Below are 129,250 nucleotides of genomic sequence, written 5' to 3' on the forward strand. Positions count from 1 at the left end.
CCATTAAATCCCAACTTTTAAAAGTAATAAGCATGCGCAACCTAAAATCCACAGTCAGACCACCATCACGAATGTTTTGGTTGCAGGTTTCCTCGTTGCTGATAGAGAACTCCTCACAGCCACATGGAAGTCCATTCTTTCTTTGTATTTTCAACCTGTGAAATATTCGGGGGCACCTTCCCAACGGGTCTCATAGCCCGTGAACAAGCCGTGCCAAGTCTCAGTTCGGGACACACAACCTTGCAAAAAAACATCCAGTCTTCAAGCCCGTAGTCCACTCCTATAGTCTGGTCGGTATATTCTTCTCCTTTGGCTACCGTATAGAGGTTCACTCTACAGGCCAGGTAATCAAACTGATACCCCCAATGCTGTCCATTAGACATCAGCACTTGAATTTTCAGCGCAGTTGCGGGCGGTATTTGGGTTCTATACACACTTAAAAAACACTTTATACTTGGCCCGTTCTCTGTTTCAGCCGCGGTCCTGCTTCCGTTGTTTACAGTCATCACAGCTTTGCCACTGATCACAAAATCCATGTATATTTTTAAAATCTTGTTTAGCGTTCTGGGGTCACATGTCTTGTTCTGGGCTTTATTGATAATGCTTCTGCCACACCCAATACCCCCGGACATTCCTGTTTCATAGGCAACAGCCCTAAGGTCAATAAAACAGGGGGTGGGGTGGCCATACTCTTTGAAATGTTCAAACACATCCCCCCAGTTCAAAAGGTCCCTAGACATCAAATCATCATGACAACTTCAAAGGAATATGCATAAATTAGCACACCCTCTAACGACTGAGAACAGGATGCCCATATATGGGCATAAGCACGTGATAAGTTCCCGCCAGGATGTCCTGACCGGATGCCCAAATATGGGTATGCACACGTCATCCGGACATAGGGCCATCAATCACACTTTTGACGTGTGCCGTCTACTTTATTCTCTCTGGTGTGGTATATGGCCAAGGGCTGTTCTTAACCACAACGCAACATGGAGTGCCTGGACACAGCCCTTAGCTGTGGTATATTGGCCATATATCACAAACCCCCAAGGTGCCTTATTGCTATTAAAAACTGTTTACCAATGGAATTAGAGCAGTACAAATACGTTTTTGTCATACCCATGGTATACGATCTGATATACCATGGCTGTCAGCCAGTCAGCATTCAGGGCTCAAACCACCCAGTTTATAATATAGATTATACCACAGCATTTTTGAACACTCGTTTCTGATTGGCTAGAAGGGCATTCTAGAATGGACATTAAAACCAGATAAACAGTTGGATAATATATCAGGACAGTTCGAAAATGTATTGGGACACCTTGAACAACTTGGTCGCGTCCTTAAATATAAAACAAATCAAACGAACGACTGGTTCGCGTCTTTAGCAACCAAAAGTTGAGAATGTATGAATTTGCTTTATAAAAATGCAAATATCAATGGAAATGTATTTTTTCTAACGGTAAAATATTTTCCAAATACATACTACAGTACTTATTATAGAATTCTGTAGTAAACTGTACTATACTTAAGTGATAAATGCAGACGTTCTGTACAGTACAAAATCCATGTCTATGTGTGTATATTGCGTATGTTATCGTGTGTGTGTGTGTGTATGCATACATGTGTCTGTAACTAGGTTTGTGTTGCTCCACAGTCCCCACTGTTCCATAGGTTGTAATTTTATCTGAATAGAGTTCCATGTAGACATGGCTCTAAGTAGTACTGTGTGCCTCCCATAGTCTGTTCTGGACTTGGGGACTGTGAAGAGACCTCTTGTGCCATGTCTTGCCATGTCTTGTGGGGTATGCATAGGTGTCCGAACTGTGCTGCAGTAGTTCAAACAGACAGCTCGGTGCATTCATTATGTCAGTAACTCTCACAAGTAGTGATGAAGTCCACTGAGGCAGGAGAGATTGACATATATTACTCACATTAGCTATCTCTGTACATCCAAGGGCAAGCCACGCTGCCCTGTTCTTGAGCCAATTGCAATTTTCTTTAGTCCCTTTGTGGCACCTGACCACACGACTGAACAGTCGTCCAGGGGAGAAAAAAAGGGCCTGTAGGACCGGTCTTGTTGATAGTGCTGTCCTCTTGAAGCTAGGGGGCACTATTTTCACTTTTGGAAAAATAACGTGCCCAAAGTAAATGGCCTATTTCTCAGGACCAGATGCTAGAATATGCATATAATTGACTGCTTAGGATAGAAAACTCTAAAGTTTCCAAAACTGTCAAAATATTGTCTGTGAGTATAACAGAACTGATATTGCAGGCAAACACCTGAGGAAAATCCAAAGAGGAAGTGTCTTCTATTTTGTAAGCTCCCGGTTCCATTGTATGCCTTCCTTCCATTTAAAGGGATGTCAACCAGATTCCTTTTCCTATGGCTTCCACAACAGTCTTTAGACACAGTTTCAGCCTTTTATTCTGAAAATGAGCGAGAAAGATCACATCGCGTCAGTGGATGGCTGGGTGCCAGCACAGTTTTGCATGAGCGAGCAGCTTGGAGCAGACATTTTCTCTCTCTCCTATTGAAAAAGCTACAGTCCGGTTGAAAATGTATCGATTATTTATTGTAAAAACAACCTGAGGATTGATTATAAAAAACGTTTGACATGTTTCTACGAACTTTACGGATAATACTTGGAATTTTCATATGCCCCATCTTGACCGCTCCAGCCTGTGGATTTCTGAACATAACGCGCCAACCAAATGGAGGTATATTGGATATAAAAATAATCTTTATGGAACAAAAGGAATATTTATTGTGTAACTGGGAGTCTCGTGAGTGCAAACATCCGAAGTTCATCAAAGGTAATCAATTTAATTTATTGCTTTTCTGACTTTTGTGACCAATGTACTTTGCTGCTAGCTGTTTGTAATGTTTTGTCTGCTGAGAGAGATGTCCTTACATAAACACTTGGTATACTTTCGCCAAAAAGCTTTTTTGAAATCTGACACACCATGTGGATTAACAACAAGCTAAACTGTGTTTTGCCATATTGCACTTGTGATTTCATGAAAATTAAATATTATTAGTAATTTAATTTGATTTTGGCGCTCTGCAATTCAGCGGATGTTGACAAATGATCCCACTAACGGGATAGGTGCATCAAGAAGTTAACAAGAAATTTGTGGAGTGGTTGAAAAACGAGTTTAAATGTATTTTTTATTTTACCTTTATTTAACTAGGCAAGTCTGTTAATATACCCATTTACATTAATGAGCCATTTGGGACAGGCACTACAAAGTCAGCCCAATTCCCTTATAGCTCGGGTCCTTATCCAGCATACCCGGAAGCTACAGAGATAGAGAGGAACAGAACAAACAAACAAACAAAGCGCTCATCCACAACATAGATAAGTATAATACATATTGCTTATATTAACTTTGAACATTGAAATAAGTGTGAAATGTATGTACTAAGACAGAAGTTAACTTGTGTGTCGACCCACATTGTTACCTTATCTGATAATGGAGCAGGGAGGAGTGATGAATGTGTGCGTGCTTTAAAGTACCAAATGCTGCCCGCGGCTAGTGACGGACTTCTACGTCACACACTAATATCTAACAAGTAATATAACCTAACAATTTCACAACAACTACCTTATACACACAAGTGTAAAGGAATGAATACGAATATGCACATAAAAATATATAAATGAGTGATGGCCGAACGGCATTGGCAAGATGCAGTAGATGGTATAGAGTACAGTATATACATATGAGATGAGTAATGTAGGGTATGAAAACATTATATGAAGTGGCACTGTTTAAAGTGGCTAGTGATACATTACATCAAGATGCAGTAGATGGTATAGCATACAGTATATACATATGAGATGAGTAATGTAGGGCAAGTAAACATTACATAATATAAAGTGGCTAGTGATAAATTGTTACACCAATTTTTCCATTATTAAAGTGGCTGGAGTTGAGTCAGTATGTTGGTAGCAGCCACTCAATGTTTGTGATAGCTGTTTAACAGTCTGATGGCCTTGAGATATGAGCTGTTTTTCAGTCTCTTGGTCCCCGCTTTGATGCACCTGTACTGACCTCGCCTTCTGGATGATAGCGGGGTGAACAGGCAGTGGCTCGGGTGGTTGTTGTCCTTGATGATCTTTATGGCCTTCCTGTGACATCGGGTGGTGTAGGTGTCCTGGAGGGCAGGTAGTTTGCACCCGGTGATGCGTGGTGCAGACCTCACTACCCTCTGGAAAGCCTTCCAGTTATGGGCGGAGCAGCTGCCGTACCAGGCGGTGATAGAGCCCGACAGGATGCTCTCGATTGTGCATCTGTAAAAGTTTGTGAGTGTTTTTGATGACAAGCCAAATTTCTTCAGCCTCCCGAGTTGAAGAGGCGCTGCTGCGCCTTCTTCACCACGCTGTCTGTGTGGGTGGACCATTACAGTTTGTCCGTGATGTGTATGCCGAGGAAATTAAAACTCTACACCCTCTCCACAACTGTCCCGTCAATGTAGATAGGGGGCTGCTCCCTCTGCTGTTTCCTGAAGACCACGATCATCTCCTTTGTGTTGTTGACATTGACCGCAAGGTTATTTTCCTGGCACCACACTCCGAGGGCCCTCACCTCCTCCCTGTAGGCTGTCTCGTCATTGTTGGTAAACAAGCCGACCACAGTAGTGTCTGTAAACTTGATGATTGAGTTGGAGGCGTGCATGGCCACGCAGTTGTGTGTGTACAGGGAGTACAGGAGAGGGCTGAGAATACAGCATTGTGGGGACCCAGTGTTGAGGATCAGCGGGGTGGAGATGTTGTCACCACCTGGGGGGCGGCCCGTCAGGAAGTCCAGGACCCAGTTGCACAGGGCAGGGTCGAGAACCAGGGCCTTGAGCTTAATGACGAGTTTGGAGGGTACTATGGTGATAAATACTGAGCTGTAATCGATGAACAGCATTCTTACATAGGTATTCCTCTTGTCCAGATGGGTTAGGGCAGTGTGCAGTGTGATGGCAAATTGGAGTGGGTCGACGGTGTCAGGTAGGTTGGAGGTGATACGGTCCTTGACTAGTCTCTCAAAGCACTTCATGATGACGGAAGTGGTGTCACAGGGCGGTAGTCATTTAGCTCAGTTACCTTAGCTTCCTTGGGAACAGGAACAATGGTGGCCCTCTTGAAGCATGTGGGGACAGCAGACTGTGATAAGGATTGATTGAATATGTCTGTAAACACATCAGCCAGCTGGTCTGCGCATGCTCTGAGAATGCGGCCTGGGATGCCGTCTGGGCCTGCAGCCTTGCGAGGGTTAACACGTTTAAACCCCCAATAACATCTGCTAAATATGTGTATGTGATCAATACAATTTGATTTAAATGGAACATTTGCGCTTATAGCTTACTACCATGTGCACATTGCTGCTCTTAGAATGTGAAGAAATAGCTTAATCGTTTATCAACATTTTAAGCTAAACGTTCTGATCTGTTGCGTCAGCCACGTTGCGTAAAAACATGATTTTGATGAAATGCGATTGTATTAATTTGGGATCTCAGATTCCACAACTGTCCCAGACTGTTTGGAATATTTATTTCTTGCACAGAATAGGTTGACTTTTCTACTATGGGGGATAGTAGAATGACATAGGCTAGTGCTTTGCTCTTCATTACAACTACTCGTCTTGTTGGCTGATGAAAAGTAAATGTGGACAGTTCTTCCAATTTCTTCAATATGCACCTCGGAATTGGATAAGGACACGCACAGTTGCATCCCCGATGTGTCTGTCTTCACTTGTAGCCTGTGAGAAAGACCTGATCACGTGATGGAGAGCTATGTGAGTGTGAGGTGATTCAGAGCGCTCAGCACGCAGGTTATCATGGCTCAGGCTAAGACCCAGATGCAGACACAGGAAGCAGATAGTACGAGTCTCAGCGTTTAGTATAGCTCAAGGGGCAGGCAAAAGGTCAGACAGGTACAGGACGGTGGGCAGGATCAAGGTCAGAACTGGGAAGACCAAGAGAAAATAAAACTAGAGCACAGCAAACACAGGAACACGCCGGTAGGACTTGATGAAACAAGACGAATTGGCAACAAACAAACAGAAAACGCAGATATAAATACACAGGGTATGATGAGGGTAGATTGGAGACACCTGTTGAGGGGGGTGGAAACAAGCACAAAGATAGGTGAAACATTAGGGTGTGACACAGGTAGAAGGGAACAAGGGCCGCTGGCCACGAAAGGCATGGATTTGTTTAGGGTGCATTATGGCCAGAAAAAGGGGATGCCCCGTGAAATTCTAGGCAAGTTATCAAGTGCTTGTCAAATTGTGAATGAGTATCTGATGTAGTGTGTACAGCCTACACAAAAAAAACAAAGCAGAGCTCATTCCTTTCAAGCAAATTATTTCAAATCATCATTAGTCGCATCATGCAGCCTTACAATGTATTAAACATTAAAACCTATAGCCCAACGTTTGTAGAACAACTAAAGTTACATTAATAACTCTAAATTAAGCATAAAGCATATACCTATTTCTTTGTTAACCGCTCAACACAGAATAGCTGTATGTGCACACTCCCTCAAATCGTTTGGAGAAAATATCCTTTCTATTTTATTCAACTTTGTTCAATTGTATTCTTCATACTATAAAATAATGCCAGAATTCTAAGCAAATCTTATCTGCTAAATTAACTAGTGTAGCCCACAGCCATTAGGCATAGCCAGATCAGGACATAACATAAGGACAATTCAGAGTTGGGATTTTAACAAGGCTAATCAGGGGATTTTAGATTCACTAGGGTAGGGGACAGCATTCAGAATTTTGGATGAAAAGTGTGCCCATATTAAACTGCCTGCTACTCAGGCCCAGAAGATCGGATATGCATATAAATTAGTAGATTTGGATAGAAAACACTCTAAAGTTTCCAACTGTTAAAAATAAAAAAAACTGAAATATAACATTTACATAAATATTCAGACCCTTACTCAGTACTTTTGTTAAAATCATCTTTGGCAGTGATTACAGACTCGATCTTCTTCGGTAGGACGATACAAGCGTGGCATAATTGTATTTTTTTTTTTAAGTTGCTAAAATGGCGCAGGTAGAAATGGCAGCGGTTTTACGGGTGCCTAACCAATTGTCCTATTTTGTGGTTTTTTTCCCGCTTTATTTGTAACTTATTTTGTACATAATGTTTCTGCCACCGTATCTTTACGGCAGAAAATAGCTTCTGGATATCAGGACAGCGATAACTCACCTCGGATTAGAGAAACCCGACAAGGCCGACATCCCCATTATTGGCAAGAGAAAGAAGGGACAGAGGACACAGAGCGGGGTGACTTGTAAGGATCCTGAGAAGGCGAAGGGGAAGCTGCCGTTACTGTCAATATTACTCGCCAACGTACAATAAATTAGACAAGGTACGATCACGAATATCCTACCAATAGGACATCAAAAATTGTAACATCTTATGTTTCACAGAATCATGGCTGAATGATGACATGGATATTCAGCTAGCAGGATATACGCTGCACCGGCTAGATAGAACAGCACATGGGGGGCGGTCTGTGCATATTTGTAAACAGCCGGTGCACGAAAGCTAAGGAAGTCTCTAGATTGTTCTTGTCTGAGTATCTTATGATGAACTGTAGACCACACTATTTGCCAAGAGAGTTTTCATCTATACTTTTCGTGGATGTTTATTTACCACCACAGACGGACGCTGGCACTAAGACCGCACTCAGTCAGCTGTATGAAATAAGCAAACAGGAAACCGCTCACCCGGAGGCAGCGCTCCTACTGGCTGGAGACTTTAATGCAGGGAAACTTTAATCAATTTTACCTAACTTCTATCAACATGTTAAATCCGCAACCAGAGAGAAAACAATTCTAGATCACCTGTACTACACACACGGAGATGCGTGCTCTAAAGGGTAGAGCTGCCACTTTCAAGGTGCGGGACTCTAACCCGGAAGCTTGTAAAAAGTCCTGCTATGCCCTCCGACGAACCATCAAACAGGCAAAGCGCCAATACAGGGCTAAGATTGAATCATACTACACCAGCTCCGACACTCATCTTATGTGGCAGGGCTTGCAAACTATTACAGACTGCAAAGGGAAGCACAGTCGCGAGCTGCCCAGTGACATGAGCCTACCAGACGAGCTAAATCACTTCAATGCTCGCTTCGAGGCAAGCAGCACTAATGCATGCATGAGAACATCAGCTGTTCCGGACGACTGTGTGATCACGCTCTCCGTACGACCTTTAAAAAGGTCAACATTCACAAAGCCGCGGGCCCAGATAGATTTCCAGGACATGTGCTGACCAACTGGCAGGTGTCTAAGGGAACATTTTGACGCTTGCTATATGGTTAGTGAGAAAGTCCATATTGCAAATGTACTGTTAGTAGACGTCCGAAAATGTTTCTAAAATTTGTGGATGGCGTCGGGCCGTGCGGCAGGGCCGGATCTTCCAGGAAGTCATCAAACGAACTCTCTCGGACATTCGGTTTACGTTTTATAAAATATTAAAATTAGTAATTTTTCATCTGTCCCGGTAAATACCACAAGAGGGCGAATGGAATCATATTGCAAATGTACAAAACATCACAAATCACGAAGTGGCCTTATCTCCTAAACGGAAAAGACTTTGAAGACGAAACATGGTGAGCATAGGTTTGGCATAATAGGCAGTTGGCCCCGAAAAAGATGGCGTCTAGGCCTCAAAGGTTTTTGAGTTATGGCCATTTTTCTGAGATTAAAGGTCCAAAATGAAAATAGAGCAATAATTTTTCCGCTTCACGTCAAAGTAAATGAACCTACGGTGTCAATAAAAAAAGAACCAGCCATTTATCTATCGTCATTTAAGAGAAATCGTACAATGTCAAATTGGTGATGTTCAAAAATATATATATATTTTTTTAACAGTTACAGATCCAGTTGCAGCGTGTTCATATGAATCTTTTTAAAGTGTGCGTCGGAGCTCTGCGAGACTTCTGTGATTTTGTGAAATAACACACTCACTAAACACTCCGTAAATAAGTCAGTTCTTAGCGTAAAGACGTAAAACTCAAAATTCTATAATTGCCTACCCCAAGGAGGATGTGTTCACTTTCAGCTTCCTGTGTAAACCGGAAGTGCCTTAAAATGGTGTCATAGGTGCTGTTTCAAAGGGTTAAAAAGGTCAGATCTTTTCAAAACTTCATATGTGTGATTAGGCAACCCTCGAACTGTAAGTCAGTGAACTGTAAGTCCACTATGAGGTCTACCTGTGTCGATTCTAAGCTTCCTGAAGCAACCGGAAGTGGTTAAAATCACCCTAAAAGTGTTTTTCCATACCCAACCTGCAGTTTGATAGAAATAGTCCATTCAACCCTGTGTAAATCCGTAAAGACTTCAAACTCAGGATTCTGTAAAGGCATACCCCAATCAGGATATGAGTTTACTTATAGCTTCCTGTGCCAACAGGAAGTGCCATAATTGGTGTCACTGGGGCTGTTTCGAAAGGGTTAAAAAAGTCAGATCTTTCCAAAACTTCACATGTGCGATTAGGCAACCCCCATGAACTGTAAATCAGTCATGTCTCCCATAACGTTTCCAAGAAAAAAAATCACACACACATAGCGAGGACAGAGGGACACAGTGTGGTGCGTAGAGACAGACAGTGCCTGCAATAGTTACCTTTGTTCGAACTAAAAAAGAACCGTCAGACCTAGAGTTCTGAAACTTTAGAAACCTCTTCTAGACCTCAGGTCGATAGTGCGTGGTGAGTTACGTGGCTCTAGAAGGTTTTCGGACCGAGAAACAGCCTCGTACATTTGCAATGACTTCAATTCATTTTGACCATTACGAAAATGACGACATTTAGAAAAGTCCCAGAGTCGCAAGACTAGGTGCATTGAAACCGGCTCGGCCCATAGAGACGGACCCCAACGTTTCTATCAGATAGCTCATTCAAGGACCCCATAGCAAGGCATGGAAAAAGTGGATTTTCAGCACCAATTAAGGTCTTGCTCAGGCACCGAATGACCTATCGAGCCAAATCTCGGGTTTCGGGGTAGCCTCACATAGGCCTACACATAATGTCATAACTGGACCCGCAGCTGGAACGTAACTATGTGTTTTATGTTTTTCTAATGTTGTAAACTTAAGCCGCTGTGAATTATGGGCCTGCTCTGAGATATGTGATAGTTGGCTTCTAAACGAGTTGGGAAAAGTGGGTTTGATGTCAGATGGTATCAGTTTGGTGTCAGAATGACATCTAATTGACTGACGGACACAGACTTGGTTGTTGACTTTTGTACATTTGCAATATGTTCTAAACAGAGGGACCATCACCAAAATGGCATTCTGAAATCAACATTAAAAATGGCATCACCATCACCAGACCGTGCCCGATTTCAACGAGACGCCCCGCTTGACCGTAGCTTGCTCTGAGTGCAGCATCAAGTCACCCAGGTGTCCCACACAAGTAGCCCAAATGTACCCAAGTGGCCAAATTGGTGAAGGTATACATTTTGAAACAAATAACTACACTGCTCAAAAAAATAAAGGGAACACTAAAATAGATCTGAATGAGATCTGAATTGAATGAAATATTTTTATTAAATACTTTTTTCTTTACATAGTTGAATGTGCTGACAACAAAATCACACAAAAATGGTCAATTGAAATCAAATGTATCAACCCATGGAGGTCTGGATTTGGAGTCACACTACAGGCTGATTCAACTTTGATGTAATGTAAGTCAAAATGAGGCTCAGTAGTATGTGTGGCCTCCAAGTGCCTGTGTGACCTCCCTACAACGCCTGGGCATGCTCCTGTGGAGGTGGCGGATGGTCTCCTGAGGGATCTCCTCCCAGACCTGGACTAAAGCATCCCCCAACTCCTGGACAGTCTGTGGTGCAATGTGGCGTTGGTGGATGGAGCGAGACATGGCGTTCCAGATGTGCTCAAATGGATTCAGGTCTGGGGAACGGGCGGGCCAGTCCATAGCATCAATGCCTTCCTCTTGCAGGAACTGCTGACACACTCCAGATACATGAGGTCTAGCATTGTCTTGCATTAGGAGGAACCCAGGGCCAACCGCACCAGCACATGGTCTCACAAGGGGTCTGAGGATCTCATCTCGGTACCTAATGGCAGTCAGGCAACCTCTGGCGAGCACATGGAGGGCTGTGCGGCCCCCCAAAGAAATGCCACCCCACACCATGACTGACCCACCACCAAACCGGTCATGATGGAGGATGTTGCAGGCAGCAGAACGTTCTCCACGGCATCTCCAGACTCTGTCACGTCTGTCACATGTGCTCAGTGTGAACCTGCTTTCATCTGTGAAGAGCACAGGGCGCCAGTGGCGAATTTGCCAATCTTGGTGTTCTCTGGCAAATGCCATACGTCCTGCACGGTGTTGGGCTGTAAGGACAACCCCCACCTGTGGACGTCGGGCCCTCATACCACCCTCATGGAGTCTGTTTCTGACCGTTTGAGCAGACCCATCACATTTGTGGCCTGCTGGAGGTCATTTTGCAGGGCTCTGGCAGTGCTCCTCCTGCTCCTCCTTGCACAAAGGCGGAGGTAGCGGTCCTGCTGCTGGGTTGTTGCCCTCCTACGGCCTCCTCCACATCTCCTGATGTACTGTTCTGTCTCCTGGTAGCGCCTCCATGCTCTGGCCACTACGCTGACAGACACAGCAAAACTTCTTGCCACAGCTCGCATTAATGTGCCATCCTGGATGAGCTGCACTACCTGAGCTACTTGTGTGGGTTGTAGACTCTGTCTCATGTTACCACTAAAGTGAATGCACCGCCAGCATTCAAAAGTGACCAAAACATCAGCCAGGAAGCATAGGAACTGAGAAGTGGTCTGTGGTCACCACCTGCAGTACCACTCCTTTATTGGGGGTGTCTTGCCCAATTGCCTATAATTTCCACCTGTTGTCTATTCCATTTGCACAACAGCATGTGAAATTTATTGTCAATCAGTGTTGCTTCCTAAGTGGACAGTTTGATCTCACAGAAGTGTGATTGACTTGGAGTTACATTGTGTTGTTTAAGTGTTCCCTTTATTTTTTTGAGCAGTGTATATTGTGAAGGTGTAGTGATATTACATGGATTTATTAGACATTTAAATGTAGATGTTTCAAAGGACTGTATCAGTGGCTTGTAGGCTACATGTGAAAGCCAGGAGATGCTGGATGTGTTTATAATAATTAACAGTCAATTACCATGAGACCGACAGTTATCTGCTTGACAATCACCGGCTGAATTTTTTTGGTGACCGCCACAGCCCTAGTGTAGTGTCTTGTCTTTAGCTATGCCGGATTAAGTGATATGACATGCTATTCTATAAAATAATTTCACCGTAATTAATATTACCTGATTGAAATTATCATGTAAATATAATTAACTAGAGTTGGGGCACCACAAAATAATATTTATAGAGCTGTTATCTTCCGAATAAACTCTTAAAGACCTAGTAATATTTTGCATCGATAAGCAGTCAATATTAATCGTCATCTTAATTCAGTCTCATCTGAAAGTTGTAAATTCTTGGTTATCTCCACGAACCCTGGCTAACAAGTTGAATCTGCAATGCAAAATTGGGTTTAATTATTTATTTACTAAATACCTAACTAATCACACAGAATAACACATACACATATTTAAATCATAACTTGATTACAAATTACTTCATAAAGGAAAACGTCCCTAGCGGGCGGAACAGATATGACAGCTGGTTACACAAAAGAAAAGGGCTGGGTTTGAGTGAAAGAACGGGAAGACTGAGGAACAAAGGGCGAAGCTGTGCTATCGTAAATACAGTATCTTATGCATTCTAAATTACCGCCCATTTGGAAAAGGAAAATGCAATAAATATTTACTCTGAGCTGCGGCTTCGGTAGGTTGGTGGTAGATGGAAGGCCGTGTTGCCCAACCGAGTCCTTTGTCCTTTGCTGGTAAATTGAATACGTTGTAGTAACATTGTTGTGTGGTAGACGGGATACTCTGTCTGTTCCTTCCTAACCCTCATTTGCAGCGGCTGTTGCTAACTCAACGGCTAGGAGGTATCACTTCGGTAGTGAATAAGAGTTCAAAGTTCATACCATTCGCAACCAAGCTCACGCTGATGTTGGCTTCGTTCTGTAGTTATTATCTGAACCATTCTGACATTGGACCGTCGTCCTCACATCATCGGAACAGAAAGTTATATTGTCGTCAAGGGCTTATATAGGAAGGGGGAGGAGGGCGTGTTTGAAAAGTTTTATAGCCCATGTCCCTTCACAGGGCGGGCCACTGAATGAGCAGCCCTAATCTTATGAAAACCCACATCTCACATTTTGAAGCTAAAATCACATTTGATCCCATCACGAATAATTTAATATTCAAACATTTAAATTGAACAACAATTCCATGTGAATCCGAAAATTCTGATGTGTAGACTTTCCACTGTAGAGTTTGTCATCCTATCATTGATGAGAATGTCCCAGATGACAACCGAACTGATATCATATTCATTAAGTACCACCGCATATGTTCAATTGGTCGCATTACCAAAATATATTTAATTCCCCCCCCCACCTGATGTTCCTCGAATCTCTATGTTAACCAAGGGTTTTGCAAATGTAACCTCAGTAGGGTAGAGAGAGGAAAAAAGGGGGAAGAGGTATTTATGACTATTCCCCAGGTCAACGACATGACAGTAGATTGATGAGAGAAAAAAATATATTTAATACATTTTAGGATAAGGTTCTATAGTAAATAAGTAGAATTATGGAGTGAAGTTTTGAACCAAAATGAAATATGACAAATGTAATATTGTAATAGAGAGCGATAGACAGAGAGAGTTTCATTTAGGCTGGTTGAGAAAGACGGACAAGAAGGCAATTAGAAAGCCAGTGGTAGAGAGAGAGCAGCAGAAGCAGCAGATTCCCTGTGAGGAGAAAGAACACAAGATGCTGGCTTTGTGTGACCAGGAAGAGTGACAGAATCAGTCATACACACACTGAGACAGTGACTGCTCCAACACACTGAAGACAGTAACATGACAGAGCTGTAGTTTAGTCTATGAAAGAGAGCTTTATGCAGAGACTGGCATCACAAGAGAAGAATAACTTTAGTTTGAAGTGATTGCTTTCTTATTTATTTTAATTTGATAGATTTTAACTTGAAATATTCCTCAAATCTGTTGAGATTTCGGTAAGTTTGAATTGAAAGCTGAAGTTCAGTGGATTGTCTCTTGACTCAGTGTGAGGAATAAGGAGACACAGGATTTGTTGGCCTGATGCTATACTCTTGTGTTTGGTAAATTTATTTAACTAGGCAAGTCAGTTAAAGAACAAATTCTTATTTACAATGACGGCCTACCCCGACTAAACCCTAACCCGGATGACGCTGGGCCAATTGTGTGACGCTCTATGGGACTCCCAATCATGGCAGGTTGTGATACAGCCTGAAATCAAACCAGAGTCGGTAGTGACACCTCTAGCACTGAGATGCAGTGCCTTAGACCGCTGCGCCACTCGGGAACCCCTTAAAGTGTGTGCTGACATTGGGACTAGAGTGGGACTGCTGTAGGGTGCAATGGTCTATGGTCTCCCCTCATGGGAGGAGAGAGTCCTTTTGGAACAGTACACAGATCATTGGGGACAACAGAAACCAGTAATTCAAGACAAAACCACATGTGAAGTCACCATTGAACAGAACTGGCTTGCCTAGACCCTCCCAACACCGTCTCCCCAGCCGCTCCCTGCCACTGAGTGAGGGAGTCAGTTGAACTCAGTAAGCTTTCCTCTTCCCAAGGCCAGAGGAAAGGACGGGCAGGACAGGCTAGGACAGGAAGCCCCCCAGCCCAGCCCACCCCTCTCTCTGTTTCTCTCTCTCTCCCTCCCCACTATAATAAGACCATTTATTTAACAAGACCATTCCCCCCATCTCTGTCTCTTCCTCCCCACTTTAATAAGACCATTCCCTGGGTGTCAGAGAGCTGGATAGGGGCCCCTAGAGCAGAGGTCAGGGTCACACACACAGAGGGAGGTACCCTGGACACCTTCTTTACATCTCATCTGGGAAACATACCCTGAAGCGGATGGGTTACACTGATTGAGGCTCAACAGTTTAGGCTTATAGGTGTGTTGTTTGTTTGTGTGATGTTGGTGAAAGATGTTGTGGTATTTGAATTAGTTAAATTAAGCTGAAAGGTGTAAGGAAATAAGACAGGATGACAAGAGGATCAGATGATCATGCGTGCACAGAGACAAACACAGACACATCTGTGGCCACTGGGCTCCTGAGGGTTTGAACTTGCCATGTTTAATTAGTTGTATGGCATTCACCACATAAGGGGAACTGTGAACTCAAATTCCTACTGGTGATCATATACTAGAAGCAGCCTTTCAGGTGGAAAGCTAATAGATCGTTTCAGTACACACAGTGCGACCTTCTAGGCAGGTTAGAGCAAACACGCAAAGAATTTGAAAGATTTCAAATACTAATTGAACACATGTCTGCATGTTAGCGGTGCTAGCTGTGTCAGTAATGTTGTCCATTAGTTTTGCTGACACTCAGCATGGAGAGCATTAAAAGTGATATGTGCTCATTCCTCTGACACTTGGCCAGTTAAATTAAGAGTGCTGTTGAGAGAGGATGTCACACTGAGGTGGAAAATGAGATTATAATTCTAGAGAGGGAAAAACGTCCACAAATGTTGAGGATTAGGGGTTTGGTAACACACAGTGGTGCATGATGGACACAACTTTCCCACAGGCAAACACTCACGAGCGCACACACACACACACACTCACGAGCGCACACACACACACACTCACGAGCGCGCGCGCACACACACACACACACACACACACACACACTTGGGGTAATTGGGGTAATATGTACATGTAGGTAGGGGTAAATCATAGATAATGAACAGCGAGTAGCAGCAGCATCCATAATTTTCTTTCACATATAGTTCACTCGTGTCACCTGTCTCTCTTTCTTTCTCTCTTCTTGGATCAAAAGGATTGTCTGACACCCAAGGTGTTTCTTCAGTTGTCTTTCAAACTTGGACTATATACTTGAATGTGAATGTTTGGAAATAGATTTGAACTGTATAGTCTTTGTTGTCTGAGTGAACATTTCAATATTGGTCCTCATATTGGAAAATAACCGTGACACCAGCAATATGAAATCACAGAGTGTGTCCCAAATGGCACTCTGTACTGTTCATTTCCTATATAGTGCACTACTTTCGACCAGAGCCCTATATAGGGAATATGGTGCCATTTGGAACTCAAGCCACAGGCTTTCTAACAGGCATATTATGAGCGCCACCAGCACCACATAACAGTTGATGCTTCACAGTGTGGTAATTGACTTAAAATGTTCCCCTCCTTACCAAACGCCCCTGGTTGGAAACTCCTCTTCACTGGAGCATTTCATAAAACATCTCTTCACCACGGAGAGAGAGGAAGGAGGGAAGCAAGCTGCAGGAGGCTAGAATACTGCAGGGCTTTCTCTTTCTCTCTCTTGCCACTCTGCTCTGTTCGGCTTGACATTCTTGGATCCCGGCCAGTAGGAGAGAGAGAAGTTGAACTGGGTGAATAATAGGGCCCACTGAGCCTGCCTGGAATTGAAGCACTTGGCGGTGCAAACATATTCCTGGTTTTATGGTTGGTCCACACAATGAATGGATGTTCCGCCCACTCCAGCCAGTGCCTCCACTCCTCCAACGCCATCTCCACCACGAGAAGCTCACGATTCCCCACATCGTAGTTCCTCTCCGTGGTGTTGAGGCGGTGGGAGAAGAAGGCGCAGGGATGCAACTTGAGGTCCAGGGCAGACGGCTGTGACAGGACAGCCACCACTCCCGACACCGGAAGCATTGGCCTCCACCACAAACTGGCGGGATGGGTCAGGATGATGTGAGCTGTGGTGAAGTGATGTTTGAGATCCCAGAATGCCCGATCAGCAGCTTGGGACCACATAAATGGAACCTTGGGGGAGGTGAATGCAGACAGGGGGGAAGCCAGGGTGCTGTAGCCCTGGATAAAGCTGCAATAAAAGTTGGCGAAACCCAGGAACCGCTGTAGCTGTAATCTGGACATAGGCTGGGGCCAATCGACCACCTCTCTCACCTTCCCAGGATCCAACTGTACGCTCCCTGTAGTGATGATGTATCCCAGAAAGGGGATGGTGGAACGATGGAATTCTCATTTCTCTGCTTTTACAAAAAGCTGGTTCTCCAGGATGTGTTGGAGAACCTGTTGGACGTGGAGCAGGTGTTCTATGGTGGCGCGGGAGAAGATGAGGATGTCATCGAGGTAGACAAAGACTAACCGGTTCAGCATGTCATGGAGAACATCATTAACCAGATCCTGGAACACAGCAGGGGCTTTGGCAAGGCCAAAGGGCATGACCAGGTACTCGTAGTGGCCGATGGCCGTGTTGAAGGCAGTCTTCGACTCGTCCCCTTCCCGTACCCGCACCAGGTGGTAGGCGTTCGATAGGTCCAGCTCAGAGAACACGGTGGCCTCCTGGAGCGGCTCGAAGGTCAAGGAGATGAGAGGTAGTGGGTAGCGGTTCATCACCTTGATGACGTTGAGACTTCAGTAGTCGATGCACAGGCACAGGTTATTGCTTCCCATTGGAGAGGTAGGAGAACCAGTTCAGACTAGTTCCAGAGACTGCAGGGTGCCCTCTGAGATGCCGCAGGAGGATGTTGTGGTCAACAGAGTCAAAAGCAGCACTGAGATCTAAGAGTAGGAAGAGGCTAAGTGACCTAGAAGCTGCAGCCATCCGTAAGTCATTGATAGCTTTCACCAGAGCTGTTTCAGTGCTGTGCAAGGAACGGAAGCCAGACTGGACAAAGTTGTACAGCTGATTCAAAGACAGATGGGATGAAGCTGTTAAGAAACTACCTTCTCCAGAGTTGTGTTGGAATACCCATACTAAAATACTGTATACTACATACTTAAAACCTCTTGGGGATAGTGAGACGCTAGCGTCTCATGTGGCCAATAGCCTCGGGAAATGCAGAGCGCAAAATTTCATTAAATCACACATGCAGGATACTCAATTAAAGCTACACTCGTTGTGAATCCAGCCAACATGTCAGATTTTAAAAATGCTTTTCCGCGAAAGCATGAGAAGCTATTATCTGATAGCATGCACCCACCTGAACCAGTTATAAACAAAAGAACTAGCGTAGCAGGCGCTACACAAAACGCTGAAATAAAATATAAAACATGCATTACCTTTGACGAGCTTCTTTGTTGGCACTCCAATATGTCCCATAAACATCACAATTGGTCCTTTTTTTCGATTAATTCCGTCCATGTATATCCAAAATGTCCATTTACAAGGCAGGTTTGATCTGGAAAAAAAACAGCTTGTCAAAACACAAAGTCACTACAAAACAGTTCAAAAGTTGCCTATAAACTTTGCCAAAATATTTCAAACTACTTTTGTAATACAACTTTAATACAAATTTTTAAACGTTAATAATCGATCAAATGGGGCAATCTGTATTCAATAGAGCAAGTAAACAAAACATGCCCCTTTTCCCCTCTTGCGTAACTTTCAACAGTGTAACGTTGTTCCAGGATGTGCCTCTTCTTCGTTGCACCAATGATTAACTCCAACCCAATTCCAAAGACTGGTGACATCCTGTGGAAGTCGCAGGAACTGTAAAATGGTCGCTATCAAATATCCCTTGGCAAATACAACTGAGAGAACGGTCAGAGGCAAAAAAAATAAAGAATCTGAACAGTTTTTTCTCAGGGTTTTGCCTGCTACATAAGATCTGTTATAGTCACAGACATGATTGAACCAGTTTTAGAAACTTCAGAGTGTTTTCTATCCACACCTACTGGTTATATGCATATAATATATTCCTGGCAATGAGTAGCAGGAAGTTGAAATTGTGCACGCTATTTATCCAAAAGTGGAAATGCTGCGACAGTACTTTTTAAAAATATTTTTTTTACCCCTTTTTCTCCCCAATTTCGTGGTATCCAATTGTTGTAGTAGCTACTATCTTGTCTCATCACTACAACTCCCGCACGGGCTCGGGAGAGACGAAGGTTGAAAGTCATGCGTCCTCCGATACACAACCCAACCAGCCGCACTGCTTCTTAACACAGCGCACATCCAACCTGGAAGCCAGCCGCACCAATGTGCCGGAGGAAACACCGTGTACCTGGCAACCTTGGTTAGCGCGCACTGCGCCCGTCCCGCCACAGGAGTCGCTGGTGCGCGATGAGACAAGGACATCCCTACCGACCAAGCCCTCCCTAACCCGGACGACGCTAGGCCAATTGTGCGTCACCCCACGGACCTCCCGGTCGCGGCCGGTTACGACAGAGCCTGGGCGCGAACCCAGAGTCTCTGATGGCACAGCTGGCGCTGCAGTACAGCGCCCTTAACCACTGCGCCACCCGGGAGGCCGGGCAACAGTACTTGTGCAAAGTTTCAGAATGATAACTTCCAAAATGAGTGTGCTTACATGACATTTATCATGAAGTCACCCAGGTGTCCCACACAAGTAGCTCAAATGTACCCAAGTGGCCAAATTGGTGAAGGTATACATTTCTACAAACCTTGAGAGGAACCAGGCTATGAGGGGTGGCCATTCCTCTTATGGCTGTGCCGGGTGGAGATCACAGTGGTTGTAGAGGGTGCAACAGGACAGGACCTCAAGAGTAAAAATGAACAGTTTAGGGTTCCATAGCCGCAGGCAGAACAGTTGAAACTGGAAGAGCGGCAAGACCGGGTGGACTGGGGACAGCAAGTAGTCATCATGGTAGGTAGTTCTGAAGCATGGTCCAAGGGCTCAGGTCCTCCGAGAGAAAGGAGAGAAAGAGAGAGCAGACTTAAATTCACACAAGACACCGGATAAGACAGGAAAAGTACTCCAGATATAACATACTACATATTGTTCTACACAATATTCTGCTGCTGGTGCCAGATGCAATAGCAGTCTCTTTCGGATGTAAAGCAGAGGGTCACCGAGCATGTGGTGCATGTGATAGGGGACTTCATCTTGCAAATAACACAGCAACGCCTCCATGCTGTGCCCTTTTGGCCCTTAGGCACATCCATGCCTGCACAAATATATTTGGGCAGATGAACACTTGTGGCAGGAGCAGAAGGGACAGGGCGTGGTGCAGTGGTTCTGTAGCCAGCAAGCTCCTTGATGAGCTGCTCTCTGAAGGTTTTCTGTGAGAGGAAGGGCTTTCCATAGCTCTTAGCCATTTCCTTGTGTAGGATGAATGCATTCACCACAGCAATGTCAATGAAATTATAAAAGGTATTGTACCATTTCATTGTCTTATGTAGAACATTGTAATAGCATATCAGCGCATCTGACATGTCCACACCTCCCATGATCTTGTTGTAGTCCTTTAGTGCAGTTGGAATGGGGACATTTTTGGTGGTCCATACCCCGGCACCGTCCTTCACACGCCTGACAACATGATCCCCATTGAAGGACTTGTGGATTGTTGTGGACATCACCACCTCTCTGGTATCCATCGACTTTACAAAAAGCAGGCCATCTTCACGGATCCGTCGCATGGTCCCCCGCTCAGCCCGCTTAGGCATGTCGTTCACCTTCGTCTTCGGAAAGCCCACCCTGTTGGTACGAATGGTGCCACAAGCCCACACATCCAGCTTCCTTAGGTCTGCAAACAGGGTAGGGCTGTTTGTGTAGAAGTTATTCACAAAGAGTTTGTAGCCCTTCCCTAGCAGTTGAAAATCCAATAACTCCATTATGGCTAAGTCCCTTACCGGTAGCAAAACTGTTCTTCCCCTCATAGACAAAGAAATTGCACGTGTAGGCACACACAGAATCAGCCAACACAAACAGCTTGTAACCCCACTTGGTTGGTTTGTTTCTCATGTATTGTTTGAGGCCAATTCTGGCCTTTGAGGCTACCGTCCTCTCATTGATTGACACATTCTGGGCTGGCTGAAAGTACGTCTTGCAGCCCTCAACAATGCTGTGGTAGAGAGGTTTGATTTTGTAGTCTATCAAACGTTGCAGTGCCTCTCTTCTTCTCATTCTCTTCATCAACATTTGGGTCACTGATATGAAGCGCCTGTGAGAGAACCAGAAACCTTTTGCAGGACATAACAGTCATGGGGAAAGACAGTTGGTAGAGAGATTACGTTTTCCAGTAGTCCTTCAGGCTTTTCAGCCTCTCCAGCCCCATGTAGATGACCAGTGAAAGGTAGCTTGCTTCCTTGCTTCCTCTCCCCATACTTATTCGTGTTAGTCACGAGCGAATCGACAACAGATTGTGTGAAAAACAGCTGAAAAAGCTGAAGGGGGGTGTAAGTTTTGGTCGGGTTCACCTGAGGTCCTGGCTTCCTTTTCGGCCTAAAAGTTGGTTGGGGTGGCTCCACATCATCTTCTAGGACGGTGTGCCAACGCCCTTCTGTCCCTCTGTTAGCGGGTGGCACACTTCCCCTCCTCCGCTTCTTTGTCAGTGCCTTCACACCTCTAGATGGCCCGGGAGCTGTGGAGCCAGAGACAGCAGGGGTACAGCTGGATGAACCAGCTTCAGAGGGGGATAGACAAGTTGGCAATGGGGGCTCCCAGTCGGATTCAGTGCCACTGTGAAAGAAAATGTTCAGTTAGAATAGTTTAACATATGAGCCCTGTATCAACAGGTATAATAAACATATACAGTGGGGCAAAAAAGTATTTAGTCAGCCACCAATTGTGCAAGATATCCCACTTAAAAAGATGAGAGGCCTGTAATTTTCATCATAGGTACACTTCAACTATGAAAGACAAAATTAGAAGAAAAAATCCAGAAAATCACATTTTTAATTAATTTATTTGAAAATTATGGTTGAAAATAAGTATTTGGTCAATAACAAAAGTTTATCTCAATACTTTGTTATATACCCTTTGTTGGCAATGACAGAGGTCAAATGTTTTCTGTAAGTCTTCACAAGGTTTTCACACACTGTTGCTGGTATTTTGGCCCATTCCTCCATGTAGATCTCCTCTAGAGCAGTGATATTTTGGGGCTGTTGCTGGGCGACACGGACTTTCAACTCCCTCCAAAGATTCTCTATGGGGTTGAGATCTGGAGACTAGCTAGGCCACTCCAGGATCTTGAAATGCTTTTTACAAAGCCAGTCCTTCGTTGCCCGGGCGGTGTGTTTGGGATCATTGTCATGCTGAAAGACCCAGCCACGTTTCATCTTCAATGCCCTTGCTGATTGAAGGAGGTTTTCACTCAAAATCTCACGATACTTGGCCCCTTTCATTCTTTCCTTTACACAGTCGTCCTGGTCCCTTTGCAGAAAAACAGCCCCAAAGCATGATATTTCCACCCCCATGCTTCACAGTAGGTATGGTGTTCTTTGGATGCAACTCAGCATTCTTTGTCCTCCAAACACGACGAGTTGAGGTTTTACCAAAAAGTTATATTTTGGTTTAATCTGACCATATGACAACATCCCAATCTTCTTCTGGATCATCCAGATGCTCTCTAGCAAACTTCAGACGGGCCTGGACATGTACTAGCTTAAGCAGGGGGACACGTCTGGCACTGCAGGATTTGAGTCCCTGGCGGCGTAGTGTGTTACTGATGGTAGGCTGTTACTTTGGTCCCAGCTCTCTGCAGGTCATTCACTAGGGTCCCCCCGTGTGGTTCTGGGATTTTTGCTCACCGTTCTTGTGATCATTTTGACCCCACGGGGTGAGATCTTGCGTGGAGCCCCAGATCAAGGGAGGTTATCAGTGGTCTTGTATGTCTTCCATTTCCTAATAATTGCTCCCACGGTTGATTTTTTCAAACCAAGCTGCTTACCTATTGCAGATTCCGTCTTCCCAGCCTGGTGCAGGTCTACAATTTTGTTTCTGGTGTCCTTTGACAGCTCTTTGGTCTTGGCCATAGTGGAGTTTGGAGTGTGACTGTTTGAGGTTGTGGACAGGTGTCTTTTATACTGATAACAAGTTCAAACAGGTGCCATTAATACAGGTAACGAGTGGAGGACAGAGGAGCCTCTTAAAAAAGAAGTTACAGGTCTGTGAGAGCCAGAAATCTTGCTTGTTTGTAGGTGACCAAATACTTATTTTCCACCATAATTTGCAAATAAATTCATTAAAAAATCCTACAATGTGATTTTCTGGATTTTTAAAAAACTCTGCCAAGTCTCGGTCCAAAAGATTTCTTAACAGCTTCTGCCCCCAAGCCATACTTCTTCTTAACAGCTAATCAAATCGCTACTAAGACTATTTGCATTGCCCCCCCTCCCTCGCCTCTTTATGCCGCTGCTACTCTCTGTTTATTATCTGTGCATAGTCACTTTAACTCTACTTCCATGTACATATTGCCTTATTTGCCTTGACTGACCTGGGCCCTCGCACATTGACTCTGTAACGGTACCCCCTGTATATAGCCTCGATGCTGTTATTTTCCTACTGCTCTATAATTATTATTATTTATTTTTTTACTTATCTATTTTTTACTTAACACCTGTCTTTCATAAAACTGCAATGTTGGTTAAGGGCTTGTAAGTAAGCATTTCACTGTAAGGTCTACACTTTCAGCGCATGTCACAAATTAAATTTGGCCAACCACTGGAAACCAGTCAAGCTGGTTCATCAGCTTGGAGTCCAGTCTGTGCTATGATGCCCTTGTCACTGATTTGAATCCATGGTGGGAAGATAAATCAGCAGGCCTGGTATAAACATGTCAGTCTGTATCATCCAGGACTGCTGAGGGCAGGGGCCAGTTCGCCTGGCCCAAGCACAGAGCTCCTGGCCTGGGGGAGGTCATCAGACAGACTGGGAATGGCATGGAAGTAAGGAACACAAACCTGACCTGGCTGTTAATAACTCTGCCAATGCCCCAGCAGGAAAGATAAGGCAGTCCCATTAACGCATCCTCACGGCCCCAAGGACACAGCCTGATTCTCCAGTGACAGTGCAGAATGCCTCCGAGGTTTCTTCATCGACGACTCCATCCTCCATCAGGACAAATCATATGATCCTGGGTGTCTGGTCATAGAGAGAGCCCTGCTATGAGGTCAGGCATTTAGCGAGAAGGTGCCATGGTGTGGTATACTGTCATGTCTGCGACCAGAGGTGAGGGGGAGGTAAAGCAGAGGGAGGAGAGAGAGAGAGAGAGAGCAGAGCACTCTTCAACAGTCACAAAGCATCCCAGTTAGAGAACAGATATAGAGGTGTGTTAGATGGAATATGGGCCTGGCTGTTTGCATCATGTGGAGAGGAAACCTAGATAGACTTCATAGTCTCCATATCCTCAGGGCCCTGGGGGTCAAAGCCATTAAAGCTAGGGATGAGAAGGCAGTCCCCACTCTGATTGGAGCTCTTTGATGACATGAGGGAGGCGTGTGTGTGTCAGCCATGAGGACTCCGATAAACAGGCACTCTCTGCCCACTAAAAGCTTCTGTTGTCTGGGCTATGTGATAGTGGAGGATGGGGGTGGAGGTTCAGACATAAGACACAAGGGGGTCAGCAAGGCGTGGGGGGGTTCCTGTCTCTTGCTCACTCTCTGTCTATCTCTCTGGCACAATGTGAGTCTTTTGTCTATGTCGAGTGGTTTGTGTTTTGTTGTATGTATTTGGACAAAGGTGATAGAGTGTTCTGCCTATCCCTCTCCTTGGGGCCAGTGTGACCGGGATACACACACAAACAAACAGCCAGTGGTCAATGTCTCTGATGTCATTGTCAAAGCAGGCACTGCCTGGTTCTGTTCTGGCTTTATCACACACATTTACACATTGGAGCGCACTGACCCAATGATGAGGTAATGCTTTAGACTCACAAAAAAAAGGTATCATACTGAAATCCATTTCATAATCAACTTCTTATAACACTGTGACTGTTTTCAACAGTCATGTTAATTAATAACTTTAAAATAGTTTTTAATTTAACTAGGCAAGTCAGTTAAGAACAATTTCTTATTTACAATGACGGGCTACACCGGCCAAACCCGGACGATGCTGAGCCAATTGCGTACCACCCTATAGGACTCCCAATGACAGCCAGTTGTGATACAGTCTGGATTCAAACCAGGGTGTCTGTAGTGACACCTCTAGCACTGAGATACAGTACCCTTGACCACTGCACCACTCGGGAGCCTTAGTTAACTTCATGTGATAATATTATTATAGGCTGAAAGTACTGGTTATTCTTATGACTGAAAATGTATGTTTTCTGGGGCCATTTTCACAAAATTGTCTAAAAACTATTTTTAAGCACTGGCCACACTAAAGACAACTGAGCTGAAGAATTCCCTTTCCATGGCAAGTCAGATGCACAGATGCACTTCCTCTTTCTGCCCTGAGGTGGGCAGTAAATGAGCAGACATTTGGAGAGCTCTGCAGGTTTAGGGCTGTCACTGCTATTTCCAGATCTAACAGAGCGTGTGTATACACCAGTGGAAGCTGGTGACTTCAAAAATTGAGGAGGATGGAAGACCCACGGTATAGGCGTGGAATGCACAGAGACGTCAAAATGTATTTCAAAAATCGTCAGAGTAATTATTTTAACCTAAAACCTTTAATAAAGACATTTATAGTACAATATTATGGGGAATGAGAGGGCACATGTTCACGCAAACATGCACAAAGCAAGCTCAGTTCATGTCAGGAGAGAGTTGACAATGGCAGTGGTCATCAGCTCATAATCAGGGAACAGAAGGGGACTTAGCAGGAAATACAAATAGCAGAAACGTTCTATTACAGCTGCGCAATTGAAGATTTAAACAACAAGTTTCTCCATAAAGTTTAAACAAAGACAGCGCATCTCACCCACTTGACACATCAAAGTAGCCCAATACATTTTCCTGAATAATGCCCTGATCATCCAAATACCCAACGATAACTGCAAGTTGACTGGTGGCACCATAGGTCCAAGAGTGGGGGGGATTTTGAACCCCATGGGCTTGGAGTTCTTCCTTATCTTTTAACCAAACCAGGAAACTCTGGACCCTATATGGTATGACAGTGATTAATCAGTTGTAAAAAGGTTTTATATGGGCTATGATGGCACCAGTTTTTCCTAATCCGGTCACATGTTTTTTTTTAAATGAAAGAAAAAACTTCTGGCCCTGGGAAGGATGACAACACTGTCAAACTAAGCAAACCTTATACTTGTTCATATGAATTATATTTAGACTAGATTAGGAAGGGGATTTCCTCTACCCAAACACAGAGACAACAACTGATAGATAATAGAACTCACAGGGCTGAGCTTGCTTTGTGCATGTTTGCGTCATGCAGGCCTAGGCAACTGTAGGACTTATAAAACATTTATTCACATCTCAAATCAAACTTTATTTGTCACATGCGCCGAATACAAGTGTAGACTTCAACATGAAATGCTTACTTACAAGCTCTTAACCAACAGTGCAGTTCAAGAAGAGTTAAGAAAATATTTACCATGTAGACTGAAATAAAAAGTAATAATAAAAAGTAACACAATAAGAATAACAATAACGAGGCTATATGCAGGGGGCACCGGTACCGAGGCAGTGTGCAGGGGTACAGGCTAGTTGAGGTAATTTGTAGGTGGGGGTGAATAATAATAGATAATAAACAGCGAGTAGAGGCAGTGTACAAAAGGGAGGGGGGGTCAATGTAAATTGTCTGGTTGCGATTTCATTAATTGTTCAGCAGTCTTATGGCTTGGGTGTAGAAGCTGTTGAGGAGCCTTTTGGTCCTAGACTTGGTGCTCCGGTACCGCTTGCCGTGCGGTAGCAAAGACAACAGTCTATACAGCCAGAAGAAGACTGGCCACACCTAATAGCCTAGTTCCTCTCTAGGTTTCTTCCTAGGTTCCGGCCTTTCTAGGGAGTTTTTCCTAGCCGCTGTACTTCTACACCTGAACTATATTCTGGTATTCCGAACAATTGAACATATGCGGTGGTACTTAACTTCTTGGATATAGGGGGCGCTCTTTTAATTTATGGATAAAAAATGTGCCCGTTTTAAGCGCAATATTTTGTCACGAAAAGATGCTCGACTATGGATATAATTGGCAGCTTTGGAAAGAAAACACTCTAAGGTTTCCAAAACTGCAAAGATATTATCTGTGAGTGCCACAGAACTCATGCTACAGGCGAAACCAAGATGAAACTTCAAACAGGAAATGGGCAGAATTTTTGAAGCTCTGTTTCCCATTGTCTCCTTATATGGCTGTGAATGCGCCGGGAATGAGCCTGCCCTTTCTATCGTTTCTCCAAGGTGTCTGCAGCATTGTGACGTATTTGTAGGCATATCATTGGAAGATTGGCCATAAGAGACTACATTTACCAGGGTGTCCTTTCAGGGTGTCCCCCCGGTGTCCTTTGTCTAAATTGGTGCGTAATCTACAAGCTGCACGCAGTCATCCAGTGATTGAGAGGAGAGAGGAGGCTTTCAACGAATGATATATCATGAAGAGATATGTGAAAAACACCTTGAGGATTGATTCTAAACAACGTTTACCATGTTTCAGTCGATATTATGGAGTTAATTTTGAAAAAAGTTCGGCGTTTTGAAGACTGAATTTTCGTTTTTTTTTGGTAGCCAAACGTGACACACCAAACGGAGCGATTTCTCCTAAACAAATAATCTTTTAGGAAAAACTGAGCATTTGCTATCTAACTGAGAGTCTCCTCATTGAAAACATCTGAAGTTCTTCAAAGGTAAATGATTTTATTTGAATGATTTTCTGTTTTTTGTGAAAATGTTGCCTGCTGATGCTAACGCTAAATGCTACGCTAAATGCTACGCTAGCTGTTACACAAATGCTTGTTTTGCTATTGTTGAGAAGCATATTTTGAAAATCTGAGATGACAGTTGTTAACAAAAGGCTAAGCTTGAGAGCTAGCATATTAATTTCATTTCATTTGCGATTTTCATGAATAGTTAACGTTGTGTTATGCTAATGAGCTGCGGGGATAATTACACTCCTGGATACAGGTTTTTTTCGTAGCTAAACGTGACGCATCAAACGGAGCGATTTCTCCTAAACAAATAATCTTTCAGGAAAAACTGAGCATTTGCTATCTAACTGAGAGTCTCCTCATTGAAAACATCTGAAGTTCTTCAAAGGTAAATGATTTTATTTGAATTATTTTCTGTTTTTTGTGAAAATGTTGCCTGCTGATGCTAACGCTAAATGCTACGCTAAATGCTACGCTAGCTGTTACACAAATGCTTGTTTTGCTATGGTTGAGAAGCATATTTTGAAAATCTGAGATGACAGTTGTTAACAAAAGGCTAAGCTTGAGAGCTAGCATATTAATTTCATTTCATTTGCGATTTTCATGAATAGTTAACGTTGCGTTATGGTAATGAGCTTGAGGCTGTATTCACGATCCCGGATCCGGGATGGCTCGACGCAAGAAGTTAATGAATATGATGTCAGTTCGGTTGTCATCTGAGACATTCTCATCAATGATAAGATGACAAACTCTACAGTGGAAAGTCTACACATCAGAGTTATCAGATTCACATGGAATTGTTGTTCAATTTAAATGTTTGATTATTAAATTATTCGTGATGGGATGAAATGTGATTTTAGCTTCTAAAATGTGAGATGTGGGTTTTCATAAGATAGGGCTGCTCAATCAGGGGCCCGCCCTGTGAAGGGACATGGGCTATAAAACTTTTCAAACACGCCCTCCTCTCCCTTCCTATATAAGCCCTTGACGACAATAGAGCTTCCTGTTCCGGGGATGTAGGACGACGGTCCTATGTCAGAATGGTTCAGATAATAACTACGGAACGAAGCCAATGTCAGCGTGAGCTATGGTCGTACTTCTTCATTTCACAAAGAAATAATCTCAACCTATTTCCAAATATTGGTGACATCCAGTGGAAGCGGTTGGAACCGCAAACAAGTGCCTTAGAAATCTAGTTCCCCAAGAAAACTCATTGAATTGGCATTGACCTAAAAAAAAAATAATCTGAACGGTTAGTCCTCAGGGTTTTGCCTGCTACATAAGTTCTGTTAGACATGATTCAAACAGTTTTAGAACATTCAGAGTGTTTTCTATCCAAATCTACTAATAATATGCATATCTTATATTCTTGGCATGAGTAGCAGGAAGTTGAAATATGGCACGCTATTTATCCAAAAGTGAAAATGCTGCCCCCTATCCCAAAGAGGTTATTAACCTTTCTAGGGTATGTGGGACGCTATTGTCCCATCTGGCCAACATCCAGTGAGATTGCAGAGCACCAAATCAAATACAGAAATACTCATTATAAAACTTCAGAAAATATTCAACTATTTTACATTGGTTTAAAGATGAACTTAGTAGAAGAGTTACAAAAAAAGTTAAGTCAGAAATAGAGATAAAATTAATCCCTTACCTTTGATGATCTTCATATGGTGGCACTCAGAAGACATTCATTTATTCAATAGATGTTCCTTTTATTTAAAGTCTCTCTTTATATTCGAAAAACTCTGTTTTGTTCCAGTGTTTTTTTCAGTAATCCACAGGCACAAACACAGTCACAACAGGCAGACAGCAAATCCAAATTGTATCCGTAAAGTTCATAGAAACATGTCAAACGATGTTTATATTCAATCCTCAGGTTGTTTATAGCCTAAATAATCTATAATATTTAAACCGGAGAATAATGTTGTCAAATATAAAAGGTAAACAAGAAAGGCACTCGACACGACAGGGTCCACTTATTCAGACTGCTCTTACTCCCTAATTTTTCAGAATACAAGCCTGAAACAATATCTAAAGACTGTTGACATCTAGTGGAAGGCATAGGAACAGCAAATAGAGTCCTAAATCAATGAATACTGTAATGGCATTGAATAGAAAACTACAACAACAACAAAAAATCCTACTTCCTGAATGGATTTTTCTCAGATTTTTGCCTGCCAAATCAGTTCTGTTATACTCACAGACATTATTTTAACAGGTGTTGATACTTTAGAGTGTTTTCTAACCAAATCTACTAATTATATGCATATCCTATCTTCTGGGCCTGAGTAGAAAGCTGTTTAATTTGGGCATGCTTTTCATCCAAAATTCCAAATGCTGCCCCCTACCCTAGAGAAGTTAAAATCACCTATGTTCTCAGTGCCCTTCTTGTATCTATAACACTGGTAGGAGTTAAAGTGAACCGAGGTGGGTTGGCCGAGTACTTAAATCTGGCCAACACAATCCCTGTAAAGTTATTTGCTTTCCGAGGGAATTGTTTAATGTTTACATTAAATCCTACATCTTGACCATCTTTGACTCCTTATTCTGTAAGTCACTCATCCTTGATGGTCAGTGTATAATATAGTTTATCTCTTACTTCTTATCAATGACAACAGTGTCGTATAATTAGTACCGGAAGGTGGTGGATCTGGATGTATCAGAAAGATTACCAAGACTATGATGCAGCTCAGAATCCCTAATCTTCCCAAAAACCGCCAACCCTCTCCTGCCCTTAATTGGTCTGCTAGGTACCACCCCATACTCACACCTCTCAGTGTGTGTTCAGCAGTGCTTATATGTGTACATACCTTTTTGCAGTGGGTAACGTGGACCCAAGTGACTCTCTCAGCTATTGTAACGGTGGTTAACAGAACCTGGTATGGACCTTCCCAATGGGATTGCTTCCAGTCTTTTCTCCTCAGGGACTGGATCCACACCCAGTCTCCTGGTTGGATTGAGTGAATCACCTTCTCCTGTAATTCACCTGTTGGACACAAAATCTTGGACATACGGGTTTGGTTAACAGACTTCTCTAGTGTTCTGCTAGTATATCTTCAACTTCTATGTCTACCTGTTCTGGTCTCCCTAACGCTGGCATTCTATATGGTCTACCTGATTGGCTAAAATGGAATCCATTGTTTAAAACTTCTTATGGCTGCAGGGGTAGTATTGAGTAGCTTGGATGAAAGGAGCCCAGAGGTGCCCAGAGTAAACGGCCTGCTGCTCATTCCCAGTTGCTAATATATGCATATTAGTATTGGATAGAAAACACTCTGAAGTTTCTAAAACTGTTTGAATGATGTCTGTGAGTATAACAGAACGCATATGGCAGGCAAAAACCTGAGAAGAAATCAAAACAGGAAGTGAGAAATCTGAGGTTGGTCCATTTTCAACCTAGGCCCTATTGAATTCACAGTGGGATATGGATGAAGTTGCACTTCTTAGGGCTTTCACTAGATGTCAACCGTCTTTAGAAACTTGAATGAGGCTTCTACTGTGTTGTGGGGCTGAATGAGAGGGGAATGAGTCAGGTTACTGGCAGAGAGCCATTTCCTGGTCACGCGCAATTCACATGATATCGGCCTGCGTTCCATTGCTTCTCTAGACACAAAGGAATTCTCCGGTTGGAAATGTATTGAAGATTTATGATAACAACACCCTAAAGATTGATTCTATACATAGTTTGAAATGTTTCTAAGACCTGTAATATAATTCTTTGAATTTCTTGTCTGAAGTTATGCGGGACCGGCATGAGCGTTTGGATTTGTATACCTAACGCGCTAACAAAAGTAGCTACTTGGACATAAATGATGGACATTATCGAACAAATCAAACATTTAATTTGGAACTGGGATTCCTGGGAGTGCATTCTGATGAAGATCATCAAAGGTAAGTGAATATTTATAATGTTATTTCTGATTTCTGTTGACTCCAACATGGCGGATATATCTTTGTTTTCTGAGCGCCGTTCTCAGATTATTACATGATTTGCTTTTTCCTTAAGCTTTTTTGAAATCTGACATAGCGGTTGCTTTAACACCTTCCTCTACAAGCTTGCCTATAAAAAATCCTCCCCTACTTCTCTGCTTTTCAAATATGTCGGAATTCAAATCGGGGCTACCAATCTGTAACTAGAGCCGTTTTCGTAACCCATCACCTGTCTTTCAAGCATCTGTAAATCATGTCAGAAGTTAGCAGATTCATTCACTTCCAAACAAGTTTCATTTTGACCACTAAACCAAAGAGTTCGACAAAGGGATTTTGATTTAACACCTTCCTCTACTTCTCTGATTGTCAAAAGCAGAGCCGGTTTATTCAGTATGGAACATGCTCTACATCAGTTTTGCTAACTGCAATACAACGTTATTTTCAAGCAGTTTTGACCCCTTTCGCAAAAATGTAGAGAAAAAAAGGATGAAATTAAAAATCTTCCCCAACGTCTCTGCTTTTCAAATATGATGTCGGATTTCAATTCGGGGCTAGCAATCTGTAACTAGAGCCGTTTTCGTAACCCATCGCCTCACTTTCAAGTGTCTGTAAATCATGCCAGCAGCAAGGCAATTTATTACTTTCCCAAACAACTATCATTTTGACCACTAAACAAACAGTTTCACAAACATAGTTTGGCATAAAATCTTCCTCTACTTCTCAAGGGCGGAAACACTTTTAAAATTGGGTCTACCGTTCTCGAGGGAGAGCGATTTAAGAAACCCCTCACCTGCTCTTCACTAACAGCTCTCTGTGTCAATACTGATATTCCAAAATGGAACCGTTGGCTAGGATACTCGCAGACGCTGCAGGGCCAAAATCATGAGGAGACACTCCTCCTACACCGTTTAAGCTAGAAATGCCGTTCCAATATCAACAAATTCGCAACGGTCTCGATCAAGTTGTTTGTTTAGAATTTTTTATATCTGTTTTACTGTTTCCGTTTTTCACTTTCTTGTCCTCTTTATGTCCTCCTTCGGCTTTCATTGGCTCTATCAAGTTCCATTCCATTGTGACATCATCACTTCCAAGTGACATTCTTTGTAAGTGAAATCAAGCAATTTTTTGACACAAATCAGCTAATAAATCCACTTTGCAACCACTTCGACAAGAAATGTCAAGTGTTCCAGCTTCGTCTACTTCTCTGCTACTCAAATCTGGAGTTTGGAGACAAAAATTATATTTGCATCAAAAGTTACAGGAGTTTAAGTAACAGCACCAACACCAGTTTCTGTAACATTTTGGCAAGCAGTGTCTATTTTGACCAATACTGCAACAAGTTAGACAAGAAGTTAGAGTGAATGGGATATTCGTCTACTTCTCTGCTATTCATAGCTGTGTGCAGAATCAAAATATTCCATACGGAACTTACGGTACAGCTGTTTTTGTAACTGCATTACCACATGTTTTTCAACCTTCCCAAACAACGGTCGTTTTGACCACTTTCGGAGCATTTTTTGAGGAAAAAAGTTCCGCAAGCTAAAATCTTCCCCTGCTTCTCCGATCTTCATAGAAAAAGGCGGATTTCAAATCGGGGCTACCAATCTGTAACTATAGCCGTTTTCGTACCCCATCGCCTCACTTTCAAGTGTCTGTAAATCAAGCCAGCAGCAAGGCAACTTATTACTTTCCCAAACAACTATCGTTTTGACCACTAAACAAACAGTTACACAAACATAGTTTGGCATAAAATCTTCCTCTACTTCTCTGCTTCTCAAGGGCAGAAACGCTTTAAAAATTGGGTCTTCCTCTACTTCTCTGATTGTCAAAAGCGGAGCCGGTTTATTCAGTATGGAACATGCTCTACATCAGTTTTACTAACTGCAATACCATGTGTTTTTCAAACATTACCAAAAAACTGCCTTTTTGACCCCTTTCGCAACATTTTACAGTAGAAAAATCTATATACAGCATGTGCAAATGAGGTAGGATAAAGAGGTAAGGCAATAAATAGGCCATGGTGGCAAAGTAATTACAATATAGCAATTAAACACTGGAATGGTAGGGTGTGCAGAAGATGAATGTGCAAGTTGAGATATTGGGGTGCAAAGGAGCAAGATAAATAAATAAATAAATACAGTATGGGGATGAGGTAGATTGGATGGGCTATTTACAGATGAGCTATATACAGGTGCAGTGATCTGTGAGCTGCTCTGGCGGGTGCTTAAACTAGTGAGGGAGGTAAGAGTCTCCAGCTTCAGAGATTTTTGCAGTTATTTCCAGTCATTGGCAGCAGAGAACTGGAAGGAGAGGCGGCCAAAGGAGGAATTGGCTTTGGGGGTGACCAGTGAGATATAGCTGCTGGAGCGTGTGCTACGGGTGGGTGCTGCTATGGTGACCAGTGAGGTGAGATAAGGCGGGGCTTTAGCTAGCAGAGACTTGTAGATGACCTGGAGCCAGTGGGTTTGGCGACGAGTATGAAGTGAGGGCCAGCCAACGAGATCATACAGGTCGCAGTGGTATATGGGGCTTTGGTGACAAAACGGATGGCACTGTGATAGACTGAATCCAATTTGTTGAGTAGAGTGTTGGAGGCTATTTTGTAAATGACATCGCCGAAGTCGAGGATCGGTAGGATGGTAAGTTTTATGGGGTATGTTCGGCAGCATGAGCGAAGGATGCTTTGTTGCAAAATAGGAAGCCAATTCTAGATTTAATTTTGGATTGGAGCTGTTTAATGTGAGTCTGGAAGGAGAGTTTACAGTCTAACCAGACACCTAGGTATTTGTCCACATATTCTAAGTCAGAACCGTCCAGAGTAGTGATGCTGGACGGGCGGGCAGGTGCGGGCAGCGACGATCGGTTGAAGAGCATGCATTTAGTATTACTTGCATTTAAGAGCAATTGGAGGCCACGAAAGGAGAGTTGTATGGCATTGAAGCTCATCTGGAGGTTAGTTAACACAGTGTCCAACGAAGGGCCAGAGATATACAAATCAAATTTTATTTGTCACATACACATGGTTAGCAGATGTTAATGCGAGTGTAGCGAAATGCTTGTGCTTCTAGTTCCGACAATGCAGTAATAACCAACAAGTAATCTAGCTAACAATTCCAAAACTACTACCTTATAGACACAAGTGTAAGGGGATAAAGAATATGTACATAAAGATACATGAATGAGTGATGTACAGAGCGGCATAGGCAAGATACAGTAGATGGTATTGAGTACAGTATATACATATGAGATGAGTATGTAAACAAAGTGGCATAGTTAAAGTGGCTAGTGATACATGTATTACATAAAGATGCAGTAGATGATAGAGTACTGTATATACGTATACATATGAGATGAATAATGTAGGGTATGTAAACATTATATTAGGTAGCATTGTTTAAAGTGGCTAGTGATATATACAGAATGGTGTCGTCTGCGTAGAGGTGGATCAAATAATCACCTTTTTTTTTTTCTTTACCTTTATTTTACTAGGCAAGTCAGTTAAGAACAAATTCTTATTTTCAATGACGGCCTAGGAACAGTGGGTTAACTGCCTGTTCAGGGGCAGAACGACAGATTTGTACCTTGTCAGCTCGAGGAGTCGAACTTGCAACCTTTCGGTTACTAGTCCAACGCTCTAACCACTAGGCTACCCTGCCGCCCCTACCTGCAGCGAGATCGACATCATTGATGTGTACAGTACATTCGATATGGACTGAAGCTGTCTGGTAAGGCTTGCCATGAGCACCAGCTGCCTGATAATGTTTTGCAGCTTTTTGGAACATCAGCTGCTTACTCATTTAAGTCAGATCCCTCAGTTGCTGAACATGCCATAGAGAGCCTTGACCAAAATGACGATGACCCACTCTTTCTGTGAGCCAGCACAGCCTGTGTGTGGAGGGGGGTCTGGAAAAAACAACAATTAACCTGAATTAGGGCCAGACTAGTTACCATAATTTTCTCACATTGCCATTGACAGTTTTTTCTATTGTCTCTTTTTGGTCCATTTAGAGTGTATACAAAAAAATGTAAGCAATGTTATGGTTAAAAATGTTCATGTTGACTTGTTGTAGGCTCCTAAGCGGACCATAATGGTAAAAACCAAACCAAATTAAGAAAAACACAAAAAAATGAAATTAAAAATGAAATTATAAAGCTAAGTAACTCTACCAGTGTTTCTTTTGGGTCACTTTTGCCAGTCCCAAGCCCGGATAAAGGAGAGTTGGAATTGTGACATAACAAGAATCGACAGAAGAAAGTTCATTTGTAGTTCTAAACATATTTAGGGTGTTTTTTACTCACTTTTTGTCTCTCCCATGACATTATTCCTCTCTCCTACAGCATCCATCACAATTACATGGCAAATTATGCAAATGAGGTGATAATGTCATTTAGTGACTTCTCGCGACTTTTAGGACAGCCAATAGCTACTTTCCTTACTGAGTTGGCAACACTGCATGTGACAAATACAATTTGATTTGATTATATTCAGGCTACACAGTTTGTTTACATTTACATTGCTTACAAACTAGTAAAACAAGCTCAACAGTTGAACTAGGTTCATGAGGCATCTACAAGTTATATTCTTGAAGAATCAATGAGCATATCATTCATTTAAAAGTCGATAAATGGATATAGCAACTGCAGATTGTCCCTTCAAGACTTGGAATCACCAAGATCTTCCTTTGCACAACGTCACATTTGTGATTAGCCTGTCCAGCACGGTGTTAAAGCTAGCAAGACCATCCCTCCTCTGAGATCATAGCTTCCGACTTAAGTAGCTGAATGTATCCTCGTGTCTCCTCCCCCCATAGAAAATGACTGGTTTCCAGTAGTTTGATTGCTAGAGATAGTGCCTAGTATAACTGACCCGTTAGTGTTTGTTCTTAAACATTTTAATTACACTATCCCGCCACAAGTCCCACTTCTTCGCTCGAGGAAGGCAGTTTTGCCGTGGTTTGGTATAATCTTTAGGGCTCTATCAAATCTGTGTTCCGGAGATTGTGGAAGGAAACGGAATACAAACATTAAAACAGAATTCAACAGTGTTCAAAAATGTATTGGACTTGGGCAAATGAATAACTTTTACACTAAATTAATAAGACGTGAACAAAATTCATCAGTGATTCGTATTTTCCTGCAACTTTCTGAAATAGCACAGGAATGCCCCCAGATGTGTGTGGTGCGAGGTTATGTCCACACTTTGTGTAGCCGTTATCGATGATGCTAATGATAACCGTCTTCTGGTAGAGATGGGAAGGCTTTCCCAAAAACCTTCTCAATTAAATGTTACCTCAAAGTAGCCTACAGTATGCCTACCTGGCAGAATTAAATGATTCTTTGCATCAATCCAGTGGCCATTTGTTTAGCAAACTCTACAAGTGCTACAGACATTTTGAGAGCGAAAAAATAAATAAATAATAATAATAATAATAAAAAGGGGGAAAAACTGAAACCAAAACAAATTTGGGAAAAAAATGAGAAGAGAAAAAAAAAAGTTTTTTTATAGGGCCCTACATTTTGGAAAATTGGTAGTGGGCACCAATATTGACAATTCGATGGGAATCAAATATTTTGATAGCAATATGAGCAAGGCATGTCGTGATATTGGTTAATTCTTGCCAAAAAAACATACATGGCATACATGACTAAGCATACATGACTAAAACCCTCTCACAGACCTTGTTACAGGCTTAGAATACAGTCGTTCCTCCTTTAAAAGTTGTAGCGTACTGTGGCGCAGCTTGCACGGTGCCGCAGAATTCTATGGCATGTTATTTAAGTATGAACCAATGGTACTATTAATGGTAGTTAGTGCTTGTTTGACCACCAGAGGGCAAGTGCTAGCTTGACTACCAAAGGGCATCTTTGAGAAGCATTTGATAGCCTTCAATAATGGCTGTACTTGTGAATGCAGGCACGCGGGAGATCGGGGTTCAATTTCCCAACACGGAGGAAAAGTAGGCTGTCCTTGTAAATAAGAATGTGTCCTTAACTAATTCCATATGTGTTATTTCATAGCTGTGATGTCTTCACTATTATTCTACAATGTAGAAAATAGTAAAAATAAAGATAAACCTTGGAATGAGTAGATGTGTCCAAACTTTTGACTGGTACTTTCTTAATTTAATTAGATTAATATTATGGTGTTTCTATTCCAAGGAAAATGAAAAACCCTGTGTTTCCGTTAGGATGGAACAGAAAATATGTACAACGTGACGGTCGGGAGTACAGTGCCTGACTATTTAGATAAATAAATAAATAAAATAAATAAAAATCTCCTGCGGGCACGTGGGAGACCGTGGTTCAATTCCCCGACGGGGTGTAAGGAGTAGGCTGTCCTTGTAAATAAAAACTTGTTCGTAACTGACTTGCCAAGTTAAATAAAGGTTACACTAAGAGCGTAACATTTCTACACCCTCATTATCTAATTCTAGAAAAACCAACACCCAAACGGAGATTCAGTGAAAATAAAAATCTCATTGATTTATCAAGACTAGTCCCCATGCTTGTCTCAGAGCATCTTGTCTCAGAGCATGCTAAAATAGTTGTAGGCTATTGCTTCAAATCCTATTGCGTCTAACTTCAATATGCTCTTTAAATAAATAAGACCTACACCACTTTTAACAGCACATTATTCAACACTACTGTAGGCTTACAGTATATTGAAAAATATGACGTGACTCTCCGCCAAAAATGACAGAGAATATTTCTGTAATTCAGTCATATTTATTCCCATAGTAATTCGTTATGCATCCATAACTAAATAAACATTGGCTGTTTGAAAGAGTATTTTTATGCTTTCATTAATAAAATAATGATAAAGATGTCATTATTAGTTACATTGTTTTAGTTTGAATGTGCAGACTGGCACTAAGAACAGAACAGCGGGAACATGTCCTTAGTCAGCGCCATTATTAGTGCAATGCCCCCTGAAGTGGTGCCAGTGGGTCCACCCCCTCCCCTATGGGCTAGGTCAGTCTTCTGTGTGGGGCTCTGCGGCCCATCCCGTGCCCTCGTGCCTTGAACCCTGCGCGCTTTCAGTGGATACAGCTGGAGAACTGCAAGGCAGCCCATTGTGCGCCACTCGGGAGCCATGACCAATATGACCAATATATTGTCCTGCTAATAACAGGGTAAATAATACATCTGTGAGAATATCCCATGGGCTTTTATTTAATTCTAAATTAATAAAAATCACTTTGTTCAGAAAACAACAATATTTTTTATATGATTTTGTCTGCAAATAACAAAATGAGTGAGAAAAATGCAATTCTTCAACATGGGGTGAGACAGTTAATAATTTGTAAATAAAGCCAGTTTGTTATTTAGAATTATTTATTTATGTTTTTAGAGGGAGAGAAACCAAAAACCTTCAGTCATCTCATGGGTCTCCCAGTCGAGGCCAGCACATGTATTTAACCAGCATCTGTAGCGACACAGCTATGCAGCGTCTTAGACCATTGCACTACTTAGGCGCTGTACAATGTGATTGGTCGGGAGTGGCCTACAGTAAGAACAAAATAATTCTAACAAAATAAAATTATAAAAACCTTAGTGTAACAACAGTTTTTGTAAGTAATACTGAAGTCGTGCACAATTATCAGTTTCTATTTAGGTTTATGTCACCCATTCATTTTCAGTTAGAGACACAGTAGGACCCAAAAGCACAATCAGTGCTCTAACTCCCCCTTGCACTGGTCTGGAGCAAAGAAGTGGTGACAGAGTACCTTACTAAACCACAAATGCACAATGTTCAATCACCCTTTTACAGGCAAGGCCATTAAAATTATCATCATTACATGTTCCTCAAAAAATGTGATATACCCGATCAAATGTATTTGTGGTCTATGCTATGTAGAAAAAAACAAAATGACCTCTGAAAACAAGGATGGCAGAACACAGGAGTAATATCAGAACCCTTGACCAGAGAAACCCTGTTGCTGCGCATTTCATGGAGGCTCGTCACAACATTAACTCTGAGATACATTGGCATTGAACGTGTTAAGACTCTTAGGATGGGCGGAGATACCGATAACTATTATTGAGAAGGGAATTGTATTCATTCACCGTTTGTGTACTCTCTCTCCTAGAGGTTTGATATCAGACCACTTCTTACGTGAATGTTACTTTACTTTGATTTGTTTTGCCTTCCAGGTTACCCACTTGGTTATTTTGTAAATATATATTTTATGGAACAATTACATGCACCCATCTCATTGTTATTTAATTATTGGAGATATACAAATGTTTTTTGTACCCACCATGCGTCATGTTGGCAATGGTCATGTGAGGTGAAATATGTACAGTCATGGCACAAATATTAATTTTCAAAGTCTGCTGCCTCAGTTTGTATGATGGCAATTTGCATATACTCCAGAATGTTATGAAGAGTGATCAGATGAATTTAAATTAATTGCAAAGTCCCTCTTTTCCATGCAAATTAACGGAATCCCCAAAAAACATTTCCACTGCATTTCTGCCCTGCCACAAAAGGACCAGCTGACATCATGTCAGTGATTCTCTCGTTAACACAGGTTGACGAGGACAAGGCTGGAGATCATTCTGAGTTCGAATAACAGACTGGAAACTTCAAAAGGAGGGTGGTGCTTGGAATCATTGTTCTTCCTCTGTCAATCATGGTTAACTGCAAGGAAACACGTGCCGTCATCATTGCTTTTCACAAAAAGGGCTTCACAGACAAGGATATTGCTGCCAGTAAGATTGCACCTAAATCAACTATTTATCAGATCATCAAGAACTTCAAGGAGAGCGTTTTAATTGTGGTGAAGGCTTCAGGGCGCCCAAGAAAGTCCAGCAAGCGCCAGGACCGTCTCCTAAAGTTGATTCAGCTGCGGGATCAGGGCACCACCAGTACAGAGCTTGCTCAGGAATGGCAGCAGGCAGGTGTGAGTGCATCCGCACGCACAATAAGGCGAAGACTTTTGGAGGATGGCCTGGTGTCAAGAAGGACAGCAAAGAAGCCACTTCTCTCCAGGAAAAACATCAGGGACAGACTGATATTCTGCAAAAGGTACAGGGATTGGATTTCTGAGGACTGGGGTAAAGTCATTTTCTTCGATTAATCCCCTTTCTGATTGTTTGGGGCATCCGGAAAAAAGCTTGTCCGGAGAAGACAAGGTGAGCACGCGCTACCATCAGTCCAGTGTCATGCCAACAGTAAAGCATCCTGAGACCATTCATGTGTGGGGTTGCTTCTCAGCCAAGGGAGTGGGCTCACTCACAATTCTGCCTAAGAACACAGCCATGAATAAAGAATGGTACCAACACATCCTCAGAGAGCAACTTCTCCCAACCATCCAGGAACAGTTTGGTGACAAACAATTCCTTTTCCAGCATGATGGAACACCTTGCCATAAGGCAAAAGTGATAACTAAGTGGTTCAGGGAACAATACACCGATATTTTGGGTCCATGGCCAGGAAACTCCTCAGACCTTAATCCCATTGAGAACTTGTGGTCAATCCTCAAGAGGCAGTGGACAAACAAAAACCCACAAATTCTGACAAACTCCAAGAATTGATTATGCAAGAATGGTCTGCCATCAGTCAAGATGTGGCCCAGAAGTTAATTGACAGCATGCCAGGGTGGATTGCAGAGGTCTTGAAAAAGAAGGGTCAACACTGTAAATATTTACTCTTTCCATCAACTTCATGTAATTGTCAATAAAAACCTTTGACACTTATGAAATGCTTGTAATTATACTTCAGTATTCCATAGTAACATCTGACAAAAATATCGAAAGACACTGAAGCAGCAAACTTTGTGGAAATGAATGTGTCTCATTCTCAAAACTTTTGGCCACGACTGTAGATTTTGGGATGAGAACACTCAGTTTGTTTGACCTGACGAAGATCCGTTTCAGATCGAAACGTTGTCAATGAAGCTGTGAATTGGGAGCTTTAACAGTGTGCAGGCCTTCTTGTTCTATACTAGTATTCTTTATTAGCCCAACGCCTATGTTTTTAAGGATGCGCATATAACCAAACTTTGATAGGCAGATTTAACTCAACATAAACTTCCCACTGTTGAAACTTTCAGAATGTTAAAATGAAAACACTACTTTTACCAGTCACTAATGCTATTGATATTAATACAATCAATCAAAACTACCACTACTACGGTCGCTACTACTACTTTTAGACAGCTAAAGAAAACACACATTTTCTTCAGGAAATATACAGTTTAAGTTATTTTGCCATAGTCTGACCCGGGGAATAAAGGGACACAGACACTGGGGCGGCAGGTAGCCTAGTGGTTAGAGCGTTGGACTAGTAACCAAAAGGTTTCAAGTCTGACGAGCTGACAAGGTAAAAATCTGTCATCCTGCCCCTGAACAAGGCAGTTAACCCACTGTTCCTAGGCCTTCATTGAAAATAAGAGTTTGTTCTTAACTGTCTTGCCTAGTTAAATAAACTTCAAACAACCAAAACAGAGACAATGTTGATAGGAAGGTTGAAAGGCACCATCACATACAATGATGCTGCAAGGTAAAAGTGGGAGGCACATTGGCTGCTCTTTGACAGTAGGGGCAGTGAGTGTCAATTGTGTGGCATGTCATTATAATGTAAATGCCGTGGAGATGTACACGGGACACACCGCTAATATGACATTGTACATTTAAGGCGCCCATTATCTACTGGCTGAAATGATAAATATCCCACTGCATCTCTTAAAAAATAAGTCACCTCAAAAAGGTGTTTGAATGTATAAGAACATACAAACATTAAACAAAATTAAAAAGGTTTTTAACCGATGTTATACCCAGGTACATGAGTGATTCACAAGAAGAATAAACCCATCATGAAACAATGAGCCACATCTACAGTACAAGATCAGAGAGAGCAGTTAGTGAGTGAGTGTGACCTGTGAAAATAGATAGGACTCATCATGGACATAACCCGTTTTGGCATGGACATTGAGGGCTTACACCATTTTAAAGTAGTAAAAGTAGCCAACAGGGTGGGGATTCCTATGGCTTGTAGCTTCAATGGCACTGCCCATGCTGTCACAGACACTATAATGTCAGAGATAAAGATGAGTCCTCTATCTCTTTGGTGTGACCCAATATCTGAAAACAAAACACATACTAGCTTTCCAGAAGGAATGTGTGTTCCATCAGTTACCCCGACAGAAATGGGGGGGGTGAACATGCAAAAGACAAGTCTAAGGTACGTGATCCAAACCCAACAGACATCTCTTCAGACAGGGTTCACTGGGAGTGGGAGAGAATGTACAATGGCTTAAATACTCCATTATTATTAAAGTCTTGGTTTAACAAAGGGAAAATATTCAAAAACACAATTGTCACTTCCTCCATTCTAAATTATGAGTAAATCACTTATTCATGATTTAAGTTTCCTTCATTGTTTGTCATCCCTTTTCAGAACAGAATGTCTTCGTTCTTTATGAGCGTCTCCACCACCTGTCTCTGGTAGCGGATGTCATTGAGTGCCGTCATCGCATCCAAGTCTGGGGCACGCATGAGGGTGGGCCCAAAAACAATGCCAAGGTTTTCTGCATTCATCAGGTTGTCTTTATCATTTTGGGTTACCCTTTGAAGAGGAGCAGGAAAGGGTAACAGCAACAAACAAAAAAAGTGTCATTGACATGCTCATTCAATGCTCATTCAAAACCATTGAGTTTTCTACCATAAAACAGTTATTGCCTACTGTTAAACATAACACGCCTAGTAAAAAATATGAACATTTAATAATTTTAAAAAAGGCCTTGGTCTTTATATTGCATAAGTATTTGTGCTAAGAATTTCCCTAGGTCACACAATAAGTTGCTAAACAAACATTTACTCATTTTAACACTAGAACCGCCATTGGCAGATGGTCTCTGAAGATCCGAATCACGTTGTGCATGTGATTCTTTACATCTACTTTATGCACGCATTTTTGTGGTCACCCACCACATTTCTCATTGTCAATCGTGAATGATAATAATTAAAGTTTTGCCATTGAAACATCCATGCAGCATCTGCATGCCAACCATTTGATCTCCATCAGTTTCATGGGAAAATATATTTAGATCTTCAATTATGTAGGCCTACAGTGTTGCTTTGAATCATGTACAGTGAGCAAATGTTAGAGCAGATGGTGTTAACTGTAGCATACCTGTGTTTTGTTTCAATAAATGCACATATTTTGTCTATTGGCACATGCTGCGGAGTTTTGGCCACATGAGAAAAATGTGACCAGTCACACAATCATCCTAAAATCTCATAAGAAATTAGTTCAGTAGGTTATACTTTTATTGGGGCGGCAGGTAGCCTAGTGGTTCGTGCGTTGGACTAGTAACCGGAAGGTTGCAAGATTGAATCCCCAAGCTGACAAGGTAAAAATATGTCGCTCTGCCCCATAAACAACGCAGTTAACCCACTGTTCCTAGGCAGTCATTGAACATAAGAATGTGTTCTTAACTGACTTGCCTGGTTAAATAAAGGTAAAATAAAAAATAATATTAGGTTCTGTAATATAGAATGCTATCATTATGTGACCTTGTAGACATTGATTCAGCTTTGATCTAACTTTATTAAACAAGCATCCATCGCCAGAGTAGCCTGTTCTCTGGGCAGCTGAACGAATAGAGCAGAGACTGTGCAAAGTAGAGAATCCAGCACATGCGCAGACGCTTCGGACCTTCAGCTTTCGTGAAGAGGGGTGCAGAGAAGATGGGACTGCGGCCACTCCATTAAAATAAATCTGCAACATCGTCCTCCTTCCCTGACCTTTCCTAAGTATTTGTATTTTTCAATGCTCTTAGAAGACAAACAAAATTGTTTTTAGGATGTTTGTTGTAACACCTAATTGCCAAGACAAACAGCATTGGTACCAACACGCTGATGTGTCTTTCCTCACTTCATGATTGAATTTGAATTATCTGAATAAGGATCATGACGATGAAAGGGGTGACTGAATTTACAATGTACAACGAGTAGTTCACAATGACAAGAAAAACAAAGTGAATGGATGCACAGACTGTATTGGAGATGCATTAGAATTTGGAACATCTCACAAGTTATTCATATGGAAAAACATATTTTAAATATGTCTATTTTATTGTATTATATTGCATTGTATTATTATAAAATACTATAACAGCAGAAATCAATTGACATGGCAGGAATCAACCATTCAATATGAGAGAAAGATGCTGTAAGATTCCACTGGAAAAGCGGCAAAATATGTGCATTGCCAGGGACTCCGTTATGAAAATGTGGTACCAGACATTTGACTGGAAGCATTTTAATTTACCGTACATTTGAGAATGTACCAGACCCATATGCATTGGGTGCGTAACCTGATTACAGTGTCCACACACAGAACAACTTAAATCACATTTAGATTATGGTAATTAATCTTAACAGAACATGCAAGTCGAGGATGACGTGTGTCCTAACAGCACACTTAGAATAACTGTCCACATTTACTTTCTCAGCCAACAATACCAGTAATGAACAGCAAAATTCATGCATAGGCAGCGCGTGAGTTTAAAGTTTGGGGAAGCAAATGTTCACCATAAAAATGCACCTTTATAATATATAATATAAAATACCATGCATCATCACATTTGCAGACGTATGTAAGATAGCCTACTATTTGAAATGTGATGACTCAATCACTGTTTGCAAAAAAAGACCAATCAATGCATGGCTGAGCAAATATAGTGTAAGGGCCTGGGCTACATCAGATATATTTCTTTCTTTGCATATGAAAAACACATTTAATGCAATTCGACTACACTTTATATCTGGAGACGTTAGCAGAATCTATTTAGCCTACTCTGCTGAAACTCACAAGCAATAAAAACGACTTTGTCCATTAAAATAGGCCAACAATAAGGTGAGACAAATAGAATATGACGTCCATCTAAACTGGAGGAGGAAATTATTGTCCAAAAACAAACTTAAGTGGTACTGACCCAACAATGAGTGTGATTATGCGCAGTGTGTATATTCATATGGCCGATGCTCTCAGCTGGTGGTCGATGCTCTCAGCTGGTGGCCGATGCTCTCCGCTGGTGCCAATAAGATCGACTATAGGCCTACTTTTGTTTCTGAATTAAATTGAACATTTTGATAGCTAAAATACTACTGTCTTTCATTGCTTCTCTTTACAGGAATAGCCATTTGCTTTCCAAACGATGTTTTCCTGTGATTGAATTTAGAAATACTGTAATATGCCTGGCTGGGCCTCTGCTTTTCAGTGACAGTTGCAACTCAACAATCATCTATTTTGTATTTGCAGTGCACACTGCCTTTCCTTCCGACTGAAGTTAATGATCCTCTGTGGCCAAATCATGCTTTAGTAGTCCATTTTGAATTATTGTCAACAAGGAGTAGGCTAATTAGGCAATATTATTATCAATTTAATTCAAATTACTTAAGGAAATCTACTATCCCCCATAGTAGAAAAGTGTATCTACTCTATTGGTCAGCTTGTTGAGAAAGAAATAGCCCAAACAGACTCTGGGAGAGTTGTGGGACGATATATTTCAAATTCATAAAACCAGTAGGCCTAGGTGCCATACATTTTTTAAAGCAATGAATCTGATGCAACAGATCAGAACGTTTAGCTTAAAACGTTGATAAACTATTTCTTTACATTATTACGGTAGCAATACGCACAAGTTTGTATTTGGCTACCGGACAATGAAACAAAGTTGAAAACCAATAGAACACGAGAAATAAGCTACTAGTTTTAATGTCAGTAATAAAATGATTGCGTCCACTGATAGTGAGATTTTGTCTTGGCTACATTGAAGCAAGGTAAAACATCCATCATATTATGTAATAAAATGCTCAGGTTTCAAACTACGAAGTAGCCACAGTATATGCTTTAAAAACGTTTACTGCCTCCAGCTCAGTGCAAAGTGGTGTGAAAATTACAAATATTAGCTCTTTTTAAATTGTGGCCAAAAAACTAACATCCTAATGGCTGTCAAATGTGCTTCCACCAAGTATTGCTTCAAGGGCGCAAATATTTATGCAATCCAGACGACTCCAGATGTTTTTGTTTTTATTGTTGTTAATAGACTTGTACATCTAATCATTGTCTCTTCTCAATGACTAGGAACTGTATGCCTGTTTTACCATAATATACAACGATATCTGATCTCACCTCTTTAAGTGGGCCATGAGATAACACAGTGTTTCACAGTGTGCAGGTGGCAGCAGCTTCAGACCTTCATGATGGGCCTCCAACCGCTTGTCTGGATCCGTTATCTCTAGAACCCGACAAACGCACACAGTCAGCGTCTGCAGTACAGGAACCATAATACACACACCCAATAACAAAAATTCATAAAACGTGCTAAGTTTAGGACTAACTTGCTGCCTCCATAAACCTTGGGTAGGCGTCGTACGTGATAAGAGGAATGGGTAAATCCCTGAAATACAGTTTCAGTGCGCCAGTGATTATGTTGATGTCTTCATACACATTCACAGAAATGTCCGCCTTTTCACCATCTATTGGGAGACAGAGGGAGGATTTTAACTTGGCTATAGATGGGGCAGTTAATTAAAAAGATGCCAAGCATCCAAAATGATAACTTAGAATGACATAGTTCTGTGGTTGTGCAGTCGGTCTAGAGATTATAAACTCAGTAGGCACTCAATGGCAGTTATCAGGTAAGGCCAATCAACAATGAAATAACTGTAATTAATAAACAATGAAATCAGTTTTTGTCCAACCTAGTTCTCCCGAATCTTGCAACAATAGTGCTTGAAAAATGCTGTCCAGACCTAAGTCCAATTGATACCCACTGACTGCCCCACCCAGAAAGCAGGCAACTGAATGAGATACGGTGGCAAAGAAAAAAGGACCTTGCCTCTGTCGAAAGCCAGCTTCACATCTTCAATCAGATCACTGAAGCCTGAGATTCTGTACAGGCCCTCAGACTGAACACCTCCAGTTAGAGGAGGAGGGGAGAGAAAGACAATGACGAATTAAACGGCTTTACATTTATCAAATTAACATCTCTCCATTACTCATCAGGAAATTTGAACAAAGTAACATGAACATTGTTACTGGAGGTTGTCAAACCATTACCCTATAGCAAAAAAACATCCCAAGTGGGTCATTTTCCACTGCTCACCTCGAGACTCAATCTCTTGTATGCACATGTCCACCACCATGGGTCGCTTGGAATTGTGGGCTTTTACCAGTGTCGTAAGGTCACAACTGTATACTTTTTTGACATGCTTGAGGTCAGGCTTGCAGTCATTTGGCACCATTTTGGAACACTGCTTGTGGACATTCAAACCGCAATCTGGGGAGAAAAAAAGATGGGATTAGCAAAAATGCTGTATCATTTAATTTAACAATGCATAAAGACTGTCCTCAATGTTATTTCCAATAGGAGATTGTGTATTTTTTTAATTGAACCTATATTTATGCAAGCGGTCCCATTGAGACCAGTCTCCTTTGCAAGGGAGACCTATATTACAAGAGCATCAAGCAATTACACATTAGAAAGAGAGACAAATACTTCTAATCAAGAAAAGTACAAGAGTAAGAACCCACACTATCATGCACATCATTTCTCAAGGTCTCTGATCAATTTGCCTTTAAAAGTGGCATTGAAAACTAGAGCATGTCGTCAGTTCCGGGTGGGTTGCCAAAGGCTGCTGATGTCACCTTAAGCAACTCAAGAGAAGAATAGAAAAAGCAAGATCTAACTCCACCCTTAATTATTTCCTAGCGAAAATAAAGCATTAAGCAGTGGTAGTTTTTGTTGTTGTATGGAGGGCAAATGGGAAAGTGTCAAACATACATTTATTGCTAACTTGCTACATTAGGCCTATTTGAAAGAATTAAAGTTTCATAATGCTTAGGTTGTTACAGTCACTTATGCCAGCATCATTGTACTGGCGTTAGTGAATGCACTTGACATTCTGCCAACTTTGAGAAAAATTACTATCGGAGTGGTATTTTGTGTTGGCCGATAAAGAACCTAGAATACAGCACACACATGCACCCACAGACAGCAGTCTAAATCCTGTGACATCAACTTCTTTCTCGGTGCAAGGTCAGTAGTGAGATGATGCTCTGATATGATTTTGCATCTTAAGATCAATGATGAAAAGGCTAGTAGGCAATGAACTAATGACCACCATGTGATCTTGAGACACACGTTTATATGACAAGCTTTTTTCATTTAATTTGACAAGTTTTGGTGTTGTTCCTCACAGGCTGCTATGCCATAGGGGCTAAAGGTGTGTGGTCTTGAAGGAGTAGGGCACAGCAAACTGGTACATACTGGTAGAGGCTAGCCCACTGAGCACCAGCCCAAAAAGAGTTTCCAGATCAAATCACTCATATCCTTAAGCCAAAATCACAGAGGGAGACTTCCGTCAACGGAGTGAAAGTTGCATGTGTGAGTGTAGCAAGCCTCCGTGCCAGGAAAAGCCGTAATAAACAGTTATATTACTCCTTGAAATTAGTCTCTCCAGACAGACCTTTTGCCTCCCACAATGTACCAATGCTCCAGCTTACACATCTGTAGAAGTTCCGGCGTATAACAAATGAGACAGAGGTGCAAGTTAAAAAATGATTACAAGGGTTTGAGTGAGAGGTCTAACTGGTGTCTCAAAGTGGCCATACACACCTCTCCAATCTAATTCCAAAGCACTTTTATTACTAAAGGAAAGAGCCTTCAACTTTTTTTCCCTCTCCTAGCATTAACTTTGAAGAAATAAAGCAAGAACACTTGTCGTTTTTTGTTTGGAACAAAGCCCTGCACCCCCGCCATCACACAATTACTGTTGATGTTAGGCGATTAGGCCTGGCTCGCAGTCGGCGTTTCAATTCATCCCGAAGATGTTCAATGGGCTCTGTGCAGGCCAGTCAAATTCTTCCACACCGATTGACAAACCATTTCTGTAGGGACCTTGCTTTGTGCACAGTCATGGGGCCTTCCCCAAACTGTTACCACAAAGTTGGAAGCACAGAACAGTCTAGAATGTCATTGTATGCTGTAGCGTTAATATTTCCATTCACTGGAACTAAAGGGCCTAGCCCAAACCTTGATAAACAGTCCCAGACCACACCAAGCTTTACAGTTTGCACTATGCTGTGTGGCAGATAACATTCTCCTGGCATCCGCCAAACCCAGATTCATCCGTCAGACTGCCAGATGGTGAAGCGTGATTCATCACTCCATCACTAACATTCACTTGTCAGAGACCAGCCACCCGGATAGGTGATGAAACTAGTGGGTTTGCACAACCAAATAATTTCTGCACAAACTGTCAGAAACCATCTCAGGGAAGCTCATCTGCGGGCTCGTCTTCCTCACTAGGGTCAGACTGCAGTTCGGCATTGTAACCAACTTCAGTGTGCAAATGCTCACCTTCGATGGTCACTGGCACGCTGGAGAAGTATGCTCTTTATAGATTAATTCCGGTTTCAACTGTACTAGGCAGATGGTTGACAGCGTGTATGGCGTTGTGTGGGCGAGCGGTTTGCTGATGTCAATGTTGTGAACAGTGCCCCATGGTGGTGGTGAGGTTATGGTATGGGCAGGCATAAGCTACAGACAACCAACACAATTGCATTTTATCGATGGCAATTTGAATTCACAGAGATACGGTGACGAGATCCTGAGGCCCATTGTCATGCAATTCATCCGCCACCATCACGATAATGCACAGCCACGTCGCAAGGATCTGTACACAATTCCATGGCCTGCATACTCAGACATGTCACCCATTGAGCATGTTTAGGATGCTCTGGATCGATGAGTACAACAGCGTGTTCCAGTTCCCGCCAATATCCAGCAATCTTTATTCCCAGTCATGTGAAATCCATAGATTAGGACTTAATGAATATATTTCAGTTGACTGAAATAAAGTTGACTTTTTAAATTAAAAACATACCTTATTTAGATAAAGCACCAGTCAAAAGTTTGGACACACTCATTCAAGGGTTTTTCTTTATTTTTACATTGTAGAATAATAGTGAAGACATCAAAACTATGAAATGACACCTGGAATCATGTAGTAACCAAAAAAAAAGTATTGAACAAATCTAAATGTATTTAATATACTTCAAATAGCTACCCTTTGCCTTGGTGACAGCTTTGCCCACTCTTGGCATTCTCTCCATCTGCTTCACCTGGAATGCTTTTCCAATAGTCTTGAAGGAGTTCCCACATGTGCCGAGCACTTCTTGGCTCCTTTTCCTTAACTCTGCGGTCCAACTCATGCCAAAGTATCTCTATTGGGTTGATGTTGGGGGATTGTGGGGGCCAGGTCATCTGATGCAGCAATCCATCATTCTCCTTCTTGGTCAAATAGCCCTTGCGCATGCTGGAGGTGTGTTGGGTCAATGTCCTGTTGAAAAACAAATGAGAGTCCCACTAAGCGCAAACCAGATAAGATGCCGTATCGCTGCAGAATTCTGTGGTAGCAATGCTGGTTAAGTGTGCCTTGAATTCTAAATAAATCATAGACAGTGTCACCAGGAAAGCACACCCCAAACCTTCACACATCCTCCTCCATGTTTCACGGTGGGAACCACACATATGAGATAATCCTTTCACGAACTCTGTCTCACAAAGACACGGCAGTTGCAAAATTAAGGCCTGATTCACAGTCTCCTCTGAACAGTTGTTGTTGAGCTGTCTGTTACTTGAACACTGAAGCATTTATTTGGGCTGCAATTGAGGCTGGTAACTCTAATGAACTTATCCTCTGCAGCAGAGGTAACTCTGGGTCTTCCGTTCCTGTGGCGGTCCTCATGAGAGCCCGATTCATCATAGCGCTAGATGGTTTTTGCGACTGCACTTGAAGAAACTTTCAAAGTTCTTGAACATTTCCAAATTGACTGAAGGTTCATGTCTTAAAGTAAAGATGGACTGTCGTTTCTCTGCTTATTTCAGCTTTTCTTGCCATATGTACTTTGTCTTTTACAACAACAAAAAATATTTGACCTTTATTTATAACTTCTTAGAGCTAGGGTCTATTTTCCTGAATTTCTGCCTGACTGATGTGCCCAAAGAAAACTGCCTGTTACTCAGAAGCCAGGATATGCATATATTGGTAGCATTGGATAGAAAACACTTTGAAGTTTCTAGAAATTTTACAATAATGTCTGAGACTATAACACAATTGATATGGCAGGTGAAATCCCCCCCCAAAAAAAAAAAAAACAGATTATTTTTTTGAGCTCCCATTGCAATTGCTATGGCTTCCACTACAGTGCCTTGCGAAAGTATTCGGCCCCCTTGAAGTTTGCGACCTTTTGCCACATTGCAGGCTTCAAACATAAAGATATAAAACTGTATTTTTTGTGAAGAATCAACAACAAGTGGGACACAATCATGAAGTGGAACGACATTTATTGGATATTTCAAACTTTAACAAATCAAAAACTGAAAAATTGGGCGTGCAAAATTATTCAGCCCCTTTTACTTTCAGTGCAGCAAACTCTCCAGAAGTTCAGTGAGGATCTTTGAATGATCCAATGTTGACCTAAATGACTAATGATGATAAATACAATCCACCTGTGTGTAATCAAGTCTCCGTATAAATGCACCTGCACTGTGATAGTCTCAGAGGTCCGTTAAAAGCGCAGAGAGCATCATGAAGAACAAGGAACACACCAGGCAGGTCTGAGATACTGTTGTGAAGAAGTTTAAAGCCGGATTTGGATACAAAAAGATTTCCCAAGCTTTAAACATCCCAAGGAGCACTGTGCAAGCGATAATATTGAAATGGAAGGAGTATCAGACCACTGCAAATCTACCAAGACCTGGCCGTCCCTCTAAACTTTCAGCTCATACAAGGAGAATACTGATCAGAGATGCAGCCAAGAGGCCCATGATCACTCTGGATGAACTGCAGAGATCTACAGCTGAGGTGGGAGACTCTGTCCATAGGACAACAATCAGTCGTATATTGCACAAATCTGGCCTTTATGGAAGAGTGGCAAGAAGAAAGCCATTTATTAAAGATATCCATAAAAAGTGTCATTTAAAGTTTGCCACAAGCCACCTGGGAGACACACCAAACATGTGGAAGAAGGTGCTCTGGTCAGATTAAACCAAAATTGAACTTTTTGGCAACAATGCAAAACGTTATGTTTGGCGTAAAAGCAACACAGCTCATCACCGTGAACACACCATCCCCACTGTCAAACATGGTGGTGGCAGCATCATGGTTTGGGCCTGCTTTTCTTCAGCAGGGACAGGGAAGATAGTTCAAATTGATGGGAAGATGGATGGAGCCAAATACAGGACCATTCTGGAAGAAAACCTGATGGAGTCTGCAAAAGACCTGAGACTGGGACAGAGATTTGTCTTCCAACAAGACAATGATCCAAAATTTAAAGCAAAATCTACAATGGAATGGTTCAAAAATAAACATATCCAGGTGTTAGAATGGCCAAGTCAAAGTCCAGACCTGAATCCAATCGAGAATCTGTGGAAAGAACTGAAAACTGCTGTTCACAAATGCTCTCCATCCAACCTCACTGAGCTCGAGCTGTTTTGCAAGGAGGAATGGGAAAAAATGTCAGTCTCTCGATGTGCAAAACTGATAGAGACATACCCCAAGCGACTTACAGCTGTAATCGCAGCAAAAGGTGGCGCTACAAAGTATTAACTTAAGGGGGCTGAATAATTTTGCACGCCCAATTTTTCAGTTTTTGATTTGTTAAAGTTTGAAATATCCAATAAATGTCGTTCCACTTCATGATTGTGTCCCACTTGTTGTTGATTCTTCACAAAAAAATACAGTTTTATATCTTTATGTTTGAAGCCTGAAATGTGGCAAAAGGTCGCAAAGTTCAAGGGGGCCGAATACTTTCGCAAGGCACTGTAAATGTCAGTCTTTGTTCATTGTTTCAGGCTTGTTTCTTCAAAAATGAGCAAGAAGTTTGAGTTTTTGTACAAAGACTCCAGGTTCAAAATCAGTCGGTTGGCACGTGGTGAAGAGGATGCACGCTTACTCATTTTACTTTCTATTGAACATACTTCTTTCCGTATGAAATATTACAGTTTATTTACATTTTAGGATACCCGAGGATTAAATAGAAACATAGTTTGATTTGTTTGAACAAAGTTTAGCGGTAACTTTTTGGACTCCTTTGTCTGCATGTTGAATGAGTGGATTACTGAAATCGATGGTGCCATCTAAACAGACCTTTTGGGATATAAAGAAGGATTTTATCTAACAAAACGACCATTCATGTTGTAGCTGGGACCGTTGGGATTGCAAACAGAGGAAGATTTTCAAAAGGAAGTGATTTATTTAAATCGCTTTGTGATTTTATGAAGCCTGTGCTGGTTGAAAAATATGTTGATGTGGGGCGCTCTCCTCAAACCATCACATGGTATGCTTTTGCTGTAAAGCCTATTGTAAATCTGACAACGCAGTAAGATTAACAAGAATGTAAGCTTTTAAATTATATAAGATACTTGTATGTTCATGAATGTTTAATATTACCATTATTTATTTGAATTGCGCGCCCTCAAATTTCACCAGATGTTGTCGACAGGTAGCGGGACGCCTATCCCTATTAACAAGGCAAGTCAGTCAAGGACAAATTCTTATTTACAATGACGGCCTACCCCGGCCAAACCCAGACGATGTTGGACCAGTTGTGCGCCGCCTTATGAGACTCCCAATAACGGTCGGTTGTGATACAGCCTGGAATTGAACCAGGGTCTGTAGTGACACCTCTAGCACTGAGATGCAGTGCCTTAGACCACTGTGCCACTCGGGAGCCCCGGCACTGCATCTCAAAATTTATAGCGCGTTGGATATTATTAATTCTAAATCTTTTTTTTTACATGGATGATGCCTTATATTATCTCCAATGTAAGTATTGGAAACAATAGAACACTATAAAAAATCTGGTAAACCAGGCCTGCTATTCATAGCGGACCTTGAAAAGGCTTTTTATATAAATGCCTGAAACATTTCAATTTAAAATAATCTCTTATAAAATGGGTTAAAATCATGTATAGTAACCCTAGGTGTAAATAGTAAATAATGGCTACATCTCAAAGTTTTAAACGGTCAAGAGTAAAACAAGGTTTCCACCATTTCTTTATTTGACCTTTATTTATACAAGTTCTCATTTACAACTGTGACCTGGCCAAGATAAAGCAAAAACAACAAGAGTTACATGGGATAAACAAACACACAGTCAATAACACAATAGAAAATATGTATACAGTGTTTGCAAATGAAAGATGTAAGGCAATAAATAGGCCCTATAGTGGCGAAGTAATTACAATTTAGCAATTAACACTAGAGTGATAGATGTGCAAGTAGAAATACTGGTGTGCAAAAGAGCAGAAAAAAAACATATGGGGATGAGGTAGGTAGCTGGTTGGATAGGCTATTTACAGATGGGCTGTGTACAGCTGCAGCGATCGGTAAGCTGCTCTGACAGCAAACGCTTAAAGTTAGTGGGGGAGATATGTCTCCAACTTCAGTGATTTTTGCAATTCATTCCAGTCATTGGCAGCAGAGAACTGGAAGAAAAGGCGGCCAAGGTGTTGGCTTTGGGGATGACCAGTGAAATATACCTGCTGGGGTGGGTGTTGCTATGGTGACCAGTGAGCTGAAATAAGGTGGGGCTTTACCTAGCAAAGACTTATAGATAACCTGGAGCCAGTGGGTTTGGCGACAAATATGTAGCGAGGACCAGCCAACGAGAGCATACAGGTCGCAATGGTGGGTAGTATAAGGGGCTTTGGTGACAAAACGGATGGCACTGTGATAGACTGCATCCAATTTGTTGAGTAGAGTGCTGGAGGCTATTTTGTAAATGACATCGAAGTCGAGGATCGGCAGGATAGTCAGTTTTACGAGGGTATGTTTGGCAGCTTGAGTGAAGAAGGCTTTGTTGCGAAATAGGAAGCCAATTCTAGATTAAATTTAGGATTGGAGATGCTTAATATGAGTCTGGAAGAAGAGTTCACAGTCTAGGTATTTATAGTTGACCACATATTCTAAGTCAGAACCGTCCAGAGTAGTGATGCTAGGTGGACGGGCGGGTAGAGATCGGTTGAAGAGCATGCATTTAGTTTTACTAGCATTTAAGAGCAGTTAGAAGCCACGGAAGGAGTGTTATGGCATTGAAGCTCGTTTGGAGGTTTGGCATATCTATTTATTATGGCCATCGATATGTTAGCTATTAAAATCAGATCCAACAATAATATGAAGGGATTAGAAATACAGTGCTTAAAAACAATATGCCGATTCATGTTTTCTTTTAAATCCACAAATTGTATGCCTCAGAGGATCTAGATAATTTTACTAACCTCACCCTGATTAACTCTATAGTCATGTCTCAGTTTACCTATTTGCTTATGGTCTTGCCTACACCTAGCAAACAGTTTAAAGTATATGAGGAAAAACATTCAAATTTTATTTGGAATAGCAAGCCTGACAAAATTAAAACATGCCTATTTATAAAATGAATATGAATTTGGAGGGAAGAAATTATTAAACGTTAAAGCATTAGACCTCTCATTTAAAGGCTTCTGTCATACAAAAGTTATACTTAAATCCAAAATGGTTCTCTAGCAAATTAGTAAGAATGTCTCACCCTTTGTTCAAGAAACACCTTTTTCCCCTTTATTCTGATTATAACCTCTCACCTTCAGTAATTTGAAAAGGAAATCTCCCGAATATTGCTATTTTTAAAACAAGCCATAGAAAGTTGGTTGCAATTTCAATTTAAATCATCCAGAAAAGAAAAAAAAAGAAAAAAAAGGTATAAGTGGCGGAGTTGTCAAACATGCAACTAACATAATTACAACCAACTAATTGCGGCATTACCGCAAACATGTAAGGGGAAAGTGGAAGTGGGGAAAAGTCTGGCGGCCCTGCATTAAAGACCATAATTGAGTCAAGAAAATTGTGATGAATAAAAAAAGTATACCAGTTTAATTTACTTGTAAGGACCAAAAAATTGACAGCCATGCCATATAGATAACTAAATAGTTGGGAAGAGATTTTTGACTCACCGATTCCATGACACATGGTTTATGGTAATACGACGCCAGATTCAAAACACAATTTAAATTATATACAATTCTTGCAACTAACAGAATGTTATTTATATGGAAGATACAACATTCCCAGCTCTGCAGATTCTGCTGCGAAGAGACAGAATCATTCGATCATTTGTTTTGGTACTGTCTATATGTAGCCTGTTTTTGGTCACAGGTCCAGGAATGACTGAAGAATTGCAATATTTACCTGGAGCTAACCTTGCAGATAGCACTACTGGGCGATCTGAAAAGTCATAGTCAATAATATAATAATACTTTTAGGAAAAACGTTTATTTTCAATCTGTAGAAACAATGAGAATAGAAAAGTTCAGAACTTTTGTGAAACATCACAGCACAGTTGAAAAACATATGGCAAATAGAAATCCAATATGGATGGTGTTAAGAGATATTTGGGAGGGGTTGAATGGAGCTGAAGGTTGGGACTAATAACAACAAGATAACTAATGTAAAACATACTGTGCCCGTTAAACATTTATAGGTTAAGAACCTTTCTGAAAGAGTGCAGCTTTCAAGATATGGCAAACCAGATGGACATCATACATATATGGGAGGTTGAGGTTAGAGGAAGGACAAGAGTTAAAAACAAACAAAATAAAACTATTGTAAAATACTGTCCATAAAAGCTTGAAATACAGGCCTAAGAGTTGTTCACTAGTTTGCTCCAATTGGAGGAGGGGTGGAAGGGTAATAAAGGAATTTTTTTATAGATATGTATTTATGTATGTAAAAAGAATATGGGGGATTGGAAGTTATGCAGACAATTACATTGATGGAAGCAACAATCTGCAATATTAAAGCTGATCTACACCCTAAATAAATATTACAAATAAGAAAGCAAAAGGGTGGCTACTTCAAAGAACCTAACATTATCTGATTTGTTTAACAATTTTTTGGTTAATACATGATTCCATGTGTTATTTCATAGTTGATGTCTTCACTATTATTCTACAATGTAGAAAATAGTAAAAATAAAGGAAAACCCTTGAATGAGTCGGTGTCCAAACCTTTGACTGGTATTGTAAGTATTCAGACCCTTTGCTATGAGACTCGAAATTGAGTTCAGGTGCATGCTGTTTTCATTGATCATCTTTGATGTTATGGGATGGCACGCACGCACACGTCTATATAAGGTTGCACAGTTGATAGTGCATGTCAGAGCAAAAACCAAGCCATGAGGTCAAAGAAATTGTCCGTAGAGCTCCTAGACAGGATTGTGTCGAGGCACAGATCTGGGGAAGGGTACCAAAAAATGTCAGCAGCATTGAAGGTCCCCAAGAATCACTGTAATAGCATAGTACAATATTACTCTAAGACAAGATCACCACCTTAATTTATGTTTAGGAATATGGTTAGCGGTGTGGTTAAGGTTGGGGTTAAAATCACATTTTAAGAAGACAAATTATAGAAATAGGTGTGCTTTACAACTTTGTGGTTGTGGTAACGATTTAGAATTAGCTTGACTTGAGTTACTGCCCTGATGACAGACGACTTCATCAACAGTTGTGTTATGTGAAAAGTTGTATTAAAAAAACAAATAACATTTTTTAAAGTAGGTTAATTACCCAGCCAAGCAGATACAAGTAGTTGTAGTAATGTTGGTTGTGAAAGGCATCATAAAAAAGCTTTACCATTCATAACAATGCAATTTACCACTTGATTAAATAAAATAACAATAATGAAGGCTATATACTGTACTGGTAGAGTCAATGTGCGGGGGTACAGGTTAGTCGTACATGTAGGTAGGGGTAAAGATAATAGATAATAAAAAGCAAGTAGCAGCAGTGTAAAAACAAAATGGGGGTGGAGGGGGTCAATGTAAATAGTCCGGGTGTCCATTTGATTAATTGTTCAGCAGTCTTATGGCTGGCTTGGGGGTAAAAGCTATTAAGGAGCCTTTTGGTCCTAGACTTGGCACTCAGGTACTGCTTGTCGTGCGGTAGCAGACAGAACAGTCTATGCCATGGGTGACTAGAGTCTGACAATTTTTTGTGCTCTCTTCCACCGCCTAGTATATAGGGCCTGGTTGGCAGGAAGCTTTGACCCAAAAGTGTGATGTACTGGGCCATATGCACTACCCTCTGTAAGCGCCTTGCGGTCAGATGCCGAGCAGTTGCCATACCAGGAGGTGAAGCAACCAGTCAGGATACTCTTGATGGTGCAGATGTGTAACTTTTTGAGGATCTGGGGACCCTTGGCAAATATTTTCAGTCTCCTGAAGGGGAAAATGTGTTGTGCCCTCTTCAAACCTGGCTTTGTGTGTTTGGATCATGATAGATCGCTGGTGATGTGGACACCAAGGAACCTGTTCGGCCTCACTTTTCCTGTAGTCCACAATCAACTCCTTTGTCTCGTTCACATTAAGGGCCTACCGACCACTGCTGTGTCATCAGCAAACTTGATGGTGTTGGAGTCGTGTTTGGCCACACAGTCATGGGTGAACAGGGTGTACAGTAGGGGATTAAGCACACCCCCCTGAGGGGCCCCAGTGTTGAGGATCAGTGTGGCAGATGTGTTGATGCCTACCCTTACCCATGTAAATGTGATATCAGCTTTTTATTTAATACATTTGCCAACATCTCTAATCACCTGTTTTTGCTTTGCCATTATGGGGTAAACAATTTAATCAATTTTACAATAAGGCTGTAACATAACAAAATGCGGAAAAAGTCAAGGGGTCTGAATACTTTCCGAATGCGCTGTTGGTTTGAATTTGTTTTCCCTAAAAAAAAAGGCTAAACAAAAATAAAACAACGGCAGTCAAGCACCCAAGCTTGGCAACATTTCAATTCATCAATTATTCTGCGCTCTGCCACTCTCACACCAGAGAGCTCTGTACTCGAAATAGATGACCAGAGTGAAGTTACAAATGCCCTGTAGACACTTGTATGGTGTTGTATGTGACATCTCCTCAAAACCAGGTTCAAATTAGCTGTGCGTAAAAAGACAAAACACAAAGATCACAGTTCACTTCCCACCCTCCCTTTACCTGCACATTTCACTCCCTGAGCGATGAGGCCCCACATGAAGTTGGCACAATATTCACACCAGTGGGGTCCCCGGAAGGTGTGCACCTGCAGGGGAAAGAAAGGATGGAAAACTTGGTCACTTTCTTACTGGATAGAAGGATAAATGGACATACTTGGCCTTCCCCTGGCTCTCCACAGCCTGCGCACACTGAAGGAGCCAATTGGTAATTATCCCTGTGAGAGAGATAAGCAGCGCTAGAAAGCAGACTGGCAAGTCTTAATGGTGGTTGGAGTGTGGCAGGAGTGTTTGTGAGTACCATGGTTGACAATGCCAGGATTATCATTGAAATCTAAAACGGGACCACATCACAAACAAATGCCTAGTTCTGCCAGGTAATGGCGAGACCAATCAGAAATGTTCCAACATTTATCTCCAATGAAAAGCACGGTGGACTCATAAGATTTTACTCTCATGATTACCCAAAAATATAAATAATAAAATCACACCTAGTTTTAGATTGTTATTTTGGGAATGGGAACGTGGAGGGTAGGCCTCTTGTGCAAATGACAAGATAAACAACAAATGAGAAAACCTAATGGACTGGTGTTAATGCAGTCTTGTTTTTTAAAATCTCACAAAACAAAATTAATTATTGTGAAAATGCTATACCTTTTAAATTATACATATTTTTAGGTTTCCTCGCCTGAGTAGCCTTGTTTCACTGCCAAACAAAATTAAACCATCTAGTGTTCAGCGAAATAACAATGTCAAATACAGGTAGCCTTGTCAAATAATTAACATCCAATCACATTAACTGTTAGTCTCTTGCGGGAATTCCACTAATGGTCCGTATGTAGCCAAATGTAGCTGCTGCTAATGTTGGTATCTGTACTGATGGCGCAAAAGACATGACTGGGAGACATAGTGGAGTGAAAGCGCGTGTAAGCAATTGCTACCGCAATTGCTCCCGACGCCACTTGGGTACATTGCAGCATCCACCGAGAGGCTCTTGCTGCCAAGGGAATGCCTTCCAGTTTGAAAGACGTTTTGGACACAATAGTGAAAATAGTTAACTTTGTCAAAGCAAGGCCCCTGAACTCTCGTGTATTTTCTGCACTATGCAATGATATGGGCAGCGACCATGTAGAGCTTTTACAACATACAGAAGTGTGCTCATTATCAAGGTGCAAAGTATTGACATGATTTTTTAAAATTGAGAGACGAGCTTAAAGTTTTTACTGATCATGAATTTTCACTTGTCTGACCACTTGCATGATAAGGAGTTTCTCACTACAGGCCTATCTGGGTGATGTTTTTTCTAACCCTGAATGATCTGAATCTAGGATTACGTTAACTCTTCACAACTATATTCAATGTGCGGGACAAAATTGAGGCTATGATTAAGAAGTTGGAGCTCTTTTTGTCTGCATTAACAAGGACAACACACAGTTCTTTCAATCATTGAATGATTTTTTGTGTGCAAATGAACAAGCTTACGGACAATGTCAAATGTGACATAGCGAAGCACTTGAGTGAGTTGAGTGCGCAATTACTTTCCCGAAACGGATGACACAAAGAACTGGATTTGTTATCCTTTTCATGCCCTGCCTCCAGTCCACTTACCGATATCTGAACAAGAGAGACTCATCGAAATTGCAACAAGTGGTTCCGTGAAAATTGAATTTAAATCAGAAGCCACTGCCAGATTTCTGGATTGGGCTGCGCTCAGAGTATCCTGCCTTGGCAAATCGAGCTGTTAAAACACTGATGCCCTTTGCAACCACGTACCTGTGTGAGAGTGGGTGCTCGGCCCTCACTAGCATGAAAATGAAATACAGGCAAAGATTGTGTGGGGGAAAGATTTAAGACAGAATCTTCAATACAACCCAACATTGCAGAGTTATGTGCATGATTCCAAGCACACTCTTCTCACCGGTGGTGAGTTATTCACAATTTTCAATTAACTTGTAATTGTTATGTAAGATAGCTAAATAAAGAGCAAAACTATTGATTATTATGTGCGCCCTGGTCCTCTAAATGCTCTGTCACTTCCCACGAGCCAGTTTGTGACAAAAAAGCACTCATTATGTTTAATAAATGTATCGTATAGTGTGTGGCAGGCAACAAACAACATTTGAGAGTGCTCGAGGTTGAATGTTTGAAGGGGTACGGGACTATAAAAGTTTGGGAACCACTGCTCTAGTGAAATTATATCTGGCTGATGGCGGAGATTATTTTAGGAGAAGATGGTTATTGCGTTTGACTGGTAAGAGACGTGATTAGCAAGATGAGGCTGAATTCTGTGAGGGTTCCCAAGCGTCTGCCTAGGCAGAATGGAAATAAGGGCTGTGTTGTGTTCTGTCAGGTAGCTTTGCTACCTCGCCCTCTCCACATTTATATGAGCTACCCACGACAGGTCCGGTAGCAAGTCAGAGTGAGGACAGTTGCTGAGGACTTAATACAAACCCTCCTCCTTCACGACTACTCAAAATCCTGCTCACTGGTCGGAAAGCCGATCAGATATTTTTTTTATTAAGTTCCTGCCAATTCTCCACCTCTGTCATTCCAAAAACGTAGAATATGCCAATCAAACAAACCTCAAATGTGATACAACCACCGTAAAGGCAGTGAAAAAGGAAGAGCGGAAGAGGAAAAGTAAGAAGCGCTGAACAGGTAGGTTCAAGGTCTTACCTTGAAATTGTGGACTTTCTCATACTTGGTCGTGTGGACATTGTCCTTCAGGGTGGCTCGACGTACCAGCGAGGTGAGCTGTGAATAGGCAAACAGTTTGAGAGGTTTCCAGAAGGTGGCAGGGGACTTCTGGGTCCCTGACCCCATCCTCAAACCCATGCTGTGGCCAGAAGGTCATTCTGCGTCCCCTTCTTAGCCTTGTGTACCAGAGACTTCTTCCCCTCCTTGACTATGTACAACATGGTGGGTGGATACTAAAAGAGAAATTCCCCCCATTTTCTCAGAGAACAGCTGAAGTGATGCCTACTTGGAGGACTGACAGAACTGGAGCGCAAGCTCAGAGAAGTCAACTCGGAGCAGCTCAGAGCTAGCCTGTACTCAGCACCGCTGCTGGCATCATTAAAATCAATGCAGCAGGCAAACCAAAACAAGCCAATGCACTCTATCACAACAGCAGCAGGTAGAATCCACTAAGAATGCAAAGATCTGAAAGGAAAAAAAATAAAGTAGTTGGAGTATTCCTTTAAATAACAGTGCCACATAGTTTTGTCCTTACCCTGACCAGCACAGGGTTATGTTTGAAACGAGATTATTCCTAAAAAAAATCCAGCTTGACTGTGTGCATCTATGCAGATGAGGTGTGGCGGAGTTAACCCGCTCCTCCCTATGTCGCACTGATACTGTCACTGGTGCTCAGACAAAACCCAGAGTGAATACAGGCCATGGGGGGGAAAGCAAGAGAGTGAGCGCAGGTGGAGCATTGTGTCACTGTGGAATTTGTCTCACATTAAGAATAGTCCAATCAGAGAAAAGAACAGGCTCGGCTTTATCAACAGTGCTATAGTATATTCCTATTACCCCACAGGTAGAGTGAGTGAGATATGAGAGCAGCTCAATGTTGCTTGACGCTGCCACTGTCGTTCCAGGGTTGAGACTGAGCATTAACAATCTGAATGCTACAAAAACACATCTACCACATACAGAAAAAAATCATTACAAATCCCAAAATGTTAGGATATGGTGCAATCTACTAAGTCCTACATGGTTGTAACTTTCAGAGTGAAAAACAACTATCGGATCTGCATGTATTCAAAACAGCTATTTACCAAAAAATATGTCATGTTACACAACAGAGCTTCCTTTCTATTAGTTAAAGAACACCATGCGTTCCCTGAATATAATTTTAAACAAATGTGTTAGTGTTATCCACGTAATTGCTCAATAATGGCTGATCCCCTGGCTGTGAACGAACCCATTCTGTGTGAGGTGTAAAATGGAAAAACATTTACATTTCACACCTGTACAGGTTACCCATTTGTAAATAAGTGAAACAGGACTATATAAGCACCCCCTAATTATTATATTATTATTACAGTTGATCTAGGGCTATAATGCAAAGTGGTGCTGTTTAAAATGCCTCAATGACTGAGCAGCCATCCACTCAAAATGGCACTCAAATCAGACAGTGCTGCTCCACTCCAGTCCAATGTGGCAGAACAGCATTAGTCTCAATGGGAATATAAGGTCATCATGATGAAATTGAGTGCTAGACTGGAATGTTGCATCCACTACAATGTGGAAAACTCAGTTCCCACATATAATAGTTGGATTTAGAAGGTGGTTTGCTATGAATACACAATGATCCAATATAAATGATATACAGTGCATTCTGAAAGTATTCAGACCTCTTGACTTTTTGTTGCGTTAGAGCCTTATAAAATGTATCATTGTTTCCCTCCCCCATCAATCTACCCACAATACAACATGAAATAAAAACAGGTTTTTCAAAATGTTTTCAAAATAAAAATATAATTATCACATTTACATAAGTATTCAGACCATTTACTTTATTGAAGCACCTTTGGCAGTGATTACAGCCTCGTGTCTTCTTGGGTGTGACGCTACAAGCTTGGCACACCTGTATTTGGAGAGTCTCCTATTCTCTGCAGATCCTCTCAAGCTCTGTCAGGCTGGATGAGGCGCATCGCTGCTCAAGTATTTTCAGGTCTCTCCAGAGATCTTCGATCAGGTTCAAGTCCGGGCTCTGGCTGGGCCACTCAAGGACATTGAGACTTGTCCCGAAGCCACTCATACGTTGTCATGGCTGGGTGCTTAGCGTCGTTGTCCTGTTGGAAGGTGAACCTTCGCCCTAGACTGAGGTCCAGAGCAGGTTTTCATCAAGGAGCTCTGCACTTTTCTCCATTCATCTTTCCCTCAATCCTGACTAGTCTCCCAGTGTCTGCCACTGAAGAACACCCCCACAGCATGTTGCTGCCACCACCATGCTTCACCGTAGGGATGGTGCCAGGTTTCCTCCAGACGTGACACTTGGCATTAATGCCAAAGAGTTCAATCTTGGTTTCATCAGACCAGAGAATCTTGTTTTTATCTGAATAAAATAAAAAAGCATATTTCCCCCTTTCTGGAGCGAGAGTGGCTATACTGAGCGTAAACGTGATCATTTGAGTTATTTGGCAACTTTAGTTGTGAATGATACAAACCTTTGAATGATTAGAATACAAAAGTGTGTAGACGCCTGCTCGTCAAACATCTCATTCCAAAATCATGGATTTGGTCCCCTCTGTTGCTATAACAGCCTCCACTCTTCTGGGAAGGCTTTCCACTAGATGTTGGAACATTGCTGTGGGGACTTGCTTCCATTCACCACAAGAGCATTAGTGAGGTCGGGCACTGATTTAGGGCGATTTGGCCTGGCTCGCAGTCAGTGTTCCAATTTATTCCAAAGGTGTTCAACGGGGTTGAGGTCAGGGCTCTGTGCAGGCCAGTCAAGTTATTCCACACCGATCTCAACAAACCATTTCTGTATGGACCTCGCTATGTGCATGGGGGCATTGTCATGTTGAAACAGGAAAGGGCCTTCCCCAAACTGTTGCAAGCACAGGATTTAATATATGTACACCTAATTGCAGCCAAAACATCCTTTTATCCTACAGCTATTGTAAGCAGAAATCATGAACCTATAAACCAGAGTTACACTGTTAGCACTGAGGTGGTGTGCAATCGTAGGAAGACCACTTTATGCAGCTGCACTATCAGCTCCAATGTAAATAACATAAGAAAGTCTACCTCTGATAATCTTCCCAGTAAATCATCAAAAACAATCAAGCAACCCAGAAAAGTGCTAAAAACAATTGCCCATAATTAACATATGTAGCCTAAGAAACAAGGTCCATGAAGAATGTGAGATTCTGATCTCTGAAACTCACTTAGATAATACCTTTGACGATACAGTGGTAGCAATATATGGTTATAACATCTACCGAAAAGACAGAAATGCCAACGAAGGTGGTGTTGCGGTCTACATTCAGAACCACATTCCTGTAAAGCTTAGACGATCTAATGTTAAAATACTGCTGAAGTAATATGGCTACAGGTTCATCTTCCTCACCTAAAGTCCATTCTTGTGGGAAGCTGCTATAGACCACCAACTGCTAACAGTCAGTATCTGGATAGTGAAAGGCTTGATAATTTATGTGATAAACAGAAGTATATTTTCTGGGTGATTTAAATATTGACTGGCTATCAAAGCTGCCCACTAAGGAAAAACAATGTCAAACTGTAACCAGTGCCTGCAACCTGCATCAGGTTGTCAGTCAACCTACCAAGGTAGTTACAAACAGCACAGGAATTCAATCAACATGTATTGATCACATGTTTAAAAACGCTGCAGATATATTTGCTTTAAAGCAGTATCCAAATCACGTAATGATCACAATATAAATAGCCATTCTAGGAAAAACAAAGTTCCATAGGCTGGGCCTGATATAGTATAAGAGGTCATACAATAAGTTTTGAAGTGATTCATATGCGGATGTAAAAAATATTTTCTGGTATGTGGTGTGTAGTGAGGAGCAACCAGACGCTGCACATGACGCATTTATGAAACAACTTATTCCAGTTACTAATAAAGCACGCACCCATTAAGAAAATTACAGTAAAAACTTAAATCCCCTTGGATTGATGAGGAATTAAAAAATTGTATGGTTGAGAGGGATGAGGCAAAAAGGTATGGCAATTAAGTTCTGGCAGCCCAACTGATTGGCAAACGTACTGCAAATTAAGGAATCATGTGACTAAACTAAATAAAAATAAACTACACTATGAAACAAATAAATTATATAAAAGAATGATAGTAAAAAGCTACAACAACTGAAATTACCTTAAATTAAATGTTGGGGGAAAAAAAGCCAACTCCGCTCCATCATTTAATGAATCAGATGCCTCATTCATCACAAAGCCCACTGATATTGCAAACTACTTTAATTACTTATGAACAAACTTAGGGATGACATGCCAGCAACAAACGCTGACACCACACATCCAAGTATATCGGACCAAATTATGAAAAGACAAGAACTGTACTTTTGAATTATGTAAAGTCAGTGTGGAGGAGGTGAATTTTTTTTTTTTTGTCCATCAACAATGACAAGCCACCAGAGTCTGACAATTATGATGGAAAATTACTGAGTATAATAGCAGACTATACTGCCACATCTTCAATTTAAGCCTACTAGAGAGCGTGTGCCCTCAGGCCTGGAGGGAGGATAAAGTCATTCCGCTACCCAAGAATAGTAAAGCCCCCTTTACTGGCTCAGATAGCCGACCAATTAGCCTGTTACCAACCCTTAGTAAACTTTTGGAAAAAAATTGTGTTTGACCAGATTCAATGCTATTTCACAGTAGACAGATTGGCAACAGCATTTCAGCATGGTTATAGGGAAGGACATTCAATAAGCACAGCACTTACACAAATGACTGATGAATGGCTGAGAGAAATTGATTACAAAATTATTGTGGGGGCTATCTTCTTAGACTTCAGTGCAGCTTTTGACAGTAATGATCATAGTCTGTTGCTGGAAAAATGTATGTGTTGTGGCTTTACACCCCCCTGCTATAATGTGGATAAAGAGTTACTTGTCTAACGGAACACAGAGGGTGTTCTTGAATGGAAGCCTATCAAATATAATCAAGTCAGAATCAGGACCCTTGCTTTTTTACATTTTTACTAATGACATGCCACTGACTTTGAGTAAAGCCAGAGTATGTGGATGTATGTGGATGACTAAACACGTCAGCTACAACAACTGAAATGACTGCAACACTCAGAGCTGCAGTTAGCTTCAGAGTGGGACGCAAAGGAAAAAGTTTGCTCTAAGTATTTCTAAAACTCAAAGTATTGTATTTGGGACAAATCATTCACTAAACCCGAAGCAGCAACTTAAACTTGTAATAAATCATATGGAAATTGAGATGACTAAACTGCTTGGAGTAGCACTAGATTGTAAACTGTCATGGTCAAAACATATTGATGCAGAAGTAGCTAAGATGGGGAGAAGGCTGTCTATAATAAAGTGATGCTCTGCCTTCTTAACAACACTATCAACAAGGCAGGTCCTACAGGCTCTAGTTTTGTGGCACCTGTACTACTGCTTTGGCAGCAGCTAATGGGGATCCATAATACAAAATCGTCTAGAATGTCATTGTACACTGTAACGTTAAGATTTCCCTTAACTAGAACATTATTCCTCCTCCACCAAACTGTACAGTTGGCATTATGCATTGGGGCAAGTAGCGTTCTCCTGTCATCAGATGGCGAAGAGTGTTTCATCACTCCAGATAATGCATTTTCACTGCTCCAGAGTCCAATGGCGGCGAGCTTTACACCACTCCAGCCGACACTTGGCATTGCGCATGGCGATCTTAGGCTTGTGTGCGGATGCTCTGCCATGGAAACCCATTTCATGAAGAACTCAACGAACAGTTATTGTGCTGACGTTGCTTCCAGAGGCAGTTTCGAACTGCGTAGTGAGTGTTGCAACAGACAATTTTTACGCGCTACACGCTTCGGCGGTTCCATTCTCTGAGCTTGTGTGGCCTACCACTTCGCGGCTAAGCCGTTGATACTCCTAGGCATTTCCACTTCAAAATAAGAGCACTTAGTTGACTAGGGCAGCTCTTGCATGGCAGAAATTTGACGAACTGACTTGTTGAAAAGGTGGCATCCTACAACGGTGCCATGTTGGAAAGTCCCCGAGCTCTTCAGTAAGGCCATTCTACTGCCAATGTTCCATCTATGGAGATTGCATAGCTGTTTAACTGATTTTTTAAAATGTAGTTCCGCTGTACAGCTCGATTTTATACACCGGTCAGCAACAGATGTGGCGGAAATAGCCGAACCTACTAATTTGAAGGGGTGTCCACATACTTTTGCATATATAGTGTATGAACACCAGGGGAATTTACACAAGATAAACTAAGAATTATATATACACAGCAGTAGATACACTAGAGTGAGTCCAGTATATAAATAAATGTGTGTTGTGTTTAACCTCCCTGCGCACGGAACCCACTAGCGGGCTGAAATTCCACAACATACGGTGATCGCTACATAAATAGTCATATTAAACATTCATGAAAATACAAGTGTCTCACATGTATCGAAAGCCTAGAATCTTGCTAATCCAGCGCGTTGTCAGATTTTAAAAAGTATTTACTACGAAAGAATACGATGCGATTATCTGAGCATAGAGCCCCATAAAAAACTATTTTAACCAGCACAGGCGTAACATAATCACAAACTGCATTAAAATAAATTGTTTAAATTTGACGATCTTCATCTGTTTGCAATTCCAATGCACATTGTTACACAATGAATGATCTTTTGTTTGATAAAATCTGTTTTTACAGCCTAAAACGAAACATTTTGTGAACCGCTTGTGTCATGAATTCCATCTCATTCCATTTGACGACGACACATTCCAGGTAAATAACCCACACAGAAACGTGACTTTCCTAGTCATGTTTGGTTTCACTGCAATCAACTGGTTTGTTTGTTTGTAACACAATCAAACCTGATGGGTCATTTCGCGGGACGTATTGACTGAAAGAAACCGATTTGAAGACAACAAGTCATGACATCATTGTGCACCAATGATTTGCCCGCTGTTCCGTTGATTGACTGTCTTTTAACCCAATGACCACTGATCGTCTTGAAATCTAGCTGGGTAGATTGCCAATGAGCTGAGGTAAACGGCAGTAGGTCATGTTTATGTGTTGCAAGACCAACCCATGTAGGAAGCTCCAGCGTAAAGTGAGTCATTCGCTATTGAAGTTTCATACCGGAAGGAGAAGCACTGCATTGTTTGGTAAACGCGCAGATTCAGCTGTTTACATATCAATCATTATGGCGACCAAGTCAGGGAAAGCTAAATCTAAATATACAGATGTACACATAATTTTAGAATAAATTGATTGGGAAAGTGAGACAGAGATTGTTGTAGGACGATTCATTTAGCGATTGTGGAGGAATATTTTTTGAACGGGAGAGGACATCGTTTTGGACTGGTAAGTTCTTATCATGCCAATGCCCTTGTTTGAAATTAATATAATAACATTTTATTTGTGATTTTTTTTTACATTTTAGAAGCAATATATAAACATGTAATGTCATGAAATGTGAGATGCGTGTGTCTGCCGCCCCACCCCACCCCCAAATGAAATATCCTATTTGAGGCTGTTGAGGGGAGGGCAGGCCCACAACAATGGCCAAAGTGAAATGGAGACAGTAGATACAGCTGATCTGTTGTAATATAATAAAGACAGTAGATCTAGTTGGTCTGTCATAATATAATAGAGACAGTAGATCTAGCTGAAATGTCATAATATAAAAAGGAGACAGTAGATCTAGCAGGTCATAATAATATATTCAACCTTATGTTCCCTGTACTCTATATATACAGTGGGGCAAAAAAGTATTTAGTCAGCCACCAATTGTGCAAGTTCTCCCACTTAAAAAGATGAGAGGCCTGTAATTTTCATCATAGGTACACTTCAACTATGACAGACAAAATGAGTAGGATTTCTAATGAATTTATTTGCAAATTATGGTGGAAAATAAGTATTAATGATGATATATTTTTTTTAAACGTATGTTTTTTTTCATTGTATTATCTAAACCAGATCTATTGTGTTATATTCCCCTACATTCAATTCACATTTACAAACTTGAGTGTTTTCTTTCAAATGGTACCAAGAATATACATATCCTTGGTTCTGTGCCTGAGCTACAGGCTGTTAGATTTGGTTATGTCTTCAGGCGGAAATTGAAAACAGTAGGGGGGTAGCTGTAAGAGGTTACAGTGTAACTAAAATACAATGTACATTAGTAGAAATATTAGAACAAGCTATGTTTGGGGATACAGTATTTAAAGTGTGAAACGGGAAGTGACTAGTGGTTCAATCAAATCAAATTTATTTATATAGCCCTTCGTACATCAGCTGATATCTCAAAGTGCTGTACAGAAACCCAGCCTAAAACCCCAAACAGCAAGCAATGCAGGTGTAGAAGTACCTCTAGTAATATTGGAACAGTGGTGGAAAGTACTTAAGTAAAAAATACTTTTAAGTCCTACTTCAGTCGTTTTTAGGACATTTGTACTTCATGTTTATATTTGAGAACTTTTACTCTACTACATTCCTAAAGAAAATATGGACTTTTTACTCCCATACGTTTTCCGACTCCAAAAAGTACTTCCATTGACACCGGGTGCTGTAGTCCTAGAGGGGAGGCAGCATGGCGCCGGTGACACATTGGGCTGTCCGCACCTACCCTTTGGAGAGCCATGCGGTTGAGGGCGGAGCAGTTGCTGGACAAGGCGGTGATGCCGCCTGACAGAATGCTCTCAATGCTGAGCCTCTAGAAGTTTGTGAGGGTCATGCAGAGTTTCTTCAGCTACCTGAGGTTTTAGAGGCATTGTTGGGGGCATGCTCCCTCTTTCATCTTCTGTATTCCACAATAAGCTCCTTTGTTTTGTTGAGGGAGAAGTTATTTTCATAGCACCACTCCACCAGGGCTCTAACCTTCTCCCTGTAGGCTGTCTCGTCATTGTTGGTAATCAGGCCTACAAACTGTTGTGTCATCAGCAAACTTCATGATCGAGTTGCCACAGTCATGGGTGAACAGGGAGTACAGCAGGGGGCTGAGCACACACCTCTGGGCCGCCCCAGAGAACTTGTATTTATTATAAATTCCCATTAGCTGCTGCACTCTTCCTGGGGTCAAGCGAAATCAAGGCAGTTATACAATTTTTAAAAAAATACAAATTCCACAACACATTAAGTGTGTGCCCTCAGGCCCCTTCTCTACATAATTACAACACAAAAGCCATGTGTACGGGTGTGTATAGCGAGTATGTTATCTTGTGTTTGTATGCATGCGTCTGTGCCTATGCGTGTGTTGCTTCACAGTCCCTGCTGTTCCATAAGGTGTATTTCTATCATTTTTTTAAAAATCAAATTTTACTAGTTGCATGAGTTCCTTGCTGTAGAATAGAGTTCCATGTAGTACTGTCAACCTCCCATAGTCTGTTCTGGACTGTGAAGCCAGGTACCCACCTTCCTTACCTGGATTCTTTTGGATAGGCTTCCTTTAAATGTTAAAATGTTCAACACAAAAAGCTTATTTCTCTTAAATCTTGTGCACAGATTTGTTTACGTCTTCGTTAGTGAGCATTTTTCTTTTGCCAAGATACACCCGTCAGGTGGATGGTTTAGCATATCAAGAAGCTGATTAAACAGCATGATCATTACATAGTTGCAGCTTGTGCTGCAACTAACCATTTTCATGTAGACTTGATAGTGTTTTGGATGACCCTGCTGCGCTTCAGCTTCAGTTCAGACTGATGGTCTGACATTCTCCTGTAGAATTCTCGATATATAATCATGAATTATGCTCTGTTCTATTAAGGCAAGTTGTCCAAATCCTGAGGCAGCAGAGCAAGCCCAAACCATCACCATGCTTGACCGTTGATAAGGTTCTCACTGTTTGCTAATTATTTTTTTTTTTTAAATAAACTGACTTATTACATTTACATAAATATTCAGTCCCATTACTTGTTTCTCATGGCCTGAGAGTCCTTTAGGTGCCTTTTGGCAAACTCCAAGCGGCTGTCCGTCTGGCCACTCTACCATAAAGGCCTGATTGGTAGAGTGCTGCAGAGATGGTTGTCCTTCTAGAAGGTTCTCCCACCTCCACAGAAGAACTCTGGAGCTCTGTCGGAGTGACCATCGGGTTCTTGGTCACCTGACCAAGGCCCTTCTCCCCCAATTGCTCAGTTTGGCCAGGCGGTCAGGTCTAGGAAGAGTCTTTGGTGGTTCTAAACTTCCATTTAAGAATGAGGCCACTGTGTTCTTGGGGACCTTCAAATTATGCAGAATATTTTTTGTACACTTCCCCAGATCTGTGCCTCGACACAATCCATTCTCTGCGCTCTAAGGACAATTCCTTTGATCTCATTGCTTGGTTTTTTCTCTGACATGCACGGTCAACTGTGCGACCTTATATAGACAGCTGTGTGTCTGTCCAAATCATGTCCAATCAATTGAATTTACCACAGGTGTACTCCAATCAAGTTGTAGAAACATCAAGGATGCTTAATGGAAAAAGGATGCACCGGAGCTCAATTTCGAGTCTCATAGCAAAGGATCTAAATAAGGCACATGACAGCCCACTTAGAGTTTGCCAAAAGGCACCTAGAGGACTCTCAGACCATGAGAAACAAGATTATCTGGTTTGATGAAACCAAGTTTGAACTATTTGGCCTGAATGTCAAATCTGGAGGAAACCTGGCACCATCCCTACGGTGAATGATGGTGGTGGCAGCATCACGCTGTGAGGATAATTTTCAGCGGCAGGGACTGGGAGATTAGTCAGGATCGAGGGAAAGATTAATGGAGCAAAGTACAGATAGATCCTTGACAAAAACCTGCTCCAGAGCGCTCAGGACCTCAGAAGGTGAATCTTCGCCCCAGTCTATCAGGACAACAACCCTAAGCACACAGCCAAGAAAATGCAGGAGTGGCTTCGGGACACGTCTCTGAATGTCCGTGAGTGGCCCAGCCAGAGACTGGACGTGAACCCAATCAAACATCTCTGGAGAGACATGAAAATAACTCTGCAGCGTCACTCCCCATCCAAGCCGACAGAGCTTGAGAGGATCTGTATGGGAGAATGGGAGAGGTTCCCCAAATACAGGTGTGCTAAACTTGAAGCGTCATACCCAAGAAGACTTGAGGCTGTAATTGCTGCCAAAACGTGCTTCAATAAAGTACTGAGTAAAGGGCCTGAAAACTTATGTAAATAGTATATTTCAGTCTTATATTTTTAATACATTTGTTTTTTCTTCATCATAATGGGGTATTGTGTGTAGATTGATGAGGGGAAAAAACGATTTAATACATTTTTGAATAAGGCTGTCGCATAACAAAATGAGGAAAAAGTCAAGGTGTATGAATACTTTCAGAATGCACTGTATACACACAACCACACACCAGCAAATGTTGTGTCTACTTTTTTTCAGTAAGCAACAAGAGCAGTGCTACCAACTTTCTGCACTTTAGAATAGTAGAGCTGGGAATTACTTGACATGGAACATTTTTTACTTCTGCCTGGTTTTCACGTTGGATAAATTTCAGCATCTGCTCCATTTGTTTCCTTTTCTAGTACAGTAAAAGACTGACATATTCAGGACAGTGTGAGATTGTTCCTTACCCCTTTCTCCTCGTCAACCCGCTCGCCCTGTGGAGCAGGCCCATCGGGAACCTCCTTGCACACGGGCAAGTGTTTCTTCAGCGTGGGCTCCTTGTTGAGTGTTGTGTAGCCAATGTGCTCATAGATTGGGTTAATGGTCATCTTAGCGATGTACTCTGCTGCCTTGGTCTCGATGTAGAGTGTGATCAGCCCATCTGTCACAAGGTCGTGGATGGACTCAAAGCGCTTCTCCCCGACAAAGTGTTTCCCATCATGGTAGAGGCGGAAGTTCTTGGTTTGATTTCCAAAGCTGGATCCAGGATAGAAGGGGGGAAGAGGAAGACAAAAAAATCTGTGACAATCAGTTTCCATGGGTAGGAGAGCGTTTTTTTACACCCTGTCTTAGCCGGGGAGAATAAAGAGGCCGTACAGCTGGGTGGAAAAAGGAAAATCTTTGGATGATTACACACACATACACCTGAGAAGAGCCGACCCTAAAGGAATAAAATCCCTTTGCCTGCCTCCGTTTCCTCATACCCTAGATCAGTGGAAAACAAAATGAAATAATTTTCACAAAAGCTCTAAGAGGTTTTTATATCCATTAATGACAGCTAGATCAAATAATTTCTTCCCTGAATTTAGTGGTTATAAATAATGGAGACCTTTATTAGAGCTGGTCAATACAGCAAGTGTATAGCGAATGCAAAAAAAAGTTTTTTTAATTAAAAAAAATAAGTACATCCTCATCTCACAGGAAAAAGGCCTCTCATGCCGCAAAAGAGCCAAACAACAAATCAGTAAATCCAATCACTGTGCACAACATGAGCCAGAACAATGCAAGGAATTCTTCATCATTGGGTAGATGCCAGAGACCAATATTTCAATCTCATCTGTCAATGGGAAATAAGGGGAGATTCTTCAAAGAACTCAGGGGACTAAACGAACTAGCTAAGAATCCTTACCAGACCCAAAGTTCATTACCTAACCCAAAATACAACCTTTCCAAATTCAGAACCAAGGCAGCCCATAGTGGGGCACCATTTTCCACCCACCCTTACACAGGAAGTGATTATATATATATGGAAATCAACTATAGCAGAGAATCAGCAAGGGTGAGGCACTTAAGCAGAGAGAAAAGAACACCTTCTTGTTCTTCTATCAGATATCCAGGAGGAAGCAATGCGGGTTTATTTGCATTTCAAAACCTCATTGTTTGAGAATTTCAAACACTGCCCTAGTATATAAAAATACTCAGAGCCCAAAACACTCATTACCTCTGCTTTAGCGTGACCAAAGGAGATATGGGATGGAAAGTGTTTGAGGGAAGCCTCAGACCTAAAAATAAATAAATAAAGCCCCAGACCATTATTCCTCCTCCACCAAACTTTACAGTAGGCACTATGTGTTTGTCTGTTGGACTGCCAGATGGTGAATCGTGATTCATCACATCATAGAATGCGTTTCAACTGCACCGGTGTCCAATGGCGGTGAACTTCACAGCACTCCAGCCGACGCTTGGCATTGCACATGATGATCTTAGGCTTGTGTGAGGCTTCTCAGCCATGGAAAAACATTTCATGAAGCTCCCGACGAACAGTTATTATGTGGACGTTGCTTCCAGAGGCAGTTTGGAACTCAGTAATGAGTGTTGCAACCAAGGACAGACGATTTTTAAGCACTACGCGCTTCAGCACTGGCCGGTCACGGCCGTTCACTACCACTTCGCGGCTGAGCCGTTGTTGCTCCTAGACGTTTCCACTTCACAATAACAGCACTTAGAGTTTACTGGGGCAGCTCTAACAAGGCAGACACTTGACTGACTCGTTGGAAAGGTTGCATCCTATGACGGTGCCACGTTAAAAGTGACTGAGCTCTTCAATAAGGCCATTCTACTGCCAATGTTTGTCTATGTGTCCAATTGTATACACCTGTCAGCAACAGGTGTGGATGAAATAGCTGAATCCACTCATTTGATGGGGTGTCCACATACCTTTGTATATATAGCGTACCTAAAGGGTTCCTAAAATTCAAAATCAAATAGCGAAATGATTCATGTTATGATGATCTTAAAGCAATTCCATATGTTAACTTAGTAGAACCCCCGCCCTACCAAATTACTTAGACTTGAGGTTAAATAACAAAGCTGTAAAAATGTGTTAATCATTTTAAAAACTACCTCCTGTGTGGCGCAGCAGTCTAAGGCACTGCATCACAGTGCTTGAGGCATTTACTACAGACCCGGATTCGAGGCTCTCTCACAGGTGGCCGTGACACCCATGAGGCGTCGCAAAATTGGCCCTGCGTCTTTCGGATTAAGGGAGGGTTTGGCCGGCCAAAACCTCCCTTAAAATTGGGGAGGAAAAAGTGGTGAAACTCCAAACAAACAAAAAAATAAAGTTTAAAAACTAACCAAAAACAAGTCATGAATCACACTTTTTTGGAAAGTTAATCTGTAGAAAGGGTGTGCGTGTGCCTAACCGTAGGGCCAGTGTGTAGGTCCCAGGCTGCCTCTGGCTCTCCCTGATGAGGTAACTGCCCTCTGCCACACTCAGCAGCTGGTCAGCCTCCTCTCTGGAGACCATCCCATGGTACCTGGGGAGAAGACAGAACATTGGAAATACTGATACTGACTGGATAAACAGCTAGTTTTGTATATAAATTCCAAATGGAAATAAGCCAACTTACTCTCTCCCATAGTATTTGGGCCGGTTATCCACCTGAAAGCAAATAAATATTCCATTGTTAAGTAAAAAATAGACAGACTAGTTTTCGGATTGTCAAAGTTACACAACCAGATGAGAACTAAGTCATTCCAATAGTACTCTACTTGCATCAGCTATAACACTGGGATACATTCCTGTAGGGCACTATTTAAACGTCATGGAGGATAAAGTAAAGAATTATCCACCGTATGCTGTGCGACTTGACTACTGTGAAGACGTATAGCAAAATTTAACAGGATCTAATGCCCACTAGCCCATCTAGTGTTTCAGAGGAAGGTCACTGGCCAAGCACCATAGTCAGAGACAATGCTAGCAGGCACAGGTGTCCATCTAGAGACTGGCCAAACCGGAATGTAAACCTCAATGTGGCGGCGAGAACAGAACACATTTTGCATTGCTTCTCACACTCATGCAAGCCTTTGCTTTTATATATTCAACTGGCTATGAAGTAAAATAAATATCTGTGAGGGGTTTCAGCACTTCTATGGAAAAGTGACAAGACTGTCATGACTTTCCCTCACGGGTGAGGATCAAAGATCGCAGCAGCCCCCGCCCCCCCACCTGAGGAATAACGACTTAACGACCAGTCGCAAATGGTTTCTAACTTTCTCCCTCTGCCTCTCAGTATCCAAGAATGGAATGTGAGAGGTTCTACAGAGGTTAGAGGTTCTTGCCCAAAGAACTTCAACATCCAAAAATGGATAATGAAACAATATTCCTAACATAAAGAATGTGGGAAATGGTCGGTGGTGATCCAAACAATGATTGTCTCATATCATTAAAGACGTTATAACGGAAACATTGTAACTTTACAAGCTTTCACAATGTATGTCAGAGTTACATCTAAATGTTGTAAAACTTATGATTAAATATGAAACTATTTGTGAGAAGATGAAATGGGATTTTAGCCATGTCAGTAACCACACGGACATGGACATTATGCCAAAAGGATGGAACACCCCTTTTTCCAGAGTGCTTATAAAAAGGACTCCTAATGAAATTTACATGACACCAGAAAACGTGGAGCAGTGGCTACACATTGAAATGCTTGCCATTTAAATACAGACCAAAAACTGCCGGGTTGTTACCGGTGTGTAGTGGTTCTAGCTGTACCCTGAATAATCAACCATTTGGACCAGTTACGTTACAAATGGTTCTCTCTCTAGAGACCAAGCAGGCGGAAGGTGTTGAGCCGAACGTCATGAATGGTTCCATGAATGACTCCACCAGACCAAAACATGCCGGGTTGCTACTGGCGTGTAAAATGGTTTAAAACTACTAGACCAGAAAATGGTAAGGCCCTGTTGGGGAATAATCAGAATTAGTTGGTAACATAGGTAAGATGTTTTATATTCATCATATGTTTGTAAGTTACTTCTCATCAGAATGTTTATTTTTGTATAATACTGTGGCGGCGTTTCCAGTTATCTGGTCTCTGTCAAGACTAAGTTATTTGGGCCGCAGAGAGGGGAGAGGTTAAGCGTGTATCTCTTGGCTCCACAATGTCTGTGTGCCAGTCAATGTGATCTTGTCAAGATAGGGTTGATTTGATATATGCCTGTTGATAGTTTGAGAAAAGAACATAGTTTAGGAGACAAAGCTGAACGATAAATTATGCCTAATGCTGTCTGGCTATGTGTGTCTTTGCTATAAAGGATCTCAGTTGCAATGTGTAAGGGACTCTCAGAGAATTCATTTATAGACACTGAATTGAGAGTCACAGGGTTGTGATGGAGCTCATATAATTAAAGATGGATTTTGTGATAACTAACTCTTGACTTGTGTGGTTTGCTCTCATGATTTGGTAAATACAGGAAATTTCCACAACAGCCCTCAAACTCTCAACGAGTGGCGGTGAAAACTAGACTACACATTCAGTCAGCAGCTGTATATGTAATATAATTCCTTTCACCACCATAGATACCTCAAAAGAATCTATTCTAACAAGCATCTCTGAACACCGCGTGGTACACCTTTGGAGGATCGGAGACCATGAAGTTACGACTACAAACAGCATGGTGACCTCTGGTGGACAACCAAAGACTTTGTCGACTGACTCCCCATAAAATAGGCCTGGCGATTTCGACAAAAAGGGACGACAAAGACATACACGTAAATATGTACATTGCATTTCTAAATCCGAATGAGCGATTGTTAGGGTGCTAAATATCCACAATGAGCGTATTATTTACGATAGTTGAATTCCTTTGTCTCTCCTCTCGCCCTTTCTTACACCCCCCCTTTCATTGTGTAACCAGCTGTCATTTCGGGAAAGTCCACCAGGGACTTTGCATTGCATTATGTTAGTAATCAACGTATAATATCTCCTGTGTGTGTGTTAAAGTATTTCTGTGTGATTATTTACTAAATAAATTAACTAAGCCAATTTGTGTATCGCTGAGTCATTATGTAGACCAGGGTTTGTGTAGATCTATAGAATATTACGACGTTCAGAATGAGACGGAAATAGGAGCAAATGATTGATGGATGACGGATAGTATAGAGATATTCTGATATTCTTTAGTTAATTCGAGAAACGGAAACTCGTTAAATACATTTCCCATGGTGCCACAGATGATTACTTAATTGTTATGATTAATTTAATTGCGTAATTGAATTTGGTATGTAATTATTTGATGAACAGCCATCATCACATTAATGATAGTGTTTGCGAGAAGTGTCTGACGGGACTATCATTCTGTTCAACGTCACAGAGAATCGAGTGCAGTTGTCTAGGCCTATCCAACTTGAAATTCACATATCAAAATGTGTTGAAAATGTATTACTATTGTGTTGCAATTAGAGTTGGGTGGTATACATATTTTCAGAACGTTTCTGTACCATACCAGGATATACAGTACTACTGAATGTACACACAAGGCAGGACATTAAAAAAATTTAAAAATGCACAGTGCTTCGGAAAGTATTCAGACCCCTTGCCTTTATCCACTTTGTTAGGTTACAGCCTTATTCTAAGATTTTTATTTTTATTTTCTTCCTTCAATCTACACAATACCCTATAACGACAAAGTAAAAACAGGTTCAGACATTTTGCAAATTTATATATTTTACCTTAAACACATTTACATAAGTATTCAGACCCTTTACTAAGTACTTTGTTGAAGCACATTTGGCAGCGATTTACAGTCTCACGTCTTCTTGGGTATGACACTATAAGCTTGGCACACCTGAATTTGGAGAGTTCTCCCATTCTTCTCTGAAGATCCTCTCAAGCACTGTCAGGTTGGATGGGGAGCATTGCTGCACAGCTATTTTCAGGTCTCTCCAGAGATGTTTGATCAGGTTCAAGTCCGGGCTCTGGCTGGACTCAAGGACATTCAGAGACTTGTCCCGAAGCCACTCCTACGTTGTTGTGGCTATGTGCTTAGGGTCGTTGTTCTGTTGGAAGGTGAACCTTGGCCCCAGTCTGTGGTGTCGAGTGCTCTGGAACAGGTTATCAAGGATATATCTGTACTTTGCTCTGTTCATCTTTCCCCTCGATCCTGACTAGTCTCTCAGTCCATGCCACTGAAAAACATACCCACAGCATGATGCTGCCACCACCATAGCACACTGTAGGGATGGCGCCAGATTCTCCAGACGTGATGCTTGGCATTCAGGCCAAAGAGTTCAATCTTGATTTCATCAGACCAGAAAATCTTATTTCTCATGGTCAGAGTCTTTAGTGTGCCTTTTACAGAAGGGTATCCTAATGGGTAGAGCATTGGACTAGTAACCAAAAAATTGCAAGTTCTAATCCCCGAGCTGACAAGGTACAAATCTGTCATTCTGCCCCTGAACAAGGCAGTTACCAAATGTTTCTAGGCAGTCATTGAAAATAAGAATTAGTTCTTAACTGACTTGCCTAGTTAAATAAAGGTAAAATAAATCAAATAAATAAAACTGAGGAGTGGCTTCTGTCTGGTCACAACTTGGATGGAAAATTACTGAGGATAATAGTGGACGATAACCACATTTTCAATTTAAGCCTACTAGAAAGTATTTGCCCCCAGGCCTGGCGGCAAGCAAAAGTCATTATGCTACCTAAGAATAGTAAAGCCCCCTTTACTGGCTAAATAGCCGACCAATCTGCCTGTTACCAAACCTTGGTAAACTTTTGGAAAAAATTGTTTGACCAGATACAATGCTATTTTACAGTAAACAAATTGACAAACTTTCTGCATGCTTATAGGGCAGGACATTCAACAAGCACAGCACTTACACAAATGACTGTCTGAGAGAAATTGCTGATAAAAGATTGTGGGGGCTGTCTTGTTAGACTTCCGTGCGGCTTTTGACATTATCGATCATAGTTCGCGGCTGGAAAAGCTTGTGTGTTATGGCTTTTACACCCCCCCTGCTATATTGTGGATAAAGAGTTACCTGTCTAACAGAACACAGAGGGTGTTCTATAAATGGAAGCCTCTCCAACATAATCCAAGTAGAATAGGGAATTCCCCAGGGCAGCTGTCTAGACTCATTAATTTTTCATTCTTTACTAATGACATGCCACTGGCTTTGAGTAAAGCCAGTGTGTCTATGCATGCGGATAACTCAACATTATACATGACTACTACAGAGACTGAAATTACTGCAACAGTTAACAAAGAGATGCAGTTAGTTTCAGAGTGAGTGGCAAGGAATAAGTTAGTCCTAAATATTTCTCAAACTAAAAGCATTACATTTGGGACAACTCATTCACTAAACCCTAAACTTTAACTTAATATTGTAATAAATAATGTGGAAATTGAGCAAGTTGAGATAAATTGAGAAATTGCTTGGAGTAACCCTGGATTGTATATGGTCATGGTCAAAACATATTGATACAACAGTAGCTTTGATGGGGAGAAGTCTGTCCATAATAAAGCAAAGCTCTACCTGCTTAACAGCACTATCAATAAGGCAGGTCCTACAGACCCTAGTTGTGTCGTACCTGGACTACAGTTCAGTCGTGTGGTCAGGTGCCACAAAAAGGGTCTTGGGAAAATTGCAATTGGCTCAGAACAGGGCAGCACAGTTGGCCCTTGGATGTACACAGAGAGCTAATATTATTAAAATGCATGTCAATCTCTCTTGGCTCAAAGTGGAGGAGAGATTAACTATCTCTACTTGTATTTATGAACGGTATTGACATGTTGAATGCACAGAGCTGTCTGTTTGAACTACTGGTGCACATTCATGCATACCCCACAAGAGGTCTCTTCACAGTCCCCAAGTCCAGAAAAATCTATGGCAGGCGCAAAGTACTACATAGAGCCATGACTACAAGTAACTCTACTGAACATCAAGTACAGTGCCTTGCGAAAGTATTCGCCCCCCTTGAACTTTGCGACCTTTTGCCACATTTCAGGCTTCAAAACATAAAGATATAAAACTGTATTTTTTTGTGAAGAATCAACAACAAGTGGGACACAATCATGAAGTGGAACGACATTTATTGGATATTTCAAACTTTTTTAACAAATCAAAAACTGAAAAATTGGGCGTGCAAAATTATTCAGCCCCCTTAAGTTAATACTTTGTAGCGCCACCTTTTGCTGCGATTACAGCTGTAAGTCGCTTGGGGTATGTCTCTATCAGTTTTGCACATCGAGAGACTGAAGATTTTTCCCATTCCTCCTTGCAAAACAGCTCGAGCTCAGTGAGGTTGGATGGAGAGCATTTGTGAACAGCAGTTTTCAGTTCTTTCCACAGATTCTCGATTGGATTCAGGTCTGGACTTTGACTTGGCCATTCTAACACCTGGATGTGTTTATTTTTGAACCATTCCATTGTAGATTTTGCTTTATGTTTTGGATCATTGTCTTGTTGGAAGACAAATCTCCTTCCCAGTCTCAGGTCTTTTGCAGACTCCATCAGGTTCTTCCAGAATGGTCCTGTATTTGGCTCCATCCATCTTACCATCAATTTTAACCATCTTCCCTGTCCCTGCTGAAGAAAAGCAGGCCCAAACCATGATGCTGCCACCACCATGTTTGACAGTGGGGATGGTGTGTTCAGGGTGATGAGCTGTGTTGCTTTTACGCCAAACATAACGTTTTGCATTGTTGCCAAAAAGTTCAATTTTGGTTTCATCTGACCAGAGCACCTTCTTCCACATGTTTGGTGTGTCTCCCAGGTGGCTTGTGGCAAACTTTAAATGACACTTTTTATGGATATCTTTAATAAATGGCTTTCTTCTTGCCACTCTTCCATAAAGGCCAGATTTGTGCAATATACAACTGATTGTTGTCCTATGGACAGAGTCTCCCACCTCAGCTGTAGATCTCTGCAGTTCATCCAGAGTGATCATGGGCCTCTTGGCTGCATCTCTGATCAGTCTTCTCCTTGTATGAGCTGAAAGTTTAGAGGGACGGCCAGGTCTTGGTAGATTTGCAGTGGTCTGATACTCCTTCCATTTCAATATTATCGCTTGCACAGTGCTCCTTGGGATGTTTAAAGCTTGGGAAATCTTTTTGTATCCAAATCCAGCTTTAAACTTCTTCACAACAGTATCTCGGACCTGCCTGGTGTGTTCCTTGTTCTTCATGATGCTCTCTGCGCTTTTAACGGACCTCCGAGACTATCACAGTGCAGGTGCATTTATACGGAGACTTGATTACACACACGTGGATTGTATTTATATCATCATTAGTCATTTAGGTCAACATTGGATCATTCAGAGATCCTCACTGAACTTCTGGAGAGAGTTTGCTGCACTGAAAGTAAAGGGGCTGAATAATTTTGCACGCCCAATTTTTCAGTTTTTGATTTGTTAAAAAAGTTTGAAATATCCAATAAATGTCGTTCCACTTCATGATTGTGTCCCACTTGTTGTTGATTCTTCACAAAAAAATACAGTTTTATATCTTTATGTTTGAAGCCTGAAATGTGGCAAAAGGTTGCAAAGTTCAAGGGGGCCGAATACGTTCGCAAGGCACTGTAAATTATGAAAGCAGTAAAATTAGATTTAAAAAACTAAAATACACCTTACTGAACAGCAGGGACTGTGAAGCAACACAAACGCATGCATACACACACGATAACATACGCACTGCGCACAGATTTTGTACTGTAGATATGTGGTAGAGGTGGAGTAGGGGCCTGAGGGTGCACAGTGTTGTGAAATGTGTGAATGTATTGTAATGTTTTAAAAATTGTAAGGCCCTTCTCCCCGATTGCTCAGTTTGGCTGGGCCGCCAGCTCGAGGAAGAGTCTTGGTTGTTCCAAAGTTCTTCCATTTAAGAATTATGGAGGCCACTGTGTTCTTGGGAATGTTCAATGCTGCAGACATTTGTTGGTACCCTTCCCCAGAAGTGGTAGACACAATCCTGTCTCGGAGCGCTACAGACAATTCCCTCGACCTCATGGTTTGGTTTTTGCTCTGACATGCACTGTCAACTGTGGGACCTTATATTAGACAGGTGTGTGCAGTTCCAAATGACGTCCAATCAATTGAATTTACCACAGGTAGACTCCAATCAAGTTTTAGAAACATCTCAAGGATGAGCAATGGAAACAGGATGCACCTAAGCTCAATTTTGTGTCTCATAGCAAAATTAGAAATTTGTTTTATCCATTTTTAGAATAAGGCTGTTATGTAACAAAATCTGGAAAACGTAAATGAGTCTGAATACTTTCCGAATGCACTGTATATGTATATACAGTACCAGTCAAAAGTTGACTGTTATTCATTTAAGTTTTTTTTTTTTTAAACTATTTTCTACATTGTAGAATAATAGTAAAGACATCAATTATTTAAAATAACACATATGGAATCATGAAGTAACCAAAAGTGTTACACAATTTTAGATTATGCTAAGTAGCCAACCTTTGCCTTGCTGACATCTTTGCACGTTCTCTCAACCAACTTCATGAGCCAATCAGTTGTTAGAAGGTAGAGGTGGTATACAGAAGATAGCCCTATTTGTTAAAAAACCAAGTCCATATTATGGCAAGAACAGCTCAAATAAGCAGAGAAACAATAGTCCTTCAGCGTAGCCTAGTGGTTAGAGCGTTGGACTAATAACTGGAAGGTTGCGAGTTCAAACCCCCGAGCTGACAATGTACAAATCTGTCGTTCTGCCCCTGAACAGGCAGTTAACCCACTGTTCCCAGGCCGTCATTGAAAATAAGAATATGTTCTTAACTGACTTGCCTGGTTAAATAACAGTTAAAAAAAATTTTTACAAAATGACATGAAGGTCAGTCAATGAGGAACATTTAGGAACTTTGAAAGTTTCTTCAAGAGCAGTCGCGAAAACCATCAAGCACTGTGATGGAACTGGCTCGCATGTGGACCGCCACAGGAAAGGAAGACCCAGAGTAACTGCTGCTGCAGACGGTAAGTTCATTAGAGGTACCAGTCTCCAAAATTGCAGCCCAAATAAATGCTTCAGAGCTCAAGTAACAGACACATCTCAACATCAACTGTTCAGAGGAGACTGAGTTTAATTAGCCCTTCATGGTCGAAATGCCTGCAAAGAAACCACTGCTAAGGGACACCAATAAGAAGAGACTTGCTTGGGCCAAGAAACACAAGCAATGGACATTAGATCGGTGGAAATCTGTCCTTTGGTCTGATGAGTCCAAATTAGATTTTTGGTTCCAACCGCCGTGTCTTTGTGAGATGCAGAGTAGGTGAACGGATGATCTCTGCATGTGTGGTTCCCACCATGACGCATGGAGGTGGTGAGATGGTGCTTTGTTGATTTATTTAGAATTCAAGCTTCACTTAACCAGCATGGCTACCACAGCATTCTGCAGCGATATGCCACCCCATCTGGTTTGCGCTTAGTGAGAATATAATTTGTTTTTCAACAGGACAATGACACAACACACCTCCAGGTTGTGGAAGGGCTACTTGACCAAGAAGGAGAGTGATGGAGTGCTGCATCAGATGACCTGGCCTCCACAATCACTCTCTCTCAACCCAATTGAGCCAACAAGTGCTCAGCATATGTGGGAACTCCTTCAAGGCGGTGGAAAATCATTCCAGGTGAAGCTGGTTGAGAGAATGCCAAGAGTGTGCAAAGCTGGGTGGCCACTTTGAAGAATCTAAAATATATTTAGATTTGTTACACTTTTTGTGTTACTACATGATTCAGTGTGTGTTATTTTATAGTTTTGATGTCTTCACTATTATGCAAGGTAGAAAATAGTCAAAAATAAAGAAAAACCCTGGAATGAGTATGTGTCCAAACTTGACCGGTACTGGGCGGGCGGACGGACAGACGGACGTTGTAGTTTGCATCAGAGATCAGGGCTGATGGCTGGCTGCCAGGGCATCTGATTTCTATTGGTGCAGGCAGAACAAGCTATTAGATACAGGCAGGGTAATCACCCTTGAATCATCCACTTACACCAGCATGTGTTTACATTCCCAGTAGAGGGCATGTCCACTGTTGGGGATGAATCAGAATTAGTTGGGTAACATAGATAAGATCTTTTATTTTCATAATATGCTTGTGAGATACTTGCCATTTAGAATGTATTTTTTTTGTACTATAGTGTTAGCCGTTTGCAGTTATCCTTTCTCTGTCAGGGCTCAGTTACTTGGGCCCCAGAGAGGGGGAGAGGTCAGGCTTGTCTTCATATGTAAACATGTCTTTTAAACCATGTGAAGGGATGATTGAGGGGGAACTGTTAAAATTATTATTAATAAATTAATAAACAATATCCCCATTTTAAATAGAATTGTAACTAAGTAAACTTATACTCTGTTTTATTATATCTGATTAACAATGTGAGTTCATAAGGTGGGATTGTGAGACACGGACAAGGAGTAATTAAAGTTAATGAACACCATTCCAACTAGGAAGAAACGAATGGGTTGTCAAAGTCAAAAAGCTTAATTATTATTAAAAGGTGAATATTAAGCATAAACTCTGACTGGTGTGTGATTTGCTCGCTCATCATTTGGTAATTAAGGAAATTTCCAAAACACCACAGGAGAGGTCAGCTAACAATTTACCTTCGGGCAGACATACAGCAATGAGCAGAAAACAACCAGACAAAGTCTGAATCTTTCCATCACTTCCAATCTGGCAGCAAGCAACATAGACAAAACTACAATAGGCATAGTCTGCTATGATAATTTGCGATTAAAACATTTAGCATATTACAAACTAAAATACAGTAGTGTTAGACAAGAGAAAGTGCTATATACAGTATGCACAAAAGAGCAGACTACTTATTAGAACTTGGCAATATGGACAAAAATCTACATTGTGATAAATTGCCTGAAATGAGATAACAAATAGAACAATAAGTTTAGAACATTAATCTGCAAGAGTTTTTTTTTTTATCCTTTAAAACTACTAGTCGAATAGTTGTGGCCATAAATTGTCCCATTAACAATCACCCATATTAGGAAATGTATTTAATTTCAAACTTCACATTGCTATAATATAGGCTACTTATCATAACAAACAATATCAGCAAAATGCCTGATCAGTATGGTTGATGATGATAATTTGGGGTTTATAGTCTCAGCTCTACTTATTAAATTGCCTGGTTTCACCTCATATAATGACTTTTAGTTGAAGGTTATGAAGGTTAAAAAGCAGACAGAGGAAGGCATCATCTCCAGGGAATAGCCTAAAGATTTGTGGACTAAGCATAAAATGGCAACCCCTAAAATCAACACTCTCTCAACTTTATATTCTAAAGCTACTGTTCAGACTGAATTATTTATAATTAACCCCCACTCCAAACCCAGTAAACTGGCTTCTGAGATACAATTCATGCAAATGGGCTCCCCATCTCCTCAGAATGTCAATAGAGGGTCATGGCACAATTGTGTCACTGAGAGAATGGCCTGTGTGACTGAGCCCCTTCAATTCCAAATAATACACATGCAATTCAATTATTTAGAAATCATCCCATCTGGGCTTCTTTATCTAATAATAGTAAAGGCCAAAGTTACAAGACAAATATGGCTGAGAACAACAGTGTGTGTTAGTGTCTGTGGGATACTGTTTGTGTCGGTGTAGAGGGAACTAAAAACCAATTTATGCATACATAGGCCAAATTGATCTCTTTAGCATCGCTGTGCGCCTTTCAAATTTTGTAACAATGCAGAGGGCACCGTATAGCTCCCCATTGACATGAATGTTTGACGGTAGGTTGGGGCAGGAGGTCCTGTATAAACACAAAATCACTACCTTCACAACAGCTATGCTCGACAGCTCTGTGCTGCTCCGCAAAGGGCAAGAAATAAGAATGCCCTGACTTCTGCAGTCCCGCCTTATCTCAGCTCGCTGGTCACCATAGCAGCACCCACCATTTTCACTGGTCACCCCCAGGGCCAATTCATCCTTTGGCCGCCTCTCCTTACAGTTCTCTGCTGCCAATGACTGGAACGACCTACCTGGACTGGAACGACCTCTCTCTGAAACTGGAAGCGCTTATCTCGCTCACCATCTGTCTGAGCAGCTCACAGATCACTGCACATAGCCCATCTATAAATAGCCCAAACAATTACCTCCTCCAACTGTATGGGGAGGTGGTAACTTATTTATTTAGCTCCCTTGCACCCCAGTATTTCTACTTTGCACATTCACCTACTGCAAATCTACAATTCCAGTGTTTTTAATTGCTATATTGTATTTACTTCACCACCGTGGCCTTTTTATTGCCTTTACCTCCCTTATCTCACATTGTATATAAACTTGTTTTTGTACTGTATGTTTGTTTTACTCCATGTGTAACTCTGTGTTGTTGTACGTGTCGAACTGCTTTGCTTCATCTTCGCCAGGTCGCAGTTGTAAATGAGAACTTGTTCTCAACTTGCCTACCTGGTTAAACAAAGGTAAAATAAAAAAATGATAACAAAATGAGAGTAGCAGCAGTGTAAAAGAGGGGGAGAAGGGGCAGTGCAAATAGTCTGGGTAGCCATTTGATTAGACGTTCAGGAGTCTTATGGCTATGGGGTAGAAGCTGTTTAGAAGCCTCTTGGACCAAGACTTAGCACTCTGTTACCGCTTGCCGTGAGGTAGTGGAGAGAACAGTCTATGACTAGGGTAGCTGGAGTCTTTTACATTATTTAGGCCTTCCTCTGACACCGCCTGGTAGAGGCCCTGGATGGCAGGAAGCTTGGCCCCAGTGATGTACTGGGCTGTTCGCACTAATCTGTTGTGCCTTGCTGTCAAGAGGCGGAGCAGTTGCCATACCAGGGAGTGATGCAGCTGTAGAACCTTTTGAGGATCTGAGGACCCATGCCAAATATTTTCAGTCTCCTGAGGGGGAATAGGTTTTGTCATGCCCTCTTCACGACTGCCTTGTTGTGCTTGAACCATGTTAGTTTGTTGGTGATGTGGGAACCAAGGAATTTGAAGCTCTCAACCTGCTCCACTGCAGCCCCGTCGATGAGAAGTGGGGCGTGCTCTGTCCTCTTTTTCCTGTAGTCCACAATCATCTCCTTTGTCTTGATCATGTTGAGGGAGAGGTTGTTGTCCTGGCACCACACAACCAGGTCTCTGACCTCCTCCCTATAGGCTGTCTCATCGTTGTCGGTGATCAGGCCTACCACTGTTGTGTCAATCACAAATTTAATGATGGTGTTGGTGTCGTGCAGTCATGAGTGAACAGGGAGTGCAGGAGGGGACTGAGCACGCACCCCTGAGGGGCCCCTGTGTTGAGGATCAGTGTGGCGGATGTGTTGTCACCTACCCTTACCACCTGGGGGCAGCCAGTCAGGAAGTCCAGGATCCAGTTGCAGAGGTAAGGTGTTTCGTCCCAGGGTCCTTAGCTACTACGGTGAGCTGTAGTCAATGAATAACATTCTCACATAGGTGTTGCTTTTGTCCAGGTGGGAAAGGAGAGTGTGGAGTGCAATAGACATTGAGTCATCTGTGGATCTGTTGGGGTGGTATGCAAATTGGAGCGGGGGTAAGATTTCTGGGATAATGGTGTTGATGTGAGCCATGACCAGCCTTTCAAAGCACTTCATGACTACAGACGTGAGTGCTACAGGTCGGTAGTCATTTAGGAAGGTTACCTTAGTGTTCTTGGGCGTAGGCACTATGGTGATCTGCTTAAAACATGTTGGTATTACACTCGGACAGGGAGAGATTGAAAATGGCAGTGAAGACACTTGCAGGTTGGTCAGCGCATGGTCGCAGTACACGTTTTGGTTATCCGTCTGGCCCTGGGGCCTTGTGAATGTTGACCTGTTTAACAGGTCTTACTCACATTGGCTGAGGAGAGCGTGATTACACCGTCTCTTGGAACAGCTGGTGCTCCCATGCATGTTTCAGTGTTATTTGCCTCGAAACGAGCATAGAAGTAGTTTAGCTCCTCTGGTAGGCTCGTGTCACTGGGCAGCTCGTGGCTGTGCTTCCCTTTGTAGTCTGTAATGGTTTGCAAGCCCTGCCACATCCGACAAGAGTCAGAGCAGGTGTAGTACAACTCGATCTTTGTCCTGTATTGACGCTTTACCAGTTTGATGGTTCATCGGAGGGCATAGCTGGATTTCTTATAAGCTTCCAGGTTGGAGTCCCGCTCCTTGAAAGAGGCAGCTCTACCCTTTAGCTCAGTGCGGATGCTGCCTGTAATCCATGGCTTCTGGTTGGGGTACATACGGTCACTGAGATGTTGACGTCATCGATGCACTTACTGATGAAGCCAATGACTGATGTGGTGTACTCCTCAATGCCATTGGAAGAATCCCGGAACATATTCCAGTCTGTGCTCGCAAAACAGTCCTGTAGCTTAGCATCGGCTTCATCTCACCACTTTTTAATTGATCTAGTCACTGGTGCTTCACGCTTTAATTGTTACTTGTAAGCAAGAATCAGATTTGCCAAATGGGGAGCGAGGGAGAGCTTTGTATGAGTCTCTGTGTGTAGAGTAGAGGTGGTCCAGAATTTGTTTTCCTCTGGTTGCACATTTAACATGCTGACAGAAATTTGGTAAACACGGATTTCAGTTTCCCTGCATTGAAGTCCCAGGCTACTAGTAGTGGGTGTGCGTTTGCTTATGGCGGAATACAGCTCATTCAAAGCTGTCTTAGTGCCAGCCTCTGACTGTGATGGTATGTAAAACAGCTACGAAATATACAGAAACTCTCTAGGTAGGTAGTGTAGTCTACAGCTTATCATGAGATACTATACCTCAGGCGAGCAATAGCTCGAGACTTCCTTAGATATCGTGCACCAGCTGTTATTTACATAGTCCGCTGCCCCTCGTCTTACTAGACGCCACTGTTCTATCCTGCTGATACAGCGTATAACCAGCCAGCTAGCTGTATGTTAAGTGTCGTCGTTCAGCCACGACTCCGTGAAGCATAAGATACAGTTTTAAATGTCCCAATGGTAGTTTAATCTTCCGCGTAGGTCATCGATTTTATTCCCCAAAGATTGCACGTTTGCAAGTGGTTTATTCGATCGCCTATGAATTCTCCGAATGCAGCCCGCCCTTCAGACCCTTTTTCTCCGCAAATCACGGGGATCAGGGCCTCCCAAGAAAGCAGTATATCCTTCGCATCGAGCTCGTCAGACTTGTGAAAGGGAAAAAAGGATTCTGCTAGTCCGTGGTGAGTATTCGCAGTCCTGATGTCTAGAAGTTATTTTCGGTCATTAGAGACGGTAGCGGCAACATTATGTACAAAATAAGTTTTAAAAATGAGTTACAAACAAGGCAAATAAACAAACAAAAAAACACAATCGGTTGGGGACATGTAAAACGTCTGCCTTCCTCTCCGGTGCCATTTCTGTTCTCGGTGCACTATTTCTATGCTTCATGTTTTTAAGTTTAGTTTGTGGCTTTTACACCATCTTCAAAACACAATATTTTTGGTTATGGAAAATACTGTATTTCACAGCGGTTTAGATGTACAATGGCCGCGATTCTGAAACTTCCTAAATATGAGCTATAACTAAGTCACTCTGGATAAGTCTGCTAAATGACAAAAGTAAAAACACTCACCAAACAGTTTATTAGGTACACCACCCAGGTCATGAAAATGGATCGCTCCTACAGACAGTGAGTCACGTGGCTGTGGCTTGCTATATAAAGTAGGCAGACAAGCATCCAGTTACTGTTTGATTGAACATTACATTGGGCAAAACTAGTGACCTAAGCAACTTTGAGCGTGGTATGATCGTCGCTGCCGGCCAAACTGCCACTCTCCCGAGTTTTTCAAGCATGACAGCGTCTATCTCGGACCTCCATAATCAACTGGCGGACTGTGGACCGGATCCATAACGGGGTCAATACGTACCGGGCTTACCTGGTATCATATAAACACCCAAAAGGTGTGGAAGAACCCATAGAATTACAGAAAATTAGCTTTAAAAAACAGCAACAACAAAAAATCTCTGCCTTATGCAAAATGTGTTGAATTGCACGAAATTAGGTTAAAATTGCAACATTTTACCTTCCCCAACAAGAGGGGTGTGAACAGTGTTCCACTCCTATCAGCTAAAAATAAGAAGAAGCAGCTCGTGGGCACACGATCACCAACACTGGATAATTGAGGAGTAAAAAAAAATTGCCTAGAACATGACAGCATGTTCAGTTTATTTGAGTAGCCAGCACACTCCCCAGACCTCAACCCAATAGAGCATCTTTGGGATGAGATGGAACGGGTTGTTCGCTGCATGAATGTACTGGCATCCATTCTGCAGCAACTGCATGATGCCATTGTGTCAGCATGGACCAACATCCCTGTGAAATGTTTCCGACACCTAGTAGAATGCACCGAAGAACTCAGGCTGTTCTGGAGACAAAGGGTGGGGGTCCGACCCAGTACTAGGTGGGTGTACCTGCTAACTGGCCAGTGAGTGTAGTTTACTACATTAACACGTCTCCGCCTGAAAATCGTCCCGCTCCTAAAAATGATGCAAAATGTAGCTCAAGTCAAGTACCCAATCTATTCTACTTCTCTCCAACTCTGGATCTCTTTCAAATTACCCCTAGCCTATTGGCTGATATGTAGCCCAATAATAGCCTACCGGTAGCCTAACATGAAAAATTGGCCATGTGAGAATATCATTTAACCTATTTATCTGGCTGTTGTGCATTTTGATATTGCCTAGGGTGGCAAAATTGCTGGGACCAGGGCTCCCAAGTAAGCTAAGCCTAAAATAACATTTTGGAACTGCTGTTGGGTGGGACCAGTTGTTGCAGGAGCAGGTGGGAGTTCACCAAAAAAACAGGAGGAAGTGGTGGGTGCGGTATAAAAAAGCTGCAGGAGCAGGATGAAGAAATTAGTCCTGTGCAGACCTATATTGTCACAGTTCATCAAGTGTTGCAGTAAATTGTTTTCAGTTCAAATAAAATTGTCATATTGGAAGCATTTTGTTTAATAATATTATATTAAGGTTGAGAATATATTACGAATAGCTGAAATTTGTCTCTATTCTCTATCTGTTTGCTTACCTCACAGGTGCAGGTCAATCGCCGTGGATGTGGTGCCTCCTGCTGGAGCTGATACACTGGTGCAAAAACAGAACACAGTCAGTAAAACATCATGATTATAGTGCTCCCTACAATATTTTAATCATTAGAATACATTTACACTCACGGTAAGATTTCCACACTGGTGGTCTGTATTCATCATGGTCTGAGGAAGGAAGAACATAATTTTTTTTATATTTTTTTATCAACATTGACAGACTAACAAAAATCTTTGTTTCCTGATTTACAGTGCCTCCAGGTGGCCATTGTATCACACTACACTTAACTGTGCTGATTAAGCCACCCTGACAAATTTGAATTGCTACATCGACAGCAAGTGAACAGATTCAGTAACACAGACATCATATTTTTTACAAAAAAATGTTATTACACTAGCGGGCCTTTAGCACATCTGAATTGCCTTTGAGAATAATATAGGTTACTCATTTTGGGCTACACGCAAGATACTTTGAGACTAGCCTAATCAACAATACCAAACTAATGCAGTGGATTTTATGCACATTCACAATAAATCTAGCATTAATATTAGCTTACACTTATTGTACAAGAGAAGTAAGAGCATGCATACATTAAAACATTTATACATCATGGTGCCAAACCAAACTGTTTTATGGGGGCATGGAATTGACTTTTCATATTACACTTTTTTCAGCGCAGCTCATCTCGCTAAAAAGGAGGTGCAGCTGGCCCCAAGACGCAGTATCTGGACATGGAGTTATGACATAGCCTCCGCACATCCATCCATGTTGGTGGTGGACTGGCAGTAATGCACCATTTTGTTGTCATTTAACTCGTAGAGCAGAGTTCAAGAGACAGTTATGCTCTCCTTTAATGCCTCAGCCACATAGCAGTGTAGGAAGCATAAACATAAAAAAGAGGCAGAACACAACTCTTCTAACACGTCTGGCATTGTTGATATGGTCGCTCTGTCTCCACTCATAGCAACACATCCTTACAAAAAATTACCACTGTTCTATACTAAACCGTACCACTACTGTAGCACATGCAGTTTGGGTAAATACCATTGCCTAGGATACCTTCAAAAGATAGCTACTACTTACTACTGCCAAAGACTTGAATTAGGCTACTTCAAGGATGTTCTGACCTTCAAAAAACGAATGCACTACAGACTGCTGCAGACTGTGCTTTTAACCACAACCCACATCCTGAAAGGACTATGGCATGCGTGTTCCAACAGAATACACTGGATCTGTCGGAAGCACAGAGCTTCCCGTTTCATTCCCCACAGCCTGGATGTCAGCTCTATCTTGAACTTGAAATGCAATATATTTCCTGTCCCCTAACTTATTTATGCATTTTCTCTCCCTTTCCCAGTGGGACCAAAAGTGACAGAGATGTCGATGCCTACCCCTGTATAGCATCCCCCTATCATTGTTGCTAAATTGCCAATATTTTTTGTTTGATGCAACAACAACAAAAAACACGGCAATAGCCTGTAGTCTCCTATTCCAGCTCTTGAAAAGGGTCCTTTGCCAATCATCACAGACAAGCTGACAAAGTGTGTCATTCAACACCTTGTGATGCCCTCCGGTGATCAAGAGGTTTTGACATGACCTAAAAGGCTGTAACGCTAATAATGACTAGACTAAACTGTTAGTTAGCTAGCCAACATCGTATCTACAAATCTGCTGACGCAAAATACGTTTTCATCTCGCGCGAAAGAACTCTATTACAGGCCTCCCGACAAGGCCAAAAAAGGTAGCTGGATAGCCAAACACTGACCACATTTCGATAGATATGCAAATGTTATGCTGTCACATGCATTACTTGGAAGATGACGTTAGAGCTGGTATTGGAACTAGAAATGTATCAAACTGACAGAAGCGAACAGTTTGCTAGCTTAACTTAACTTACCAAAGACATTTAGAGCCATTCTTGGTGCTTTAACTGATGCGCAATAGATGACAATTTCCACCGCAGTTTAGAAAGCTGATAATGGGAATACAGTGAATACATATTAATTTGCGAGAAAACATATAGCAACAAGAAAATGTTAAACTGTATAAACCGTTTCTACTACAATAACAGAGCCAGTCCGGGCTAGCTAGCGTTAACTACTTAACGTTAACGCGTATGCTCACACTGTGAGTCACCGCTACGCTAGAGCCGCCGACTTCATGGCAAAAATAAACAAATACAAAGATCGCGAACAGGCGTAGATGCAAACATTAATTTATCTGCATTGGGGATAAAGCCAATATGTACTCTATCCGATACATATAGACAATATAGTTGAGCACAACACATTGTACTTACACCACATCACCGTATCCATCTATAACGAAGTCGCCATCTTGTGATATCACGTGACCATCACACTCAATTTTAGGCCAAAGTGTTACCGTGGTTACCATGTGACGCTGCTCAGAATAGGATGGGGCAGGGTTAGTTCTATCTGGGATCCTTAGGAATCCCCTACCCATTTTAAATTTCAACTTCAACGGAGTAACGTCAGAGTTGGGAAGTCCCAAGGATCCCGGAAAGCATGGACCATCAGCAGCAATCCAGTTAATTCCACCATGTGAGAAGGAGAGGATCCATAAGCCTAATGCGTGCAATGTTGCCTAGTACAGGCAATGTTTGAGCTATCGAATCATAGATCCTGCAATGCGGAGGCAAGAGCACTACTTCCTGTGCCACCGGTCATACACACGTACACATTGATTTTGTGTTGTAGATATGTGGTAGAGTAGAGGGCTGAGGTGCACACACTTAATATGTCTTGAAATCTGTTGTGTGCATTGTAATGTTTTTAAAAAGTTGTATAACTGCCTTCATTTTGCTGGACCCCAGGAAGATTAACAGAAATGCAAAATACCTATGGAAGGTGTGTGCTACCAACTCGATCTTGTAGGATCATGAGCAGGATAGCCAGATAAATCCCAGGCCTTGTGCCATAATACCATAATATCAATCGTTTTATTACACATGTAGGCTGTAGTTGGCAGCTAAGAGCTGAAATACATACAAAGTAATTAAACAAAAACAGTTAAAAATCAGGATGGGAGCCGAAGCAGTTCGTTTTTGGAAGTGTGAATGGGCTGAGCTGTTGAAGAATATTGGTCATAGCCAGGGGGGGTCATGATCAGACAGGTCCAAAGCCATTTATCAGCACAGCTCGCCGTCCACTCACATACAGCCAGTTGCAATAATCCCCCCTTCCCTGTTTTACAGCATCCTCCTTTGTGCCAAGCCAAAGCTAACAGGTATGCTCCAACAAATCCCAGTACTACAAAGCAATGCAAGCGAGAATGCGGGTGTAACAGTTGTTAAAGTACTATGTGAATTTCACCAGGTTCATATATCAATATGTTGTGTTGATTTGTTATGCATGCCTGCATCCTGGGAGAAGGGGAGTGTGTACTTACGTTTTGCCCTGCGTGCTCGTGTTCAAATCATTTTGATGCACTGAGAGAGGTAGGCACGCTTTTTCTGTCTTCAGAAAAGTTTGATTCTCTTATGTACAAAGTCATACACACAGTGTTTTGTTCATGAATAATGTATATTTAGAGGTTACTTATAAGTGGATGGTATTAAGATGCACTTGTAATTGTACTTTTTAGGATGATATCAACATTCTGAATTCAACATGTGGTTAATAGCTAGCTAAGGTATTAGCAGGCTATTGTATGTGTGAACGATGGCTAGCTCCTCGAATGATCCCAGTCCCTCGTAATTGTGCATCTGTTGTAGAAAGAGGCGACGATTCTCAGAACATACATGCTCTACAAATATTTTATTTCCTTTTGGATGCAGGTATGTGGTTTTATCTATGTAAAATATGTTATGTATAATAAGGAGTGTTAATTTTTGTATTCAAAAATTATTTTGATGCAAAGAGAAAGAGGCGACGATTCTCAGAACATACGTGCTCTTCAAATGTTTTATTTCCTTTTAGATGCAGGATGCAGAGAGTAAGTTATGTTTGATTAAAACGACCTTATCTCCAAAGTCCACGTTTATAGTCTCAATCAACCACACACAACGCAGAGTTACAGCGGTGCAGTATAGCACCGTCTACACGGGGTCAATTCAAAAGCCCAGGCACTTGTGTCACAGGGAGTAAGCCTAGTGCTCATGTCTCTGCACAGGATCTAACCGCTGTGAGAAATTTACTTACCGCTATTATTATAGCGCTCAAGAAGTTTATAATCTCAAAATGCAAGTTTGTGATCTACCTCACGACAAAGAGATTGGAAGTATCTATTCATATGCAATCCAACAGTTAAACTAAATCTCATCTCAAATCTAAAATATTTTCCAAGATCGAGAGGAATGTATGGCGTCGGAATACATTTTCCCTAGATAAAGATCTCAGATCAACTTCCCCAATCCTAATGCAAAACTGACCCAAGATCAGCATCTCTGGGCAACTTTAACATACAGCAAATGGAAGTTCCAAAAGCCCCAAAAATAAATGTAAAGCAGAAACATGTTGACCATTTATCTTCATGGAACAGCAATAGAAGACATTGTATTACACCGGTGAAAGTTGATGTATTGCAATTAAGAAACACATGATAACCAAAAGTAGTGTAATTTACTTTAACTCGATTGCAACCAACCTGCAGTTAACATAACTATATGCTTTGTTTTGAGCTCAAGGGCACACACTATAGAGAAATACATCTTAATCCAAAATCTGGTGTTCCTTTGAAAGTGTTTTGCAAGGAAATATACAAAATAACTCACATTTTAAATAGTGAAATTTCTGTAATTGGTAACATATTTACAATACATGCCTTCTATTTTGTCATCCTTCAACAAAAACTTGGAAAATGTACAATTTCATGACCAACACGGAACAATTTTGGTTGCTCGAGTAAAATAGGTAGTCACAGCTGTAGTTTCAAAATCATGATCACATCTGCAGAAGACATATTTACATTGCAAACAGGATCAGGAAAGCAACCATCAAGCAGAACAGACTCATGGCTTCAGAGAGGGCAAATCCCAGGATAGCGTAAGAGAAAAGCTGCTGTTTTAGGGAGGGGTTCCTGGGGAGAAAAACAAGTTTGTTAGATCCATGAATCAAAAGCTGTGGGAGAGACTTGCAGCCATAGCAATTGTTAACCATTTTCCTAAACATGTCAAAAAAGCATATGAGAAAAATCAGCAAAGATGCACATTGTTGAGGGTATATAGTAGGGCACCATATCTACTAATGGCAATATTTACCTTGCATATCCGATGATAAGGCTGCCGAACACAGTCCCGATTCCAGCACCAGAACCGTCCACTCCAACTGTGGCAGCTCTAGCGCCAATGAACTTGGCTGCTGTGTCAATGTCTCTGCTCACAGCGCTAGTCTGGAAACCCCTCAGTGCTACCTGGAAAAAGGTGCTCTGTGGCACAAGGGCTGTACTAACCAGGGAGCAAAAAAAAAAATATATATATATATATTTTTTTTAATTTAAATCTTTTTTTTAATATATTTTTTTAATTTAAATCTTTTTTTAAAATATTTTTGGGGGGACTAAAATGACCATAAAAACAGCTTGAAGATAAATATTAAACATGTAAGATTAAGACAACATTCAGATCATTGCAGAGAGGTTCAGTATCATTTAGAAGAGAGGCAGAGGGTTGTTTTCTTATGTAACATTTCTTATCTGCAACATTTTACCTAAGGAAAAAAATCTAGAAAGGTAGCACCATACAAGTTGTTGTTCCTGGAGGTAAGGGAACTAATGGGTAAAGGCGCAGGTAGACACTCACCTCTCCTGTTCTGACATCCGGTTGGGAAAGCACAGACGCAGAGAGGGGTCTGTATAAGGCAGTGGATCCAGAATGGACCTGTACATTGAAAAACAGTAACATTAAATGATGCCACTTCCATAACATCAACTTGATTACAAACACACCACCTCCCCAAAAAAACATTTGTTAATTGATTCGCAGGGGGATGACAATCACATGTACATCACAACTGACCAACTTTACAAGTCAGATGTGGGCAGTACCACACGGTACATAGCAAGCTACTAGTTACAGAGCTAATTTTTACTCGTTTTTTTAGAATAAACATGGTAAGTGAAAAACCTAATGAAATAGCCCACTCCCGACCCGATCTATAATTCGACCTCTATATAACTTTATATGCGTTGTTTGTTGGCAACCTTGTTATTTATGAAGTTTTTGGAAAAGATCCTGCTGGAACGATCCACAAATTATACCCACCCCAATGCACATAGCCAAATGAAGCCCTTCGTATTTCAGAAACAGTCTTTGGTACTTTATTTCTGCATGACCTTGAAATTACAAAGAATGCTCATTAGCTAGCTAACGAGCGCTGGCATAGCTAAAACTAGCTACCTAGCTTAGGTGACAAGTAAAGTTATTTTCCAAGAGCTGGTTTAAAAAATATATATAAACACTTCAACCACGTTATACTTGCCATTCAGTGTGCACAATTGCGTTACAGCAGTTCCTAAGTACAAGTTCAGCAGGCCCACGTACCTAATCAACATTATACTATGACAACTTATATGTAACGTTATCATTACTTTCACAACTCACCAGTGCAGGAGTAGTGATGAACTTCGCACAGGCGTACATATTGGTTTAATGTGTTGACTGATCATCAACTAAGGACGAGTCACCTGGTTCTCTCTCTAAAAAAAGAGCTTGAGGTCAATGAGAATTTCTCCCCAAAAAATTAAGAAACAGCGAATCCATAAATGATTATATGTGCAAAACAACTGTCTTCACATAAATTATGTGTCGGTGTGGATCCAAAATGACTTTAGATAGAAGATTGATTGTTAAAATGTTTCCGCGCAGACCTCCATTTGCCTCCCCTTCACTTACCGGCTGCAAGGGTCGAAGCGCCGAGGAACAACTTCGCATGCCAGAAGCCGTGTTTACTCAGATTCCCGGAAGTTGGGATTTACGACATCAGACGTCATTCCCTGACACCTTTATTGGAACATTGGAAAGAAAAAAGTACAATGACAGCCTTTTCAATGTTGTTTCTATCAACCATCTATGTTTCTATATATCAATCAAATATCTATTGTATTCGTTTTAATGAAAATGTGACGTGTTTTACTCATGCTACTAGTGATAATAAACTCAAACTCAAGGTGGTAGTAGGACAAACTCAAAAGGGGTTCTTTCTACTTGTGTGTGTTCACCAATGATGTTGAAATGCTATTTTCTAATTCTCTGGGAATGTATGTATCAGTTTTACCCCACATATTTGTTTTAACCCAATAATCATTTTTAATTCTAGTTTTCCTGCTCTTTAGCCTTTTGTTGTATTCATATATGGCCAGTGCCATCCTTTTCAAATGTTCTCTTATCTATTAGAATTTGACAAAAATTGATAAAACCATAAGATTTATTTATAGAGTTTGGTTTTCACTATTCGGAGCAGATCAGTTTGAACATGATCCATGTCCATCCCAATGTGAAACTTCAACCCTAATGCCCTGTGCACTTCAGAGATCTGAGAAGGTTTGACAGGAATATGGCATTAAACCTAACTAGCCTGAAGCCTCAGCCCAGCCTCACATTCAATTCACGCAGATATGTACAAAATGTATTTCAGCAGATTTTGTACATTTTTGTGTGTTTCAATTCGTTCGAAAATACACAAATTTATGTGCTACTTAATTAGTGTATTTTCGAACGGATTGAACCACACAAAAATGCACAAAATCTGCTGAAATACATTTTGGACATATATGAATTCAACCAATTTAACACAAGCCTTTGCAACAACCATATATACGCGATCGCCTGTATTTCATTATTTATTATTTTACGTTATGAATATATAGATATTTTGTATATTTTAATCCCTATTAAAACATTGTGGTTGTATGAATATATGTACTGTTTTCAATTTTTCAGAACAGATTTTTCAGTATAGATTGAATGCATTGAATGCAATGCATGACGGCTAATGGTGTTTTATTCGGTTGTAGTTCCATGTATTTCTTAAAAAACAAACGTGTAAACCATTTTGATTGACCAGAATGTAACTGAAAATACAATGGCAGCCTTGCCATTGTCCATCAATACCAAAATATATTTATTTTTCGTATAACATTTGGGGAAACATATGCAGTTATTGTAGTCTTACATTTTGTTGGCCAACCAAGGCTAGGGTGGCTGAGTGTGAATACATGGCTCTGAGTGTAATCACCTTTTCACTAGAAACTTTCTTGTGTTCAAATGACCGTCAGTGCGAAATTACGTAACAGTTACGTAACATAAGGTGAATAAAGAAAGTTGCCACCTATACATTAGGCTATATATTCCCCTTTTTCCTCTTTGCATCTTCAAAGAAATACACATTGCCATTTAATCTGTATTCATATTGTGACTTCTCCTTGGAAGAAGGAGAGAGGCACCTTAGGAGGTACGTAAAGGAGTTGATGAAATCTTGTTAAGACAGACAATCAGGTGAGAGGAGGTCCTAACTAGTCAATGATCTAAATTGATCAAAACATGTAGACACTGTAGACTTTAAGGACAGGAGTTGCACACATGCCATAGAACAACATGAACAAGGAAGTGACAGACTAATCGTGCATTGTTGGTAAATGGTGACAGACTGACTGATCTGCAAGTAATAATAGATATGTATTTGTTATGCAAAGTGATTTGTAGATCAGTCAGTCTGTGGAGGAGGATGAAGACCTTTAGTGATCTGCAGGACATAGTAAAACACACATGCTGTCAATGACATGCAGCTTTTCTCATAGACGGGGAGGTTACTATGTGAAGGAATGTGTTAGGTTTGGAAGTTTTCTCTTTTATGTTTCTTTTGAGATGGTATGGCCTCTGAGGACCCCCAAGACCAACTGGATGAGGCTATTGAAAAGGCAGAACGCCTTGCTGAGGAGCTCAACCAAGAGAAGGACCCACAAGCCCAACTGGATGAGGCCATTAACAAGGCAAAAAGACTGGCTGAGGAGCTCAACCCAGAACGGGTAATGTAACAAGTCGTACATTACTGGTAATGCAACCCCTACAGCTCCCATACGTGCATAAATATTCCCAACACAACCCCAGCACTACAGCGTTATGATTTACCATTGCTTTATGTTTGTTAAAGTAGACTCCACATGCCACAAATGTGAATATAAACGTAGACTCCGTGATATGACCTGAACACGGGCATCAATGATATTGCCCATTGAGCATGAGGCACAAGGGTGCACTTGTTAGCATCCTTGTGAACCTGTACATATGTTAGCAGTGTGAGTGAGCCAGAACCTGGGTCTACTGCAGGTGCCTTTCCTCAGCTGACAAATCACTTCATCTTATGTGAAAATAAAAGTATTGCTTGTGCTCCATATGTGCACAAGCAAACCATGCTTGTGGGAGACTTTTATTAGTGGGCCAGCCATGATAATTGAAATGCACTTTTTAGGAAAAGAAGAAGAAAAAGACAAACAAGCCTCCAGGGATTAGGTTCAGATGGAGACAAAGGGATGAGAGAGGACAGATTGTTTCTCAAACCAGGAAGGTAACTACATCCACTTCTGTTGGTAAGTTTCATCCTGTCTATGTGTTTAATTGCATTGATCCCTGATCTGACTTCTTCCTTTCAAACATACTGTATCATAGCATATCAAACGTTTGTTGCCGTGCCATAGGCCGGTCTAGTACCATCTACCCACAGCACATAATACATTACACGCAGGTCTGATCCCACCTTTCCCTGTCTCTAACTGTTGTCTGTCTCTGATGAAAATACATATTTAACGAAAGGAGAGTCAGAATTCCAGCAAATCTTTTGAATTAAAAACTTTTTTATTACCAATTTTTTTCAGCTCCAAGAGCCAGTACATTAAGAGCCAGACTAGTACAACATTTTGGGCCAGTCACTGAGGAAGAATCAGGTATTGATGAGCGATTGAATATATTAATCTATACCATTCCTTGTTATTCAGTGGCCTTGTAATTAATTTATTGTATTTTTATTAAACCTGTAATTGGTAGTTGAAACAATAACAAAGCACACTCCCTTCCCCTGTTTTGGTTAAAAGCTGAGTAAAGGGTTGGCGAAATGTAACCACTTTCAATTTATTGACAGAGCTATTATTGCAATAACTTACCATCAATGTTATTAAAATAATAGGTTTAACCATATAGCATTAATATAAATCCCAAAATGGCTTTATCAACTTCTGAATGTCCCTTGAAGTCTAATCCTTTCCTTTTTTGCATATCTTACTTTAGAGATGAGGACCAGTAGATTGGAATCCACTCCAGTTTTAAACATTGATGAAGAAATAGGTATGTTTAAATTGTTTTACTTTCAAAATTGCGGTCATCTTGGTGTTACTGAATTATACTGCACTACATCTTTATTTTGACAGTGATGCAACATTTTTAAATGTGTTTCCAGAATTTCGGATTTGAGATCAAATGTTTGACATGAGGTTACAGTACAGAATGTCACCTTTTATTTCAGGGTATTTTTAGACTTTTCTGATTTACCGTTTCGAAACGAAGGCACTTTATATGTCTAGTTGCAAGTTTTATTAGGCGTATGTACAGGATACTGATGGTAACACGATCCAACGAAATACTTACTTGCAGGTAGCTTCTCGACAAAGCAACTAATAATGCTGGAGTGTAGAGACAATTTAAACATTTTAGCATCACTGTCCAGAGTGCAATAACAACATCCTGGCAGAGCTTTTTCCTCCACATTTCCTTTAATATGAAGCAATCTGCCATTCCACATTATAGAATTAGTCTTAGTTGAATTCATTCAAATCCACAATTACAGACAGTGGTTCCTTTTGTAACCACTGTCTGTAATTGTGAAAGCTTGGAAGCATTTGCCTTTGAGGAGAGTTTACTCTGTAGTCAAAATACACTGAGTGTACAAAATATTCCTAATATTGAGTTGCACTCCCTTTTGCCCTCAGAACAGCCTCAATTTGTCAGGGCATGGACTCTACAAGGTGTCGAAAGCATTCCATAGGGATGCTGGCCCATGTTGACTCAATTGCTTCTCACAGTTGTGTAAATTTGGCTGTATGTCCTTTGGGTGGTGGACCATTCTTGATACACACGGGTAAATGTGGATCGTGAAAAACCCAGCAGCATTGCAGTTCTAGACACAAACCGTTGGACCTGGCACCTACTACCATACCCCTTTCAAAGGCACTTAAATATTTTGTCTTGCCCAGTCACCCTCTGAATGGCACACATACACAATCCATGTCTAGATTGTCTCAACGCTTAAAGATCCTTCTTAAACTTGTCTCCTCCCCTTTATCTACACTGGTGGATTTAACAGGTGACATCAATAAGGGATCAATAGCTTTCACCTGGTCAGTCTGTCAGGGAAAGAGAATGTTTTGTACTCAGTGTGTTGTTGCTGTTTTAAGAACATTCAGAATTTCTATTCGATGATGGGATCAAGTTATATTGTTTGATATTCCAATTTAGACTTTACTCAACATTTTGGTCTGCCATGTAATTGAATTTACTGTAGAATCAAAGCTGAGGTTTTTGGCTTGTCACACCATAGATTGTGCAGAGATATATTTGCTGTCACCTACTTACAGCCCTATGTGTGTTTCAATAGATTCATTGAATCATTTTCCCATTTTTGTGTTTTCAAAAAAGCAATACTTCATAGAGAAATTAACATCTTAGAAGACTCTGAGTGTTCAAATCCTGCTGTGCCTGGTGCATCACACAGTTGGAGTGTGAGGAAGGAACTCTCACAGGAGGGAGTCCAGGCCTGAGATGGTAGATTCTCTGCTGGCTGCAGAGCATGCTTCTCAGAAGATCTGTCAGTCATGCAATGTGAAAAGGGCTATTCTGCGATGTAGAGACTGTCTGCCGAAACAGCTTTACTGCGAAGACTGCGATGTCTCTACACATGCAAAGTTCCCCAAGCACAACAGAGAGTCCATGATCGAGGGGTTCTACACGCCCCTTCCTCCAACTACAGCCATATCTCTCCACAGTGATGGCAAATATGCACTTCATGAACAGGGCGTGTTAAAAAAAAATAGTGGCTGAATGTGTTATATCAAAGGTGAAATGTATTCTTGTTTATTGTTGTATATTGTCCTTGATTGTTTCTTACCATTGGATGTACCAGAGGTGATATGTGGTTGCCTGACAAGCACCATCCATGTTGGCCCTGGGAAACGTATAATACTCATAGGAATAAATGGTTTGTGCAATATCTACAAGAACCAAACAGTGATGTAGCAATGCAATGTAAAACAACATTAATTCAGACTACATTTTTCTCCTCAAGGTCGCTACAATGTCACAGTGCCTGTGCTTACCTGCACAACTTGTCTTAGCACCTGGACAGCAAACTTGGCAGATCTGATAAAGAATGGGTACTGGCCTGCAACTGTCAACTGTGACACCATATACCATGTAGATCTGTTCAGCTCTTTTGAGGAGCTGAAAGTGTCAGCCCCAGGAATGTCCCGTCTGGCGTTTATGCAGATTTTGGAGCAGCGTACTGACTACTTTGGCAGAGTAACAATCAATTATACTCAGCTTTACCAATGTATGACTTCAGGTTAACTATGTTACAACACTTTGTGTAACATAACTTTATTTCCAGTACTATAACTATGTTTAAACTTCAGGTCTCTTGCTACAGTATGTGTTAGCCTCCTGCCCCACTGTCCTGCCATGCACCTTATCTGTGCCCCTCTTGCATCCAATATTTCCTGCTGTTTACAACATAAGTACTCGTCTTACTTTTGCATTGACTTTCACCTGCTTTGCTGTCAACACTATGTACTTTAACTCAAATCCAGTCAGCCATAGTGAATTATAGGATGTTTTGTTTATACTATTGTTGTAAGTTATTGAATATACAGTATTTTCTTTATGTATTTTTCCCTCACCAGAACAGAATGATCTGTGGGGACACTTTTCAAAAAAGCTTCTTTGAGTGGACGTACTGCCGCTCTGAAATTGATCAGGTCTGTGATATACAGTACTTTGACTGCCCAGCCTGTTCACCCAGCATGCTTGCAGTGTCTGTGGATGGGAACAAGAAGCTGTATCAATTCAAAAAAGGGTATGTAAAACTATTCATAATTTATCAAATAACACCATACTCTATATCATTTAAACAATCCAAACAAGGTTTGCCTTTTCTTTGTATAGTGTGAATGTTTTCAAATGCAGTTGAGGTCATTTTTAACTTAAATGTTTTGAGTTTGTAATGAAATGATCAACATTGTCAAGTGTCCCACAATCAGTTACTGAGGTTGATTGCTATTTCATATGTCATATATTTCATGTATTTCACATATCCTTTCAAGGAGTGATGACAAAGGATTCTTTGATGGTGTATTTATCTGCAAGGATGAGGCTGTCTGACTTTGAACTATGTCCATACAAAGACTAAACATGTACGTTTCCTGTGTATCGTCTAATCAGTGAAATAGGACTGGCCTCGGGCCATCTGACTCAAAGGCAGACTCGTTATACACTATTCCAATAAAAACACATCATTTTGGAGAGATGGTAATCCTCTCTCCAGTTCCAGGGTCGTTACACCACTCCCTCTGTTCAGAAATACAATACACTTTACAAGTGCTTCTTTTTGACAGTCAATTTCCAACTTCTGATCTCCATTGTAGCGAACACAGGGAGTAGCTCAGCGCCCCATCTAGATTTTAAAAACCTAACCACTGTCCCGTTAACACTTCCCCCCGAAAACATTATTTCTACCTATACTCTTCTACTTCCCTTGTCTAGGGTTATGGAAAAGGGGTATGTGGAGCATCCCAGTGGACAGCAGCTAAAGAGCCGTCAAGGAAAACAAACAACAAACTTGATGAAGAGGGACTCAAAGTTGCCGTCTGCCGCCAAGGAATACTTCTAAGGAGCCTCAACATGATGCGTGGAGAGAGATTTGCGTACCCACTGTTCTTGCAGAAGGAATTGTCTGGCAGCAGGAACATACAATTCATGTGTACGGATGGGATCTTGCGATACGTTTGTAGCTCACTTTATATGAAGAATATCTAAATGCATATTCTCATGAAACTGATTAAGATCAAATGGTTGGCATGCTGATGCTCCATAAATGTTTCAATGGTAAATCATGGTGAATTTGGCCAAACATTTATGATTGACAGTGATACATGTGAGGAAGAGTGAGGAATACATTTGTGCATAAAGTAGGTTAAACTGGAGAAACGCGGTCCTCGGCCTTGATCCAGTCATCGTCCCATTTCTTGCCAATGTAAGAAAAGTAAGAAAACATAAGGAATGTCATGTTTTTAAGCAGAAATAGATCATAAATCATTCAATATGTAATTGTGAGCACGGGTTGCACCTATTCCTTTGAAAAGGGTTTTATGATTTTTGGTTAAACCTAATCTGGTCTTGACGTTGGTCAAGTGCCTTCCTCTCAAATATAATATTTCAACTACATAAAGTACCTTGCAAAAGTATTCATACTCCTTGGATTTCACCACATTTTATTGTGTTACAATGTTGGATTTGAAATTGATTTTATTTTTATTTTTTTCAACAAGCAACTCAAAATGTAATACTCTAATGTCAAAGTGGAAGAAAATGTAGATTTTTTATAAAGGCATGCCTAAGTTAGTTCACAAGTTAAATTTGGTTTAACAAATCACATAAAATGTTATATGGACTCAAAAGGGGTTAACATTATTTTTGAATAACTACCCATACATCTGTACCCCATACGTAGAACATCTGTAAGGTTGTAACGGTTTTCTTCTGGTGAAAGAGAAGCGGACCAAAATGCAGCGTGGTTAGTTTTGTCCATCTTTAATAAAGATGAAAATACAACAATCTACAAAACAAGAAATGTGAAAAAACCGAAACAGTCCTATCTGGTGCCACAAAGACAGGAACAATCACCCACAAGAGACCTAAAGAATATGGCTGCCTTAAATATGGTTCCCAATCAGAGACAACGATACACCTGCCTCTAATTGAGAACCACTCTAGGCAACCATAGACTTACCTAGTTACCTACTCTAACCACAATCCCATAACTACACACAACCCCAGACAAAACAAACCACATAAATCCCCATGTCACACCCTGGCCTAACCAAAATAATAAGGAAAACACAGAAATACTAAGACCAGGGCGTGACAAAGGTCCCTCAGTCAGGTATTGAATTTCAAGCAACAAAGACTAGGGATCTTTTCGAAAGCCTCATAAAGAAGGGCAGTGATTGGGTAGATGGGTGACAATAACAAATCAGACATTGCATATCTCTTTAAGCATGGTCAAGTTAATTATTATGGTGTGGATTATGTATTAAATGTTCCTGAGTTGCCAAGTTCAAGTTTGGACTTAAATCTGATTGGAAATCTATTGCAATACTTTTAAATTGTTGTTTAGACATGATCCCCAACATATTGACAGAGCTTGAAGAACTATAAAAATAATAATGGGCTAATTTTGCACAATCCTGGTGTGTTAAGCTCTAAAAGACTTACCCAAGAAGACTCACAGCTGTAATTACTGTTAAAGGTGTTTCCAAGGGGTCTGACTACTTTTGCAAGGCACTGTAACATCCAATACCAATGTACAGCCAAAACCATATGTATTTGGAGAGTGAAGATAAAATGTGAAATTTGGATCTTAAACTCCAGAATTTAAGATTTTAAATAAAACGTTTCATTTACTATAACTTTAATACAGTTTAAGTGAATTTGTCCAAATACTTATGGCTTCTTCAAATTGGGGGACTATATACATAAAGTGATTTACTTTCTAAATTGTGAAAAGGTGACCTGTACTATCGCCTCATATGAAACATTTGATTTCAAATCCAAAATGCTGGAGTTAAATTGTACATTTTAAATTCACTGTCCAAATACATATGGTGAGTGTACAGTATATCCTCAATTCATTCTAGGAGATTAGTTGAAGTAAACATACCATCCAGAGCATGGCTTCCACCTCACTTTCTGCTCCTGCACCTTTATTATGCAACAAATATAATGTTTTATTTTAAAGCTGCACTATGCAGAAATGGCTCCACAATGTCATGGTAGCTAATATCAGCTGTTTGAAGCTGTTGTACAAAACCAAAGTAAAAGACTCAATAACAAAACTTAAGAACGGGATAGAAATTACACACACTGTAGAACAGATCTACCGCTTCTTAGACTTGCTTTCAAGTAGAATGATGATCTGTAACTAACATTTCTATGTGAATTTGGTCAGGCCACCCAGAAAGTTACATATTGCCACTTTAACTACAAGGTCTATGCATTGCAAGTTAACTACAATTGGTGTTGCACTAGGATTAGCCTGTAAATACAGTCACAGGAATGTCAATGTTCTGCAGATTAACCTCCTCTGAAATTCTATTGGCAAGAATCTTGAGAATAGGGAAAATCGTTTGCCCCCAGATGCACTGGACACTCTGAAACAATAAATGCATTAATATATTTAATCACCACCCACCAAAACATTAATAAAGTTAGCAGGACAGTCAATTGCATTATTCATTTTACATCTATGCCTAACCTTAGACTACACTCTTAGAAATGGTTCTTTGGCTGTCACCATAGGAGAACCCTTTTTGGTTCTGGGTTGATCCCTTTTGGTTCCATGTAAAACCCAATAGAGTTCTACCTGGAACCAAAAAGGCTTTACCTATAACCAAAAAGGGTTCTCCTTTGGGGATAGCTGAAGAACCCTTTTGGAATGCTTCTTTCTAAGAGTGTACAGTATGCCTGCCTTCTGAAATGTAGGGGACCATCAATCACTGGAATTGTTTTATACATTTATTAAAATCATAATTGAAGTTGACATCATTAACATTTATGAATAAACAATATAAGTTAGTTATAAGTAAGTATAAGTATATAAGTTACTTATAAGTTATAAGTTTTTGCATATAGTCATATTTCCTCTTCCTTGGTCGGGGTTGGATGGGGTAGGATGGAGTGTCATGGGGTTGGATGGGGTTGACTGCTCAGCGAGTTGGGTTTGTTGAGGGCGACACGGTGACAGGACTTTCTCCCCTTTTTCTTCGGTTTGGTGTGGGTGTAGCTTGTCTCCTGGGTGGTGGGGGTTATTGGGGGTTTAACCTGGTTGGGGATCCAGGTGAAGCTGGTCTCCTGGATGGTGGGGGATATCGGGGGATCAACCTGGTTGAGGATGAGGGTGTAGCTGGTCTCCTGGGTGGTGGGGGATATCAGAGGTTCAACCTGGTTGAGGATGAGGGTGTAGCTGGTCTCCTGGGGGGCAACTATATCAGACAGTTCTTGGGCAGCAACAGGGGGAGGGTTGGAGGGTTGTAGTGTGGGGGTATGGGTGTTGATTGCCACTGCGAAATAGAACATATTAAGGAAATGGGACAGAGAAGTGGACAACAGTTTCCAATTGGCAGAGGTGAGCATGTATATTTAAGCAATAAGGCACAAGGAGGTGTGGTATATGGCAATATACCACGGCTAAGGGCTGTTATTATGCATGACGCAATGCAGAGTGTCTGGATACAGCCCTTAACCGTGATATATTGGCCATATACCACAAACCCCCGAGGTGCCTTATTTCTATTACAAACTGCTTACCAATGTAATTAGAGCAGTAAAAATAAATGTTTTGTCATACGGTCTGATATACCAAGGCTTTCAGACAATCAGCATTCAGGGCTGGAACCACCCAGTTTATAAATAAACTTCTACACAGGATATGTGAAAGGAATGTGTTGAAATGTTGCTTGCCTGAACTAACTCCTCTACTTTAATAATAACAATAATTATACATGAAACATACATAGCTTTACAATTGTAGAAACTAACAAACAATCAATAATCTTACTAAACAGCAGCAGACTAAACAAAAGGAAGAAAAACATGAAACAAAATACTTTGGCGCAAACATGCATCCTTTGTCCTGATCTTGACCACATTCGGATTGTGCCCACATTTTTAGAAATGCGTCTACACATGGTCTTATCAGTCCACTGTGTCCGCATTGTGAACAAATTTACTGGTCCCGCCTTGTATGCTAATTCTTTGACAGATATTTTATTTATTTGAAGCCACGTATATATTCCATAAGTCAATGGTGCCACCTGTCAATGATTTTAGAAGACAGGATGATTTAAATGGTTTTACTGTCAACTCCAGACGTGGTCAGGAAGATCTGATCACAATGCTTCTTTTAAATCGTCTACACCTGTCTGAAAATGTGGGAACAATCAGACTGTGGACAAGATCAGGACATATAATGCATGTTAGAACCAGGTATAAACGGGGCTAAATAGAGGTAAGAAGGGCTCAAAGAAAGGGTGTGATGTGTGAGTATGTGAGTGAGATAGCAGGTGTTGCGCATATGTGTGAGTGTGTGAAACAGAAGAGGTGTGTGGGAAAGGTGGAAGGGGAGGTAAGGGTAGGCCATGGCGAAGAGGTGTGTGTGTAGGAATGGTGGAGGGGGAGGTAAGGGTAGGCCATGGTGAAGAGGTGTGTGTAGGAATGGTAGAGGGGGAGGTAAGGGTAGGCCATGGTGAAGAGGTGTGTGTGGGAATGGTGGAGGGGGAGGTAAGGGTAGGCCATGGTAAAGAGGTGTGTTTTTAGGCGGGACTGAAAGATGATGATGGACTTCCAGAGTTCCAGAGCCTAGGAGCAACCCTGGAGAAGGCCCTGTCACTGAAACTCTGGAGCTTGGGCCTTGGGTTGACAAGGTGGCCAAATGTGGTTAGAGAGAATAAAGTAGATGGCACGGGTCAAAATTTTGATTGATGACCCTGTGTCCATGATGACGTGTACATGTCCAAATATGGACCTCCGGCCAGGCCATCCTGTTCCTGTGGTCACGTGTGTTATTTTATATTTATTTTGCATCCTTTGAAGTAGTCATGCTGATTGATGTCTAGGGACCTGGTTGAACTGGGGGGGTTAAGTGTCTGAACTTTTGAAAGTGTATGGCCCCCCACCCCCAGTTTTATTGCCCTTATGGTTGCTATCTATGAAGCAGGAATGTGTGTATGTGTATGTGTGTGTGTGTGTGTGTGTTAGAAACAAGGAATGTATGTATGGGTATGGGGATGTGTGTGTGTGTGTGTGTGTGTTAGAAACAAGGTCCCTTGGCATTGTGTCCATTTCAAGCTTTAAACATCAATTAAACAGCCATCAAAATAATGTTTCTCAGCCTAGTTTCCTATTTAGTTCTCTTTATATGTACAGGCACAGAGCTTCCAGATGGCTCCAGCCTAAGGATTTTCAGTGCATGTCCACCTGGGGAGATTAGAACCCCAAAGAAAAGATCCTAAAGGTAATTTCAGATTCAGGTTTATCATGACAGCCTCTTTATGAAAGGCCTTTACTTATGGCTAAACAGCTTCTACACAGCTTATTAATTAATGCGGTGGGATAAAATTAGGTGTTTCTAGGAGGGCTTAAACAAATCTACAGTGAAACAAACATGTACACTTTACACACATATTGACATTTAGAAAGACCACAGTAACATGACAGAATTTGTGCAAATGCGACGAAATCTGCTAGTGGATATTAAATGTACAACAGTAGTATTCGGTAACAACCAATACGTGTAAAACATGTGGCACAGGCAATCATGACAGCCTCTTTATGAAAGGCCTTTACTTATGGCTAAACAGTTTTCTACACATCTTATTAATTAATGATGTGGGCATACCCAGGATTTACATGCAGGACGGTTGATCTACACATGGAGGGAAAACTTACGGAGTTTTGATGGAGCAGGCAATTTTTGAATAATGTCCTCCAAGTTGGTTTGCATTTTAAAACTACAACCTGGATGTTTTTGAAAACACAAGAAATGGGAAGAAAGCTGAATTAAAAGAGAAAAAGTTTCCACTTACTTAAAATGGAGACAGAGATCAAGAGATCTGTATCAAGAGGATGTATAGAAAGAAAGAGAGAGATAGAGAGACTAAAGGTGTCAGCCGTAGGTCTGAGTGGCCTGAAGAGAAGGGTGGTAGGTGTAGGTCTGAAGAGAAGGGTGGTAGGTGTAGGTCTGAAGAGAAGGGTGGTAGGTGTAGGTCTGAGTGGTCTGAAGAGAAGGGTGGTAGGTGTAGGTCTTGGTGGTCTGAAGAGAAGGGTGGTAGGTGTAGGTCTGGGTGGTCTGAAGAGAAGGATGGTAGGTGTAGGTCTGAGTGGTCTGAAGAGAAGGGTGGTAGGTGTAGGTCTGCGGGGTCTGAAGAGAAGGGTGGTAGGTGTAGGTCTGAGTGGTCTGAAGAGAAGGGTGGTAGGTGTAGGTCTGAGGGGTCTGAAGAGAAGGGTGGTAGGTGTAGGTCTGAGGGGTCTGAAGAGAAGGGTGGTAGGTGTAGGTCTGAGTGGTCTGAAGAGAAGGGTGGTAGGTGTAGGTCTGCGGGGTCTGAAGAGAAGGGTGGTAGGTGTAGGTCTGAGTGGTCTGAAGAGAAGGGTGGTAGGTGTAGGTCTGAGTGGTCTGAAGAGAAGGGTGGTAGGTGTAGGTCTGAAGAGAAGGGTGGTAGGTGTAGGTCTGAGTGGTCTGAAGAGAAGGGTGGTAGGTGTAGGTCTGAGTGGTCTGAAGAGAAGGGTGGTAGGTGTAGGTCTGAAGAGAAGGGTGGTAGGTGTAGGTCTGAGTGGTCTGAAGAGAAGGGTGGTAGGTGTAGGTCTGAAGAGAAGGGTGGTAGGTGTAGGTCTGAGTGGTCTGAAGAGAAGGGTGGTAGGTGTAGGTCTGAAGAGAAGGGTGGTAGGTGTAGGTCTGAGTGGTCTGAAGAGAAGGGTGGTAGGTGTAGGTCTGAAGAGAAGGGTGGTAGGTGTAGGTCTGAAGAGAAGGGTGGTAGGTGTAGGTCTGAAGAGAAGGGTGGTAGGTGTAGGTCTGAGTGGTCTGAAGAGAAGGGTGGTAGGTGTAGGTCTGAAGAGAAGGGTGGTAGGTGTAGGTCTGAAGAGAAGGGTGGTAGGTGTGGTCTGAAGAGAAGGGTGGTAGGTGTAGGTCTGAAGAGAAGGGTGGTAGGTGTAGGTCTGAAGAGAAGGGTGGTAGGTGTAGGTCTGAAGAGAAGGGTGGTAGGTGTGAAGGGTCTTTATTTGGAGCTGCAAAGTAAAGAGAATAGAACAAGTTTAGAATTATATTTCACCACTGTATATGTAGGATACTTATTTTAATTTTAAAAATTAACTGAGCATTAAAATGTACTTAATTTTTATGTATTAAATTTTTAATTTTTAACATCACAAAAAATACAGGTGGTGTACAAAAATGTAAATAATGTGAATGATGGATAACAAGATGACCATTGGATAGATACACATTCACTGTGGATGGGGAGCATTGCTGTCTGGTGGTCCCAATTCATCCATTGTTTGGAATTGTTTTCTCCACAATATATAAAACTGTCTAATTTAGAAAAACTTTGCAAAGACAAGTTGAACTAGCTCTATTAGGCAGGGGTGTCAAACTCATTCCACAGAGGGCCGAGTGTCTGCTGGTTTTTAATTTCAATGAACACCTGGACAACCTAACCAGGTGAGGGGAGTTCCTTGGTCATTTGTGACCTTCATGTATCAATCAAGGGTGGAGCAAACACCTGCAGACACTCGGAACTCCCATGGTATGAGTTTGACATGTGGATTAAAGTATTTAACCACTCAAACTAGTTTAATCATGTGTGTAGATGTTTCCCAGAACAAAACCCTGCGCTCACCATGAAACTCCATAGGCTGTAGCCTAGCTCGCTAGCTACCTAAAGCTAGCTAGCTGAAACTGTGGAGTAGGCTTATAGCTAAGATTTTGATTGAAAACCTTGACAGATAAGTGAAAATGCATAGTGGTTTGAGAAATGTCATAAAAAGCAATACATCAATTTCCAAAACATTACATACTAGCGATTACAACCACATGGTTTATTTGCATACTTCACTTCCCGGGAAAGAGAATGATCGCAAGGGAGGATCGGGTACGGTCCAAGTTGCCTTCTTTGTTGAAGTCATGATGCGCATTTGTGTTGTAGGTGAAATTACACAGATTCTGCACAGAATAAGAATATACATTCAAACTGCCTGGAAAAGTGTTTCTTTGATTAATTTAATATTCTTATATAAACTGAACAACATAGAAAGTAACCTCCCCTTGCAGCCGATTGTATTGACGAGCTGGAACGCGCTCCGCATTACATTGGGTTGACCTTGCATATGTACAGTACTGATCTTGGGTCAGTTTTCCGTTTTTTTCTCGTACGATTTGGGGAGAGAAAGCAACATCACCCGCAAGGGTTTTGATCTGCCAACATATGTTTTCTGACTGCAATGAGCGCAACACCCAAAAATATTAAGTGAAATCAAGCATAGAAAATAGTATTTGCCATTGATAATGTATTTAAATGTTCCCTGGCAATGATCCCAAAGAGTGCCATTACTTGGAGTAATCTCTAAACTGTTTCAAAATGCCTACCTGTTGAATATCATCTTGTCTGCAGCAAATAAATGTATCGGAAGAGTGGAGTGGAGGATTAAATACATTTCTTTCAATGGAAAAATCACCCATAAAATAAATCTGAAGACAGATGTAGGCTATGTACAGTGGGGCAAAAAAGTATTTAGTCAGCCACCAATTGTGCAAGTTATCCCACTTAAAAAGATGAGAGAGGCCTGTAATTTTCATCATAGGTACACTTCAACTATGACAGACAAAATGATTTTTTTTTCTCCAAAAAATCACATTGTAGGATTTTAAATGAATTTATTTGCAAATTATGGTGGAAAATAAGTATTTGGTCACCTACAAACAAGTAAGATTTCTGGCTCTCACAGACCTGTAACTTCTTCTTTAAGAGGCTCCTCTGTCCTCCATTCGTTACCTGTATTAATGGCACCTGTTTGAACTTGTTATCAGTATAAAAGACACCCGTCCACAACCTCAAACAGTCACACTCTAAACTCCACTATGGCCAAGACCAAAGAGCTGTCAAAGGACACCAGAAACAAAATTGTAGACTGCACCAGGGCTGGGAAGACTGAATAGGTAAGCAGCTTGGTTTGAAGAAATCAACTATGGGAGCAATTATTAGGAAATGGAAGACATACAAGACCACTGATAACCTCCCTCGATCTGGGGCTCCACGCAAGATCTAGTCCCGACTGGGAAGTTTCACTTGAATGAACCTCCAAATAGGAATTACAAGTGGGAAATTAGAAAATTATGTGACCAATCTTATTGGTTTAAGAATTGTTCAGACTTCAAAAGCACTTGAACACAATCATGTCGGAGTTACAACTTCCCATTTTGCCATTTCCCACGAGAATGTGAAGCCAGCATAATACTGCATTCAAGTGCTTGTCGGTACTTACGAAACTGACATTTCTGACTTGCTAATTGGTTGAACGCGTTACAGTAGCCTAAGTATATAACAAGAGTGACATGACCGTAATAATCATAATGAAAGTCCATGTCCATGAAATGAATGGACCAACAGATGAGAGAGAAATAATTATAAACTACTATTTTCATGACCTACCTCCCTCAAAGATCTGTCCTCAACATGATTGGCAGCTCTAAAGCTGTGCGTGTGTGTGTCTGGGTCCATGCCTGTACTTGGGTATGCGAGGGAATGACAGGGGTGGACGGACATGCAATGATTGGTTCATAGACAGGGTCTCTGCCTTTGTCTTCAAGGACATGTTGATGTAGATGGACAAAAAGCTCAATTTTATCTGACCAGAGTACCTTCTTCCATATGCTTGGGGAGTCTCTCACATGCCTTTTAGCCAAACGTGTTGGCTTATTTGTTTCTTTAAGCAATGGCTTTTTTCTGGCCACTCTTCCATAAAGCCCAGCTCTTTGGGGTGCATGGCTTAAAGTGGTCCTATTGACAGATACTCCAATCTCCGCTGTGGAGCTTTGCAACTCCTTCAGGGTTATCTTTGCCTCTCTGATTAATGCCCTCCTTGCCTGGTCCATGAGTTTTGGTGGACGGCCTCTTTGGCAGGTTTGTTGTGGTGCCATATTCTTTCCATTTTTTAATCATGGATTTAAAGGTGCTCTGTGGGATGTTCTGCATATTTCTTTATATGTCAATCCTGATCTGTACTTCTCCACAACTTTGTCCCTGACCTGTTTGGAGAGCTCATTGGTCTTCATGGTGCTACTTGCTTGGTGGTGCCTCTTGCTTGGTGGTGTTGCAGACTCTGGGGCCTTTCAGAACAGGTGTATATACGTAGAACCCTTTATTACTGTTCTTTATAGAAAATGGTTCTATAAAGAACATTTCAATCTGAAAGGTTCTTTGTAGTTCCTTTTGAAGAACCATACAGGATTTGTTATTCTGTATATATTATATTGCTAAAATTCCAATATTTATTGTGTTAAGTGACAAGTTGAATCAAGTGAGTTAACTAAGAGCTGGAGGTCCCTGATGAGAGAATTGAGAACCACTGACTGATTTATTAACCTTTCTCAATTGACACAAAGCCATACGCAACTCTTTCACAAGACACTGTGACTGGTCATATATACCCCCATAACACAACACATTAGATAAACTGGAATGACGCTCTCACTTACCGTTGCACAAAAAGAGCTGTAAAGCAAACCACACCCCATAATATTGTAATATTGTATCAAGCCTACTCCCCTACATTTTAATTACCACAAAAAGAGCAAAATGTAAAGAACCATTGAAGAACTCAAATGTTTTTTTTAATCATTATGGTTCCACATAGAACCTTCACCCTTCCCAAAGAATCATTGAGGAACCCTTATTTTTTTGTAAATGGATTTCCTAGTAAAAGGTCGTATTCCTTTTTAAAACCAGCGTGTGGATTAGATGTCATGAACTGTCAGTTCTTGCATCTAGAGGACTGTCTATGAATTTGAGAGGGGATAACGAGCACTCTCCCTCAGTAAATGAAAAAATGTCAGCGCTACCATTTTGTTGTTGTTCAAATTCCAGAATGTAGCTTTAGATGCAACTATCAATGCTTTTGTACAGCCAAAAGGGGCCAATTGAGCTCTTCAGGTTATTAGAGTCCTCTTAAAAAAGGTCATTTGAAAGTACAAACTCAAGTGTGAATGGAAACCAGTCCTAGCTTCCACAATTGTATTAGAAACACGACAACATAAAAAAAATACATAAAATCATATTTGTTGGTATATAGACATATCCTCGCTTTTCCTTCTGGAGCACCACAAGGCAAGTTATAAGGCTGTTTACAGCACACTGATCTCAAATTGACTAGCAACTTTTCATTCCGTTGTCATGGGTTACCGGTTAGCTGACAATTTGACATAAGGCTATCAGACAGGCTTGATTAGTGGTCTCTGGTTCTGTCCATCTCCGCGCATGGCTGAGCTCCCTGGTCATTTATCCACTAATAAGCCCCTGATGGGCCCAATATTCAGTGGTATGTCACTGCCACATGGCAGAAATGCATACATGTCTCCACCACCTTTGACAAGTTGCTTGTCTCACATCAAACCTTGTCATTTACAAGTGAGGAGGCTAAGGGTAAAGAACTCAGTTACAGTGCCTTGCGAAAGTATTCGGCCCCCTTGAACTTTGCGACCTTTTGCCACATTTCAGGCTTCAAACATGAAGATATAAAACTGTATTTTTTTGTGAAGAATCAACAACAAGTGGGACACAATCATGAATTGGAACAACATTTATTGGATATTTCAAACTTTTTTAACAAATCAAAAACTGAAAAATTGGGCATGCAAAATTATTCTGCCCCTGTACTTTCAGTGCAGCAAACTCTCTCCAGAAGTTCAGTGAGGATCTCTGAATGATCCAATGTTGACCTAAATAACTAATGATGATAAATACAATCCACCTGTGTGTAATCAAGTCTCCGTATAAATGCACCTGCACTGTGATGGTCTCAGAGGTCTGTTAAAAGCGCAGAGAGCATCATGAAGAACAAGGAACACACCAGGCAGGTCCGAGATACTGTTGTGAAGAAGTTTAAAGCCGGATTTGGATACAAAAAGATTTCCCAAGCTTTAAACATCCCAAGGAGCACTGTGCAAGCGATAATATTGAAATGGAAGGAGTATCAGACCACTGCAAATCTACCAAGACCTGGCCGTCCCTCTAAACTTTCAGCTCATACAAGGAGAAGACTGATCAGAGATGCAGCCAAGAGGCCCATGATCACTCTGGATGAACTGCAGAGATCTACAGCTGAGGTGGGAGACTCTGTCCATAGGACAACAATCAGTCGTATATTGCACAAATCTGGCCTTTATGGAAGAGTGGCAAGAAGAAAGCCATTTATTAAAGATATCCATAAAAAGTGTTGTTTAAAGTTTGCCACAAGCCACCTGGGAGACACACCAAACATGTGGAAGAAGGTGCTCTGGTCAGATGAAACCAAAATTGAACTTTTTGGCAACAATGCAAAACGTTATGTATGGCGTAAAAGCAACACAGCTCATCACCCTGAACACACCATCCCCACTGTCAAACATGGTGGTGGCAGCATCATGGTTTGGGCCTGCTTTTCTTCAGCAGGGACAGGGAAGATGGTTAAAATTGATGGGAAGATGGATGGAGCCAAATACAGGACCATTCTGGAAGAAAACCTGATGGAGTCTGCAAAAGACCTGAGACTGGGACGATTTGTCTTCCAACAAGACAATGATCCAAAACATAAAGCAAAATCTACAATGGAATGGTTCAAAAATAAACATATCCAGGTGTTAGAATGGCCAAGTCAAAGTCCAGACCTGAATCCAATCGAGAATCTGTGGAAAGAACTGAAAACTGCTGTTCACAAATGCTCTCCATCCAACCTCACTGAGCTCGAGCTGTTTTGCAAGGAGGAATGGGAAAAAATGTCAGTCTCTCGATGTGCAAAACTGATAGAAGCGACTTACAGCTGTAATCGCAGCAAAAGGTGGCGCTACAAAGTATTAACTCAAGGGGGCTGAATAATTTTGCACGCCCAATGTTTCAGTTTTTGATTTGTTAAAAAAGTTTGAAATATCCAATAAATGTCGTTCCACTTCATGATTGTGTCCCACTTGTTGTTGATTCTTCACAAAAAAATACAGTTTTATATCTTTATGTTTGAAGCCTGAAATGTGGCAAAAGGTCGCAAAGTTCAAGGGGGCCGAATACTTTCGCAAGGCACTGTAACACTGAGACAGAGATTTTTGCATTCACTTCTTAGCCACAGATCTCCTCGCCTGCCACTAGGAGAGCAATATTGATAGATGGTGTGATAAAGATCACATTAATGCAGCTTTGAAGCTTACATAATAATAATTGTTCAGATTTGGATATAAGACTGGAGTGGTTGTCCATAAAGAGTTTGTGTGCTAGAATATTTGGCACCAAAACCCTGTGTCTTTGTTTTGCATATTTCAGTTGTGAAATTTATTCTAACCTGAGTTTCTCAGTTGTCGTAGGAAGAAAATGCAGACAGGTAATCCCTTGCTGATTTAAAACTATGGGCAAAACAAATTCTAAATAAATCACAGACAGTGTCACAAACAAAGCATATACCCATACCATCACACCTCCTCCTCCATGCTTCGTGGTGGGAACCACACATGCGGAGATCATCCCTTCACCTACTCTGTGTCTCAAAAAGACACTGCGGTTGAAACCAAAAATCACAATTTTAGACTCTTCAGACCAATGGACAGATTTTTACCGGTCTAATGTCCCTTGCTCATGTTTCTTGGCCTAAGCAAGTCTCTTCTTATTATTGGTGTCCTTTAGTAATGGTTTCTTTGCAGAAATTCAACCATGGTGGCCTGATTCACGCAGTCTCCTCTGAACAGTTGATATTGAGATGTGTCTGTTACTTGAACTCTGTGAAGCACTTATTTGGGATGCAATTTCTGAGGCTGGTAACTCTAATGAACGTATCCTCGGCAGCAGAGGTAACTCTGGGTCTTCCTTTCTTGTGGCAGTATGTAACGGTTCTCTTGTGGTGAAGGAGAGTCGGACCAAAATGCGGCGTGTAGATTGCGATCCATGTTTAATAAACCAACGTAAAACACGAATCAATACAAACACTACAAAAACAAAGAACGTAATGAACGTAACGAAAACCGAAACAGCCTACACTTGTGAAAACTAACAAAGACAGGAACAACAACACTAAGGACAATCACCCACGAAACACTCAAAGAATATGGCTGCCTAAATATGGTTCCCAATCAGAGACAACGATAAACACCTGCCTCTGATTGAGAACCACTTCAGACAGCCATAGACTTAACTAGAACACCCCACTAAGCTACAATCCCAATACATACACACCATATACAAAAACCCATGCCACACCCTGGCCTGACCAAATAAATAAAGACAAACACCATATACTTTGACCAGGGCGTGACACAGTCCTCATATGAGCCAGTTTCATCATAGCACTTGATGGTTTTTGCGACTGCACTTAAAGAAACTTTCAAAGTTCTTGAAATGTTTCGCTTTGACTGACCTTCATGTCTTAAAGTAATGATAGACTGTAATTTTTCTTTGCTTATTTGAGCTGTTCTTGCCATAATATGGACTTGGTCTTTTACCAAATAACTCTATCTTCTGTATACCACCCCTACCATGTCCAACACAACTGATGACTCAAACGCAATAAGAAGGAAAGAAATTCCATGAACTTTTAACAAGGCACACCTGTTAATTGAAATGCATTCCAGGTGACTACCTCATGATGCTGGTTGAGAGAACACAAAGATAGTGCAAAGCTGTCATCAAGGCAAAGGTTGCTACTTTTGAAGAATCTCATATATAAAATATATTTTGATTTGTTTTAACACTTTTTTTGGCTACTACATGATATGTGTTATTTCATAGTTTTGATGTCTTCACTATTATTCTACAAAGTAGAAAATAGTACAAATAAAGAAAAACCCTTCAATGAGTAGGTGTGTCCAAACTTTTGACTGGTACTCTATATTGTGTTTAATGTGTATTTTATAATGCATTATACAGGGCACATTTGGAAAAGAGACCAACATCCTCCGACGAACCATCAAACAAGCAAAGCATCAATACAGGACTAAGATCAAATCCTACTACATGGGCTCTGATGCTCGTCGGATGTGGCAAGGCTTGCAAACTAGCACGGATTACAAATGGAAACCCAGCCGGAGCTGCCCAGTGACACGAGCCAACCAGACAAGATAAATGCCTTCTATGCTCGCTTCGAGGCAAGTGACACTGAACCATGCATGAGAGCACCAGCTTTTCCGGATGACTGTGTGATCACACTCTCCATAGCCGATGTGAGTAAGACCTTGCAACTAGTTAACCTCTCTGCGCACCGAACCCGTTAGCGGGATTAAATTCGACAACATACGGTGATCGCTACATAAATAGTAATATTAAACATTCATGGACATACAAGTATCTCACATGTTTCGAAAGCCTAGAATCTTGCTAATCCAATTGCGTTGTCAGATTTAAAAAAGGATTTACTGCGAAAGAATATGATGCGATTTTCTGAGGACAGAGCCCCTTAAAAAAAACTATTTCAACCAGCACAGGCCTAACAAAATCACAAATTGCAATAAAATAAATTGTTTCTTCCTCTGTCTTCCTTTATCTTCCTCTGTTTGCAATCCCAATGCTCATTGTTACACAATGAATGGTGTTTTGTTTGATAAAATCCATTTTTATAGCCTAACACGAAACATTTTGTGAACCGCTTGTGTCGTGAATTCCGTCTCATTCAATTTGCGCCAACACATTTGATGTAAATGCACACACTAAACGTGACTTTTCCAGTCATGTTTGGTTTCATTGCAATCAACTGGTTGTTTGTAACACAACCAAACGTGATGGGTCATTTCACGGGACGTATTGACTGAAAGAAACCGATTTGAAGACAAGTAATGACATCATTGTGCACCAATGATATGACCACTGTTTCGTTGATTGACTGTATTTTAACCCACTGACCACTGATCGTCTTGAAATCTAGGTTGGTCGATAGCCAATGAGCTGAGGTAAACGGCAATATGTAATGGTTATGTGTTGGAAGACCAACCCATGTAGTAAACTCCGGCATAAAGCGGGTCATTCACCATTGAAGATTCATACTGGAAGGAGCCGCGCATGTTACGCACTTTTTTGGTAAAGTGCATCTTCAGCTGTTTATATATCAATCAGTATGGCGACTAAGTCAGGGAAAGCTAAACCTAAGTCTAGTTATACAGATGTACACAATTTTAGAAGAAATTGATCGGGAAAGTGAGACAGATTGTTGGAGGACGATTCATTTAGCTAGCATAGCTTTGATTCCCAAATGGAGGAATATTTTTTGAACGGAGAGGACATCGTTTTGGACTGGTAAGTTCTTCTCTTGCTAAAATCGAACACTGAGGAACACCTTTTTAAATCTCAAGAAATTCTGATTTAGCCCCATGTTGCCTGTAATCCATGGTGGGGGAGAGCTTTGTTTGCATCTCTGTGTGTGGAGTAAAGGTGGTCTAGAGGTTTTTTTCCTCTTGTTGCACGTGACGTAAAAACTGATTTAACTTTGCCTGCATTGAAGTCCCCGGCCACTAGGAGCGCAGCTTCTGGGTGAGCATTTTCTTGTTTGCTTATGGCCTTTTTTGAATTGGTTGAGTGCGGTCTTAGTGCCAGCATCGGTCTGTGGTGGTAAATAGACAGCTACAAATAATATAGATGAGAACTCTGTTGGTAGATAGAGAACCTTATGATAAGCTGTAGACCACACTAACTCAGGCGATCAATACCTCGAGACTTCTTTAATATTAGACATTACGCACCAGCTGTAATTGACAAAAGGACAGACACCCCCACCCCTCATCTTACCAGTTGGAGCATTTCTGTTCTGCCGGTGCATTGAAAAGCCCTCCAGCTCTATATTATCCATGTCGTCGTTCGGCCACGACTCGGTGAAACAAAAGATATTACAGTTCTTAATGGTAGGGTAATCGTTGGTCATCAATTTTATTTTCCAATGATTGCCACTCCATAAGGGTGGGGCTACAAATGATCTTGACAACTATTGCCCCATTTCAAGACTACTGTTTAGCTACAATTCTTTAATCCTTGGTTAATGTACAACTTTGTTCCTTTTTATCTGATAATTGTATTCTTAACATAAACCAATCAGGGTTTAGGCCCGGGCATGGTACTACCACAGCAACCGTGCTAGTTGTTATTAATGATCTTGTCAATGCCTTGGATGCTAAAAAGAGCTGTGCTGCCTTGTTTATTGATCTGTCAAAGGCATTCGACACTGTTTATCATTCTGTTTTTGCTAAAGACATTATCAAGAGTAGGCCTGGGATATACAGCCTGTATAAGGTTTCAAAATTATATTAGCGACAGAACTCAGGCCATCTTGATAAATGGGGCTAAATCAGAATTTCTTGAGATTTAAAAAGGTGTTCCTCAGTGTTCGATTTTGGGTCCATTATTGTTCACTTTGTATATTAATGACCTAGGAAACACTTAATTCTTGCAGCATTCATCTCTATGCAGATAACATCATTTTGTATTCCTGTGCCACCTCAGTGCAGCAGGCCATTTGTGAACTTCAGCATGACTTTGATTCAATTCAGAAATCACTTACAGATCATACATTTTTTATTTAATTTTTTTAGTTCATCTTCATTTAACCAGGTAAGCTAGTTGAGAACAAGTTCTCATTTACAACTGCGACCTGGCCAAGATAAAGCAAAGCATTGCGACACAAACAACAACACAGAGTTACACATGGAATAAACAAGCGTACAGTCAATAACACAATAGGAAAAAAAAGTCTATGCAGTATGTGCAAACGGCGTGAGAAGGTAAGGCAATAAATAGGCCATAGTAGTGAATTAATGGTGGTGGTGATGGTGATGTGCAAGTAGAAATACTGGTGTGCAAAAGAGCAGAAAAGTAAATAAAACAAAATGGAGATGAGGTAGGTAGATTGGGTGTGCTATTTACAGATGGGCTATGTACAGCTGCAGCGATCGTTAGCTGCTCAGATAGCTGATGTTTAAAGTTAGTGAGGGAAATATAAGTCTCCAGCTTCAGCGATTTTTGCAATTCGTTCCAGTCTTTGGCAGCAGAGAACTGGAAGGAAAGACAGCCAAAGGAGGAGTTGGCTTTGGGGATGACCAGTGAGATATACCTGCTGGAGCGCGTGCTATGGGTGGGTGTTGAAATGGTGACCAGTGAGCTGAGATAAGGTGGAGCTTTACCTAGCATAGACTTATAGATGACCCGGAGCCAGTGGGTCTGGCGATGAATATGTAGCGAGGGCCAGCCAACGAGAGCACACAGGTCGCAGTCGTGGGTGGTATAAGGGGCTTTGGTGACAAAATGAATGGCACTGTGATAGACTGCATCCAGTTTGCTGAGTATAGTATTGGAATCTATTTTGTAAATGACATCACAGAGGTCAAGGGTTGGTAGGATAGTCAGTTTTACAAGGGTATGTTTGGTGGCGTGAGTGAAGGAGGCTTTGTTGAGAAATAGGAAAGTGATTCTAGATTTTATTTTGGATTGGAGATGTTTTAATATGAGTCTGGAAGGAGAGTTTACAGTCTAGCCAGACACCTAGGTATTTGTAGTTGTCCACATATTGAAAAGCATGCATTTGGTTTTACTAGTGTTTAAGAGAAGTTGGAGGCCACGGAAGGAGTGTTGTATGGCATTGCAGCTCATTTGGAGGTTAGTTAACACAGTGTCCAAAGAAGGGCCAGATGTATACAGAATGGTGTCATCTGCGGAGGTGGATCAGGGAATCACCCGCAGCAAGAGCGACATCGTTGATATATACAGAGAAAATTAGTGCTAAATACAAGTAACAGCTCATGCTGTTCTCTAGGTTACAAAATGTTGACCCTGAGGACCTGCATATTTGTGCTATAAATGGAGCCCAAATTGAGCTTGTTTCTCAATATAAGTACCTGGGTGTCTGGGTTGATGACAAGTTATCCTTCGTAACGCATATAAAAAATCAAAGAAGCTAAGATCCAAGATAGGTGTTTTATATTGAAATAAATCATGCCTTAGTATTAAAAATAGGAGAAAGATTGTTCAAGCATCACTTTTTTAAACTAGGCAAGTCAGTTAAGAACAAATTCTTATTTTCAATGACGGCCTAGGAACAGTGGGTTAACTGCCTGTTCAGGGGCAGAACGACAGATTTGTACCTTGTCAGCTCGGGGATTTGAACTTGCAACCTTTCAGTTACTAGTCCAACACTCTAACCACTAGGCTACCCTGCCGCCCCACTTCTCCCTGTTTACGTGCATGCGGTAACGTCTTGGACACAGTCTATCATTCCGCAATATGTTTTATCACAGGGGACAATTTTAGGACTCATCATTGTAGTCTGTATAAAAATGTGGGACGGACCTCTCTGTCTAAGAGAGCTGCATTCTCTTTTATTTATTTACAAAGCAATCTTACAGAAACTCCCTCCACATGTAAATTCATTAATTAAGATAAGAAGTTACCAAACCCGTTCACAGGAATGGATAACACTAGAGATCCCTTCGGTCTCAACAGATGTCGGAAAATCCGTGTTTAGTTTTTTTCCCCCTAATTTGTGGAACAATATGCAGAGTTCACTGCAGCTAAATGTACTGGTGCCACTCAGGCAGTTTAAATTATTGATTGAGGACCTCTATGTAAACTCAGCAAAAAAAGAAATGTCCCTTTATCAGTCTTTCAAAGATAATTCCTAAAAATCCAAATAGCAAGGCCCCTGAACTCGTGTATTTTCACAGATCTTCATTGTAAAGGGTTTTAACACTGTTTCCCATGCTTGTTCAATGAACCAGAAACAATTAAAGAACATGCACCTGTGGAACAGTCATTAAGACACTAACAGCTTACAGACGGTAGGCAATTAATGCAGACAGACAAGAGCTTCAATTTCTTAATCATAGCCTCAATGTTGTCCCGCACATTGAAGATAGTTGAGTTGTCCCCGTAATCCTAAATTCAGATCATTCATGCGAGAAAAACATCACCCAGATAGGCCAGTCGTGTGAGAAACTCATCATGCAAGGAGTCAGACAAGTGAAAATTATGGTCAGTATAGAAAACTTTAAGCTTGTCTCTCAATTTAAAAAAAATATATATCAATACTTTGCCCCTTAATAACCAGCACACTTCTGTATGTTGTGAAAGCGTTACATGGTCGCTGTCCATATCATTGCATAATGCAGAAAATACACAAGAGTTCAGGGGCCTTGCTTTAACAAAGTTAACCATTTTCACTGTAGTATCCAAAACGTCTTTCAAGCTGTCAGGCATTCCAGTGGCAGCAAGAGCCTCTCAGTGCCTCTCGGTGGAGAGCCCCTCGGTGGATGCTGCAATGTACCCAAGTGGTGTCGGGAGCAACTACCACTCCACTATGTCTCCCCGTCATGGCTTTTGCGCCATCAGTACAGATACCAACATCTTGACCACCAAAGTCCATTTGATGTCACAAAGCTATCCAGTAGTTTAAGAATATCCTCTCCTGTTGTCCTGGTTTCCAGAGGTTTGCAGAAGAGGATGTCTTCCTTAATTACCCCCCATTAAACGTAACAGACATACCAGGAGCTGTGCCAGGCCCGCCACGTCTGTTGACTCATCCAGCTGTAACGCATAGAATTCACTGACTTCTTTGCGAATCAGTAATTATTTCAAAACATCTCCTGCCATGTCGTGAAACAGTGTTGTTTGATGGAGGCATTGTCTGTACAGTTTTGATGGCCTTTTCACCCCAGCCATATCCACAGCAGCAGGAAGAATTAAGTCCTCCACAATAGTATGGGGCTTGCCTGTCCTAGCCACTCGGTACCTCACCATATAAGATGCTTCTAGCCTCTTATTAATAGTATCAAATGATTTTCACTCCTGTGAATGCTTATTTTTCAAATTGGCATGCTTCGTTTCTAAATGTCTGCGCAAGAGTGAAGGTTTCATCGAGTTGTGAGATAGTACTTTTGCACATATAACACTGTGGCTGAGGAATATAATTGAACCCCAAATCAATGTAGTTCTCATCATATTTGCACCTCTTCGATGGTCCAACGTCCCGGTCTGTTCGGTGCTTTCCCGGGTAAGGGGGCAGTACTTCGGCTGCATCAGATTCACAACTGTCAGTGTCCATGCTAGCTGGGCTAGCAACAAATGTAGAATTACTGATGCTAGCATTGGACGTGCTCATGGAAGCAGAACAACTTGTGTCGTCGATCGGTGTCGTACTGCTGGTAGTAGCAGTACTACCAGTACAGCTGGTGTGTCTCATTTTTTAAAACGATTTATCCATTTTCGAGCAAACGGAATTAGCAGCAGCTACGTTTGGCTACATACGGACTATTAGTGGAATTCCCACGAGAGGGTAACGGTTGGATGTTAATTATTTGACTAGGCTACCTGTATTAGACATTGTGTTGTTATTTCGCTCTACACTAGATGGTTTACACTAGATGGTTTAATGTTTTGTTTGGCAGTGAAACGAGGCTACTCAGTCGAGAAAAACATCAGCCAAATGTATAGACCCGTTGGAAAATCTAAATGGACTGTTTGAAAATGCGAATCACATTTTTTTGGCATACCCCCAACGGGGGTACACATACCCCAGTTAGGGAATAGCCACTCTCGGACAAGGTGACTTATCAATATATTTGCCTCTATTGACCCCCCCCAAAAAGGAAATGCCAATTAGCTACTAATATAACTACAAATGTCATGATCTGGATGAGACTGACGAATTGAGGCAAAGGTAAGAATCTCTGGATTAACTGTCAAATGTTAGTTAAATGTAGTAATGAATAAATTGGCAACATTTATTTAAAATGGACAATTCTGTGAACTGTCTTGTGCAAGTTTTAAAATGACAATACCTGTTAGCAAAGGTGTCAGCTCGAGATGACGTGCAGGAGCATGCAGTGATTTGTAGTTTTGCATGATAACTTATTTGATGCTAATTAGCATTTTCAAATTAGAGAGTAAATAGAGCCACATATATGGATAAAAATCACCTTGTCCAAGAGAGATTTACATGGTTATCAAATTAGCATGCCAGAGCAAGCCTACACTAAACACCCCTTATTTGAAGTGTTTCTAAAATCCCCTATGGCGTAAATTAATGGTGGAAAAACAATTGGAACCATTTCCATGTTTTGACCCCTAAGTTTTATGGGTATGCCTACGGGTACTGTGGTCAGATGCCACAGTCCAATCTAAATTAGATAACGCATATATAAAGATATTTAAGACAGATATTTGGGGCTCCGGAGTAGCGCAGCGGTCTAAGGCACTGCATCTCAGTGCTTGAGGAGTCACTACAAACACCCTGGTTAGATTCCAGGCTGTATCACAACTGGCCGTGATTGG

General features: G+C 41.3%; 3 protein-coding genes across 8 annotated transcripts; 1 reads left to right on the plus strand and 2 right to left on the minus strand.

Annotated features, from left to right (window-relative positions):
• Positions 1–41,304: 41,304 nt before the first annotated feature.
• Positions 41,305–95,355, minus strand: LOC112228049 (N-chimaerin). 3 transcript variants are annotated; one of them, XM_024393193.2, is made up of 14 exons: positions 95,253–95,355; positions 94,851–94,925; positions 93,082–93,120; positions 92,937–92,992; positions 76,537–76,568; positions 76,330–76,443; positions 73,873–74,161; positions 62,304–62,381; positions 59,632–59,716; positions 47,708–47,881; positions 47,441–47,518; positions 46,941–47,078; positions 46,732–46,837; positions 41,310–43,158 (listed from the first exon to the last, which is right to left on the minus strand). In XM_024393193.2, the coding sequence occupies exons 2-14, from the start codon at positions 94,867–94,869 to the stop codon at positions 42,987–42,989; spliced, it is 1,380 nt and encodes a 459-aa protein (XP_024248961.1). In that variant the 5' UTR covers positions 94,870–94,925; positions 95,253–95,355; the 3' UTR covers positions 41,310–42,986. The 3 variants fall into 3 exon arrangements, with proteins under 3 accessions (XP_024248963.1, XP_024248962.1, XP_024248961.1); XM_024393194.2 differs by lacking the exon at positions 94,851–94,925 and having other exon boundaries at positions 41,309–43,158; positions 95,253–95,318; XM_024393195.2 differs by lacking the exons at positions 62,304–62,381; positions 73,873–74,161; positions 76,330–76,443; ... (3 more) ...; positions 94,851–94,925; positions 95,253–95,355 and adding exons at positions 61,376–61,384; positions 62,459–62,790 and having other exon boundaries at positions 41,305–43,158.
• A 783-nt stretch (positions 95,356–96,138) lies between these two features.
• On the plus strand, positions 96,139–107,732 carry LOC112228051. 2 transcript variants are annotated; one of them, XR_002949955.2, is made up of 7 exons: positions 96,139–96,752; positions 99,780–101,938; positions 102,382–102,499; positions 102,785–102,853; positions 103,194–103,250; positions 105,244–106,029; positions 106,716–107,732. XR_002949955.2 is itself a non-coding variant. In XM_042308752.1 (5 exons), exons 1-5 carry the CDS (start codon positions 101,783–101,785, stop codon positions 105,522–105,524), a joined length of 681 nt encoding a protein of 226 aa, XP_042164686.1. In that variant the 5' UTR covers positions 99,904–101,782; the 3' UTR covers positions 105,525–106,423. The 2 variants fall into 2 exon arrangements, 1 of the variants encoding a protein (XP_042164686.1); XM_042308752.1 differs by lacking the exons at positions 96,139–96,752; positions 106,716–107,732 and having other exon boundaries at positions 99,904–101,938; positions 105,244–106,423.
• On the minus strand, positions 96,866–99,895 carry LOC112228050 (ATP synthase F(0) complex subunit C3, mitochondrial). Of its 3 annotated transcripts, none has more exons than XM_042308753.1 (5): positions 99,807–99,895; positions 99,516–99,610; positions 98,715–98,792; positions 98,175–98,341; positions 96,866–97,993 (listed from the first exon to the last, which is right to left on the minus strand). In XM_042308753.1, the coding sequence occupies exons 2-5, from the start codon at positions 99,552–99,554 to the stop codon at positions 97,879–97,881; spliced, it is 399 nt and encodes a 132-aa protein (XP_042164687.1). In that variant the 5' UTR covers positions 99,555–99,610; positions 99,807–99,895; the 3' UTR covers positions 96,866–97,878. The 3 variants fall into 3 exon arrangements, with proteins under 3 accessions (XP_042164687.1, XP_024248965.1, XP_042164688.1); XM_024393197.1 differs by having other exon boundaries at positions 98,175–98,360; XM_042308754.1 differs by lacking the exons at positions 99,516–99,610; positions 99,807–99,895 and adding an exon at positions 99,394–99,515.
• Positions 107,733–129,250: the final 21,518 nt, after the last annotated feature.

The sequence above is a fragment of the Oncorhynchus tshawytscha genome, linkage group LG29, assembly GCF_018296145.1.
Source record: "Oncorhynchus tshawytscha isolate Ot180627B linkage group LG29, Otsh_v2.0, whole genome shotgun sequence".
Taxonomy (NCBI): domain Eukaryota; kingdom Metazoa; phylum Chordata; class Actinopteri; order Salmoniformes; family Salmonidae; genus Oncorhynchus; species Oncorhynchus tshawytscha.

Coding starts and splice junctions, on each gene's coding strand:
- LOC112228049 (XM_024393194.2), bottom strand. Junction 47,882..59,631: donor TCAGGGAGTGAAATGTGCAG/GTAAAGGGAGGG, acceptor TTTTCTCCCCAG/ATTGCGGTTTGAATGTCCAC. Junction 43,159..46,731: donor CTCATGGCCCACTTAAAGAG/GTGAGATCAGAT, acceptor TCCTCTTCAAAG/GGTAACCCAAAATGATAAAG.
- LOC112228050 (XM_024393197.1), bottom strand. CDS start 99,580: ATGATCAGTCAACACATTAAACCAATATGTACGCCTGTGCGAAGTTCA. Junction 98,793..99,515: donor TCATCACTACTCCTGCACTG/GTGAGTTGTGAA, acceptor TTCAATGTACAG/GTCCATTCTGGATCCACTGC. Junction 98,361..98,714: donor CGGATGTCAGAACAGGAGAG/GTGAGTGTCTAC, acceptor CTCCCTGGTTAG/TACAGCCCTTGTGCCACAGA.
- LOC112228051 (XM_042308752.1), top strand. CDS start 101,783: ATGGCCTCTGAGGACCCCCAAGACCAACTGGATGAGGCTATTGAAAAG. Junction 102,500..102,784: donor AACTACATCCACTTCTGTTG/GTAAGTTTCATC, acceptor AATTTTTTTCAG/CTCCAAGAGCCAGTACATTA. Junction 103,251..105,243: donor AAACATTGATGAAGAAATAG/GTATGTTTAAAT, acceptor TTTCTCCTCAAG/GTCGCTACAATGTCACAGTG.